Raw genomic sequence first — 121,896 nt, 5'->3', positions numbered from 1 at the left:
AGGTGCATGTTTAATAATGAGGGTAATTAACCACAGGCACAACTGACCAAATGTTTCTAGTGGATTCTCCAACAGTGGCAATTTTAAAATCAAAACTGGATGTTTTTGTAAAATATCTGCTTGAGTTAAACCACAGCTATTGGACTGGAATAAGGAGTTCAGGTAAGTCCCATGGCCTATGATATGCAGGAGGTCTGACAATTACAATGGCTCCTGCTGCCCTTAAAATCTATGATTTTATGAATATTGCTTTTTTGCCCTATGGCAATATTTGACAAAACCTGAAGTAAAGGAAATGGCTCAGGTGAATGGGATAAATAGTTCAGAGAATCTTCAAGCTGAGCATTCATATTCCTTTTTCCCAATACCATGAATAAAGTTCGGGAAGTAGTAAAGGCAGGGAACTATATTGGTTCTTGAACCAATGCCGATTGAAACTGAGAAACATATAAATATTTCAGCCAGGCCAGGCAACCGGCGGAGAAGTAATTTCTTATAACACATATTTCAGCCAGTGATGGCTAAAAGAAATGGAAACCTAGTAACTGGAGAACATTACGATTATCTATCTTATCCAAGGGGTTTTTAAAGCATCAGTACCATAGGTCACTAAATTGTGAACACCATCAAGTAAAAAGCTGGAAAAAAATCCCACAGTAGATATTCTTCTTTCTCTATCTCCCCATGGTTTCTGGTTTGGAGGTGTGGGTTTTTCTGAGTGAGAAGCAGGGAAGGCAAGACTCAAACAATACCATTGGCCTTACGTTTCAGTCTGACCTCAGTTAGTCTTGGGCTCAGTCAGATCTTTTTGGACAAGTGATTCTGCAGCTCATGTCCCACCAACAATGCGCTGTACTCACTGCTTGAGAATCTTATCCTGGACTTCTTCAGCTGCATTTGCCCTGTGGAGGAACAGCTGTCTTCGTTGGTAACAAATAATGATAGGTAGCTGGGACTTAACCTTTTACAGGCCTTGTAGATTAGGACAAGGATTTTGAATTGGGTCAGAAACAGAATCTGTGGAGCACTGGTAAGATCTGATCATGATCAATTTGATGAAGTTAATTCAGATGTATACCATTGTAACTAAGAGTAGAATTTAGCTCAAAAACTATAATCACAGAAGTAATACATTCTTCATTCTTGAATAGCCAGTAAATGACAACTAATGGAGAAGGGTACTTAAATAAACTGAACAACAAAAATCTTCCATAAGCCAAAGCTGAACCAGTGCAGTATAGAAAAGTGCCCTATCAAGTTCTGGAACCTCAAGAAACCCAATAACTTAAGTCAGCTTGAGTTCCTGAAGTGGTTGATAGTTCATCTTCATTCCCCGCCAAATATTGTGCCCTTTCCATTCCTGCCGTCTCCTCTGAGTCTAACAAGAAAAGTGCCACAAAAAAATAGTAACATAGCAAGTTTTAGTTCAATACTGTTTTGAACCAGCAGTTCTGATCTAGAGGGGACAGGCTCCACAGTCCGTTATTGGTATCCTGAGCCATTCAGTCTGGTCACTATTTACATTAACACAATTTACTCTGATAATTACTAACCTGTTGGCTTGAGCCTTGTTTTTGCTGCTGTTGCCCTAACTTTCTCTCCCTCCCCCCCGCTCTCTTTGCATCTCCAGAATATTCTTATACAGTCTTCTCAGATCATTGTACATCATTCCAGCACTGATTATTTCCCTTTTTTCTTTGCTCCTTAACTCCTGCACTACTCAACCTGTCTCATTGCCTCCCTTGTTGTGCCTTTTTCTTCTGTCTCTTTAGCTTTATATTTTAGCTTTCAAAAGCTGCAGCTGAAATTGTGAAACAAAAGTGGTTCCAATCTCCTCACTGTAAGAGAACAGAGAATCCAACGACTCATTATGAGCGCAGTAGTGCTGAGCCCATTGAGACAGATGTTGCACTAGTTGGCAACTGCATCAATTTGTAAAACGTCCTGTTTTTCTTTTAGGAACTGGCTTCTCAAGTCACAAGTGGGAAGAACAGATTGATGTGTCTAGGACAGAATGTGTTTGTTGGGAACAAGTGTTTTACTGTGACAATTTTAGAAAGTCTGTATTTGAAGACTGCTGCTAGTTAAAAGTTATATGGTGTACGTACCTGATCAGGGCCTTGTGGTTTTAGGTATGCAGAGGGAGATAAAGTGCCTGCTCTGAAGAGTTTACAATCTGTTGTAACCAGAACACTTCAGTTCATATTATTGTATGGGAGTTGTATTTAGCTTATATCCTAAAAGTAAAGAAAACAGAGCATCCTCTGTCTAGAAGATACCCTACTATATTTAGTCTCTGTTTCTCCTATACAGCTTCCAATCTAAAAAGACAAGACATAAGAGTAAAGGAAGAATTGTCACATAGGTTTAGGGCTTGTGGGAAATGCTAGGTCTTGAGGAAGGATTTGAAGGAGAAGGCTACATGACATGTAAATCAGGGAGTATGTTCTATACATAGGGGGAAGCGTGGGAGAAGCCAAGAACTTGGGTGGGAGGGAAGAAGCATGGAGAAAGGTGGGATTAGGAGAACTCAGGATTTGAACAGGAGAGTGAGAGGTGATGAGTGATGACTTGTAGGCTGGAGCAGAGCTGCACAGAGCCTGAATGTGAGAACAAAGATTTTCAAATTGACACAGAAGGGGATCTGGAGCCAATGAAGGATCTCAAAGTAGGAAGGGGTGATACAGACTAGGGCTGTGATAACATATTAACTATATTCATGAGGTGTACTATTCAGTTGTTTTCCTGGGGATTGAGGTAATGCATATCATATCCTTTCATTGTGATAAAGTGACTACATCAGGTGCATTGTATAATCTGAACTGTAACCGTGCATGCAAGAAACATGCTCACTGTGACAGATATTGCAATCCCATGCAGTATCTTTGGGGACTGTTGTATTAATGATTTGTGTACGACTGCATTCTATTGCATGGAGGAGGGTTGCCACAGCTCCTGCAGGAACTAAAAACAGTGGGGGCTGAGTAAGGTGAGTCAATAAGACTACAAACAATTCCAGAGGGGTGGTACCATCCCCTGGGATGGTCTGCATACACTTGTTCAAAATGGGTTTTCTGGAGATCAAGAGAGAGAGATGGATATAAAGGCTGAGTTTAAACAGACTCAGGGTCTTCCGTTTAGCTTAGCAAATGAACTAGAGCTTTGGTCCTAAAGCATCCCCAAACCCTTGCTGAAGAACTGAAAGGAACACTGGCCTCCCAGACTCCTTATGTAGAAGATGAGTGATTTCTGGTATGTTTAATAAGAATGTTGGCACTTTTATTGCTTTAGTTTTTTCTGCAATACTTTTGCCCTAAAAATAAAGGTACTTTGCTTTGGAAGAGTTGTGTGGTAACTTGTAGCAGCTGGCACGCATTGCTCATTGTGCTTGGAGAGAAAGCACAGCCCAGGTGCTGGTGTTTAGGCAGACTGGCTTGCTGGGGATATCACAGTGCAAGGGCAGGGGATTGTGCAGCCTTAAATCCTCCAGTTAGAAGGGAGTAGGACATGGGTCCCTGCCCTGAGATAGATGACAGCTGGAGGCCTCTCACCTGACTGTGCACTCCAGGAGTGGACCATGGAAGGAAGATACAATTGGTGCACTAGTTAGCTTCACCATTTCACTAAATCCGTTTTTAAATCAGTTTAGTTAAATCTGTGCCAGGCTTGTGTGGGCACGTTAATTTGTTTACAACTGGCTTATATCAATTTAACTTAAAGTAAACAACCCTGCAGCTATAGAACACTGCAGCGTGTTGTGCACCTTTTCTTTACATCTGCGATGTAATGTTTCAAGTATATAAATCTTACAGATAAACAGTATTATGGATGTAGCACCTAGATACTATGGTGATAGCCACTTTATAAATGTTTATAATAGATTTTTGAATAATGCATCTGTTCGACCACTCATCTACCAAGAAGCCTCTAAGTAGGTGATGGAAGACAGCAATAGTAGGGAAATGGCAGAAGCCTTGAGATGTGTAGGACCAGGCAGGGAAGCTGAAGCGGTCCAAGAATTGGATAGTTGTATTATTATCCCCCAATCCCCACTGCAAACACATTTGTGTATGTGTGTTTGTGTGTGTGTGTGTGGTGGGGGGTGTTCTAATGCCTACCCGAACCACCTAGCTTAGCTGCTATGTTTTACCATGGAGACAGTTTGTAATGAAAAAGTTGGCAGGGTGGAATTAACTGACCAACATTTGGCAGCATCTTTAATCATCCTTGCAGACAGGTTTCAGAGGTTTGGGCCCTAATTCAATTCAACTGGAACCCCTCAGTGCAACTATAGCTCTAGATTTAGCCAGTGCTTGTTATGTACTATCAGTGAGCCTACGATTTAGTCATGGGTATTTTTAGTAAAAGTCATGAGCAATAAACAAAAATTCACATCCCGTGACCTGTCCATGACTTGTACTAACACCCCTGACTAAATCTTAGCTGGGGGTTGGGGGGAGGGGTGCTGCTCTGGGTAGAAGGGCGGGAGAAGCAGGGGACAACTGCTGGCAGGGGGGAAGGGGCCGCCCCTGGGCCGCCCACACACCTCTTCTCCTGCCGCCCCCGGCCCGCCAACACACTGCTGCTCCTGCCACCCAAGGGGCCAGCTCCTCAGGTGGGGACAGTTCCCCACACCAGCTGCGGCTTGGGCGGTCCCCAGGGCCAGCTGCGCCGCCCGAGCAGTTGGCTGCGGAGCTACTCCAGCAGCAACCGGCATGGCTGTCCCCAGGCCACCTGAGCAGCTGGCCCCTGGGGTCAACCACACTGACTGCTGCAGAAGTCACAGAATCTGTGACTTCTGCGACCTCCATGACAGACACAGAGCCCTAAATTCACAAGTACCAGTTATTTCTAGGGACTTCAATTGCCAGTGGCTGTAGCCCTAGAGATCGCTGGTGGCTGTCATTTCTCTTTAACTCTATGTATCACTGCTTCTATAATATGCTTTGTTGCAAGCTGTTACACAGGGTGCAAATGATTATTTAAATATTTAATAGCTAATATCTAGTATTACTAGGGTGACCAGATAGCAAGTGTGAAAAATTGGGGCAGGAGGTAGGGTGTAATAGGCGCCTATATAAGACAAAGCCCCAAATATCGGGACTGTCCCTATAAAATCTGGACATCTGCTCACCCTAAGTATTACAGATAGGTAAAATATCTGCTAATATTAACTGTTTACAAATTATGATCCTCTAGACAATTTAATCTCTTAAATTGATGTAACAATCCAAAACTCCCTTACAAATGTGGTTTGATGTTATTTACAACATATTTTGAATTAAAAGGGCAAAAGGAAGGCCCTGAGAGCCTCATGCACACAGGAGTAGAGGTAGGATCTCCAGTGCTCCAGCTGTGGAGAAGAAAAGTCTTATGCCTATATTAAGCATAATGCCTCCAGGGGTCCTGGGGTGAAGAGGAGCAGTATTGCTGTCTATGTTAGCTGGCCCCCACCCCTTGCACTTTAGACTCCTAAATGGCTGTGCTAACGGGGCCCTTCAGAACCTCTCTCGCCTTCCAACACACTGCTGTCACCCCAGCAGTGATTTGTCCCATTATATATTAGTGCAGGATATAGAGCACTAGAACATTGTCTACTGCAGGGTAAAGATGAAACGGTTTAACACCTTTTATAAACACTGTTATAACACATTCTGTTGCAACGTACAGACAAACACGGCTGTCAGTTGGATGCATTAGTAATAAACTCATTACAAACGTACCCTCAGCATTAAGGATTACCTGGCAGCGCCACATCCTTAGGTGGGAACGAGAGTCACACGGGACATGCCATTGCTTGCAACAGGTGAGTGAGTAGGTAAACCCTGTACAGGGAACAATCCTGCTTTGGGTAGAGGGATGCAAGGGGGACACCCACTGGTTACCGTCTACAGCTAACTGCCCTGCATTTCCAACCGCCATGGATGCTGGGGGCTGAAGCACACTAGCCATCTGGATTCTCCAAGCACCCAAGTTAAGCCCTAGCCCCTCTAAGAGAGTGAAACACAATAGTGAAGGGGGCCCCAGCAGCCTTTTTGTTTAGGGTTTGTACAGCCCCTAGCACGCTCAGGTCTGGGGCAGACTTGCCTGTTTGTGCAGCGCCTAGCACGCTGGGGGCTGGGGCAGAGGTGCCTGTTTGTGCAGCGCCTAGCACGCTGGGGGCTGGGGCAGAGGTGCCTGTTTGTGCAGCGCCTAGCACGCTGGGGGCAGGGGCAGAGGTGCCTGTTTGTGCAGCGCCTAGCACGCTGGGGGCTGGGGCAGAGGTGCCTGTTTGTGCAGCGCCTAGCACGCTGGGGGCAGGGGCAGAGGTGCCTGTTTGTGCAGCGCCTAGCACGCTGGGGGCAGGGGCAGAGGTGCCTGTTTGTGCAGCGCCTAGCACGCTGGGGGCAGGGGCAGAGGTGCCTGTTTGTGCAGCGCCTAGCAGGCTGGGTTCCCCTCACTGAATACCAAACACCCCCCCCCCCCGCGCGCGCGAGGAGCCCGCCTTGCAGGTGGCGGGAGCGGAGCGGAGCAGGGCCCCCCTCCCCCAGGGGCAGCAGGGGTTCGGCGCGGCCCTGACCCCCCCGCGCGGCTGGGGTGGGCGTGGGCAGCGCCCAGGGGCGGCACCGAGGCAGACGCGGTGCCTGGCCGCGCTCCAGCTCAGCGCACTAAGGCAGGCTCGGGCTCGGCGGCTCCAGCCTGACTGACGCCGGCCGGGACTGCCGCTGCCGCTGGCCCCTGCCCCTGCCGCGGCAGCGAGCGGCTGAGGGAGCCGCAGAGAGGCACGCGGACGGCAGGTAAGAGCCTCCCCAGCGAGCCGGAGACGCGGCGCGGAGCTGCCCCGCCGAGCCCCTCGGCCGGCTCAGCCCCTGGGAGGCTGCCTGCCAACCTCCCGCGGCTCCGCAAACTTCTCGCCCGGCGGGAGCCTGCGGCACGTGCCCGCCCCGCGCCTTGGGAGACGGGCGCGTTTGCCTGGCAGGAGGGCCGGGGCCGGGGCCGGACCTTTGTCAGGGTCCCCTTGTCCGCGCGCACAAGCGGGAACGCGCCGCCCGCCCGCCAGTCCCGAGAGGGAGCAGCGGCGGCGGGGGGCGGGCGCCTGGGGCGGAGGCTCCCGCTTCTGCGCGGGCGTCGCTAGCTGGGGCGCGGCGCTGACCCGGGGCACGCTTCCCCGTGCTGACCCAGACGAAAACGCACCTCCATCCAGGGCTTCAGAATTACAGTCCAGTGGAGGCAATGAAAGAAACGGCCTCTGCCGGGCGGGAGGGGTGGCGGCGTGGATCTCTTCCATTTGATCGCTCTGTATTGTACTTCCCTTGCAGGCCTTTCCAAACCAAGGTAAGAATGGGCTTCTCAAGTGGTTTCAGGCTGCTACGCGGATTGTTTCCCGCTGCTAAAATATTTGATTCCCCCCCCCCCCCGCTTTGCTAGCTGGTTCCTATGCCAGATATTTGCAAGAGGAAGGGAGGGGGAAAACAGATACAGGAGACAAACTGACGCCAGTATTGTGATCGAAAGGAGGAGCACAAGGAAAAACGCTTCTATGGATGGCTAAACGCTGACACCTCTTCCCGCTATTACGATTTCTTTCCTTCTAATTTAGCGGAAAAAAACAACAACCCCACATGGCACGTTTTGAAACGCTTTTCCCTTCCTATTTCATTTTGTAGTCTAGAAATCTTGCTACTGGAAATACCTGCCAATGAAACATCAGTATTTGTCAGGTTTCAGAGTAGCAGCCCTGTTAGTCTGTATTCGCAAAAAGAAAAGGAGGACTTGTGGCACCTTAGAGACTAACAAATTTATTAGAGCATAAGCTTTCGTGAGCTACAGCTCGCTTCATCGGAGTGAGCTGTAGCTCACGAAAGCTTATGCTCTAATAAATTTGTTAGTCTCTAAGGTGCCACAAGTACTCCTTTTCTTTTATCAGTATTTGTCAGGTTTTGTTAGCACATTTGGGTCACTAGCATACCAATCTGAACCAGATCAGTGTCTTTTGGACAAGCAATTACTACTAGTGAGCAGGATTTCCAAAACAATTGTCTCAGCTATGGGAAGTCGCCTGGTTTATTCTTTTAAAAACAAGCCTGGACAACTGCAAATGGAGGAAATTTATAGTTGGTTCAGTTTCTAAATTGTTATATAATATAGTGGGGTGACTTCCAGATATTTGTACTTTCAGTCTAAATGTATATGAACTGTTACCAATTGTACTTGCTTTAAAGGATTCTCATTAATGTGAATAAAAATGAAGAATACATATATAATGTTTATTCTAAATAGATATAAGGAAAACATAAATTGTTGACAAAAAATAATCAACCTCTCAATGAATGAGTTTTTCCTTAAACTCATAGAAGTAGGAAATAAGGTACAAGTTCTTAGACTGTGTTCAGATTTGGGGTTGTGCAGGAAGGACAGTGCAGATAAGACAGAGTCAGTACTCTCTAAATGAGATGCATGTAAGAACGTGCTTATAGAAGTTAGGAGCACATTATCTTCTGCGGTGTAATCTAAAGGAAGTACTGTAAAATTCGTCTCTGAGCAATGAATCCTCACAGCAATGGCTTGGACAACTGTCATCACTCAAACTTCATCCTTTTATTCAGCCAGACAGCTCCCTTTTTTTAGATTTGATAGGTACCAACGCTATTGCTGATCTGCACTAACGTTTGTTGGTTGGTTTGTGTTCGTTTCCTATTCACTTTTAAAACTGGGAAGTAATTTTTACATTTCCTTTGTTATAGCAGTTCAAATAAGTCTCTCTCAACAAATTTCACTTACCAAAAACTTTGCAGAGAGAGAGAGAGAGAGAGCGAGCTATATATTTACTGAGGTCTACAGTGTTTTCAGATTTTCATCTCTGTCTGGCTTTTCTAGGAGAGGGAGAGGTAAACGTTTTCTTCTTCACTTTATTCCTGGCATTTAGAAACACCAGCAGTTTTGCAAAAATGACTAAAATATGGATCTAGTGTATTTTATTACCACTCACTGTGGTAATTAAGGTTGTAAAATTATTAAAAGCACCCAGAGTCTGGGATAGACACTTTTTTGTATATGTATAAACTGAAATAAAATACAACGGCGTACATCCCCAGTGCCTTACAACACTCATTTTCACAATGTGCTTTTGAGGTAGGTAAGTATCTTATTTTAACACATTTGTCCAAACCCAAGAGACATATACATTTATGCCCAAAACATATGTTGAGGATAGAAATATGTTTTGAGGAATCAAATATCATGAAGGTCTGGATGCTGCTCCCATTGGAAATCAGTGGTAGCACTCACATTGAGTTCAGTGGGAACTTAATTGGAGCTAAACCCCTGGAATAAGACTAGATACACAATAAAATATGTCACAAAACATTGGATAGTTAATTCTCCCGCCCCCCTTCTTTTCTTTACAAACTTTCTTCATCTTAACTATCTGCTGTTATCAGTTAGGGAGATAGTGTGTCCCACAATCCTCTCTCTTGAATACTAAACTGTTGTAATTCTAGTGGCCAGCCTAATCCATCTTGATAAAGTTTTATTTTCCCCTTGTTTAATTCAGAGGATGATAGCTGTTAATTATTAGTGATCTCTAACCAGAGCACTAAGTAGAGTATTACTAATGACAGTGGCTAGCTGCAATTCCAGGATCAGTTGGACTGTGCCTTCTGTTTTAAATGAAGTTAATAGACTAAAGCTGGCCAAGAAGAAGAAAATGTGCTTTTTAGTAATTTGTTCATTGCAAATAATATAATGTAACATTACTAATGAGCATTTGTATAGATTCTATTTGCTCCGAATATTCTTTGGAAATAAGGGGGGGAGGGGGAAGAAAGCATGGTAAATATTTTAAGTAAAAACAAAATACCAAAAAAAACCATGTCTGCAATTGGTGGTTGATCCTTACTGTCTGATTTCCTGCTGCTGGTTGGTATAAACAATAATATGAATGTTTATTTGTACATTAGCAGCACAAAATAATAAACAAGTGACAATATGAGAGTTTTATGCTGGTTTAGTACTGTCTGAGAGCATTTGACATAAGAAAAAATTAGAAACAGAATTCAGTTTCATAAAATGACCATTCAAAAAAAAAATAACTTAACTCATTTTCATTGGCAGTTTTTTTGCATCATGTTCAAATAATAAGATTAATATTTATGAAAAGGTGCTTATAATAAAGAATCTGGGACTGCTCCAGAGAATGCAGTGGGAAATCTATTGTTTATTTTTAGTTAACTGAAAATTTTGCAACCTCTACCCGAGAGCAGTACCGAAGGGTTGTAGGATTGGAACCAAGACTACTAAAATCCATTCTAATAAATGCATTTGAATTAGAATTAAGATAAAATACCAGATTTGTGTTGCAGATGCATGTGGCTTTAGACAGATGTGGCTTTGACCATTAAAGATTTCTGCAAGAATTGTTGCAACACCTTATACAAACAAGATATAGACTGTTTCTTTAGTTCAGAATCAGGCTTGCAGCAAATAAGGCAAAGATGTAACTCCTCCAGGCAGATATATTTTTGGGATGGTGCACAGATGTAGAAAATTTCTATGGCTTTTTCTTTCCAAAACTACTTTCAAATGCAACACATCTTCACAGAGCTAATCCCCATCATTCTGGTGGTTGACTTTAAGGTTAGGGTTGCAAAATTCACCCTATACTCTCCCCCACCCCCCATTGATTAGGAACACCTTTGTGTATCCTCACTGTTCTTAGAGCAGGAATGCAATTTCTGTATCTTTCCCCACTTTCTCTGTCATTGTCAATAACTTCACTATCCTCCTCTCATCCAAACTCTTGGTGACAACTTTGGCTTCTCTCTATTTCCTCACATCCTTCGCCAAATCTTCTCTCTTCTTTTTTTTTTTTTTTTTTTTTTCTTGACTGTACTTTTCAAATTCCTCCCTTCCTTTCTTTCACTGCTGCCACAGCATTAGTCCATACTGTGGCAACTTTCCATCTTTGATACTGCAGCCTCAAGCTCTCCAGCTCTGCTCCCCATCAGAAACACCACTGCCAAAATCATGTTCTTTTTCCTCTATGCGTCAGTCATTTCTCCGCATAAATACACCCTCTGGAATCGCTATACACCAGCTTTCCTTCTTTCTTTCACATTCAATTTTAAGCTTCATACTTTCAAATCTCATATGGGAGTGTCCCATAAGCTCCAGAGCTGTGGTCCATTTAAAAACAAATCAGGATGTTTGTTCAGTGTAGGCCTCCTTCCCCCCCCCCCCCCCGGCCCAATTCCCAGGTTTCACTGGCCGCAGGAGTAGGTCCGTCACCATTAGCTGGTACTCTGTTGTTTGTTCTCTATTTCATTGTACTTGGTTATGCTTCTATTCTGTAAGCAGTTTGAGGTATGCAGCTGTTATGTGATTTGGTTTACACTTCTGCAATGGAGTGTTTGCTAACTGTACTGTAGTGTGTAAATAATACTTTTAACTGCAAATGATTGTGCTAGGAAGTCACCAGCATTCAACAAAGTTGAATTGTTTTTTGGTTTTGTTCTTTATTTTGTTTTTGTTGTTGTTGTTGGGTTTTTTTTGCATTTAATTTTCTAGGTTGTTTTTCTTAAGTGTGAAATCCTTAAAATGGTGTAAAGCTGCCTGAAATAGAAACTAAGACATTGGCCAACACTTTCACACTTCAGGTGTTTAAATTTAAGCACCTAATGCCACACATTGTCTCTTATAAAAACACCCTGATTTTTAGAGGGAGCGAGCATCCCACAACTCCAATTGAAGTAATTAGGAAGCGCAGTTGTGCCACTGATGGGGGCTTATATGTACCTGGATGGATGGATACCCAGCTCTGTTGGTCCTTAGCCATGTTATAGTGAAATACTCAAATCCCATATAAAGCCTGAGCTTATCCAGCTGTGTATGCAGGAACTAAGTGGAAAATGCCCAGTCCACCTTCAGCAGCCTCTGGGCTGCTGTCACTTGGTCTCTTCGGTGATGGAGCCCTTGCCATTGGTCCTGTTTTACAGAGGCAAATAACTCCACTGCCTACCTGCGCTCAACACTCCCCCTTGTCACTGGCATATTTCGATCTAATTCCCCAGCATGAGGAGATTGTAGATGCCCCAAAGGGTATCATGGGATTCCATGCTATAGAGCACTAATTAGTGCAGAGTACTGTGGATGCTCAAGCAGGCAAGCTTGTATGACAGTCTTATTACATTATCGTTTTCCATAGTAATACACAGTGAAAGCCATTTAGGAAAAACATATTTGAATGTGATATGACTTGAGCAACACTAATGTGATTCAGTGGAAAACTGCTAATATGGGAAGTTGAAATCTCTTCTGTACATAAATATATATATATAAAAAAACTGAAAAGAAGAAAAAACTCTGTGCGTCTTTATACCCACTTTAAACTTTGTGTGCTTAGGAGAAAATGGAGCATGATGGAATTATGGCTACTTTATTTGTACCTGCTGTCAATCAGATTGGAATCACTTCTGAAAGTTCTCTCTTCTGGAATTTTTATTTAGAAACTCATCTGTATTTGTTTTGCATTCAGCTACACCAAGATATGTCTTTGTAAAACGCATGACAACAGTGTTAACATAACATTAATAGTCAGATGCTGAAGGATTTCAAACACCTTTGGTTTCCCCTGATTTCAGGGAAAATTGAAGGCTCTCAGCATCCAGTAGAACCTCACTGAATTGGGCCCAAAATCTCTTCTGTAATAAGCTGGAAAATTTTACACCTATGAAGATCTAATATTTGCTTCATCTAGTACCTTTGTTTGTATGGCACAGTATAGATTAAATAGTACATTGTGTTCTTGGGACCTGAGATACTAAATTTTCCACATAAAATATCCTCCAAATGAAAAGTCCGCATTAAGTACAGGTTAGGTAACAGCTCTTTACATACATCTCCATTACAATATGTTGAACATCTAATTCCGAGCTATTCCTTTTCCTAAAATGGTTGTGTGGGAGAATCTCCAGGAATCCCAGTAATTGATCACAAGGATTACAGGATCTGATTACTATGGAAACACATTCTAGCTCAGCCCTGACACTGAAATACTTCTGCAGTCCCCTTCTTCCTGTGTTTGTCATTATGGCATTTGGATGTGCACTTCATTTGAGAAGGGCCAGTATTTATTTTAAAAATCATTAACTCTATTTTTCTAATTTTTCCAACCGTTTTGTTTTTAGAAACAATGTTGGACATTGCTACAATTTAGATGGGAATGCTTGGTATGCAAGGAATTCGGGACTCTTCCTGCCTGTAAAATGGGGATAATATTTCCTTTCTCCCAGTCTTTTTCATGTTTATTTTAGGTTGTAAACTCTTTAGGGAAGAGACTTTCTCTTATTGTGCGTATCTATTAGTGCCATTCACCAAGGGGTCCTGCTATCATTTGGGGAGTCTAGACACTAATAAATAATAGCAATAATTGGTTAAGCTTCCTCTTTCATTGTCTCAGGAGGCCCCTCCCAACAGTCCTTAATCAAACAAAACTCCTCATTGGCTTCAAATGGAAGTTTTGCCTGAGCAAGGACTGCATGATTGGGCCCTTGTTCTTTATTCTGGTAAAGGTCTAGATCATCGATTGAAATCAACATGTGAGGTTCAGCTGGAGAATTAAGCCCCAGCTATGCACCAAAGGCCTGGTCTACACTAGAAAACTAGATCAGTTTAACTCTGTCAGTTGGGTTGTTAAGCTGGCCTAAGTCCCCATGTAGACAATGCTAAGACAATGGAAGAATTTTTCCATCCACCAAGCTGCTGCTGGAAGGAGGTGGATTAATCTGTGGCTCTCTGTGTCATTCAGGATGGGGGCCAGAGGTCTTAAGTCTGACTTTGGGACAGCAGCCCCTCTCGATTCTGCCATGGCTTCAGGAGATTTATATCGTAGACTTGATGTTTCTCTTTCCTGTCTGGTTGCCAGATCTCATAGGTGACCGGCCCCACCCGGCAGATAGCCTGGTGGCAAGGGCCCTGTGAAGTTAACAGTTTTGATTCATCTGAGGGTAGCAGGAGGATGACCCTCTCACCGGGCTGGAAGGTTCTCTCCTGGGCTCCCTTGTAGGTCTGCTCTTGGGCCTTCTGCGTGCTGGGGAGATATTTCTCTTGCTAAGACCCACTACTCTCACCAGCTGCTCTCGTGGCTGCAAGACATTGCAGGAGGCCCTGTGATGGGGACAGTTCCTGTTCCCAGCTCTCCCACTATGGCTGCCAGGCATACAACAGTTCAAAGGGGGGGACCTGCATTGATGATTGTGGGACCTTCCAGATGGCCAGTAGTAGGGGTGGGATGAATTGGTCCCAATGTTGGAGGACTTTTGGGGGAAACTTCGGCAGCATACCTCCGGCCCTACCAAATTCATGAATTTTAAAAATCTTGAATGTAATGGTTTCAAATATTTAAATCTTAATTTTCATTGTGTTGTAACAAAGGATAAATATGTATTTAAAAACAGCAAAATATAGCCCTTAAGTGAGCATTTCTCAAGCTGCAGGTCCTGACCCAAGAGGGTGTTGCAGTGTTGTCGCCTTTGCTTCTGCGCTGCCTTCAGAGCTGGGTGGCCGGAGAGCAGCTGTCAGGATGCCCCAGCTCCGAAGGCAGTGCGGAGTTGGGGGTGACAATACTGCAACCCCCCTACAATAGCTTTGCAGTCCCTTTTGGGTCGGGATCCCCAGTTTGAGAAACACTGTTTTACTTTTGTATACTTCCACCCTATAGTATAGGTAAAAGTACACAAAAGACCAGATCTCACGGTGATGTATTTTTCACAGCCATGAATTTGGTAGTACCCTACTCGTGGCCAAGCATTGCATAGCGTGGACGTCATGGTCAAGTTGCAGAATGGCTCGTTGGTGGCACTGGGGCACCACCAGCTGATTCCGGATTTCTTGCATCTGGGGGTTGCGGTCAATGTGGTATAGGCATCGCCCATTAACTCAAATTGGAGTGCTGCCTGGCAGGGTTCCGTGACTCTCCTTTCTGGCTTTAAGATTAAACTCGATAAGTTTATTGAGGAGATGGTATGATGGGATAATATGATTTTGGCAATTAATTAATCTTTAAATATTCATGGTAAATAGGCCCAATAGCCTGTGATGGGATGTTAGATGGGGTGGAATCTGAGTTACTACAGAGAATTCTTTCCTGGGTATCGGGCTGGTGAATCTTGCCCATGTGCTCAGGATTCAGCTGACCGCCATATTTGGGGTCGGGAAGGAATTTTCCTCCAGGTCAGATTGGCAGAGGCCCTGGAGGTTTTTCGCCTTCCTTTGTAGCATGGGGCACGGGTCACTTGCTGTGGGATTCTCTGCTTCTTGAAGTCTTTAAACCATGATTTGAGGACTTCAATAGCTCAGACGTAGGTGAGAGGTTTATCGCAGGAGTGGGTGGGTGAGATTCTGTGGCCTGTGTTGTGCAGGAGGTCAGAATAGATGATCATAATGGTCCCTTCTGACCTTAATATCTATGAATCTATGCTAACTGCTCATACGCTCAACTAAGCATGAGGATCTTCCTGTTGATCTTGGCTGAAGCCTGCCCCCAAATTCGGCAACTCTTCATCACAGGGTTGCACGGGGTTTTTCCCCTTGTCAGCAGTGTCGAGCTCGCTATCTTGACATTCCCGAGCATCTCCCTCATCCCTTCAAGGAGGTCTCCCTCAAACACCAACTCTGGATGATTGGATTTGGGATTTGCAGTACATGGGACCTCCATGAATCACCCCCAGCCGCAGCCGAGGATGACTGGATATGCCAGCTTCAAGGCCAGAGCCTGTCATGGTCCTAGTTTCACTGGTTACCATCCTAGTGACTTGAGCAGTGGGGTAGGGCTTCACATCCCCGTGAATGCACTAGAGGCAGATGATCCCTTCTCGTGGGCCTGGGGGTCCTAATGAGGTCTTGGCAGACGAGGGTCTGCCCAGACTCCAAGTCTGAGTGCGGAGACCTGCACCCCACTAACCTCCACCAGGATCCTCAGCTTGTCGGAGGGTTGTTTATGGACTTGAGGGAAGTTATAGCCCTGTTCGAAGTTACAGCGCATCATTGGATGTTCCTGCGGAGGTGGCTGAAATGGCCACAGGTGAAACACGGGCTGATTTCAGGGCACCTGGGCCTGTCCTTGGGTTTTGTTGAGCTGGTCTGCTCGCCCGGGGTTTGAGATTTCCCCACTATGTCTGAGAGCATGGCGGTTCCCCTAGATCAGGGGTCTCAAACATGCGGGCTGCATGCGGCCTGCAGGGTTATTTTCTGCAGCCCGCCAGCTCCCTGTGACCCCCCCACCAGCGTTTATCTAAAGCAGCTCCGGCTCGGCGCGCAGGAACGGGGAACCGCAGCCAATGGGAGCTTCGGAGGAGGTACCTGGAGGAGCGGCCAGGGCAACACACAGAGCCCTCTGCCCTGCCCCCCCCCCCAGGTTCCAGCCGCTTCCCGGAGTGGCGCGGGGGCAGAGCAGGCAGGCAGGGAGCCTGCCTTGTGCACCCGCGCACTGAACCCTTGCCTGAGCCCCCGCCACATCCCGCACCCTTCTTGCACCCCAACCCCCTGCCCTGAGCCCCCTGCCACACCCCGGACCCCTCACTCCTGCTGCCCCCCTTACCCCTCCTGCACCCCACACCTAACTCCCTGCCCTGAACCCCCTGCCACACCCTGCACACCTTCTGCACCTCAACTCCCTGCCTGAGCCCCCGCCACACCCTGCACCCCTCTTGCACTGGGGGCAGGGAGGGGGCAGAGTTGGGGTGGGGATTTTGGGAAAGGGGTTGGAATGGGGGCAGGGAAGGAGTGGGAAGAGGCGGAGCAGGGGTGGTGCCTCATGGAAGGGGTGGAGTGGGGACGAGGCTGGTGCAGCCGGGGGTAGGGTGTCACTGATGCGGCCCTCGGGCCAATGTACTAGTCCTCATGTGGCCCTCGTGGTCATTTGAGTTTGAGACCCCTGCCCTAGATGTTCTGGGTGATCATTGGGGGTTGGTGAAATCCTGTCTGTCGTGGCATTTTGGGCCAGGCCTGGGGCTGTTCACTGGCTTTGGGTCCTCTCTTCTCTTGGTAGCGAAGTCATCAGAGTGGAAGCATGAACTCTGGGGTTGACGAGGATCTCATGGCCAAAAATTTCTCCATGAGCGTGACTGTCTCATTCAGGGTCACTGGCCGGTGGCGAAGGATCCATATGCTTTCTTGTGCCGGGAGAATGTGCATAAATTGTTCCAGCACACCTGTTCGGTGACCTTGGCCCTGGTATGCCAGTCACGCCTTGTCTACACCAAAGGGAAAAGTCGAACTAAGCAATGCAATTTGAGTTACGTGAATAGCATCGATCATCCGGTAAGTGTAGACAAGCCCTCAGATTGTAACTGCTGCCAGCATGCATCCTTGAGGAGTTTTGCAACCATCCTCAGCCTGGCCCCGGGTAGGTGTGTTTTTCCCCACAGTCGTCACTGATACGTCTTGGGCGTGATGTCAAGGGCATCACTTTTCAGGCACCCATAGTCTTGGGCATCGGTCACCAGGAGTCCGTGGTACACAGCTTGGGCTGGGCCCATTAGGTATGGAGCCAAAAGGGTGGCCCACTGCTCAGGGGGCCAGTTGGCTCCTGAGGTGGCCCACTCAAACATGACAAGAAAGGCCTCCAGATTGTTGTTGGGGCCCATCTTAGCCAAGCATCCAGGTATGGCAGGACCGGTCTGAGTTGCTTCTCCACCAGGGTTAGGGGCAACTGGTGGTGTTAGTAGGGTAGTGAGCAGCTGCAGGCTTTGCTGTTGCTCCTGGTTCTGGGCCCCCAACTCTCTTGTTGCTGCTGACTGCCCAGCTGCTGAAGGAGCTGCTGGCTTTCCGCGAGTCACTTTATCAGCTTTTCTAGATCCACCAAGGTGGGATCTCTTTCTGTCCCCCTTCTGTGGGGTGATCTCTGGTTAGCCTTTGGCTCATCCCCTTGACTCAGGGGTGGGATGTTGCCTGAGTTCACCACCACCTTGTAGTGTTCTTCCCTCTTGGGGTGAAGGGCACTCCTTCTGATGGCATCGGGAAGTGAGCACGCCTACCAGATCTGACCTGTGACCAAGGAAGTTGGCTGAATAGCAGTTCAGGTCTCCAGAAGGAGGGTTCAGCACACCCCAGTGAGCCAGTAGTCCTGTTTTCCTGGCCAGAGTGAACAGAAGTCTACGGGCCGGGCCTTCTAGGCGTGGGCTATGCACTTAAACAGTCTATGGCCCTTAGCCTCCTGATGGGGGAAAACAGCAACAGTCTGACTTCAGCCTTCTAGCCTAAAAGTTAGTGTGCGTCCAGCCCCGCATACAGGACTGGGGTCAGAGGCTAAGGGGACCTGCTCTACCAGGTCCAAGCCCAGGGCCCCGGGCAGGAGTGGGCAATTCCGCTTCGGGTGACTGTAACCCTCGGCGGGATTTTATAGGGACAGTCCTGATATCTGGGGCTTTTCCTTATATAGGCTCCTATTACCCCCAACCCCCGTCTTGATTTTTCACACTTGCCATCTGGTCAGGCTAATCGCACGACAGGGAAACGGGTGGTTGCTGCCTCACATCCCGGCAGCGCAACTGGGCCAACCTCTTGTTTCTCAGGGCTACTTCCTACTGGTTCTGGCTGGCGCTGCACCGTCACTGCTCCGTCGCCACTGGGCTCTGGCTCTCGGATTTACAGTCAGGCGACTCTTACTCTGGTGTCTTCTCAGGGTCTTTTGTCTCCTGGGGCAGTGGGTAGACTTTCTTCCCGACGGCTGGTCCTAGATGGAAAGTGGATGGAAAGACTTTAAATAATGACAGGATTTGGCAGAATGCCATGTAAAGAAATCTGAAAGGCCCAGAATTCCTCCAGAGTCTTTGTGCAGAGAGAGGAGATTTGACCCCAGTGGACATAATAGAGGGTTGAGTCCGGAAGCCTCTATGGGTGGTGTGACTCCTACACAGATGTCATTGGAAGCACAGAGATGTCTTCATGAATGCTGGGTGCCTCCGTACTGGCTCAAGAGCTCTCTGCTGCTTCAGCCTGAAGCTGCCCTGAGACTCTCACCCCCTTTAAGTTTCCATGGTGAAAGGAGCTGTGTAAGAAAGTTAAGTTAGCCTTATTATCTGGATTCTTTGCTAGATTGAGAGAACCTGTCCCCTCCTCAGTCGCAGACACCAGCCCCTAAAAGGTATGAATGTTTATGTTGCAATAAAAACCCCACAACTCTATTGTTCAGGCTCAGGTTGGAGCCCAGGTTCTGAGACCCACCCCTTTCATGCATTTTTCAGAGCTTGCGCTCCAGCCCAAGCTCAAACATATCCATTGCAGTTTTTAGCCCCAGGGCCCAAACCCCGCAAGCCCGAGTCAGCTGACTTAGGCCAGCCATAGCCATGCTGCGGGTCTTTTATTGCAGTATAGATGTACCCTAAGAAGGCCCAAGCTAAGAGGTCTGGCGCTAAAGAAGTGGCTGACTCCCTTTCCATCAGGCATGGGGAGTCACTAGCAGTACCATACAGCTGTTTGAGAGTCATGGGTAAGAGATCCAGGACTGATTGCAGTGCTCAGGGAGAAAGGAGTGAAGATCTCTCTCATCATACTACATGTCATTCAAAGGTGAGTGAGTGAGAGAGAATTCTTTACAGGTAAAATTTCTGGGGTAAAATCCTCACTGTATTGAATTCAGTAGCAGAACCCGCATTGCTTTCAGTAGGGTGAGGATTTCACGCCAGCTGCTTTGCTAGTATTTGCATGTACATGTGACAAAAAGACAAGATTTAGAATTATTATCATCAAAAATCCTTCTCTCAAGTCATAGTTAGTATAAACAAGTTAAAGCTAGATTAAAGGGTATCTGTGTTCAGACATGTTAGGCAGGGTTTAGAAATTGTAAATGACAAAGGAGGATGGGGCCTAGTGTTCAACTGTGTAGATAGTCTGAAATTGAAATTCACAGGCTTCAAAATACAGGCCACTTAAAAATAAACTTAATGTGTGGGTCACTGAATTCTCTTCAGCTGCAGACCTCTTTTCATCTTTGTTTAATCTGAAGCTGCAATAAGATTCTTCCATCTTACCTCTTATATTTTCCTTCCCTTCAGCTTTTTTCCTCCTGTCCTGTCTGCTTGCCTAGTTTCCCTTTCTTTCCTTTCAAAATGGTTTTTCTGTCTTACTCACCCCCTCAGCTTTATTTCCATGCCTCTCAACTGTACCTTGTTATGGGAGTTAGTGTAGCCTAGTGGATACAGCACAGGACTCACACTCTGGGACCTGGATTCTGTTCCCACTTCTTCCACTGATCTCAGTTCACCTCTCTGCCTCAATTTTCCATCTGTACAATGGAGCTAATGATACTGATTTCCTGCTTTCTTTGAGATCTACTGATGAAAAACACTGTATAAGAGCTAATTATGATAAAGCATTGTACTAATTTTAGACCCAAATGTATGTGACTTTACCACATTTTCATATTTTAAAAATTGGGGTTTTTTTGTCCTTTGCTGCTGTATGAAAGACCTGCACAAAGAACAGGGGGAACTGACTGCAATGAAACAGAATATACACAAAGTGGTGTCAAATGCACACATTTAGAAAAACGCTGGGGGGAAAAAACACTCTTTCCCTATGATCTCTTTTGGTTACAGTAATCTGAGGTGTTAGCTGTAACAGTAGTATGTAAGAAATGTACATATAGTATCATCGCTTTAAACACACAGTCCTTTATATTGGAGACATTTTCTCTGCAGATGGTTTCTTTTCCCTTTGATTCTTGTAGAGGTTTAGTTGCTGTCTTATAGATTCACTGTTTCCCAGTGTCTAGGAATATGTGATCCCAAACCACTGCTCAGTGTATGTCTAGACAGCCCTCTGAGAATATCTTCTTTGGGCACATATTTAGCGGTTTCAGTGACACCGAGACTGATGACAGCAGTCTTTTTCTAGACTGGTACCCATGCTGCTTGTGAGTCAGTCGGGTGGGTGAGAGCAAGACCATTGTACACTGTGTCCTGGATGGATGTGCAGTTGGGTGCAGTTCTTACTGTAGATATGTATGTACACAGCATAAGGCAAAACTGGATTTGCTCTCTACACAGTAGCTTGTAGCCACGTCCTGTTTCCAATAAGGCCAATGGAACTTTTCCCATTGACTTCAACAAGAGCAGATTATACCTGCTGGGTGAAGTCCACCCCTGTGTAGAAGGTCAGCACAAGGGCTATGCACCACTAAACTCCTCAAAATTGGATTTAAATGGGTCATAAGTGATGCAAAAGCCTTGTGCTAATCCTCTGTGCAGGAGTAAGTTCCACTGGCTGCACCATTTCTTTGGTGGGCTCTACTTGAATTGTCCCAGAGTCTGAGACTCCCAAGATTCATTCCTGACTACAGGGCTCTACCATGCCAGGGCTGTGTGCTGCTACTGGAGAAACTGATGCAGCTTCCATTACATTACTAGATGCTTTTTCACTGATTTCATTGGGAGTTGGTTCAGGTCATAAAACAGCAAGTGTGTGATGGCTCTCTGTCCTTTGCAGTCCTCTCCTCTTAGTGTCAGGCTCCCAAGCAGTATGGCTTCAATAGAGCCACACTGCCAGGGTATTCTGTAGCCTGCAACAGCCTTTGCATCCCTCTTAAAGGGCCTTCCTATCACAGAAGGAGTCTGTGGAAAAGTAATATGGCTTCATGCTGTCTTACCCTTCCACCCTGAGCTCTGTGGAAAGTGAGGTATGCCCGAGAAGTAACTATTGACTGAATGATGCAAGGTATTCACACAAGTGTTGCATGTGCTATCACCATAAAGCTTGAAATTCAAAGACAGTAAGACCAGGACTGGTGGCAACACTGGATCTCAAATGGCAAAGCTCGTGACTTCGTAAAACTATAGAGTTTGATGATCAGAGTTGAGACACGCTTTTCCCATGGACTCAGGTCATCCGCATAGGAAAACATGTCAGACTATCAACGCTGGAAACATGTCAGACTCAAGCATTGCTTAAAGCATTTTAGAACTTTAACCTGGCACCCACTGCCAGTATAAGTTGCTCGATACAAGATGCTTAGGTCTGAAACAAATGTGGTCCTAAAAGATTGTCTAAATTAAATTAAGTTGTGAATTACCATATTTCTGTCTTTACAGTACTATAGCAGAGAGGCTGCCTAAGTATTTCCTAATGGAACATCCAGGCGCAGGAACAAATGGTTTAGTCTGCCGAGCAGCCTGCAGTATTCTGTAATCTAATAGCACTGAGGTAGGATGTTCTGATGATAATATTAGTCAATAGCAGTATGGGGTATGTATATCTAAAAGCAGCATTTAATACCATTTGTACTTTGCATGATGGTTTATATATATATATATATATATATATATTTATTCTTGTTTTAAGAGAGAAAGGAAGGGGCATGAAAGGAAATCGTACAATATAGCCTTATCTTAGACCTCATCACATGGTCTGCAGAGCACTGCTTTTGCTTTTATACATCTACCCTTGGCTTCTCTCCCACTAACAACAATAGTGTTCAGACTCATGCTGAGGTCACTGTTGAATTATTTAATTTGACTGGAAGAGATTAATGTGTTTATTTAAAACCTTGTTCAAAATGGAAAAAAAATCTCAGAACAATATTCTTGCGTATGTGAGTTTGTATTCCACGTATGCTTTCAGATCTGCTAATTGTAAAATTACATTACGTTATCAAGAACAGTTGTTTACATACATTAACGCCTGGGGACACCCCTCAGATAAGAAAGGTGACCCATTTTCCCCATCAGCCTACAGCAGGTACTTACAACCGTACTGATACAGCAGGATTTAGTCATTGGCTCTCTAGGTTCCCCATTCCTGTAGTAGGGCCTGATCCACTAGTCATCATCAGTGCTCCTTCCCATTCATAGAATATCAGGGTTGGAAGGGACCTCAGGAGGTCATCTAGGCCAACCCCCTGCTCCAAGCAGGACCAATCCCCAACTAAATCATCCCAGCCAGGGCTTTGTCAAGCCTGACCTTAAAAACCTCAAAGAAAGGAGATTCCTCCCTAGGTAACACATTCCAGTGCTTCCCCGTCCTCCTAGTGAAAAAGTTTTTCCTAATATCCAACCTAGATCTCCCATACTGCAACTTGAGACCATTAATCCTTGTTCAGGTTTTTGCTTTCTCTCATGAGGCTGGAATTTGGAGCAGCCCAAACTCAATAGCTGCATATAGAGTCGAGTCTGGATATCTGACTAATGGGTCAGATCAAAGGTCTATCTAGCCCAGTATCCTGTCTTCTGACAGTAGACAATGCCAGATGCTTCAAAGGGAATGAACAGAACAGGGCAATTATCAAGTAATCCATCCCCTGTTGTCTAAAGACCCATCATCTGGCAGTCAAAGGCTTAGGGATATCCAGAGCATGGGGTTGCATCCCTGACCATCTTGACTAATACCCACTGATAGACCTATGCTCCATGAACTTATCTAATTCTTTTCTGAACCCAGTTATAGTTTTGGCCTTCACAACATTCCCTGGTAACAGGTTGACTGTGCATTGTGTGAAGAAATACTTTTTGTTTTAAACCTGCTGCCTCTTCATTTCATTGGGTGACCTCTAGTTCTTGAGTTATGTGAAGAGGTAAATAACACTTTTTTTTTTCTCCACATCATTCATGATTTTATAGACCTCTATTATTTCCCTCCCTTTAGTTGTCTCTTTTCCAAGCTGAACAGTTAAACACTTTTTAATCTCTCCTAATACAGAAACTCTTCCGTACCCATAATAATTTTTGTTGCCTTTCTCTGTACCTTTTCCATTTCTAATATTAGCTTTTTTGAGATAGGGTGACAGGGTGCTGGAACAATTTGTATAGTGGGGCTGCTGAGAGCCATTGAACCAAACTATAAATCCTGTATATGATGGGAACCACTTCAAGCTCCTGCATCCCCAGCACTCCTAGTTCCAACACCTATGTGGGGTGACCAGAACTGCATGCAGTATTCAAGATGTGGAGGTACCACTGATTTTTACAGTGGCATTATGATTACTGACTTATCATCTATCCCTTTCCTAATGACAGGTTTCAGAGTAGCAGCCGTGTTAGTCTGTATTCGCAAAAAGAAAAGGAGTACTTGAGGCACCTTAGAGACTAACAAATTTATTAGAGCATAAGCTTTCGTGAGCTACAGCTCACTTCATCGGATGCATTTGGTTTTTTCCACCAAATGCATCCGATGAAGTGAGCTGTAGCTCACGAAAGCTTATGCTCTAATAAATTTGTTAGTCTCTAAGGTGCCACAAGTACTCCCTTTCCTAATGGTTCCTAGAGAGACAAGGTAGTTGAGTTAATATCTTTTATTGGACCAACCTCTGTTGGTGAGAGAGATAAGCTTTTGCGCTACATAGAACTCTTATGATATTAACTCGCTCATCTTTTCTCTCTAATATCCTGGGACTGACACCACTACAACACTGCATACAACTAATGGTTCCTAACGTTTGCTTTTTTTGACTGCTGCTACATGTGGAATGGATGTTTTCAGGAACTAACCACTCAAGAAAGAGATCTTGGACTTATTGTAGAAACAGCTAATTTAGACCGCATCATTTTGTATGTATAGTTGAAATTGTGTTTTCCAATATGCATTACTTAGCATTTATCAACACTGAATTTTATCTGCCAATTTGTTGCCCACTTTTGTGAGATTCCTTTGTAACTCTTCACAAACTACTTTGGACTTAACTATCTTGACTAATTTTGTATTATCTGCAAACTTTGCCACCTCACTGTTTACCCCTTTTTCCAAATCATTTATGAATATGTTGAACAGCACTGGTCCCAGTATAGATCCTTGGGGGATGCTGCTGGTTCCTCTCTCCATTCTGAAAACTGAGTACGTATTCCTATCCCTACCCTTTGTTTCCTATCTTTCACCAGTTACTGATCCATGAGTGGACATTCCCTCTTATTTCATGACTGCGTTGTTTGTTTAAGAGCCTTTCATGAGGGACTTTGTCAAAAGCTTTCTGAAAGTCCAAATACACTACACCACTGGATCACTCTAGTTCCTGTGTTTTTTGACTCCCCTCAAAGAATTCTAATAGATTGGTAAGGCATGATTTCTCTTTACAAAAGCTGTCTTGACTCTTCTCCAATAAATCATATTCTTCTCTGTTTTGGATAATTCTATTCTTCATTATCGTTTCAACCAATTTGCCTGGTACTGATTTCAGGCTTACCGGGTTGTAATTGCCAGTATCGCCCCTAGAACCTTTTTTTAAGCATCGGCATCACACGAAGCTGATTTAAGTGATAGGTTACATACCACACTAAGTAGTTTTGCAATTTTATACTTGAGTTCCTTCAGAACTCTTGGGTGAATACCATCTGGTCCTGGAGACTTATTAGTGTTTAATTTACCCGCTTGTTCCAAAACCTCCTTTATCTGGGACAGTTCCTCAGATATGTCACCTAAAACAAATGGCTCATGTGTGGGAATCTCCCTCTCATCCTCTGCAGTGAAGACTGATGCAAAGTATTCGTTTAGTTTCTCTGCAATGGCCTTGTCTGTCTTGAGTGCTCCTTTAGCACCTCAGTCATCCAGTAGCCCCACTGATTGTTTGGCAGGCTTCCTGCTTCTGAGGTACTTAAAAAAAATTACTATTAGTTTTTGTGTCTTTTTCTAATTCTTCTTCAAATTCTTATTTGGCCTGTCTAATTATACTTTTATACTTGACAGAGTTTATGCTCCTTTCTGTTTTCCTCCAATAATATTTGACTTCCAGTTTTTAAAGGATGTTTGTTGCCTTTAACTGCCACTTTTACTTTTTTAATTTGGGGGGTATATTTAGTTTGAACCTATATTATGGTGTGTTGGGTTTTTAAAAAAAAAAAAAATCCGTGCAGCTTGCAGGCATATTGCTCTTGTGACTATACCTTTTAATTTCTGTTTCAACTAGCTTCCTTATTTTTGGGTAGTCCCCCTTTCTGAAGTTAAACATTACTGTGCTGGCCTCCTTTGGTATTTCTTCCCCCCCAAGGATGTTAAATTTAATTATATGACAGTTGCTATTACTGAGTGGTTCAGCTATATTCACCCTCTTGGGCCAGATCCTGTGCTCCACTTAAGACTAAATCAAGAATTGTCTCTCCCATTGTGGGTTCCAGGACTAGCTGCTCCAAGAAGCACTCATTTAAGGTGTCTAGAAACGTTCTCTCTGCATTCCTTCCTGAGGTGACATGTACCCAGTCAATATGGAGATAGTTGAAATCCCATATTATTATTGAGTTCTCTATTTTTATATCCTCTCTAGCCTCCCCAGACATTTCACACTCCCCATCGCCAGCCTGGTCAGATCATCGGTAGTATATTCCTATTTCTGTACTCTTCAGTTTCTATCCATAGAAATTCTATGGTACAGTTTGATTGATTTAAGCTTTTCAGTATATTTGACTCTATGCTTTCACATATAGTACCACTCCCCCACTAGCATAACCTACTCTGTAATTCCTACATATTTTTGTCCCCTGGTTTTACCATGTCCCATTGATTGTCATCATTCCACCAAGTTTCTGTGATGCCTATTCTATCAATATCCTCACTTAATACTAGATTTACCCATCTATTTAGAAGTATTTAGACTTCAGCATTTGTATACAAGCATTTATATAATTTGTCACTTTTTTTTTTGTCTGCTTTCATGTGATGTAATTGAATGGGACTTTTTGTCATATGACTGTTTTTTCTCTGCATTTCCTACTTGTACTTATCAAATTCTATCCTCTTCTCTTTACTAGGATATAGAGAATCCTCATTAATACAGCCTCCCCTATGGTATGTCTCTGTCCAAAATGTGTGCTCTCTATTAGAAGAGACTTTCTGTGAAGGCACCTGCCCATCTGAATATTTTGAAGACTTCATCCAGGCTTTGTAAGCAGCAGAGAGATTTGTGCTTCTGTTTACACTTACACACCATCTTTGCTTCTTATGCACTCCAGCACCCCTATTAGCTCATTGTTCTCCTTCACCAGCCCAGCAGTGAAGAGACTGCTGGGCTGGAAGCAAGGAGATGAAGAGGAGAAGTGGGCAGAGAAGGCTGTAGATTCCCTGGTGAAGAAACTGAAGAAGAAGAAAGGCGCTATGGAAGAACTTGAGAGGGCTCTGAGCTGTCCTGGCCAGCCCAGTAAGTGCGTCACAATCCCACGCTCCTTGGACGGGAGGCTGCAGGTGTCTCATCGCAAGGGGCTGCCCCATGTCATCTATTGCAGAGTGTGGCGTTGGCCTGATTTACAGTCTCACCATGAATTGAAACCACTGGAATGTTGCGAGTTTCCATTTGGCTCAAAGCAGAAAGAAGTTTGCATCAACCCCTACCATTACCGGCGCGTGGAGACCCCAGGTAATATATCAGCTGAAAATGATATAAATGTGTATCAGCTCTTTGGGTGAAATGTCCATACTTGCTGCATCATAACTAATCTTACTGTGAAATCATAACAAAGAAGGCTCTGTTCAGCTGGAAAGATCAGCTGTCTTTTCTGCAAAAAGGGATCCCAGATCTATCTTTTGTCCATAATTGTGATTTACTAGGGACTCGCCTCTCCTCTGGTAGGATAGAAGGAAATCCCATTGATGTGTGAGAGGAGAATTGGACATCAGGAACTTGTCCAGGGTGCTGAAAGCTTTTTTCCTTTGATGTATTGGGTGCTAGCTGCCCTGAGGACTTCACTAGATAATGTTGTGCCCATTAGCATGAAATGTAGGCACAAACTAGTCTCTCCATCCTCATCGGATCTTTGCCCGACTCTAAAAGGACAAAAGCTGACTTGCTAACCCGCAGTAAATGGCCATTTTAAAGTTTAGAGTGGATCCACAGCGATGAATTAATTGTCATGAAGGTGCACCAAAGATCCTAGATCTTAGATCAGTTCCTCTTAAAATACCTGCTGTCCTGCCATTGTGAGTTTTTCATAGCTGGATGGACATTTATACCTTCGCCCCCCCCCCCCCCCCCCCCGTCCTCATACAACTTTAAATTTTTCTTTTGAGGGTCATCTTCAGGGTAGACTTCAACCAGCATTGTAAATCCCTTCCCTTATCATGGGATCAATCCATGGGGTTTGTGTGGCAAAGAAACTGCTGAACAATGATTGTAAAATTGTTGAGTCCAATCCTGGTCTTGTGGCAATTTACTAGTGAATAGGGTTTGTAGTTAGTAACTAAACCAGGTACTGCCATTGATGATCCTCTGTCAGTCATAAACTTTGAAGTGACATTAAGATCAGATAAAATAAACCGTGGGATTTTTCTTTTATTACTGTTTCATATAATTTAAGAGAGAAAAGGGCATTTGTTAACATATATGCAACAATGGCTGCACCCCTTCCTGATGTTCCTTGCTTTAAAACTGAGCTCAGTCAGAAATGGATCTGAACTGCTAAAAACATTGTTTTGTCTAAAATCTTACAGGTGAATTGATAGTTGTCTAATTTGGGTGGAAATGGTTGATTTAATGATTTACTAAAATAAGCTATTCAAATTATCTCAAAAAGACACTAAGATAATATCTATTTTGTTTATCTTTGCCTTTGAAAGGATGTTGTCTTTATTGTCCTCTTACACTGGTGTAAATCAGGAGTAATTCCATTTATATCAGTATATTAACCACAAACAGCACAGATCTTATGATCTAGTCAATGTCTGCTAACAGCTGTTGTTCTGTGACAGTTTTGGATGCTGCTGCAGGAGCTCTGAAGTTTGTCGTCTTTGCCCTTAAGCCCAGAGGGTCAAGCTCTGTCAGTATTTGGTCCTGGTGTTGGGCATTCCTCTCCTTTGAACAAAATGTGACAGCTCCCAATTGTCTAGGCTGCAATCCATTTAAATAACAATTCTGGTTAGCTACAGAAAAATACAACACTCTTCATATCTAACTGTGGTTCCTGTAGGCTTGCGTGAGTTTCTTTGTGTCTTAGCCTCAGCAGCTAAAGAAACTGAATCTTGAATTGTTCAATAATAAATCCAGTGATAGTCCCAGAACTGCTATGCTGTACTGATCTCCACAAATGTCCTTTATTTTTCAACTCACTCTTCCCATAAATTCCATTGTTCCCATTCTATTGTCCCTTCTCCTGAGTGACCCATTCTGTAGTCAGATCCATAACTTAAATTCAAAACCAGTGGTTTTGATTTATTCAGTGAGTTCCCCCATCCCAAAGACGGACGGGACTCACCATGGCAGAGGGCAGAAGGGGAAAGAAGGGGCAGAAGATATCCACCAGGGAGACCAACTCTAAGCTCCTGGAACTCGAGATGCATTGACCCTTCCCTCTCTCCTCAGGCCACCTCGTCGACTTTGTGACAGATGCTGAACGACAGAACGTAGGTTGCGTGTGGCTTCTGCCACTGCCAGCCTCCCTCCAGTGAAACTTCCCCAACCCCACAACTGCTGGTGGAATCCAGGCAGTGACTTTGGCCCAGTGCACAGTAGGTGCTGTTAGAAAGCACCACTGTCACTTCCCCGGTTTTGAAACATCCCCTTTATTCGCAGGACTGAGGGCTGGAGAAAGAGAATAATCCTTCCAATCCAGAGGAGGTGGATTGGATGGCTAGAGTCATTTCTCCATTCTCCAGGTCGGAAGTCTGAGTTACAAATGGATTACTGCCAACCAAAACGGCAATTTTAAAATAATGTGAAAACTGCCTGCTCTATTATTTTTAAATGAGATCACTCTGTGTACTGGGTGACAGACAATGGAGCTTCTAATATGCAGTGCTGTGCAGACAGCAGAAGCATAGGTGAACTTTTGACTTGCTATAAATGAGTTTCATTGTCCAGAAAGGAAGATGTGGTAACTCCCCAGCCAGTGGGCTGCCTAAAAATCTACTCTACAATATTTGTATGGTTGTTAGCATGGAAAAGTGGCTGTGGTCCAAGAGTGAAAAGGACCCTGGGAAACTATTTGAATCTTTGTGAAGCTTAAAACTGACCATTTTCCCCCTTCACATGCTACATGTCTTGTTGTTACTGTAGGGTTGCCCATGATCAAGAACACAGGGAAAGTTCAGGGAAGGGGGGAATCTCATTTAGGACTGCTCTCTCAAAAGCGCAAAACTCTGCGGCTGTGCACAAGGGTCAGAACCTGAAAATGTGCTATTGTACCCAGAAGCAGATTAGGGGTTGTGGTGCCCTGGGCTAGAGCCAGTGGGGGGGGGGCCTCCCTACCCCTTCCACCTGCAGTCCCCCTCGCCCCACTCCTGGTGCTCCTGCTGGGGAAATGGGGCTAGGGCACGGGGACTTCCCCTGCCTGCAGCTCCTGGCAGGGCACAGGGGCTTGGCTTGCCATGCCCTGCCCGTCCGGCACAGTTGCTGGGGAGTAGGGTTGGGAGACGGGTTCCCTGATAAAAATGTGTGAAAATTTTGTTGTGTTTATTAGCAACTGCAGGCACAACAGGCAGGTGCACGTGCAAGTTCTCAGAGTGCCACGCAACTGTCTTCATCTGGTGCCTAGCCAGGTTTTCAGCAAGAGTTACTTCAATAGATGAGGGTGGAAGGCAATAGTCAATAAAGAACCTAGTCCAGGAGTAGCAATGGCAGGACTCAGGATCAGCCCATTGGTTGCCAGCTGTGCTGGGGCACATTGTCGTACTCCTGTAATGAGCAGGAGGAATAATATACCCCCACAGGGCCAGCTACAGATATTTAGACAAAAGGTGGGGCAAAGTGGTGAGTAGAGATGATCTAGGTAAATCACTTGTGCAGACTGGGTGTGAGGGGGTCATACAGGGTTTCGGTGTCATACCTGTGGTTATCCTGTCTCCAGCATGGCAACCTCTTACGATTCAGAGAACGGCATCTGTGGGTAAAGGAGCAGGGAGAATAAGGAACCTCTGGAGATTTACTAGCCACAAGCGAAAAAAACCCGCCACCCTCCTTGCTACCCCAGTAACTTCACCCCTCTAGGCGCAGTATGGCGCAGGCAGCGGAAAGATGGAGTGATGTGACAGAAGTAGTGCACTTCAGAAGTGTGCTGGTCAGAGCTGCATATAACAATTTATTGAGCTTATGAAGCTGCAAGGCTTGGAAACTCCCCTTGCCCACTTACCCTGGGCAAGTAGAAAGCCTTCCCTGACAAGTGCCATCAGCACCTGCAGACTGTCAGGGTTCATTTAGGAAAAAAATTGTTTCTAGTCCTCACGGTGGCAAAGAAAACTTTCCAAATACAAAGAGAGCACAAGTGATGCAGTGCTAGCTTCCTAAGTCTATAGACAGGCTACTATAGTGTGACTGCTCCTCTTCAGGGCTTCCACAAACTACAGTAGAGTGAAACTGACCATGGCCATCCCTTTGTGGCTGCTGTAAACCCTGTGGGCCACCAGGAAACTGACAGAAGTCTGGTCAGTTTCATGCTGCTCCTTGGGGAAATTCTGAAGAGCAGGACCATCAAGCACTGGAGCTGTTCACTGGAGAAAGAAGACTTTTAAACTTTTAAAGGGAGAGGTTGAGCAGCAGAGACGCATCACAATCAGGAGATTGGTGGGAGGTAGGGAACCACCAACCTGAACTCATTGCAACCAGGAGAGAGGAACAGGAAAGAATATTCCTTCTTTCCGGCAGCCAGAAGGGATTGGTGTCAGGCTGGAGGGTTCCAATTTATTGGACACATTCAGGCAAGAGGCAGATTAGACAGATGGAGTCCTAGAGTAGGATCCATGGACAGCACCCTGATAGGAATTCCAATGCCTTCCCAGTTTCCCAGTAGTTGCGGTAATGGCTTTTCTCTTGGTCATTGCCTCTGGACAGTGAATCCCCTCCCCACTCCATCCTAACCATTTGTACTGGTTTTTAATACTCAGTCCTCAGGCTTTTAGGTGTTATGTGCCGGTGGGTGGGAGTGGTGGGGGAGGCAGGAGATAGGAAAAGGTTGATGGGATAAGTTATGAAAGAGCAATATGATATTGAAAGAGATTGGAGGGGTGGCAAATGGGGAAGACAGGAGAAACAGAATAACTTGGGGGATCTAGTGGAGACAATGTTGGGCAAGAAAAAGAGAACACAATATGAAGGGAGAGAGAAGGAAAACTTAAAAACAACAGATGCTACAGACAGGAAAAATTGCACCCCCATTTTTCACAGAAAAGAGAGAATGAAGTGAAACCAGGAAGTGAAAGGAAACCTAACAAAAAAGGTGACCATAAGTTTCGTTCATAAAAATTTATTAAATGGGAAATTAATTGACAGATTGCTATGATTAAATACAACACACAGCTCTGTCCCTTTCCATTGCTGGGAACATGACCTTTGGAGCAACATAGCAGTACAAGTTAATTTTCACCCTTGCTAGTAGGGTTAGTCCTTGGACTAGAGGACACAAAACGTTATTCCAGGCATTTAAGGTGCATTCACTGACTTTGCTATGCAGTTAGCAACCATATCTATCCAAGGGTATGTCTACACTATGAAATTAGGTCGATTTTTATAGAAGTCGATTTTTAGAAATCGATTTTATACAATTGACTGTGTATGTCCACACTAAGCGCATTAAGTCGGCGGAGTGAGTCCTCACTACCGTGGCTAGCATCGATTTACGGAGCGGTGCACTGTGGATAGTCTCCACCGCCCATTGGAATTCTGGATTAAGCTCCCAGTGTCTGATGGGGCAAAAACATTGTTGCAGGTGGTTTTGGGTACATGTCGTCAGTCGCCCCTCCCTCCGGGAAAGCAATGGCAGACAATCGTTTTGCGCCTTTTTTTCCGTGTAGATGCCATACCATGGCAAGCATGGAGCCTGCTCAGCTCACCGTCACTGCTGCTGTTGTGTCCTGGGTGCTGCTGTCAGCAGATAGTGCAATATGACTGCTAACCATCATCATCCACTGCTTTCGCTGCAACTCTGCTCTCCTGGTGCCATGAATCCACCTCACAGGTCCTTTAGTCGTTCTGTATAAATATCTATTCTTGTGGCATCCATCGTCATCCATCGCTTCCGCTGCAACTCTGCTCTCCTGCAGGCGCCATACCACGGCAAGCATGGAGCCCGCTCAGCTCATCGCTGCTGTTCTGAGCATTGTAAACCCCTCTCACGTTATCCTGGAGTATGTGCAGAACCCCAGGCTAAGAGACGCTAGCACGAGGACGATTTTGATGAGGACGTGGACACAGACGTTCCTGAAAACACGGGCTGTGGCAGTGGGGCTGGTTGATACAGTGGAACGCCGATTCTGGGCCCAGCAAACGAGCACAGACTGGTGAGACCGCATAGTGTTACAGGTAGGGGATGATTCACAGTGGCTGCGAAAGTTTCGCATGAGTAAGGCCACATTCCTGGAACTCTGTGAGTTGCTTTCCCCTGCCCTGAAGCGCAGGTATACCAAGATGAGAGCTGCCCTGACAGTTGAGAAGCGAGTGGCAATAGCCCTGTGGAAGCTTGCTACACCTGACTGCTACGGGTCAGTCGGGAATCGATTTGGAGTGAGCAAATCTACCATGGGGGCTGCTATGATCCAAGTAGCCAGTGCAATCATTGACATTCTGTTATTGAGGGTAGTGACTCTGGGAAATGTGCAAGTCATAGTGGATAGCTTTGCTGCAATGGGTTTCCCTAACCATGGTGGGGCAATAGATGGAATGCATATCCCTATCTTGGCACCGGACCACCTTGCCAACCAGTATATAAACCGCAAGGGGTACTTCTCAATGGTGCTGCAAGCACTGGTGGATCACAAGGGACGTTTCAGCGACATCAGCCTGGGATGGCTGAGAAAGGTGCATGACGCTCGCATCTTTAGAAATTCCAGGCCCTTTGAGCAGCTGAAAGAAGGGACTTAACTTCCCAGACCAGAAAATTACCATTGGGGATGTTGAAATGCCAGTAGTTATTCTTGGGGACACAGCCTACCCCTTGCTCCCATGGCTCATGAAGCCGTACACAAGCAGCCTGGACAGTAGTAAGGAGCAGTTCAACTATAGGCTGAGCAAGTGCAGAATGGTGGTAGAATGGATGTTTAAAAGCTCGCTGGCGCTGTTTGCTGACTAGGTTAGACTTCAGCACAACCAACATTCCCATTGTATTGCTACTTGTTGTGTGCTCCATAATATCTGTGAGAGCAAGGGGGAGACGTTTATGGCGGGGTGGGAGGTTGAGGCAAATCACCTGGCGTCCAATTTTGAGCAGCTAGACACCAGGGCAATTAGAAGAGCACAGCAAGGCGTGCTGGGCATCAGAGAGGCTTCAAAAACCAGTTTCATGACTGGCTAGGCTTTGGTGTGACAATTGTGTGTATTTCTCCTTGCTGCAAACCCGCCCCCTTTGTTGATTTTAATTCCCTGTAAGCCAACCACCCTCCCCCCTTCAAAATAAAGTAACTATTGTTTTGAAACCATGCATTCTTTCTTTATTAATTTAAAAAAAAAAAGGGGGAGATAACTGACAAGGTAGCCTGGGTAGGGTGGGATGGGGGAGGAGGGAAGTACAAGGCCACATTGCTTATTGTAGTCACGCTACAAATCAAACTGTTTTAATGACAGCCTTCTGTTGCTTGGGCCATCCTCTGGAGTGGAGTGGCTGAGTGCCCAGAGCCTCCCACCCCCCTGCGTTCTTGGGCATCTGGGTGAGGAGGATATGGAACTTGGGGAGGAGGTCAGGCAGTTGTACAATGGATGCAACGGGTTTCTGTGCTCTTGTTGGCTTTCCTGCACCTGCACCAGATGCTTTATCATATCTGTTTGCTCCCCCATTAGCCTTAGCATCGCCTCCGCTCTTCGCGCTCCTGCCTCTGCTCTTCATGCTCACTTTATGCTTTGCTAGCCTCTAACACTGAATGTCTCCGTGCATTCAGCTGTGCCCTATCAGTGCGGGAGGACTGCATGAGCTTGGAAAACATGTCATCGTGAGTGCATTTTGTTTTTTTGCCTTCTAATCTGCAATAACCTCAGGGACAGAGATGATAGGGGGAGCATGGAAACATTTGCACCTGGGGGGAGATAAAAAGGGAGAGTAAAATTTAAGATGATATAGTTCTGAGAACAAAAGGGAGACTCTTTCACAGTGAATCAAGCAATTCACAGCAGAAAGCACATGTGCTTTTAGGTACAAGGTTGCATTTTGCCTTTTATATTGAGCGCCTGCCAGTATGGTGACATATCACACAGGGCTGGGCAGCAGAATTCGGTTTCCATGTAGCCATGGTAAGGCAAAGAGTACGCGGGGTTGGCTTCTTATGCATAACATGTGAGAATGTTTTCAAACTGCAGCGCCCTCCTTTCCCAGAGCAAGCAATGGATTGGGTTTCACATTTAAAAGGAGGAGCTGTGGTTTGTGGGTGGATGTGCAGCACACACCTCCCCCCACCCCACCTGTTCTCCGGGGTGATCCCTTTTAGCCAAGCGCAAACAGCCCTGCATGAACAGGGTCCTTTTACTGTTCCCTTACAAAAATTCCCTTATTTCAACCAGGTGACCATGAATGATATCACTCTCCTGAGGCTAACACAGAAAGATAAAGACCAAATGTTGCTTGAATACGACCAAAACCAAGACCATTCGCTGCCATGCTTTGTGCTGCAATAATTCCAGAATACTTTCAGAGTACCTCCAGGAGAGCTTCATGGAGATGTCCCTGGAGGATTCCCGCTCCATCCCCAGACATGTGAACAGATTTTTCCAGTAGCAGTACTGGCTGTGAATGCATCCCAATTCTTCAGGGCAAATCAAACCTTAAACACTATTGCTTTTAAACCCTGTACAGTAGTTACAAATGTGCACTCACCAGAGGTGCCTTCTCCAGCTTCAGGGTCAGGGATCCTGCCTTCGGAGGGTATTGGCTCCAGTGTGATGAAAAGGTCCTGGCTGCCGGGGAGAACAGATTCGCCACTTGCCTGCTGACATTCTCCTCCTCCTCCTTTTCCTCATCCACAAAATCCTCCTCCCTGTTGCGTGAGACTCCCCCCTTGTGGTGTCCACGGACAGTGGTGGGGTAGTGGTTCGGGTCCCCCCGTAGAATGCCATGCAACTGATCATAGAAGCGGCATGTATGGGGCTCTATACATGTTATAGCCTCTTTCCAACATGCCCTGTGAGATTTTTGGCAAATATATTTGCATTTCTTCTTTCTGATCGGTGTTCTGCGTACACAGATGCTTCTCCCCATACAGCAATCAAATCCAGTGTCTCCCTTTCGGTCCATGCTGGAGCTCGTTTGCGATTCTGGGGGGACTGCATGGTCACCTGTGCTGCTGAGTTCGCCAGGCTGACCAAACAGGAAATGAAATTCAAAAGTTCCCCCAGGGGCTTTTCCTGTGTACCTGGCTAGTGCATCGGAGTTCAAAGTGCTGTCCAGAGTGGTCATAATGGAGCACTCTGGGATAGCTCCCAGAGGCCAATATCGTTTATTTGCTTTTGCACTACCCCAAATTCGACCCAGCAAGGTCGATTTTAGCACTACTCCCCTCACCGGGGGGGAGTACAGACATCGATTTTAAGAGCCCTTTAAGTCGACGGAATGTGGCTGGTTGTGTGGACACTTTCATTTTAAAATTGACCTAACACTGCTAAATTCAACCTAACCCCATAGTGTAGACCAGGCCCAAGTCTATCTTGCTGCTGTTCTTACATGGATTCCATCATGAGCAACTTGACTCCCCTGTTTCTCTGGACCTGGGTTGAAATACCAGAACAAATAAATTAATTGATACTCTGAAAGGAATGCTATAGGAAAATGCTACTAGACATCTGTCTGCATTTTCAGGTACCTAAATACCTTTTAAAATCTAGTCTCTAACCTCTTCATGCCTCAGTTTCCTCATCTATAAAATTCAGGTAATTATACTGACCCCTATTGCTGAAAAGTGCTAAATATTATTTTTACTATTAAAGTGGGCTTTGAATTTGACAAATATCAAGAGTATTGAGCAAATCTCTGACTTCTTCAGCATTCCAGAAAAGAGATTGTGGGAGCCGTAATTTTAATCGGTATAAATGTGCCACTTCCATTATTTTAGGGGGGTGCGTGCATACATACTCTCTCTCTCCTTGTTGAAGACAGCTGGAATTTTGTTCATGTAGCAGCTGCAGAACTGGGTTGGCTATCTGAAAGCATTAGTCATACTGTGTAAGGAAGGGTACCCTGTTGCCACTGAAGAAAGAAGAAAGCTCAGTTGCTGAGCAGATTTATTATCCTCTAGTTCAGTTGTTCTCAAAGCCGGTTTGCCATTTCTTCAGGGAAAGCCGCTGGACCGGTTTGTTTACCTGCTGCATCTGCAGGTTCGGCCGATCGCGGCTCCCATGGCCGCGATTCGCTGCTCCAGGCCAATGGAGGCTGCAGGAAGGGCGGCCAGCACGTCCCTTGGCCCGCACTGCTTCCCGCAGCCCCCATTGGCCTGGAACGGTGAACCGCGGCTGGTGGGAGCTGTGATCAGCCGAACCTGCGGACGCGGCAGGTAAACAAACTGGTCCGCGCGCCAGGGGCTTTCCCTGAACAAGCGGCGGACCGGCTTTGAGAATCACTGCTCTAGTCTCAGTGAGGGGTGCTGGATGAACTGGGTTGTAACAACAACAAACCATGAGGATGCTGGTAAAGGGTATTTAAAATATGTTCATAACACATTTATAGCAACATTCAGAGGATAGTGTTTGTGAAGTGGCGTTTTGGTAGTGTGGTGGGTCGTGAAGACGCAGAAAGAGATACAGCACGCTAGAGTGAGTGGTTGACTAAAACTTGTACTCTCTTGTGTTTGTTTCCAGTGTTGCCTCCAGTACTGGTTCCAAGACACAGTGAGTTTAACCCACATCTCAGCCTCCTTGCCAAGTTCCGGAGTGCTTCCCTCCACAGTGAGCCTCTGATGCCACATAATGCCACCTATCCTGATTCTTTCCAGCACACTCCCTGCACCCCTTTTCCATCATCACCCAGTAACATGTTCTCTCAGTCACCGAGCAGCATCAGCTACCCTAACTCCCCAGGAAGTTCTTCTGGACCAGGAAGTCCATATCAGCTAACAGGTAAGCGGTAACGATGTCCACCTGTGTCAGTGAATGTGAATGCAGGAGGAGAACTTGCATCGTGTTTGGAGGCTGAAGCAAAAGATGGACATGCTCTGTTAGGAGGCTAAATAGATAAAAAGAAATCGAATGAGGCTCTCCTTTAATACAGCCTGTGAGCTCTGGACAAACCCAGTAGCTCTCAAGGAGCTTAGAAACTCCAGCAGGAAAGTCAGTGGAGCTTGTGAACTCCTCAAGTTCAATAGATTTGGACTTTTTCTGGGAAGGGGGACAGGGAAAGTAAAATATGAAGACATTTGTTTGTCACTTGAAGTTCATGAATAGAAAGACTTAATTCAGGCAATGAAAAAGGTAACTGATCTGATTTAGCGCCCACTGCAGATGGTGGAGGGACTCCCATTGACTTCAGAGGATGCTAAGTCAGGTCCAAGGTTCCCTTCTTTGTAAAATTCACTCATTCATGTTGCACATATTGTGAACCTCTTACTTTTTAAAGTTTCTAGGAATATATTGATACTCGTGGTGTTCAACATATGCCATGTGAAACAACTCCAAATTAACATTACTACAGAAATCTTGGCTCAGATGCTGCTCCTGTTACACCAGTGTAAATCTATTAGTTTCAATTTTGGGTTTACATGGATGTAATTCAGAGCTGAATCTTGCAGCTTGACTTTTGAGCATCTAAATTCCTATCCTTAATGTTCTCATTTGTCCTTTATTTATTTATTTAGTTATTTAGTTATTTATAATCTGACACTATGGACATAGGAAGATTTTGTTTTCCTACCTGTTCTATAGTTTCTTTTTTGCATTTTTAATCATTTTAGCTCATATTCTGGAACCTCACTGATGTACTCCCCAGAATGACAGGGTATAAGTAGAGCCTCTCTTCTCATTCACTGTGGTTCTATACCTGGGTAACTGTTGTCTTCAGTGCTCCTGATTTATACTTGTGTTCTTGGAAGATGAGGCCCATTGTAAATTACACAGTGTGAATGTCTTGCCAAATCAGCTGATCCTGAAAGCTTGTAAAACCACTTGAAAATGTAAGTGGCTTAATCTGCAAGTTTTAGCAAATTGGAGCATACGTGATTCTGAATTGGAGACAAAATTATTTGATTGCGATTCAGTCAGGAACAGTTGAGTTTATTTAATTTTAAAAAGGCTGTGGTAATTTCAGGAACCTTCAAGATGTGCAATATCTATCTGGGTAACCGCATGACCCTTTTTTCATAACCTTCATCTTCCCTTCCTTTTCTTTGTCACTCTCACTTATTGCATCTTCCCACAAATTAGGTTGTAAGTTATTCAAGACGGGCTAGCTTGTTGATGTGTTTGTACAGTGCTTAGCACATTCATCTCTTTTGTGGACTGTGAACCTCGCATTGGACGGGGAAGGGTTAACCCTACATTGTAGGTTGAGGAAGGCACACCCACTTCACTCTACTGGGCATGCTCCAGGTGCACTGATATAAAAGGGAGCAACTCGGCTCAGTTGGGGCTGACTACCGTGGAGGAAGGACATGTGCCGCTCGCCCCAGCCAAGGCTCAGCAGAAGCCCGGGACCCTAGGAGCCAGGGGATGCTGCAGCCCAGGCAGATGCCAAGGCAACCCTGGAAGCCTTGCAGGGTTCGGAGGCGCCGGAGAAAGGGCAGACTGGAGAACCTAGAGGTAACGGACACCTGACCATAACAGCAGGGATGATGGCAGGAAGCAGCCCAGGGGAATCAAACGGTGGACTGGTGAATGAGCCAAAGCCTTGAGTCGGAGCCTTGCCCCGCTGACTCAGTGGCCCGTACTTTGACCACTACCAGGGCCTTGGGCTGGGATCCAGTGGAGAGGGAGGGCCTGGACCCTCCTGCTGGGAGTGCAACCCCTCCCTCTGTTTCTGGTAGTGGTCGCTAGGCCTTACTGCCCTGCTGACAATGGCGAATTTATTGACTGTGGCCACTAAGCCTTATGGCCCTGTGGACAGAGGCAAATGTAGAGATTTGGGCCATTAGACCTTACTGCCCTGTGAGAAGGATCAGATTTCCCGACCCTGGCCACTAGGCCCTACTGCCCTGCAAAAAGGGGCAGATTGACTGACATTGGGCCCTAGGCCTTACTACCCAGTTGCAAGGGCGAATTTATGGACTCTGGCCACTAGGCCGCACTGCCCTGCTAATGATGGTGAGCGTATGGACTCAGGCTGGGATGGATGTAGGCATAAGATACAAATGTGTCCCCCCCTCACCCCCCACCGCCATTCCCTAAAAGAGGCAGGCACACTCGCCCTGCACAGGATGGGGTTTCCCCCAACCCTGTCACAGGACCCACCATTATCCTGGCCTCCCCTCCTGCAGCCCCAGATAGTCCCTCTTCCCTTGTGGCTGGTTCATGATTGCCACCAATGTGCTAACTGTCCACTTGCTGGCTCCAGACCTTTCCTCAACACCGCGGCTGCCCACATCTCTCTCTCCATGCTGTTGCCCAAGAGACATGGGAGTGGGATCCAGGCAACAGCATAGGAGAAACAACCAGAGCCAGGAAGCAGATAGTCAGTATCCTGTACCCATCCCAGATGTATCCCAGAGGTGCTTCCTCTGCTCTGATGCCTGGATCCCACTTCCCATGCCATTGCCTGCTGCCCAGGGGAAGTCAGTGTGTGTGAGGGGAGCGCTTCTGGGGTATGCGTGACCCACCTACCTTAACTCTTCTGCCACCCACTGTGAGTTGGGGCCCACCATTTGGGAAACCCTGACTTAGCACATTGGAGTCCTGGTCCTGGGCACTGCTGAAATATACGTAATAATAACATCAATCTGGATACTGCAATTCTTGCCTTTTTGCTGGTTCTGTGGTCATTTTACAAGTTAGTGTGTATTTATCCGCTATACGTGAATTCATCCTGCGTGGAGGGCCACCCAATGCCTATGTACCACTTAATTCCCACTTAAGCCCTGAAAATAGGTTTTAAGTGGTGCGCAGTGTTGGGGTTCCCCTAGAACTCCAACTATTGTCTCTTGGGTCCTTTTTTTTTTTAGTCATGTAGCAGCTCTATGCTGAATTGATCAGATTCAAGTGTAAGGGGTTGGCATACGGCAGGGGTCGGAAACCTTCAGCATTTGAGGGGGGCCGTGCCTGCGGACGGTCAATGTAAACAATAGATCTTGCAGCCTGCCAGCAGATTATCCTGGTGGGCCACATGCCAAAAGTTGCCAACCCCTGGTATAAGGCATACAACACGTCCAAAGTTACACTGCAAACTTTCTTTTATGTACGTTTACAAATTACGTTGCATTTACTATACATTGCATCCCATGTTTTGGGATTGGCTTGGTCATTTTTTGGAACCAATCCCTGTACAGCATGCTCTGTCCATGCACAACTTATTCTTTACCCCATCTTTGTTTTGGTCTTAACTTGTCCATTGTAAATGGTTCCCTGGGTGTTTTTCCCCTTACCTTAGCCAGTGCAGACTTGCTGTTTCCAGCCTGCTGATCCATTTACCTCTCTAATCCTATCTCTCACCCATGTCCAATTACTCACGTCAAGCCAGGTCAACGCAGGTCTTTTGCTGTCTCTCTGCACACGGGTGAACATCAACCTAAATACTCTTATTTGTCCTGCAAACATGTAATCACCAGTGCAACTCTACCTGTTTGTAGTCCCATTAAATTACTACTCCCAAGAGTAAATTGACTCCCATGCTTAAATGTTTGCGGGATCGAGGTCTACATCTGTGTTTTCAAACATGAAAACAAGGTCTTTGTTTCCGCTTTCTAAAGCACTCTATTCCTTCTTGGCATATAGTAGAATGGAGGATGTGTTTTCCTGTTCCTAGGCTGCTGTTCTGTAAATGAAAAAATTCAGGAATTAGGAGCGCTGTTTTTGTAGTTCATTTGTTTATTTTTCATTAGTGCATTTGGCTCTTTGACAAGAAGATCGGTCAAATTAAAAGAGAGTTGGCCCTCCCCAAAGAGTGAGGGGATGAATGCCCCCTCTGTCCTGCGTGAGCATCAGCTTGCGTCTCTTTCTGAGAGGCAGGCTGTCGTTGGTAGCCAGCAGCCAGTGCCATAGATTATCTTGGCTGGTTAAGGCTAGAGGGAAGGTGCTAGTGGAAATGATCAAACGTTTGAGAGGCCAGTCTCCCTCTGCACATACATGTGTGGAACTGCAGCCTCTGTTCTAAAATATTTGTTCTGCAAATTACTGGCCAGCCTCTGCTCCTCCATTTGTGAGAGCGGTTCTTGAGATAGTGGGGATTGGGTTAATCCCACCTGGATTAGATCACTTGTTTAAATACATCTTTGCAAATCTAGGTCCAGATCATTTCATGACCCAGAGAGTTCTGATTAACATGGTGGAAGATCTGCCAGTAAGGGACAAGGGCATCTTCTCCCTGCTAATTATGTTAGACCTATCACTAGGTGTTGGTAGCCTAGCTGTCGTCCATGGTAAGTGTGGGTGTTGCCATGACTCTTCTGTGACTGAAGAAGACATGACTCTTCCTGCCTTGTAGAATGGAGTTCCCAAAAGCTATGGGTGCTCATCATTGTACAGTTTCCCTGCTTGCTCTTTTCTGATCCTTATTTTTGTTGAACATGTATGAGCCTGATGGGAGATAGGGATACGGACTGGGATACAGAGTGATACTAGTGACTTCTACCTGTGTGCCTCCTTTCCTGTTGTCCTGCTGTAACTATCTCTTGGTTGTCTTACAGACAGATTTGTTTGGATGGGGGACAGTTGGCTGAAACTCAATCCAGATAAAGCTTATGTAAGGTTTCTGGCACCTCTTGTTTTGAAGTGGTTGTGGATGCTTTTTGCACCTCTGTTATTCCCAGGGCAAGGCTACCACTTGCTAGGCAGGTCAGGAGAATAGGGGTCATTCTGTATTGCTTTCCAGAATGGAAACTCCTCGTACAACATTACTTCACAGTGGCTATCACTAGATCTGGAAAGCCCGGTTCTGTCTAATGCAGAACTCATTACAGTTATACCCCTGTTCCTCACCTCCTGGCTAGACTATTGTAATTCATTCCTGATTGGTCTTTGCTTGAATCTGATCCGGAGGCTGCTATGGCTGCAGAATGCAGTAGCTTTCATTTGCTTCATGGCATAGGGCAAGACAGTTAGCAATGCCTGCCTTCCACATTCTGCCTGTAATCCATCTGATTCATTTTCAGGTTTTGCTGACTGTGTATTAGTCTAGGCCTGTGTGCGGCTCTCTCTCCCCCTGTCAGCGCAGTTGAGATCAGCTAATGTGTCTTTGCTCTCCAACATCCCCAGGATTTCATGTGAAGCGGGCTGGGTTCAGGGAGCCCATTTATGGAACTCCACTCTTTCCATGGAGTTTGGGTTTGAGGCCAAACTGGGGCTGGGTGCAGACTAACCAGTGCCAAAATCAAAGCTGAAATTTCTGTCATCTTGGGCCACATCCAAACTGTATTTGGAAATTAGGACCCTTCTGCCTTTGGACCTGACACAGAATCTAAACCGTAGGGACAGGTTCATCTCCAGGGATTTGAATCTGAAACAGTCTTGACCTAGAGTTTGAGGAGGGCAGGGGTTCAGACTCAGGTTCTATTTTGGACCCTTCTCCAGTTAAACTATGCTGAAGTAGTGTTGAATAGTTACCAGGCAGACCTGGGTAGAATTTACCAACTTGCTGATCTCAGTGTCTTTCTGTTTTTTAGTTGAAACACCCCCACCTTACAATGCAAGAGAAACACCAGGAAACCAAAGTGGACGATCAGTGGATGCAACAGCTGACAATCAGTTAGTGCTATCATTGCCTAATGGAGGTAAATCTGCTGCTGGAGAAACTGAAAATATACAAGTATTTGTACTGTTCCCCAGGGAAAAATTCTTAGCCAAAGAATTATTATATATTCTTCAGAGCAGGAAGGCCTATTGTTCTTTTTCGAGTGCTTGTCCCTATGTGTATTCCACATGTGGGTATGCATTTGCACCGTGCACCCGAGTCTGGAAATTCTTCAAAGCCGTGTCCGTTGGCCTGCACTGCGCAGTAGATCTCCTTGTGCTCCTGGCCTAGGGTATAAGAGGGAGTGAGGGTTGACGCCTCTCCAGTTCCTTCTTACTGCCACATGGTCTGAGTCCGACTCATGTCCTCCGTCACTCAGTTGTATAACCTGCAAAGAAAGAAAATATTTGTAAATAGTTATATATATTTTAGCTTAGTAATTAGTAGTTAAATTTATAGTTGGCATAGAGTATTTCTTTTTCCTGGTTGGGGAACCTCCTCCTCTGCTCTAGGACTGTGTTCAGATTCCCAGGATTCAAGAATTGCATCTCCTGCCCTTGCTCCTTTTCCATCAGATTGAACATCAGCGGTGCCTGTATTGTCCGGGTGAGGCATATATCTCTGCAAAGTGCAGGATCTGTTGCTCCTTCCCACCCAGAACCCAAGAAGCCTGTGAGCTTCGCCTACAAAAGCACCTGAGGGAGAAGGCTAGGTGGCTCTCATCTGTACCTCTCCTCCAAGCACATGCTTTGGAGTGGAGCCTTCAACATCTAAGTCCAAGGACTCTTCTTGTAGGGCTCCCCATGAGAGTAGAGGGCACTCCTCATGGGCACAAGGACAGATCCCCGCCGAGGACTGTCCACAAGAAACACCCTTCCTCCCTGAGCCTGTCCAGATGAGGTGAGAAGTTGCCTACGGAACCTCTGCTGATGACTCCCAGATTGGAGGACAAGGCACATCTGTAATAGTGGGCTTTGCCAGATCTGAGGTTAAGGAGGCAGCCCAGGCTTGTCATTCAGTGGCAAGAGAGGGATTTAAGAGTTCAGTGACTTAGGTACCAGGACAAAAGATTCTGATTTTATTTGCATCTGTGAGGTCACAAAAGTTAGAAGTATTAATGAAAATAAACACCATTATCCAGGTTGTAGTGATGAAGATCAAATAAGGAATGAGGGGAGGGAGGAGTGTGTAACGCAGCAAGATCTAAGTCAAAATCAGGACTGATTTATCGACTCAATTTGGGGCGAGTTACTTATCCATCGTAAAGCACTCTGTTCAGAGGCTTTAGTATTTCCATCTTTTTTTTTTTAACGTCGCATTGCTGTAATACATACTTATACTTTCTGAATAATAAGTAGCGTCACTGGTGCACAGAAAGAGCTGTACAGAAGGTCAGATCTTCATCCCCATGCTCTGTGTGGGAGACCTAGTGAAAGCTGGGAGGGTTGGAAGCCCCCAGCCCTATGCTAAAGGCTAGGGCATGGAACAGCTTTAGAGCCACTTTGCAACTATTCTTCTTTGAGTAGTGTCCCTATGGGTTCTCCACTGTAAGTGTATCTGCGTCCCTGCGCCTCTAATCAGAGATTTTAGGTAGCCATGTCATAGAATCATAGAATATCAGGGTTGGAAGGGACCTCAGAAGGTCATCTAGTCCAACCCCCTGCTCCAAGCAGGACAAATCTCCAATTAAAGCATCCCAGCCAGAGCTCTGTCAAGCCTAACCTTAAAAACCTCTAAGGAAGGAGATTCTACCACTTCCCTAGGTAACCCTTTCCAGTGCTTCACATATGGTATGCAGGCACATGTGGTTTGCCTCAAGGCTATCTAGCGCTGCGTTGGTGAACCCCCCTCAGTTCCTTATCGACCGCTCAGCTGGAGGCCAAAGGTGAACAGTTTTTTGGGTTGGTTTTTTTTTCTGCATCTTTAGCTTAAGTAGTTGTTGTTTTTGGTTCTTTTGGTCTTCTTAATAGCTAATGTTTCTGTTTATTCTGCTGGGCTAAAAGAAGAAAAAGAACTTTAGTTTACCTTTCCTGCCCTTTTGGGAGGATCCCCCTTGTCCCTCCCCCCACCCCAGGGGTGTTAAGAGGTTATTCTAACTTCTCTTGGCTTAAAAAGAGAGAGAGAGAGAGAGAGAGAGAGAGAGGAACAGGATGAGGACAGAACATCTTTTTCTGCATTCCTCACTGCTAGAGGATGATACCTCCCACTTCCCTGGGCATGTCTGGCTTTCCCAGCTTCAAGAGGTGCCTCTCCTGCAAGGAGTCGATTCCTGTAATGGACAGACACTCTCACAGTGTCCGGTACCTGGGAGAATCCCATATCCCTCAGAAGTGCTCCCTCTGCCACCAGCTAAAGTTGAGGTCTCATGAGAACTGGGAGCTGAAGTTAAAAGTCCTCCTTATGGAGAAGGCAATTCAGCTGCCATGGGACTCCAGTGCCGACCCCAGATCCTCCCCGGAGCTTTCAACTTCAAAGGAGGTAGAGATGCGGAAAAAACAGCAGATTCCCCCCATAAAGGCTCAAGCACAGATGGCCTGTCAGAGGGCTTCCCCAGTGTGATCGGCCAGCTCCATACTGGCAGCTCCGAAATGCAGTACCCAGAAGCATCAGGGTTCCTCTGCTGTGAGCTCAGCTGCACTGCTTAGAGAAGCAGGGGCTCAGGCTCTGAGGCAGTGGTACTGCCCCCTGAGGAGAAAGACAAATACCATATTGCCTCTAAAGGAGTGTCACCGAGTAAACATTTGTTACCAAATTTGACAAAACTCCCATTTAGGGAGTGCCCTGCACCTTCACAATCATCGGTACCAGCAACATATCATAGACCCTCTCTGTGGTACCAAGTGAGCCAATGTTCTGGTATCCTAGCGACCTGATGGTTGGTGAAGAAACACAATCACCATTACTCAGTATCGGGTCCCCGGTACCGAGTGCATCCCGGTGCCCGGAATCATCCTCAGCACCAGGCTGTATGCCACCAACATCTTGGTCAACGCCACGCTTACCCAGTGATGAGTCTGACAGTGACAAAAAGGATGTAATTTCCCTGGCTTCTCACCATGGCCCACTGTTACAATACAAGGGTCCTCAATTCAATCGAGCCGACCCACTATCGTGCTATGGGCCCCTTGGGCGTCTCCGCCATCCATGTCTTTCCTTCGCCTATGGCTGTATTAGGATCCTTGGGCGACGTACACATCCCACATGTCAAGGGTGTCCATTGTCTCTCAGAGAGAATCCACCAAATAGTCCCCTCCGACCTCTCTGTCCTGATCCAGTAGAGGAGGAAGCTTTGGAAGAACAGGAAGAAGGACTTGAAGGAGAAGCTACCCCTCCTGAAATCTTCTCCTCATCTTCACCAAACAAGGCTGTAATGCCCCCCCTCCATCACACGGTGATGATTTTAAGACCAAGAGGGTGGCAGATGAGCTGCAAAGTCACCTGCAGGAAGTGACAGACACATTGCAAACTGGTGAATATTCTGCACATTGCCTCGTCATCCAGAATTGCCCTCCCAATTAACGAGGTGATTCTAGATCCTGCCAAAGTCATCCGGCAGACACCAGCCTCCATTGAACCAACCTACGAGAAAGCTGACAAGAAGTACTACATCCCTCCCAAAGAGGCAGACTTTTTGTTTTAAATCCGCAACCTGACTTGATTGTAGCAGTTGTGATTAATGCACGTGGCAAACAACATCATGTAAAGTCGACCCCATACAATCGACACTGGAAGAGACTAGATCTCTTTTGGAGGAAGGCATATTCATCGGCAACATTGCAGTTTAGCGTTGCTAACCTCCAAGCTGTTATGGCCAAATGTGATTTGATTAATTATATGAAACTCAGTGCATTTGTGGAACATTTACCAGAGGTGCAGAAGGAGCCGTTTCAGGCCATTGTCAGAGAGGGCCAGTTAGTAGCTAGAATTGTGCTACAGATGGCGCTGGACACAGCTGATACAGCGATCCACTCGGTCTCCATGGCAGTGGTAATGAGGCGGGCTTCCTTGTTACTTTTCCCTGTTCCTTTTCAGTGTTGCCCAAAGAACTGCAGACGCCAGTGGAAGATATCACGTTGAAGGACCCAAGCTCTTTGTGAATAAGACGTACTCTTCTCTCTAAACCCTGAAGGATTCCCGGGCCACATTACACACTCTGGAAATCTACACTGCAGGACAAGAGAAGATACAGCTCTCAACCACAGCAGAGGTCATGACCTCCTCAGTACCCATCATCACAGCATGATTACAAACTGCAGCGCAAAAAGCCCACTGTACAAAAGCAGAAGCAGTCAGCACCTCAATCCGCATCCTCTCTTCCTGCCTCTGCTGAACACTTTTAATGGGTTGGTTGAGGGTCCAAATAGCTATTTCTTGCAACATCAGCTGCCTTCTACCTGTCATGTCCTGTTGGAAGTCGCCTGGTCCTCTTTCACAGCAGTTGGGACAATATCACCTCTGACAGCTGGGTCTTGGAGATTATTTCGAAGGGTTATGCCATTTAATTCCCTTTCCCTCTTCAGGGACCCTTTTCATGAGAACCTACTTCACCACAAAAATAGATGTATTACACTTAGGGGCCATAGAACCAATCATGATGCAACTCAGAGGCAAGGAGTTATACTCCAGTTATTTCCTGATTCCCCAAGGCAAAGGGAGGATAGAGGCCCATTCTAGATCTAAGGGCACTAAACAAATACGTAAAGGCACAGAAGTTCCAGATGATCACCCTAGCAGCCATTATTCCAGCTCTGGAGCAAGGAGATTGGGTTGCAACCCTCAACCTACAAGATACCGACTTCCACATCTCCACCCTCACAAGTCTCGTAGGGACGGTCCAGGCCATCCCCCAAACGTTGGCCAGGAGCTTTCTGCAGCTGCTAGGTCATATAGCAGCATGAACCTTTGTCACTTCAAACACCCAGATGTTCATGAGGTGTCTTCAGATATGACTCAGTTAACTCATTTCCCCGAACAGGGACAGACTACTATGCAGAGCACTGATAGCAGTTTGGTTAAAGTACTCTCTGGACAGGTTTCAAGCAGGTGTTCCATTTGTGCAACCACCACCAACGCTGACTCTAACAACAGATGCTTCCCTAGTAGGCTTTGGAGCCAACCTATGTGACCGAAAGGTTCAAGGCAAGTGGTCTTCCACAAGAGTGGTCCTCCATATTGATTCTTTGGAGGTAACAGCAGTCGGGAACGTCTGTGCACACTTTCTGCCATTCATCAAAAATACCCACACAAAGGTCATGACGGACAATATGACCTGTATGGTTTTACATAAATCACCAACAGGTCGCCAGATCTCCTTCCCTCTGCATGGAAGCACTCAAACTTTGAAACTGGTGCATCCATCACAATGTGCTCATCTCAGCTATGTATCTGCAGACTGCAACAGCTGACAGTCTGTCGGAACTGTTCTCACAGCCACAAATTGGAACTGAACTCAGAGGTGCTTCACAACATATTCACCCTTTGGGGAATCCTGACCTTTTCGCCATTTACTGAAACAAGAAACGTCCTCGTTACTGCTCCAGGACTGGCCTGGGGACACATTCACTGGGAGCCGTACTCATCCTTCTATGGGATAGGGACCTTTATATGCCTTTCCTCCATTCCCTCTCCTATCCAAAGTCCTGTTGAAAATCCGATGGGACAAAGTGTGAGTTATTCTGATTGTTCCCTTCTGGACAAGACAAGTCTGGTTCCCTTACCAAACACACATGATGGTATACCCTCTGGTTCCTCTTTGGTCCATTCCTCACTTGCTGTCTCAAAACAACAGGATGATCCTTCGCCTCAATCTGCGGATCCTCCATCTTAGTGTTTGGCTTCTTCGTGGTTCCAAGACTTAGAGGTAGAGTGCTCTGACAAGGTGAAAGATGTGTTGCTACGCAGGTGAAAGTTGACCACTCAATGTACTTGCCTACAAAAATGGAAACAGTTCCAAATTTGTTGTCATTCGTTTGTTGTCAAGCACATAAACCAGGCTTTGTCCTCTCTCTCTCTGGTTTTAGACCTCAAGAGGTCAAAACTCTCGCTCCACTCCCTTCTGGTGTGTCTTGCACCGTAACGGCCTTCCACCATCAAGTAGATTGATACTTGGTGTTTGCTTACCCGCTGATGCATAGATTCCTTAAGGCACTGGTAATCTCTTCCCGCGTATGAGACCACTCTCTCCGATCTGGGATCTTAACCTAGACTTAAACCTCCCTTTGAGCCCATGGCAACTTGCTCTTTCTTTCACCTGTCCATGAAGACAGCATTTCTAATTGCCATCTCCTCACTTAGATGCATAGGAGAAATTGCGGCCCTGATAGAATCATAGAATATTAGGGTTGGAAGGGACCTCAGGAGGTCATCTAGTCCAACCCCCTGCTCAAAGCAGGACCAATCCCCAACTAAATCATTCCAGCCAGGGCTTTGTCAAGCCTGACCTTAAAAACTTCTAAGGAAGGAGATCCACCACCTCCCTAGGTAACCCATTCCAGTGCTTCCCCACCCTCCTAGTGAAAAAGTTTTTCCTAATATTCAACCTAAACCTTCCACACTGCAACTTGATAGTACACCCCCTATTCACAGTCTTTTTTAAAGATAAAGTAACCCTGAGGCTGCATCCCAAGTTTCTCCCTAATGTTGCCTCCTCCTTCCATATGAATCAACACATCCATTCCCCTGGTTTTTTTTCCCCCCCAAAACCACATTGTGACAACAGGAAAGCCGTTCTGCATATGATAGATGTTAGAAGAGCACTAGCATTCTACTTGGACAGGACTAAGGACTTTCTTTTATTCACAGAAAGACACAAAGGCTCTGTGATATTGTCTCAAAGTCTATCCACAGGGTCTTCAGTTGTATTAATCTCTGTTATCAAGGACTCAACTTGTTGCCTTTGTCCGGAGTCTGTACGCACTCCACAAGGTCAATTTTTACCTCGGTTGCACTCTTTAAAGATGTCCCTATCTTGGAAATCTGCAGAGCAGCAACTTAGGCCTCTGCCCACACTTTCACAGAATATTATGTGATCACTGGAGATTGGGCCTCCGATGTCATCTTTGGCTCCTCAGTACTCTCTGTAGTAACAAACTCCACTCCGAAGCCCCAGCCCACCATGGGGGATACTGCTGTGAAGTCACCTACAGCGGAGCACCCATAGGGACACTATTCAAACAATAAAAAGTTACTCACCTTGTGCACATATGGGTGATCCACAACCTGCCTTCTCTTCTCTACTTCAGAGTTCTCAATATGGGGCTCTGCAGTAGAGAAGGAACTGAGGGAGGGTGCACCTACACTGTGCTAGAAAGCCTCGAGGCAGACCATGAGGGAGGGAGAGTGCATGTGCGGGCTGAACAGACCTAAAATCTCCAATTAGAGTCGCAGTGGAGCACCCTTATGGGGACACATCTTGAAGAACCATCATTACTGCAGAAGGTGAGTAACATCCTTTTTCTACGGCCTCTGGGTTGCAGTAGTGACTACAGACCTCAGCTTGCAGACCTACCGACTTGCTCCTCCCTTAGCCCACCCCTTCACCTGTCTCAGACAACCACCGTGGAGCAGTGCCTCATGGAATCTGTGGTATGAGAAGTTCCTCTGCTCTGGTTTCCTATGGCCTGCTCTGAGTGCAGTTGTTATGATTGCTCCTTGCATTGAAGTACTGCACAGACGCCAGGTTCAGGGCCTCGCTGTGCTGAGCACTATGCAAACACATATTAAAGGACAGTCCCTACCCTCAAAAGCTTACAATCTCAATTAAGACAGGAAGACACAAGTGCATGTAGCCGACAGCTGGAGGGGAGGGAGGATGAGGGTAACCAAGCTAGGAACGTGTGGGTACATATCACACCCATGTGACAGCCACCAGGTTTCCAGTCATCTTTCCTCTTCCCTCCCTCACCACAAATAAATACTCCCAGAAACATTAAGGACATCACTGATCCCTGCTCGCCACCTGCCTAGCTACTCTCAGTTGGAAACATATTGTACATTTCACAGCAGGAGTGGGTTTCACTGCTTTTTGGGTCTCACATGCCCATGGCAGGGGGACAAGTTAATTAATGCTCATGGGACAAATAAGATTCAGTTCTAATAAGCACTGAGATGGATTCTTATCCAGACTTTGAGTCTGCAAAACTTGGGGTTCCAGCAAGAACAGCCTTTTGTGTGGCATTTTGGCAGGCCATCCTGAGGTGTGTAAAAATTAAAAATAAGAAATAAAACAAAGGGATGATGCATGCAAAACCTCCTTGCTTGGCATTAGATTTAATCGCACGTTGCATGAAGGCTTAGCTCACTTTTTATTGTAAAACTGAACCAGTTTGCTCACTCCTGGCTCTTGTTTGTCAGAGATACAGTGCACATAACTGCCCGGGCACTGCAAATCTAACTCAACCTGGAAAGCTTCCAGGGGGATGATTGGGCACAGTGCAGTAAAGAATTTAAGCACAATCTCTATTTTAAGCATAAGAGTTGTCCCCCAGGAGTGTCAATGGGACTACTCAGATGCTTCCAGTTAAGCACATGCTCAAGTTCCCTAATGTTCTCCCTTTGGAAGCGCTAGTCAGCAAACTAAGAAGAAATGGAACCTGCTGTTGAGACTGCCCCTGACGAAAAGTGACTGATTAGATGGAGATCATGGTCTGAGAGTGTTTGGATAGAAAAACAAGCATTACTGTGACCTAGGCACCTGATTTATTTTATTTCCTACAGACTTTCGACCTGTTTGCTATGAGGAACCCCAGCACTGGTGCTCAGTTGCCTACTATGAACTCAACAACCGAGTAGGGGAGACTTTCCAGGCTTCTTCTCGGAGTATTCTTATAGATGGATTCACGGATCCTTCAAATAACAGGAACCGATTCTGTCTTGGACTGCTCTCTAATGTCAACAGGAATTCAACTATAGAAAACACCAGGCGACACATAGGAAAAGGTAAGAGCAAATTCCCTGTTATTGATAAGGAACAGAGCTTGGAAGAACATGGTCTAGAACTAGAAAAGTCTGTCTGTCGATTGTATCTGTCTATTTACCTAACCAACATGAATGTAAAGCCACCCGCTTGGCTTCTTTCTGAAGCAGTAGATGAGGCACTGGTTCTTTACTGGGAAGAGGGTAGCTTTTTACACAGGTTATTTACTTGGCCTATATGAAGCCCATAGTTAAAAACAAAACTTTGCTCTAACTTGGAAGTATGTGTTTTCATTTGTATTTATCAGAACTTCTGGCAACTGAGAATATTGCCATTGAAATGTCACTAAGAAAACAATTATTGGTGCCTTGTTGCTGGTTTTTCTATCACCAAAAAGCAGGTGGAGACAGGCAACACACTAACTAGCTGAGCCATAAATTTAGATAGCACTGCTAAAGTTTCCTCTGTTGCTCTTTTTTCTCTGGCAGGTTAAGGAAACCAGTCCAGTCTGATTCTGTGTTTCTGGGAACTATTACTAATTAAATCTAGGTTTCAGAGTAGCAGCCATGTTAGTCTGTATTCGCAAAAAGAAAAGGAGTACTTGTGGCACCTTAGAGACTAACAAATTTATTAGAGCATAAGCTTGCATCCAATGAAGTGAGCTGTAGCTCACGAAAGCTTATGCTCTAATAAATTTGTTAGTCTCTAAGGTGTCACAAGTACTCCTTTTCTTTTTAATTAAATCTAAGAAATCTAAGGTTCTTTTTCAAGTGATTGCCCACATGTATTCCACTTCTGGTGAAGTGCACATGTGCTCCATACACACAAAACTGAATTCTTTTGGCCAGCAGCGTCCATTGGGTCCATGCCTGGACTCTGTATGCCCTTGTCTCCCCCATCTGAGGCCGGAAAGAGCAGAGCAGTCCAGCCATCCTTCAGTTCCTTCCAATCGCCTGTGGCAGTAAGACAGAACCCCTGCAGTGTCCACTTCACTGTATATTGTGTGACTTTTTCTACTAGTGTATAAATATATTCATTGTAGATAATGTCATTAGTATAGTTGTTGTTTTTCTCTTACACCTGCTAGCTTTAAAACAAACAATTTTATTTTTTTATTTTTTATTATTTTTAGTGTCCTTTGAGGCTTCTCTGGTACCAAGATTTAGCTGCTGTAGCTGAAACAAAATCCCTGGAGTTCAAAACTTGCCCCTCCTGTGATGCAACTATTCTGCTCAATGATGAGCATTTTAGGTGTCTTTTTGCCTTGGAATCATAGAATATTAGGGTTGGAAGAGACCTCAGGAGGTCATCTAGTCCAACCTCCTGCTCAAAGCAGGACCAGTCCCCAACTAAATCATCCCAGCCAAGGCTTGTCAAGCTGGGCCTTAAAAACCTCTAAAGATGGAGATTCCACCACCTCCCTAGGTAACCTATTCCAGTGCTTTACCACCCTCAGAGCTTTTTCAGTGCTTTATCCCCATCAGAGTCTCAATCTTCCCTCCCCTTTTCCAAGAAGACACTGAAGGCTGCTACTTGCTGCAGCTCATCTCTTTTAGCAAATTCCAAATTGTGTAAAGGTTGTCCAGTTGCCAGTATTTAGTGGAAACCTCTGGTCTGTGGCAGCCAGGTTGCTAGTCACCTCTTTGATCCGTCTCGCCTTTCCTCCCTGGGAGCTTGGCATTTGGACATCCCAGCTTGCCTGGAGTTTTTGCTGTTGTTACTCCAAAGGAGATTTGACAGCTTTCAGCCCTTTCTGGGAATCCTCCAAATGCTGCTGTAATTCGTTTTGTGAAGTTTCCAGGTCTTGTTTTAAATTTCTTTGTGAAACCTCCAGCTCTGGTTGTAGGTCTTGTTTAAAATCCCACTGGACATTTTTGATTGAGCAAGTACCTCTTTTATTTGTTCTGTCTTGGTTCAACAGAAATCCAGCTCACAGTCTCTCTCTCTCTCTCTCTCCTTGGAAACTGGATCCCGCTCTTGGCATCAGTGTGGCTCCTTTTTCAACCTGAGCGCTAGTCACATTATGGGGCCCTGGGGATGTTCCAGCTGGAAGTAGAAGTTGATGGATTCTGATATTCTCTTTGATGCAGTCTTGTTTATTTACTAGGAATGTACAAAGCCCCCCTTCTCCGAATGCAGGAGGAACCCAGAACAAAAGGAGCAGTTTCTTAGTTTACTGCTCCAAGCTTCTTCAGCCCACAGCCCCAAAAAATCTATCTAGCTTTTTCCAGGGTCACATGGTGTTCATAGGCTACTGCAGGGGTGGCCAACCTGTGGCTCTGGAGCCGCATGCAGCTCTTCAGAGGTTAATATGCGGCTCCTTTCCTAGGCACTGATTCTGGGGCTGAAGCTCCAGATGCTAACTTCATGTGCTGGAGGGTGCTCACTGCTCAACCCCCTGCTCTGCCTCAAGCCCTGCCCCCACTCCACCCCTTCTCCGAAGGCTACTGCCCCTTTCCCTGAGCCCCCCATGCCCTCACTCCTTCCCCCTCCCCCCCATAGCACATGTGAAATAGCTGATTGCGGTGGGTGGGGGGAGTGGGGAGTAGGCACTGATTGGTGAGGGCTGTCAGCAGGCGGGGGGCACTGTGGGCTGCGGAGCGGATGGGGGTTGCTGACATATTACTGTGGCTCTTTGGCAATGTACATTGGTAAATTCTGGCTCCTTCTCAGGCTCAGGTTGGCCACCCCTAGGCTACTGCTTGGCCTTCTTTCTTTTTTGCCTTTCTCTCTCTCTCGCTCTCTCTGTTTTTGTCTTTTTCAGTCTTGTATCACTTCTGCTATTACCCTCCCTCCCCCATACACACCTACCAAAACAATATTCCGCCAAAAGCTTTTGGGTAGGTTCACACACTCCTTGTATTTTAGGTGGGGGTAAATACACCTATATTTTAGGAGCTCAGAGGCATGTTAATTGAAGGGTGAGTTCACACCTATCAATCTCAATCGGGGTTTTACTCAACCCACAGTAAGGTTTCCCCCAGCTCATAATATCTTCCTGCCACTTCTGTGACCAGCAAATGGATCAGCAGTTTTAACCTTCTCAAAATAAAACAAAGCATGGAGTTTTGGATTTCCTTCTCCCTCTTCATGACCACTGCTTTCTTTTTTGTTACTTCTCTCTCTGAGGGGATCTGAGTAATTGGGACATTTTAATGCCTAATGCCAGCTCTGATCTTGTCCTATAGGCACCAAGGCTACATCTACACTACCACTTTTGACATAGCTACTGCCACTCGTGGAGGTTGTTCTGTTATGGTGATGGGAGAGCTCTCTCCCACAGGCATAGAGCAGCTACACAAGTGATCTTACAACGGCGCAGCTGAATCGATACAGATGTGCTGGTATAAGCTTGCTAGTGTAGACATGGCCTAAGACTCAGTTTAAAACAGGCTCCTAGCATCTACTGAAATCAACAAAAGTTACAAGCCTAAATGCCTTTGTGGCTTTGAGCCTAATGATCTTCTGTTCTGTGACTGGTCCTCCTCCTTGTTCACAGAACCATGAATCAGCACAATTCTGTTTCTGTCTTTGCCACTAAGTCACTTGGATGACTTGCTGAAACTCTGTGTCTGGGTTTCCCCTCCGTAAAGCTGAAATAATAACACTTATCTAACTGACATTAAGTTGTCTCTGAGGATTAAGTACAGATGCCCCCCGACTTACACAGTTGTTCCGTTCTGGAACACCTTGTGTAACTCGAATTTTGCATAAGTTGGAAATGTATACCTGACCGTTACGTGCAAAAAAACCCCTCCTATTTCTAGCTTACGGAACTTTTTCCATAAGTGCGGATTTGCGTAAATCGGGTCTTGCGTAACCCGGGGAGCATCTGTAGTTGGAGTACGATTGGCACTTAGAAGATCTAAAACAAAGTATGAGCAATGATGTTGACATTTAGTCTTATAAAAGTTTTGATATAGGTCACTGATGCATTGGCAGAAACAGGAGATCTAAACTTGGCTCTGCCACAGAAAAATAAGCAACCCAACCTCTACTACAAGTGTTTCCAGGAGAATTCTAGCCTTTTAAATAGTGTCTCCTTTCCTGATTGGGATCCAGAATAATCAATAAATGTACATGCCCCGTTGTTATAATCCCAACTGCCTCTATTGCAGTGTGCATTTAAAAAAATAAACAAACTCTGAAGTGTTCAGTTATGGATTTCCCCCTTCCATTGGAATGGCTTCTGCTGGAGGACATAAAACAGCCAAATTGAACCGGACTGTTCCCTGCTGAAGATACTCAAGATTTTTGAGGTTGTAATTTATTTAGTTGCAGTAGTAAGTACTTTTTTTTTTTTTTTTTTTTTTTTTAAATGAGGGTCCAACGGAATACAACTCTCAGTGGCCTTCCCAGTCTCAAAACAATATTTTAATTGTCTCTCTAGTTCAGTCTTAGACTGATTGAAATGGTGAAGGCCTAAACCAAGTAACAAATCTGATATGCTTGGTCCAAAATCAGCATATCTGAAGGCCAAATGCAGGGATGCCATTCCTCAGACTCCCGCCTTTCTATGTATTGTCCTTTGGAACAGTTAAGATGTTGTGTTGCTTCATGAAACCCCAAATAGTTAATATTTCTTTTTGAACAGTGGAAATGAGAGAGTCATCCATTTCCAGTTTATTTGAAAATAAATAGACAGAGTGTATATAAACATACTCTAGTATAGTAGTGTGTTGCAGATCCATAAACAGCAATTGCTAGGCCTCTCACGGTTAAAATTCTCATTTGAGGCAGCTAATTCCTATGAGTTTCTGTCCAAAGGGGAAGAGTGGGAATGATCTCCAGAGCAAGAACAAAATGTGGTAAACACTAATGGTTCTCATCTGATCAGATCTGAAGATCTGTCTGTATTGATTAAAAATCCTAGAACCTTACATTAGCTTTCTTCCTTTGAGTAGATTCCTAATTGTCCATGGAGGATCCTGGTGCAGCTGAGACTCTCTTAATTTCTCTGCATTTCCCTATTCATCCAACTTGAAAGGAAAATGCCCAGAAGGAGTGGAAATACCCTAAGCACAGGACTGTAGGACAGGTCTAACAATTCATAGTTCCTAAAGCATGTCAGATAGACAGATGAAAGCTGTTGAAATGGATACAACTCTCTCTTCTGTTAACAGAAAAAACAGTGAGGAAACAAGATTAGATCACTAGGATAAGTGTATGTAATAGAATTGTCATCAAGTGTATCAGCCTGAAACTGTTTCCTGGAAATACCACATCAAAGCAAGTAATAATCCAGAGCATAGTGCAATTATCTGCTAGAAATTGGTCCAATTTCATCAGTCAAACTTCAAAAACAGACATGAGACTTCTAATCTATTTACTTTGTAGTACTGAAAAGATCTGGGGGATTCTAGGGTGCTGGATCTCGGGGATCTGAAGAGATGAACAAAATCCCATAAAAGCATGGGAACTCCTGATTTTGGGATTCTGGAAGTGAGTGCAGCTGACTGGTTGTCATTGAAGGTGCTTGTCTCCAGTGAATGCACACTGGAGAAATGGAAATACTTTGGCATTTTAGTTTCATCATATGCATATTTTGTGAATTTTTAAAAAAAAATAAAATAGTGTCACCTAAATTTTCAGAAGTGACTTACGAGTTTGGTTGTCTTTCATTTTGGATGTTCAGTTTGAGATACCCTTTAAAGGGATTTGATTTTCAGAGGGTGGGTGCTCTGCATTTTCTGAAATCAGGTCCTTTCAGTTGTCTCAAGTTGGGCACCCAAAATTACTAATATCTGCCGAAAATTTAAGCCAGAGTGAATATTTCTCTTTTTGGTTTTCTCTTCCTGCCCTGAGGCTAGTCGGTGGCAGTGTTCTTGCTGTGTCTGCCTATATCACATACTTTTATTGCCCCGTCACTGTAGTGTCTGAGCAGCTCACTGTCAGTACATGTGTTCATCCGCACAACACCCCTGTTGTTCCCACTTTACAGATGGACCAAAAAAAGAGGCAGAGAGGCTTGTCTTCATTGCAACAGATAGCTCCACAGTTACTACACTTGAGCTAGCTTAGTTTGGGTGAGACCAGCAACACTGTGAGCTAGAGATTAACTCTAGCTAGTGCCTGTGCAACATTAATTTGGCTTCCTTATGCATGTGCGTTATAATACAGTCTTTAATTACGTGATCATATAGTGTGTTTTCCACAGAACCCATCTCATTCAATGCCCAGGCTGGACCTGCTCTGGAAATGAATCAGGGCTGTGTAGCGAAGGCAACCGTTTGTATGACTCCTGCTTCATTTATTGCCAAGTTGGAAGGTGTGTGGTGAATGAGGCAGGGGACTACAGGAGAAGAAAGTACTATATAATACTTAGTAGGGCTGTCAAGCAATTAATTTTTTTTAATCATGATTGATTGCGCGCTTAAAAAAATAGAATATTAATTTAAATATTTTTGGATATTTTCTACATTTTTCAAACATACTGATTTCAGTTACAACACATAATATAAAGTGTACAGTGCTCACTTGATATTATTATTACAAATATTTGTACTGTAAAAAAACTAAAGAAATAGTATTTTTCAATTCACCTAATACAAGTACTGTAGTAAAATCTCTTTATCATGAAAACGCAACTTACTAATTCAGAATTATGTACAAAAAATAACTGCACTCAAAAATAAAACACGGTAAAACTTGAGCCTACAAGTCCACTCAGTCCTACTTCTTGTTCAGCCAGTCGCTCAAACAAGTTTGTTTACTTTTGCAGGAGATAATGCTGCCCTCTTCTTGTTTACAATGTCACCTGAAAGTAAGGACAGGCATTTGCATGGCACTGTGGTAACCAGCGTCACAAGATATTTATGTGCCAGATGCATTAAAAATTCATATGTCCCTTCATGCTTCAACCACCATTCCAGGGGACATGTGTCCATGCCGATGAGGGGTTCTGCTCAACAACAATCCAAAGTACTGTGGACTGACGCACATTCATTTTCATTATCTGAGTCAGATGCCACCAGTAGAAGGTTGATTTTCTTTTTTTGGTGGTTTGGGTTCTGAAGTTTCTGCATTGGAGAGTTGCTCTTTTAACTCTTCTGAAAGGATGTTCCACACCTCATCCCTCTCAGATTTTGGAAGGCACTTCAGATTCTTAACCTTGGGGTCGAGTGCTGTAGCTATCTTTAGAAATCTCACATTGGTACCTTCTTTGTGTTTTGTCAAATCTTCAGTGGAAGTGCTCTTAAAACGAGCAACGTGCTGGGTCATCATCTGAGACTGTTATAACATGAAATATTTGGCAGAATGTGGGTAAAACAGAGCTAGAGACATGCAATTCTTTCCCAAGGAGTTCAGTCACAAATTTAATTAACACTTTTTTTTTTTTTTTTTTTTTTTTAAATAAGCATCATCAGCATGGAAGCATGTCCTCTGGAATGGTGGCCGAAGCATGAAGGGGCATATGAATGTTTAGCATATCTGGCACGTAAATACCTTGCAGTGCTGGCTACAAAAGTCCCATGAGAACACCTGTTCTCACTTTCAGATGACATTGTAATTAATAAGCGGGCAGCATTATCTTTTGTAAATGTAAACAAACTTGTTTGAGCTATTGGCTGAACAAGAAGTAGGACTGAGTGGACTTGTAGGCTCTAAAGTTTTGCATTGTTTTGTTTTTGAGTGCAGTTACGTAACAAAAAAATCTTCATTTGTAAGTTGCACTTTCACGATAGAGATTTTACTATAGTACTTGTATGAGGTAAATTGAAAAATACTCTTGATTACAAATATTTGCACTGTAAAAATGATCAAAAATAATTTAAAGTGAGCACTGTACACTTTGTATTCTGTGTTTGTAATTGAAAATCCATATATTTGAAAATGTAGAAAAACATCCAAATGCGTTTAATCAATTGGTATTCTATTGTTTAATAGTGCGTATAAAAGTGAGATTAATCGCAATTAATTATTTTGAATTAATCGTGCGAGTTAACTGCAATTGATCGACAGCCCTAATACTAAGTACTCTGAAAAATCAGGTGCTAATGTCTCAAATGGGGCACTCAAAATTAGTGAATGCATTTGGTGTTAATCTGTCTGTGCCTCGATTCCCCATCTGTAAGGTGGAAATTCTACCTCCTCATCTCTGAGTGTTTGGAAAATTAATTTAATTAATATTTTTAAACACTCAGATGCTGCAGGAAAAACACATGAGGAAATTAATACTGTTGTCTTTGTAGCAGGGTTTGAGTAGTGTAAATAAGGCAGGGACCACACACATTGAACAGTGAGGATAAAACAAACAGTTGAATGGCTGCTGAGTAAGAGAGCACCATCTGTTCTGTGTACTGAATGAGATGTATCCAGTGTGCAGGGGAGGAAATTAAGACAGCTCAGGCAACCTTAATTCTGTCATTTCCTAACTTTGTAGTATGCTTAATTTTGCAACCTTAATAATGTTCTTTTGGTGTAGTTTTTTGGTATGGAATAGAATTGTGACATAATTCACTGAAAGGTTTGTTCTGTGCATGATATGTTACAATTAAAGTGTATGTATGTAGGTATCAGTAGCAATATTTTATTATTTTGTATAGGAAATCTGTGACTTTACAGTAACTGCCATTAGTGTGAAATACAGGAATTACATGGATGGAATAATAATGGGCTGGTTCCTGTATGTAGGACTGCATGTCTGTCCCTCCCCATCAGTCTCCAAGGGAGGCCATGCCCCTTTACTCCCGGGCCCCTGGCAAGACAAGGGTTATTGGGGGATTAGCAGTCTCTGGGCCCTGGCCCTCTAAGTAGGGCTACGCAGCAAGTAGTCCAGAGCTCTGGCCTCAGGCAGGGCAGAAAAATGAGTGGTCTAACAAGCTCGGTCCTCAGACAGGGCAGAGCAGCTAGCAATCTACGGCTCGGGCCTGCAAACAGGCCAGAGCACCAATCTAGGGGCTCAGGCCTTCAGGCAGGGTGGAGCACCAAAGAGCCTGACATCCTAACTCTGGCAGACGGCAGACAAATGCAGGCCTCTTGGCCTAAAGTGGGGAGGTTGCAACCTTGGGGTGGGGTTGGCAGTGGGGGGGGCCTCAGGCCCACCCTACTCCACCGGGTTCCAGCCCAGGGTCTTAACATTGGCAGATGGTTCTGCCAATGGGTCAGTGGTGATCCAGAAGAAACACGCTGACCTGGGTTCAGGTAACAACACAACTGGACTATAGTCAGGTGTCCCTGGGCTACTTCCTATACTCCCTTTGCTGTGTACATGTGTCTTGGGGTTGTCCCCGTCTCCCCAGAATATGTCACCAGCAGCAGCTCCTCGGCGTCCTGGTTGGCTGGCAGCTCTGGCAATCCTGCCGAGTTAGCGCGGTTGAGGTCCTCTGTCAGGCTCCCATTCTAGCAGCAGGTGGAAGGCATCTGTCTCCTTTGGTGGCTCTATCCGAGCTGAGCTTCATACTTCCTGGCCCGCCCTTTATACTTCCTGTCCCACCTCTCTGCTTTTGGCAGGGTGGGCGTTGGTGTCCTGGCTCCACCCCCCAAGGTGTGGACGGGGGTTCCTTCTGATCAGTCTCTGAGGGAGGCCACGCCCCCTGGCTACACTGTACAAAGGAAAGTAGCCCAAGTGTAAAGCCCTGATATAATATATGTCAAGGATTACGGAGAAATAACTCGTGGGTTTTGTCCTTTCAAGGTGTCCATCTATATTATGTCGGTGGCGAGGTGTATGCAGAATGCGTGAGTGACAGCAGCATTTTTGTACAGAGCCGCAACTGTAACTATCAGCATGGCTTCCACCCAGCCACTGTCTGCAAGATTCCCAGCGGCTGCAGCCTCAAGATTTTCAACAACCAGCTCTTTGCCCAGTTGCTCGCCCAGTCAGTCAACCATGGCTTTGAGGTGGTGTATGAGCTGACCAAGATGTGCACTATCCGAATGAGCTTTGTTAAAGTAAGGATTCCTTTTCTTCTGTTGCCTTTCCGGAAAGAAAAGGGAAATCCCTGGGATTAGTTAACTGTGTTGATCTTTTACAATAGAGTTTTTTGTCTAGCCACCAACATAAAAAAAATATATTAATGCTCCTAAACAATTCACAGTCTGTAGTTGCTGTAGAATGAAAGTGATGGGGCCTAGCTGTGAGGTGCTGAACACCTTCAGTTTTTATTGAACTTGATAGGAATTGATGGTTGTCCACACATTTCTGATCTCTTGCCGCAAGGAATGAAGAGAATCTCTTCAAAGCTGTTCATCCATCCCAGCTATGTTCAGCTAATGAGTTAGTAGCTCCTTATGATCAATAGTATTGAAGACAACTGCCCATTGCCCACTGACTTGAGGAGACTGTTGACCACTGAAACTATTGTTTTTTTTGGGCCATGGCCTGGTCTAAAGCCAGACTAACTGCTCTCCAGAAACTTGGAATGTATCAGATTCTGCTAGAGTTGACTTTTTTCTACTGTCTTCTCAATGCCCTTTCCCAGCAAGAGGAGACTAGAGACTGGGGCCAGATTTTCACATCTAGGTCCCCAAAGTCAGACTCCATAATCTGTATTTAGGCACCTAGATAAAGATGGGATGATTTTCAGAGTGCTCGTCAGTCCCATTCAATATCATTTGAAGTTGGGGTTGCTCAGCACCTCTGAAAGCCAACCCATTGCTGTTTAGGTGCAGAGTTCGAAGCCTGACTTTAGGCACCCAGGTTTGGAAATATCAACTGAAGTGAAAAATGGAAAAGCTTAGGAGCAAGGGATAGAATACAGAACCTTTTGAGCTCTGCCGGCAGCTTGTCCTTTCATTTACAATTACAGTTTATAACCTCACAGGCCCGTCCATCTCCCATTAGTTTGTCCTGACGAAGGCCATGTCTACATGATTGCAGTTCTGGGAGAAAGCTAACCACAGAGGACTGGAAGTTTTTCTCTTCACTTCTTCAGCTCTGGAAGACTCCCTCAATCTAGTTGATCTTGTTTGTAATAACTGACAGGTCTTTGCAGCTTTATACAAGAAGTGGTGCTGTCCAAATGACTGCAGTAAGCTGAGTGTATTTATGCCAGGGGGGACGGGGCTTTTGGGCCAAGAATCAGGACTGATCTGCCTAGAATGAATATCAGCAGGGTCAAACCCATCCCCCCCCCCGCAAAGTGTCTAAACAGCTTCCTAAGTGCAGACCTTTCCTATAAAACCTTAAGGACCAAAATACTATCTGCATTTTGTGGACATTTAAAAATCCCCTGGCACTTTTTTCCTAAGGGTGCAAGCCAAAGTCTCCCAAGCCATGATCTGCACTGTTACGCTGTGTTCCAGTTTGGGAAGGAATTGAAGTCTTGTACAACTCAAGCATTAGTAGCGAAAACAGTGCTCTTTGTTGGAAGACATGAATGGGCATGTTTGTTCAGGAAGTGCATGCAACACCTTCATTATCTCAGTAACTCACTGGCGCTCTCTTTGATGTGTTATCTGGAATCAAACCAGAGTGGCAGGGAATGCTGTTGTGTTTTCATGCTGAACCAGACTGCTCCCATGTTATCATCTTGCTTTGTTGAAACAATTGTAAACACTATCACCCTTTTGGTTCCCTATCCTCAATGTGTGAGAGGTCCATTTCTAATCTTTTCAAACTTCATTGCTCCTTTTTATTTGTTCCTTGGAAAACTGCTTTGGGAGTCCTCGTATGGTCATTTTTGTAGCAAAACCTTGTCCTCTCCTCCACTGGGGATGGAGGGTGCAAGAAGCTACTTTCTGTCCCTTCTTCCCCCAGTGCACCCAGGTAGCAGCTCGTTAGGATTACAACGTTGTGCATCCTTGAGTGCTGTTAACTGTAATAATACTAAGAACATATAGAATGCTTTTCATCTCTAGATCGGGGTGATCTTTACAAAGGTGGGTATCATTTTCCCTGTTGCAGATGGGGAAACTGAGGCACAGAGAGGTTAAATGAGACATCCACAATCACACAGCTTGTCAGTATCAGGAACAGAACCCAGGTCTTCTGACTCCCAGTTTGGTTCACTTCCTCTTGGACTACACTGCCTGAGGCCGCAGTGCTAAGGAGAGGACCTGGAAAACACTTACCGTGGTGCTCCACAATTTGAAGGGACTCCATAGCTTGCTCATCTAGGGCATGGCCAAGCCCCAGGCTCCCTGCATGTAGGCTGCTCTTGACAGAACCTGCCAGGAGGGGTCTGTGTTGCTCCTACTTGGAACCGCCAGTGTGGATTTCTGATGAGTTCATTGCCTCCAAACCTCTAAGCCATTTGCTGTATGCTGGCAAGCAGGCTCTTGGACCCTCCACTTAGTCACTGCCATCCCCATCGCAATCATATGGCACAAGACAACAAGGTTAGGATTTTGCCTGTAGTTTTGATTGCACTCCCTTTCTAATCACTTCAGAGAGCTCCTCCATCTGCTTAAGCTTCCAGCTTCATTTTAATACTGGGAGCCAAGAATTCCAGCTGCAGCCCAGGGCAGGCTGTTCATAAGCAGCAGTGGAGTTGGAGTAACTTTCTTTGATAGAGACGCAAGCAGAAGTCACAGTTCCTTGCCATTTTAGTCACGGTGGGTTTGAGTGTGCAGCATGAAGAGTAACAAACCCATTAAAGACTGGTTTCAGAGTAGCAGCCGTGTTAGTCTGTATTCACACAAAGAAAAGGAGGACTTGTGGCACCTTAGAGACTAACAAATTTATTTGAGCATAAGCTTTCGTGAACTACAGCTCACTTCATCGGATGCATTCAGTGGATGCTTATGCTCAAACCCATTAAAGAGCCTGAGCATGTGTTCAGGCGGCCACGAGAGGGAGCTGTCCAGCCACCTAAAACAAGATGGATTGGGCATTTGGCTTGCTGCAGTGTAAGTCATTGTTCCATGCACCAAACTAGTAGGGTATGCACAAACTTTGATTTTTTTTTTCCCCCTGAGATTGGCAGTACTGCCAATAAAGTGAGGTGCTTAGGCGCTTCTGACATTTGTCCTACTGTCTATGCACTTTCTGATGAAAAAAAGAGTACAGAACACACCAGTATTACAGATCCAGGTGGTCTGGTAGATAAACTGGGGCCAATGTAAAGAAAAGAGTTTTTATGAAAACTTTTCCAGAACTTTAATGTAAACTGACTTCACTGCAGCCCAGAATGACATTAATTGATTAAAAGGAGCCTGTTCGACAGGTCCCAAAGCTTACTCTTCTCCCTGTAAAAATTACACCATATTAAAGTAAATGTCTCTTTGGTGATGACAAACCTATTAGTCCTCCAGATCAGGAGCAACACAGATAAACCTCAGCATCTTTGCTTAGTGACTCACTAAAAGTGCCTGCTCCTGCCAGCTCCACTCACGCTGACTAGTATCTTAGTTTCTGCTTAGTCCTATGGACATCGGAGTTTTGTTCCTGGCTCTGACATTGCCCAGAAGTGTGATTTTAAGCTAGTCTTGTAATCTCTTAAGCCACTTAACTCAGTGAAATCAGCATGGTAAGGTACTACGTAGCCCCACTAGCTGTGGTAGAATTGGGCCTTCTGTGTTTGGGCTGAAATTGGGCATAGTAGTCCACTAGGTTTCATACTGAATGTTGTGGTTTATTTTATGCAGTTAGTTGTACAATAAGAATTCAGTTCTGCACCCATTGAAACAGATTTGTTGGTTGTCCTGGTGCTCCAGGAGTCCAATGCATTATTAACCCCATCATACTCTCCTGGGGTCTCTCAAACCCCAGTAAGAGTCCTGGGCAGCTAGCAGAGTGGCCTCCTGCTACAGGATCCACTGTAGAGAACTGTTGAGAAGCCTAAGGCTTCTTGTATATCCCGTCTCCTTGTGATGGGGTCTGTGAGAGCCAGGCACAGAGAGGAACGGAGAGGAAGTGAGTGTATGCCCCATTTACCTTACCTTAAGGTGAGGGTGTAGTTGGAGGAGGAGACAGAGGGAAATAGGAAATGAGGGACATGGGAAGATTGGAGACCCAAAGTGAGAATGGCAGAGCAGGAGACGAAGGAATGATGAGATAGGGAAAGGGAACGGGAACATACACAAATGGGTGAAGTCCAAAATGTCCCCCACCCTAGAGGAGAATCAAAGAGAGGAGGAACCCCCTCCCCATCCATTAGAAGAAAGGCAGGGGGAGAGAAACCCATGCCCTCAAGAACCCAGAATGAGAAAGCTATGAAGCCTCCCTACAAGGGACAGTTGCAGGTCAGAATCCCCAGAAGAGGAATGGGGTTGATGGAGGATGGAAAAGCCTATAAATAAACTAAGTGTAAATTAGAAGAGGCTCATGGGGCCTTGTAGGAGTCTTCAGTATTCAAACATCTGTCTGAACCACAGACTTTTAGATAATCATGTCACCAGCAATCTTAAATTCACTGAAATGGATAGACAGCTCTGGCCCTTGGGACTCCCCACTTGCTGGAGAAGTTGGCCTTAGGAAAATGTATTATATGCTGGCAACTTTAGTTGACATCACTGGCCACTTTCCCACTGGCTGCAGTGAAGCTGGGCCTTTAGTGGTGTAATTACGGTGAAAAAACCTCACCTTTTGATCCTTTGGTATTTTTCTAGGGCTGGGGAGCAGAGTATCATCGCCAGGACGTGACAAGCACTCCCTGCTGGATTGAGATTCATCTGCATGGACCATTGCAATGGCTGGATAAGGTGCTCACACAGATGGGCTCACCTCATAACCCCATCTCCTCAGTCTCTTAAGAATCATCTCTAGTATTACCTATAGGATGGATGCTATTGCAGGCAGTGGCTTATAGAATCTCCAATTAAAAGAAGTTTCTATATGTAGATGTAAATATATATACATAGTCTTCTATCCCTATTTTTTTCATGGTATGTTTTGTTGTTTCTAGTTAACATGCTAGTATGACAAGGCGATAAATTCAGGGTTAGCACATCTGTTCTCTCATATGAAATAAACCAGATCCCTGCAAAGAGCTAAACATTTCCTGTGAGCATCTTCACTTCCCACCCAAGTCTTTGAGAGGTGAGAATTCTCAGCATGCCATATGGATTAAGAACCCCTGGCTGTAGAGAACCAACACCTCAGCTGTGCACCATTTAAATCCATTTTAAATTCTGAGGGCTTAAGCAGGATCAAAGTGGCCCACAGGATTTGTGCATAGGGTGAATTTCAGCTGGTGAGTTAAAGGAATAAACAGCAGTTCCATTCTGTCTCCCTATTTGTGACATTCTGCAGGGTACAATATGGACTGTTGAACAGCTGTGTCCCTTCTTTTCGCAACCTGGGGTTACCTTTTACACTGCTTTGTTGTGAGAACAACCACTCCTGGCTGTTCAAACACAGCCTCTAGTATGCAAAATCACTCGCAGCTGAAAGATCTGAGTGTTCTAGCCAGTCTCTCCTGAAGTGTATTACAGAGTGACACCAGCAAATTCTCAGTCTCAAACTTGTTCCCAGAAATGTGTGTCTTGTACTGCCCAGCACCTTCCTGGACAATACAAGTTCATAGAAAGTCTGTCATTTCATTAATAGAAAATGATATGCACAAGCCTTGTTATCTCAAATGGAGGTTCCCAAACACTTCAGTCCAAACCCACTGGTTTAGATAAAACAAGTCTATTAACTACAGAAAGATAGATTTTAACTGATTACAAGTAATGTGATATAAAAGTCAGAATTGCTTACAACGAAATAAAAGGTAAAATGCAAAGTAATAACTTATCAAACGAAGTGAATTCAAAGCAAAGGTTTTTCTCAACACATGCTTTTACTGGCTAAACTCCTTCAAGCAGGCCCCCTCCCCCAGTTCAGTGTTTCATCAGGGGTCGTTAACACCTTGAGCAGCTGGAAAGGGAGGAGAGAGATGATTTGTGTCCTCTGTTCCTCATTTTTATATCTTTTCCTCCTCTTAGAGAATCGTCTCCAACTGGGGTTCAGGTGACAGCAAGTCTGTCTGCCAAGATGCAAATTTATCACTCACACCCTTCTTCCTGCCAAAGAATGGCCGCTTACTCAGGTGATTGTCCAATTGATTTTGTTGACACCTGGCAGAGGCATCCATTTTCCTTTTGTCTCTGAGGAACTGGTTTGGGCTGCTTCCCCAGAATTGGAATATGCCTTATAAGATTCTATGATGTTACTAACTTTACATACAATGGTGCCAGATATATTATACCAGGACAATAAGGATCAGCGAATTATGAGTTTTCAAACCATATCTCACAAGGCATACTTTGTACAAGATTTATCATAGTTTCGTAAAAGTGGTGAACATAGGAGTACAGTCTGTCACACTATTGCAAAGCATTACGGGCCAGGTCCTATGAGAAGCTTAGTTTTCCACCCCTACTGTTGATTTCAGTGGGAGCTGCTGGCCCACAGGAGGTGTTCAGCTCTTCCTTGTCAGAACATCCTGGCCTAACCACAGTAGTCAGATACTGTTGACATAGTATTGTATGGTACTGTTGCACTGAAAAACAAGAACAATTTCATTTAAACAAAATCAAAATCTATGCATATATATGAGTTAACTTATATATATGAGTTAACTTCCACTGCTTCTTGCAAGATAAATAAATACTTATCTGGCATGTAAACTTCATCCTCGCCACTGAGCAGTATTGATGTATTTTGTTTTTAAATTAGAACTATCTGTAGTTAGACTATTGTGGTGCTATCCATGGTACGTCTGAAAGGGACTTGGAATCTGAGTCACAAAAGGGAAGTAAAGTGTAAATTGTGAAATTACATAACTAGCTTATTCCCTGTGGGAGAGCCTGTGTACTGGGTACATGGCAGAGTTGGGAGCAGCAAACATACAAGAGTGGGAGGTGGGAGTGGGATTGAGTCGGATACGTTTACTGTATTGATGGTGCCTTGCTTTGGGGACTGACTCTAGGCCCCTGATTATTCAGGGGCTCAGCAAGTGATGCTTTCAGCCAGTCTCGGGGCAAAGGATACAGTACCCATCCCTACAGTTGCTGGAATAGGCTGTTTACCATCTTAGCCATAGGCCTTGGCATTTGCACAGTGGTTTTGGCCATGCTGCAGGGAATGGCCAGGGCTGCCAGGGGAACAGGAAGTCCATAGCAAAGCAGCGGGCAAAAATGTTTCATGAGCTTCCAGTCCACGTTCCCTCTGCGAGTGGGACAAGCTGTTGCCTACACTCTGATGCATGGAACCAGACTGGAAAAACTCCACTCGCCCAGGGCACGTAACCTTTTCGGAAGGGCACCAGTCCTTTCTCGTGATCACCAACAACATGTGAAAGGGGTGGGTGAATATTTGATTATGTCTAGGCAAGCCAGCTTAGCTAGCTGCCAGGAACCAGGTTGCTGTAAGGGACAGAAACTCCAGTAACTTCATAGATCCCGCTTTTTACTAAATAGAAGAGTTGCTCTGAAACTTTGATTGAACAGAATGATTTTTCTTTTCTCCTTGCACAATACCTAGAACTAAGCATTGCACTGTCTAATTGTAAGAAGAGGATTTCTGAAACCTTTAGGTATATATTGCATAAAAGTCAAACAACATCTGTTGAAAAGATTTCTCACAACTTCTAGAAGTTGTGTAATATCTATTATAAGGTGATAATTATGAATGTAGCACAAGAATTTTTAATAAACCAACAGGGTTACTTTCTTTGAATACAGCTTCAAGCATTTCCAACAGTGTTATTGCACAGAATAATAAATGATCATTACATTCTGTGCAAGATAGCAAGTTTTCATGGGAAATGTATATTGGTAAAGAGCCCCATTCTGTCACCACTTGATATCAGCAGCATCATTATCTGGTAGGAGAAGCTTTATAATCTCCTACAGCAATGAAAACAAGTAATATCGGTACAGAGCAACTCTAGACATGCCATTCACTGCTTAGCAGAGTTGAGGAAAATTAGTTGGAAAAGACTTTTTCATCAGCTCTCTAATCTTCTCTACACAGCCATCCTCTGCATCAGCAATGTCACCCTACTGGCGTCTTTGAACTGTGTTTTTCAAAATACTCATTGCTCAGTTTATCCACCAATTTTTCTGTGCTTTTCTGACTGCAGCTCCCCCTCCATTTTTAGCAATTGAGAATGGAGAAAACCCACTTGCTCCATTCCAGCAGCTAGTTATTTTCCCCCATTCTGTATCCCAGGTTCGTCCTTTCCTTCTGCGGTGCCCTTTTCAGTAGAAGACAATTGACTCCCTCCAGCCCAGAGGGCAGAAGTTGCAACCTCCTCCTCCTCCTCTCCCCTGTTAATGCCTGTATAGAATGGACTTGAATATAGACGTTCTCAGCACCTTCCTCTTCTACTCGGAGAGTGAACGTGTCCCTTCCAAGGTGCACCTGGTCTTTGTCAGCTTTAGAATCCAGTTGTCTCCTGCTGATAGTGCAGCAGAACCAGCTGCACCAGTCTCTTTTCTAAAATATTCGTGGTTCGTAGGGGGTTTCACCTCTGGAAAGCAATGGCATTTGCATAGTAATAACCCATGTGATTTGTGTGTGATTAAAACACCAGTCACCTCAGGTTGGCTTTTTCCCTTCTGCATTCCACCGTCCTCGGAGTAATCCTTATAAAAATAGCCCCATTAACTTTAGTAGGACTACACCCCTGAATAAGGGCTGCAGTACCAAGTTCCTAGTGTGTAAAACCCACTTGCCTTGTTAAGGTATTTCATCAGGTTTTAAAACACTCACAGCAGACATGGCAAAACCCTAAATTACACTCAGTCCAAATTTTACAAAAGCAGCCACTGATTTGCAGTGCCCAGCTTCAGCCACCTTACACCAGATCCTTGAAGATACTTAGGTGCTTACCGCCATTGATTTCAGTGGGAACTAAGGGACTAATCGTCTTTGAGGTTCTGGGCCCTTGGGCCTGAATTTCAAAGGGCGTGTCTGCAGCCCTCATTATTTTAGCTGGGTGCTCAGCCTCTTCTGAATGACAGGTCCACGTTGTCTGAAACTGGGCATAAATTTCCCATAACTTATGGCAAGGTAATTCTATATTTCACTGCAATGTTTCCCCATTGTAAACGGTAATATTTTCTGCTCAAAGGTCTTCATTAAGCTGTCGGCTAGTATTCAATTAAAAACCTTTAAATGAACTCATAAATACTCCAGCTTTTTAGATAGGCTGCCAGAGAGATTTAAAAGCCACTTAGAGGAAAACTACTTAGCAAAGACAGGTTTTTTAATGTTTTTTTTTTTTAAAGCTTCTGTGTATCAACAATTCACACCATGTTTAAGGTTCCTACAGAGAAGTCCAATATATCAAGAGAATTATGAGATTTGAGCTGCTGGTGGCACAAAGAACATTCATCATGGTGCTCAGACTACTTATTTTCCTATTAAGAAATCTGTGCGAGAAAATTGTTGTGGGTTGATTTCTGCCAGTATTTCAGAAATAGCAGTATTAATATATCACCCTTTTTCAGAGCCTGTTCAAGCAAACTTGTCATCTCCCATGAAGCCATCAGTTGGCCCCTTCTTCTTTTTCCCACCCTTAATCCCCCATTTACCCTACATCAGATGGGCAGGTAGATAGAGTGTCCAGACCTGGTGAGTGCATGTGTTTGTGGATAGAGTTAGGAGGTTTCCTGTTAAACAGGAGCACAGAAGGCCTTGCAGTGCAATAGTTATGGCTGCAATAAAGGGGAAGACATCCTCTTTCCCCTTAGGGCCCAAGGTCCTGTTGTCCCTGCTCCACAGAGGATATGATTGTGACACAGCTGCCAGCTAGGGAATCTAGAGCCCAATCCAACACCCACAGAAATCAGTAAGTCTTTCCAATGAGCCCAGTGGGTGTTCAGTCAGGATTATAGTCTAAGTCAAACTGTAGTGAAGTGGCCCACACATTAGCTCTGCAGGTTCCTTCTTGGTAGTGATCAAGACGGTGGTTGCAACATTATCACAGGAGAGCTCTGCTAAGGAGAGGCAACTTGTACTCCACACCTTGTGGCACTGAAGCATGATCAGTGGGCCCCCTCAACTTCAGGATTGAGGGAGAGGCATCTGTGTCTAGCTTTGTCTGATTTGACCCTGCTCTTTCATGGCTGACAGCATTTATTATCTGCTTGCAAAGCTATGAGAATCAGGAAGCATCACTCACCACTTGCTGCTTAGAGAGCTGTAGAGTCCCTTAGATTTATAGTGACTACTATGGGAGAAACTGCATCTGTTTCTTTCAGTTGAATAGAATCATTAATAAAGAAGCGTGGCTGAATTTACTTGTTCTTGGAATGGATCTCAAAGGGAAAGCTAGTGTTCTTGGCTCATTAGGGACTTTCTCTTTCATGTGCAACTTTAAGAATACTTAAATTCTATCTGATAAATCTGGGGGGAGATCTATAGACCATTTGAAATGTAATGTGTGATATCATCCCTAGCAGTGCAGGGCATTTTGTGATGGAAGTCAAAACCATAGACAAGCATTTCATCAGTCTTCCTATTAATCTCTCTCTTTCATTACTGATTCCAGGAAAACCAGAAGCAGTAAATAAAGGTTGGGTAACAATGGAGTAAACTCAGAATAAAACACTCATTAAAGTGTAATTGTCAAAGTTGAGACATGTTGTCCATAATATTATGCCATTGCCAGGAAAGCTGGTTTTATCCTGGGTTTCTCCTGCTTTTGAGTTGGGACAGGCAGCTAGTCAGAATAGTCTGCAGGTACAATGAGGAGCTTTAGTGAAAGAGCTGAGAAGGGTCCATGCAGGGCTGCAGCTTTCTAAAGTTTTTTAGGACTAAATTCTGCTTCACTGAGGGACCAGGGTGAGTGGAGATGAGCTCATGAGCAGAATGCCCCAAAGAAAGGTGTGATGGTAGGGAGCATGCTGGACAGTGTACTTATGTGTGCTGCAGAAATGTGCAGCTATGCGTGCCTCCCTATCGTTCCACCTGAGTCTGCGCATGGGGCAAAAGCGCCAAGCCATACTCATAGTTTGGCTGGGCACTACATATCAGGAACTATGGATTGGGGCTAACTGCTCCCACGCTGTTAGGGAGCTGTCAGGCAGTGTTCTGCCTGGCTCCTGGATAGAGGAGAGAATCCCTGTACCCTCTTTCACCCAGTAAACTGCTGGAATGACTCGACAGGGAAAAAAAGGAGAGTCACAGTCAGCAATGCCTGTTTCTTAAGGAATAACCTTTATAACAAGAAATCAAAATAAGTTCACATGAACAAAAAATCTCCGCAGCTTGGGGGCTTCAGCATAATGCCATGACTCCTGGTGTAGAGTGCTACCTTCCTAATGGCATCCTCCTCCCAGAACAACCACTCTCGGAGCCCTTTCCTTTCAGCACCTCTGCCAGGTGAAGAGAGACTGAGTGGTAGTTAAACCTTGGTTTAGAAGGGGGTCAGCTAATACTCCTGTCAAAGCCCCTGCACAAGACAAGACAACATACAGCTTTTATTTTACAGTCAACTGCCTGTGCAAAGTAGATCAAATACTTCCTCCTTAAATTGATTCCCTGGGTTAGAACATAAGAACGGCCATACTGGATCAGACTAATGGTCCATCTAACCCAGTAACCTGTTTTCCGACCGTGGTCAATGCCAGATGCTTCAGGGGGAATGAACAGAAGAGAGCAATTATTGAGTGATCCATGCCCTGCCTTCCAGTCCCAGCTTCTGGCTGTCGGAGAGACTTAGGGACAGCCAGAACATGGAGTTGCCATCTTGGTTAATAACCATTTTGGGTTTGGCTTGTTTAATTCTGTTTTAAATTACACACTGTGTCCTTTGGAATCAGTTGCACTTCCATCATAGCTGGAAATATTCACACTGGCAAATTGTGAACTTTTTTCTGATGTGCAGTCTTTTTGTTACACATGTATACTGCTATTTTGTATTCTGAGTTGATCCTAAAATGGTCGTGCATAATAATAGCACAGGAAAACGAGACCAATCAGTTCATTTCAAATACATAATTCATCATAAATTGAAATCCATGGAAGTTTGGTTAATCCTAACCTCTTGCACTTTCAAATACATTATCACGTCATCTGTATCAAAATGTTTCTGATATTATAATGTGTGGTAGAATCTCATTAATTCACACTCATGCCTGTGAGACACTGCAGATTAGCGAGCACGGGAGAAAATTTAACAAAGAGCAGGAATAACTCATCGCTACATTTTCTTCATTTATTTTGGCAATTTTAGTTCTGTTTTAATTATTTATGATTCTTTCTAAAATACAAATAAATTTACTACAGCATATTTTGTAAAGATAACTCATTAGTAATTCAGTACAGCACAGCCTCTGCTATTTAAATTTTGCTGATAAATGGGAAGATTAACCCCTTTGTGTGTGGATTATAAAGTGTGTATAGTAATGAAGGCTCTAATCCTCCAAAAATGTATGCATGTGAGGGGCCAAACTATGGATTTGAGAGGTTCTCTGGTGTTTATTGGTATGTATTAGTTATCACACTCTACTTGAGGGAAAAACTCAGTACAAATGGAATATATAAATATACAAAGGCTTAGAAGGATTAGATTTTTTTATTGGTGAATGTCAATAAACATCAATTTCACTGTACACACAAACCAGTGGAGAAAGTATCCATCTGTAATAATTTACAAATAGGTGAAGTAAGAAAAATGCAGCTTGAGAACCTATAAGAGAATATTTACTTTGTATATTTTCATATGTGATGCTGAAAATGTGTGTTCTAATGGTTAGAAAGCTTTAATTTTTTGGATCTCAATGTCTGCTGTCATTAAATAATTATTGACTGACACCCCACCCCATAATTTCCTTCAACTGTGAAAATTTAAATGGATAGAAATAAAAAAATGCTTAAAACCCATAATTTTGTGCAATTGTGAAAGTTTTAAATAAATAAACATTGAAAAAAATGCTTAAAATTAAACATCTGTCAAAATTATTTCAAACAACAAATTCTGCCCAGCCTAAATATAGAAGTGTAAAATACCTGAGTTCTCTCTCTGGTTGATTTCTTCCATTTCTTCCTCCCACTGTCACAGCCTGAGCAAAACTTCTTCATCGTCCAGAAAAAAGGGATTTAGGGTATGTCTGCTCTGCAAAAATAAACCCATAGCAGCACTGGGGCTGCCTGAAAACAATGTACTTAGTCTGATGTTTGAATAACACACTTCTTAAATCAAACTTTCATTTCTTTTGGCTAGAATTATCCTAGTGTAATAGTGATCATACATGTCTTGTGCTTACTATTAATAAAGTTGCTTCCAAGCTGAGAGCAGTTTTTCGGCTTGCATTTTTCTGTGTGGCTGAGATTTACAAATTAAACCTTGATAAGGGTCTAGGGCCCAATCCTGCTCCCATTCACTAAAGGCGCAGGAGCACGCCCCTTAGAAAACACTCAATCAGATGAGTAAACTTTACACACATGAGAACCACTGGAATCTGGTTCTTCAAGTGCTTGCTCAAGTCGATTCCTTTCTAGGTATGTGCACACCCAGGTAGTGTCGATGGCGACTTCTACCATAGGAGAATCTGTAGGGTTGGCTGCGGCATCATAGAATCATAGAATATCAGGGTTGGAAGGGACCTCAGGAGGTCATCTAGTCCAACACCCTGCTCAAAGCAGGACCAATCCCCAACTAAATCAGCCTTGCCAGGGCTTTGTCAAGCCTGACCTTAAAAACTTCTAAGGAAGGAGATTCCACCACCTCCCTAGGTAACGCATTCCAGTGTTTCACCACCCTCCTAGTGAAAAAGTTTTTCCTAATATCCAACCTAAACCTTCCCCACTGCAACTTGAGACCATTACTCCTTGTTCTGTCATCTGCTACCACTGAGAACAGTCTAGATCCGTCCTCTTTGTAACCCCCTTTCAGGGAGTTGAAAGCAGCTATCAAATCCCCCTCCTTCTTCTCTTCCGCAGACTAAACAATCCCAGTTCCCTCAGCCTTTCCTCATAAGTCATGTGTTCCAGTCCCCTAATCATTTTTGTTGCCCTCCTCTGGACTCTTTCCAATTTTTCCACATTCTTCTTGTAGTGTGGGGCCCAAAACTAGACACAGTACTCCAGATGAGGCCTCAACAATGTCTAATAGAGGGGAACGATCATGTCCCTCGATCTGCTGGCAATGCCCCTACTTAATACATCCCAAAATGCCATTGGCCTTCTTGGCAACAATGGCACACTGTTCACTCATATCCAGCTTCTCGTCCGCTGTAACCCCTAGGTCCTTTTCTGCAGAACTGCTGCCGAGCCCTTCGGTTGTTAGTCTGTAGCAGTGAATGGGATTCTTCCATCCCCTTGAGTGCTGTGCTCATGCATTGGCATATCAGGCATCACTGGCCCTACGCCCTCTCAGTTCTTCTTACCATCCGTGACGGTTAGTCGACGTGCCTTGTCTTGCATTGCAATAACGTTAGCGGTTCTTTCAGCCCATTGTTCTCTCCTTTGTAGTTAGTTATTGGGTACTTAGTCTTAGTAGAGTCCCACCTTGGACTTCGCTGCAGAGCGGGGCATGCCCCCAGGCTTTAAGCCATGTTCATCATGTACTCGGCAAATGGCCATTAGTGATCCCCACAACAGCTGTTCGAGGTGTCTGCGGAAATCACATTGAAAAGACAAGTGCAGGATCTGCAAGAACTTTTGCCCTAGAACCCAGACGGAGCAGGATAGCTGAGGGCCCTCCTCATGGAGCCTCTGCTTGGTCTTGCCTCAGAGCCCTCCCAGTCAAACTGCATGCCTAGTACTTCAGCATCGGTGTGCCGCGCACCAAAACCTGACCGGCACCATTCCCCTTCGCCGGAGCCCAAGAAGCGGCTGAAGCCGAAGGGCCCATCAGCACTGCAAGACAAGGGGGTTTTGGGCAAAGGACCTGTGTTATCACACGTGCCTGCCCCGGAGCTACACAGGGGTACTGCTGTGGTCAAAACCCCTTAGCCCAGCCAGGGATCCATCTCTGACTCCCACAATTTCAGGTGCCTAACCATCAGGCCCTCCTAGGCAGGTATAATTTCAACTTGTGGGACTCCATCAGTACGTTCAAGGAGGGCCTTCCACAAGACCAAGTTTTCCACCTTAGTGGCTGAGGGCAAAGCAGTGGCAAGAGGCGCCCTCCAGATGACCTGGACACTACAGACTCGGTAGCCAGGGTGGTTGCCTCTGGGGTGGTCATGAGGCACAGTTCCTGGTTACAGTCCTCTAGGCTGTCCCAGGAGATACAAACTACCTTCCAAGATCTTCCATTTGAGGGAGCAGGGCTCTTCTCGGAGCTGATCGATATATGGCTCCACAGCCTTAAAGACTCCTATGCCACCCTACAGTCCTTGGGCCTGCACATCCCTCAACAGGCTAGAAAGCCATTCCAGCCGCTGCCTCTCCCGCCTCCATCAAGGTCATGGGGTGTGTGCCAGCCCAGCTCCTAAAAGGAGAAAGACAAGGGGTTTAAGTGACAGCACCCTTTGTCTTCCCACTCCTTTGCCCAGCTTGGCCCCTCTCGAGATCAGGGCAGCCAGAAGCAGGCATTTTGAGGATGCACCCAAGAAAGGCACCCCAGCCACTTCCCAGGATCCACCCCCCTGCTTTTTCGTCGACCGTCTACCCCCCTTCCGTTCAGCCTGGTTGTGGCTGACCTCAGACCATTGGGTGCTTGATCCAATTTGGTCCCGCCTCGATTGTTCAGTATAAATCAATATCAGGAAGCTCAAAGTGGTCCACTTGGCCTGCCATATCTTCCTACCTCACCTGAAAAACTGGATGGTCCAGGTCCTGATAGACAATACAGTGACTGTGTTCTATATCAACAAGCAAGGCGGAGCCAGGTCATCTGCCCTTTGCCAGGAAGCTCTCAGTCTATGGGACTTCTGTGTGCAATACGACTTCCGTCTCGTAGCCACGCACCTCCCCAATGCCAGGAACTCTTTGAAGGATCGCTTCAGCAAGACTTTCTCATCTCACTATGAGTGGTCTCTCCATCTGGAGACAGTCAGCATCATCTTCCATAGGTGTTGTGCTCCCCGAGTGAACCTGTTTGCGTCCAGACACAGCAGGAAATGCCACGTCTTCTGCTCCTTTCGAGGGTCCAACAGAGGCTCTCTATCGGGTACTTTTTTGCTCCCGTGGTTAGAGGCTCTAATTGTATGCCTTTCCCCCAGTTCCATTGATCCACAGAGTCCCCATGTAGATTAAGCAGGACAGAACAAAAGTGATCCTCATTGCGCCAGCTTTGGCCACACCAGCACTGGTTCGGCACGCTGCTGGACCTCTTGATGGTGGCTCCATTTCAGCTACCACTCTGGCCGGATTTTCTCTCTCAAATCCACAATGCCCTTCTGCACCCGAACCTTGCAGCATTGCACCTAATGGCTTGGCTGCTGCATGGCTAAATGCAGAGGAGCAGGAGTGCTCAGCCGGAGTCCAGCAAGTCTTGCTGGGCAGCCGAAAGCCCTCCAAGAGCAACTTACACAGCCAAGTGGAGACGTTTTATGTACTGGTAATAAAGGCATTTGGCCTGAGCAGGCTTTGCTGCAGTTAATCTTGGACTACTTCTGCACCTCAGGCTCCAAGGCCTTGTCATCCATTAAGGTCCATCTGGCTGCTATTTCGGCTTGCCCACTAGAGGACAAGTCAGTTTTCGCCCACAGCATGACTGCCAGGTTCCTCAATGGCCTTGAGCACCTCTATCCATATGTCAGGGACCCAGTCCCCCCGTATGACCTAAATCTCATGTTATCCCGGCTCATGGCACAAACGCATCCTTCGAGCCGCTGGCTTCCTAGTCTCTCCTCCTTTCTTGGAAGGTCACATTCTTGGTTGCAATAACTTTGGCCTGCAGAGTCTCTAAAATTAGGGCACTTATCACAGAACCGCCCTATACAGTCTTTTACAAGGACAAGGTCCAACTGTGTCCACACCCAGCCTTCCTGCCAAGTTTCACATGGGCCAGGAGATTTATCTGCCCATCTTTTTTCCAAAGCCCCCTAAGTCGGAGGAGCGTCAGCTGCATTCCCTAGATGTCAGAAGAGCATTAGCCTTCTACATTGAATGGCCCAAGCCATTCTGCAAATCTACGCAGCTGTTCGTCACACTGGACAACAGAATAAAAGATCGTCCGGTGTCTGCTTAAAGAATTTCTTCTTAGATCACCGCCTGCATTTACTACTGCTATGACCAGGCAAATACCTGGCCTGCTAATGTGGACAAACAAACTAAAGTGATAGAGAAATAGGAAGCCTCTGCAGAAAGTTTAACATAAATTGAATAGATCACTACAAGAGCTCATCCCCTTTCAAGGACTATGGAGGCACCGTATTGCCTGGCCTGAGAAGACTGAAAACTGCAATAGTAACCTGATCATCTTCTCTCACGGATGAATGTGACAGATTCAGTACCATAAACAATACTCTGTATCCAGGTCACTCCATTCACAAGAGTTGTGTGCAACAAGAGTGATGTCATGGTGGGAGTCTGCTATAGACCACCGGACCAGGGGGATGAGGTGGATGAGGCTTTCTTCCGGCAACTCACGGAAGCTACTAGATCGCATGCCCTGATTCTCATGGGTGACTTTAATTTTCCTGATATCTGCTGGGAGAGCAATACAGCGGTGCATAGACAATCCAGGAAGTTTTTGGAAAGCGTAGGGGACAATTTCCTGGTGCAAGTGCTAGGGGAGCCAACTAGGGGGAGCGCTTTTCTTGACCTGCTGCTCACAAACTGGGTAGAATTAGTGGGGGAAGCAAAAGTGGATGGGAATCTGGGAGGCAGTGACCATGAGTTGGTTGAGTTCAGGATCCTGACGCAGGGAAGAAAGGTAAGCAGCAGGATACGGACCCTGGACTTCAGGAAAGCAGACTTTGACTCCCTCAGGGAACAGATGGCCAGGATCCCCTGGGGGACTAACATGAAAGGGAAGGGAGTCCAGGAGAGCTGGCTGTATTTCAAGGAATCCCTGTTGAGGTTACAGGGACAAACCATCCCGATGAGTCGAAAGAATAGTAAATATGGCAGGCGACCAGCTTGGCTTAATGGTGAAATCCTAGCGGATCTTAAACATAAAAAAGAAGCTTACAAGAAGTGGAAGGTTGGACATATGACCAGGGAAGAGTATAAAAATATTGCTCGGGCATGTAGGAAAGATATCAGGAGGGCCAAATCGCACCTGGAGCTGCAGCTAGCAAGAGATGTCAAGAGTAACAAGAAGGGTTTCTTCAGGTATGTTGGCAACAAGAAGAAAGCCAAGGAAAGTGTGGGCCCCTTACTGAATGAGGGTGGCAAGCTAGTGACAGAGGATGTGGAAAAAGCTAATGTACTCAATGCTTTTTTTGCCTCTGTTTTCACTAACAAGGTCAGCTCCCAGACTGCTGTGCTGGGCATCACAAAATGGGGAAGAGATGGCCAGCCCTCTGTAGAGATAGAGGTGGTTAGGGACTATTTAGAAAAGCTGGACGTGCACAAGTCCATGGGGCCGGACGAATTGCATCCGAGAGTGCTGAGGGAATTGGCGGCTGTGATTGCAGAGCCCTTGGCCATTATCTTTGAAAACTCGTGGCGAACGGGGGAAGTCCCGGATGACTGGAAAAAGGCTAATGTAGTGCCCATCTTTAAAAAAGGGAAGAAGGAAGATCCTGGGAACTACAGGCCGGTCAGCCTCACCTCAGTCCCTGGAAAAATCATGGAGCAGGTCCTCAAAGAATCAATCCTGAAGCACTTAGAGGAGAGGAAAGTGATCAGGAACAGTCAGCATGGATTCACCAAGGGAAGGTCATGCCTGACTAATCTAATCGCCTTTTATGATGAGATTACTGGTTCTGTGGATGAAGGGAAAGCAGTGGATGTATTGTTTCTTGACTTTAGCAAAGCTTTTGACACGGTCTCCCACAGCATTCTTGTCAGCAAGTTAAGGAAGTATGGGCTGGATGAATGCACTATAAGGTGGGTAGAAAGCTGGCTAGATTGTCGGGCTCAACGGGTAGTGATCAATGGCTCCATGTCTAGTTGGCAGCCGGTGTCAAGTGGAGTGCCCCAGGGGTCGGTCCTGGGGCCCGTTTTGTTCAATATCTTCATAAATGATCTGGAGGATGGTGTGGATTGCACTCTCAGCAAATTTGCGGATGATACTAAACTGGGAGGAGTGGTAGATACGCTGGAGGGGAGGGATAGGATACAGAAGGACCTAGACAAATTGGAAGATTGGGCCAAAAGAAATCTAATGAGGTTCAATAAGGATAAGTGCAGGGTCCTGCACTTAGGATGGAAGAATCCAATGCACCGCTACAGACTAGGGACCGAATGGCTCGGCAGCAGTTCTGCGGAAAAGGACCTAGGGGTGACAGTGGACGAGAAGCTGGATATGAGTCAGCAGTGTGCCCTTGTTGCCAAGAAGGCCAATGGCATTTTGGGATGTATAAGTAGGGGCATAGCGAGCAGATCGAGGGACGTGATCGTTCCCCTCTATTCGACACTGGTGAGGCCTCATCTGGAGTACTGTGTCCAGTTTTGGGCCCCACACTACAAGAAGGATGTGGATAAATTGGAAAGAGTACAGCGAAGGGCAACAAAGATGATTAGGGGTCTAGAGCACATGACTTATGAGGAGAGGCTGAGGGAGCTGGGATTGTTTAGTCTGCAGAAGAGAAGAATGAGGGGGGATTTGATAGCTGCTTTCAACTACCTGAAAGGGGGTTTCAAAGAGGATGGCTCTAGACTGTTCTCAATGGTAGCAGATGACAGAACGAGGAGTAATGGTCTCAAGTTGCAATGGGGGAGGTTTAGATTGGATATTAGGAAAAACTTTTTCACTAAGAGGGTGGTGAAACACTGGAATGCGTTACCTAGGGAGGTGGTAGAATCTCCTTCCTTAGAGGTTTTTAAGGTCAGGCTTGACAAAGCCCTGGCTAGGATGATTTAACTGGGACTTGGTCCTGCTTTGAGCAGGGGGTTGGACTAGATGACCTTCTGGGGTCCCTTCCAACCCTGATATTCTATGATTCTATGATTCACTCAATAACTATAAAGCCTGAATAGATGTTTGTGAGCCTTGATAGGCTATCTGGCAGAACATTTGATCTATGAAATTGCATCCAATAATGGCTTCTATGTGGATGATGATCAGTCACAGCATGCAAACATTGTAGAAAAGAAGTGGGATTGGACATAGATCAACATGACCTGTTGTGAATCTGTTTTCATTTTAACAGCATGAGGAAATTATTGGTGGAGCAGGAGTGCCAGTTTTTCCCAATCTGGTCCCTGACTTGGAGGGGTAGCGAAGACTCCTGTGTACATTGGGCAAGTGGTGTATACATTTGAATGCTTGGCATGTCACATTCCCCCCCATTCTGTATATCATCTCATGGTTAGAGAACTCACCCAGAATGTAGAAGACTAGGGTTCTAATCCCCACTCTGCCTGTTTTGGGGCACACACTTGAACCCAGATCTTCCCTCTCAGGCAAGAGCCCTGGCTATTGAGCTAAATCATATTCTGGGGGTAGGGCTCTCTCAATCTCTGCAGTAGAAGCTTTGTATATTAAAAAAAACCTTAAATATTGAGAGAGAATGACTCTATAGCCCCATGGTTAGCACAAACACTGGAGACCTGGGTTCCAATGACTATTTAATTATTTTATTCAAAATGGAAGAGCTTCAACAGAAGATACTGAGATAAAACCGCAACAGAATATCCCATAGCCCAGTGGTTAGGGCATATAGATGGGATACCAGGCTTGAAGTTTCTGTTCCAAATCAGGCAAAATAGGGATTTGAATCTCTGTCTCCAAGGTCCCAGGTAAGTGTTCTAACCACTCAGTTACTGGGAATAAAAGTCCACTAACTTGTTTGACCAAATCTTCCAGCAAGGCATCTAGTCTGATTTGAAGACTTCAAGAGATGAAGAATACACCATGTCCTTTTGTAGCTTGTTCCAATGATTCATTACCCTCAATGTCAAAAATCTGTGCCTTTAGGTAAGCTAGATCTATCAAATATACTTATTTAATATGTTAAACTCTGAGAAGGAATTATGAAACACTCAAGAAAGACACTCTGCCCCAAATAGATATCATACTTGAGAATATTAAGCTAACAGATACTAAAATAGCACAGATCACGTATTTCTGAGTTCAGTCGGCTTGCAATATGGTAGATAATAGATATTTGTTATATGATGTGCTTGTAAAATGGACTTGTATGCCTAAGTTATTATGCAAGGAAGTAGCCAGTTCAACCACTGCATGCAAAATTCTAATTTTCAGATGCCAGGTTCTCACACAGTTTAAGGAAGGCATGTGAAAAATTTAGCTTCCTTGTTAGACTGTCAAGGGCAATCAGAGTGAAATCTAATCACCAGCTGTTATGTCTATGTACTGGGACAGACAACAGAATAGCAAGTTATCAATGTAAGGATGATAAGCCTCACAAAGAAGTGGCTAGTCCCAACATGACTTGATTCTGCTTTCCTTTTTTTATATTTTCATCCCATACATTTTATTCTTTATGTTCTGAGTGAGCTACACCTAGTTCTTGAAGTACAATTCTTCTAACAGAAGTCATTTTATGTCACATCTTTAAATTGTATGGCTCCTAACATGCTTTACAAGCTCAGTAAATCACAAACAGCAAACTATTTCCTGAGTTATCACTTCACCTTAGTAAATTGTCAGGTTGTTTTTAATAGATTGAAATCATTAGACAAGTGTGATTATTCCTGCTTCACAATATCCAAATGCTGAAAGTTACTAGTAGCTGCGTACATGGAGGATTTGCTGAATCAGACCTTCAATTTAAACATTCACAAACATAACTTAGATTGAGTATTTTGAGTGACATTTTGGAAAGACACACCATTAACAAATCAAATTCTCATAATTATGTATTGTAACAATTAGCAGTCATGTTAACTATTACTAAAACATTAAATTTCTAATTTACTTTTGCATTTGACAGCACTTTGTATAGTCCATTTCCAGATCTACTCTTCGTAGACCAGTTTCTTCTGGTTGCCCCATCTCAAAAAAAATTAGAAGTGGAAAAGGTACAGAGAAGGGCAACAAAAATGATTAGGGGTATGGAACAGCTTCCATGTGAGGAGAGATTTAAAAGATTGGGACTTTTCAGCTTGAAAAAGAGACTATAGGGGTGGGGAGGGATATAATAGAGGCCTATAAAATCATGAATGGTGTGGAGAAAAAGCATTCTTTGTCCCTTCATATAACACAAGAACCGGGGTCACCCAATGAAATTAAAAGGAAGCAGGTTTAAAACAAAAAAAGCAGCACTTCACACAATGCAGTCAACTTGTGCAACTCATTGCAAGGGGATGTTGTGAAGACCAAAACTATAATGATTCAGATAAGTTCATCAATGACAATTAGCCAAGATGACCAGTGATGCAACCCCATGTTCCAGGCATCCTAACCCTCTCTACAAGAAACTGGGAGTGCACAACAGGAGATGGAGCACTTGATAAATTGTCCTGTTCTGTTCATCCCCTCTGAAGCATCTGGCATTGGCCACTGTCAGAAGACAGGATACTGGGCTGGATGGACCACTGGTCTGATGCAGTATAGATGTTCTTATGTATGGGCTCAGCAAATTGTTAACAGGCCAGAAAACTTTAAAAATAAGAAAATGAGATTGGTGGTGTTTTGTTTTTTTTTTTACAATAATTGGCATGGGAACTCTGGGGCAAGTATAGTACCTACAGTTTTTTTCTCCTGCTGATAATAGCTCATCTTAATTAGCTTCTTAGAGTTAGTCTGGCAACTTCCACCTTTTCTTATGTGTATATATATCCTCTTACTATATGTTCCATTCTATGCATCTGATGAAGTGGGTAAAATAAATTTGTTGGTTTCTAAGGTGCCACAAGTACTCCTGTTCTTTTTGCAGATACAGACTAACACAGTTGCTACTCTGAAACCTATGGTATTTAAGACTAACTTTTTTTTTTTTTAAATTAACTGAATTGCAAGTTGTCTCACCCAAAATGTTTTCACACACCCCCCTCCAAAAAATCCCCACTACTTTCATCTAAATATCAGAATAAAAATATATAAAATTAGTATTTATTTTTACTTTTCATATAACAACCATTTACACCCTGAAAACACTTTATCTGATTTTATCTTTTTAAATGTGGGGTCTCTCTCTGAACACAAGCAGTTTGGAAATGCAGCACAGTGTAAGGCTACCTAACCAGAGCTATCCATTTGAATACAGAGACAGAATATAAAAATTAATGAATACGTTCAAATAAGAAATAAAAGGAACACGAGTTTTTACAAGAAAGTTGCTCAAAGAACACTTATTGGTCCAAAATTTTTTATACAAAATTTCTTAAAACATGTTTGAAATGAGAACCACCTGCACAATCCAGACACTCAATTGCTGTTTAATAGATTCCTATCTGAACAATTTCTGTAAATAAATACATTTTACACAACACCCATACAAGAGTAACAGAAATATTATTGAATTGATACTTATTAGTGGACCTTAAGAGTTTGTACCAAAGTCACAGCTTAATAAGTACCTATACTATTACCTAAAAACCGTCTAATAGAAAATCAGTTTTAATACTAAGAAAAACTCAGGATTCATTATTTTGTGATACAATGTTTCAATTCTTAAACAGGTAAACCAATTGTTACAATGAACAATTTTAATTAACTATAAACCTGAGTAGATAAGATAATATTTCTTTTGTATTAGCTCTTTTAAAAGGTTTGTTTTTGTAGGAGGAAGATTACGGATAAGGAACAAGTGATACGGAATTCATTTTACTCTTTGCACACAGCTGTTATAACTAAATTCAACAACTTTAACTCTAAATATTTCATTTTATTCACTTACAGAGAGGAATGAAAGTCACTCATGGTTTTCAAATCCAAGACAAATAAATAATAATTAATATAATTCTTAAACTGGTTCATCCATGAGGTCACTTTATTCTAGTATCACTCAGCAAGCTACGGTCCACCACTACTGACCGCCAAATTCTTTAAATATTACTTTTTGTAAAGTTCATGAGCACTGGATAGTGGAAGGTCATGTAAACAATGAAAAAATCTTAGGTTATTTTCTTTTTTGCACTTTAGTTCTTCCTTTAAATGGCAATTTCTCCTTTCTATTCATTCTGGGACTATTTTCCACATCAATTCCTTCAAACTACCCATTACGCTAGTTACAGCCCTGTAGCACTTCTATAGCCCTGTAGCTAAACACTCTAGTCCAGCTAGACTTGTGAATTATGGACACAGACCAACAGGCTTAACCAATGACTTACACTTAGCCATTAGTGCAGCTATTGCATGGCATTATTTTGTCTTTAACTGTTAGTGCAACAGAATCTAATGCCTCCAAGCCTCTTACATCCCTGAGCAATATGCTACTATGTCATCTTACTGGGCTGGCTCAAAGTCAGTACTTTTTTTATTTCACAACTTCCATAGAAAGTAATTGCCTCTATTTCTTCAATGATTATCATCGAAGAGTGACTACACTGAAGCTACGAAATCTTTCACATAGCAAAGCGTTTAGTTTATAATGGAAGACTTTGCTAAGAGTAGGGGGTTATGTAAGGATTACTGATACAATGACATTTATATAAAAAAAATTATGAATAAGTTACATTTCTGAAACAGAATGGGGAACCAAATTCCTCCTGATTTGCTCACAAATTTGTGGACATCCACGCAGCTCAGAACCCCAAAAGTGCAACCACAAAACAATACAGGTATAATGCAGCAGCAGCAATTTTAGTCTTCCATCTTAATATTTAACACGCCTTTTTTCACTTATGTCAGATACATATCCCTCCACCACTTCAGCAAGAGATTCTGCTGCAGATCTCTGTCCCCATTACACAGGTGCTCCTGGAAACTGTTGCTGCCTTTGTTCCAAAGCCTGTTGACTCAGCAGTTGCTGCTGTTTCTGCAGAAACTGTACCACCTCCGGACTTCTTAATAATGACTTAAAGAAAGAAAAGAGGATATATTAAATTGACACAAAAATATTTAAGATCCTTGAATAAAAGGTGCCATAAAAGTGCTAAACATTATCTACTATATTAGGAAATGTTTTCATCCTTGTGCTACCTGATACAAAGAACTGGCTTTCTGGAAAACTTCAAGATGTATACAATAACATTCCATTTAAAAATACCCTTATGGTTTATGAGATCATGTCCTCCTCCTTCCCACATACTTTGCCCCAGATGGGCTATATTAAAAACAAAGGAATCTTTTCTAAAGAAATATTGCTGAATGAGAAAAAGGGTCAAAGCACTGAAGAAGACAGCAACACAGTTTAAGGAGGACCTGTGCCTCACTTTTCCTGTTTGGTGGGCAGAACCATGAATGAAAGAACTTCAATCTTGCGCAAAGGCCTTTCAAAGAAATATTTACTTTTCCCAAGATCATCTGGTTGCTATATTTCTAGGGAAATCATATACGTGTTTTCAGTTTTCCATTACTAAATTACTTGTCAAGTGCAGCTAAGAGCTGTGAAGGTACTGTCAGTCAGGCAAGAGAGCCAAAGAGCTGCAATACAATAGCAAGTCTCAGAGAGCAGCCAAAGGGTTGCTTTGTGACTCCATTTTTTCTGTAGGCTAGTTTAAAGAATTAGAGAAAATAACTTCCTCTTCATGGACACTATTCCAAAGTTTATTTCTAGACTTTAAATAGGTGCTTCTTCTATATATTGTATATCACTGGGAGAGGAGAGACAAAATAAGGTTATTTTGCTGTAAACCTAGCATTCTGAGGTCTTTTCTTTAAAGACTTTCATCTTCACAATATCTGGGACCTGGAGTCCTCCATTTTAATCATGCACGTAGGTGTCTAAAGAGACCTCCAACACAATAATCAGGGCAGGTTATGTTGCTTTTCATTGTTAATGGAGGTAGTAGAAGAGCAGTTTGATTCTCTTTTGATGGAAGGAGATTAAAAGCAATGGTGAAGGTACAGTAGAAACAGTCACAATAAAAGCCCAAACCACCAAATATATTAAGTTCTCTCCTCCATGTAAGTGGCCTTCAGGGAACGGAGTTAAAGGAGCCACAAAAATGATCTTGTGTTCACTAGAATGTAAAACAGATGTTAGTGTTAGTGGTTCTCAACCTACTTACCATTGTGGGCCACACCCAATATTACCTGTATGGCCCTGAGGATGTCACATGGGCTGCAGCTCAGTGCTGATTGGGCCACAGGTTGAGAACCACTGGTGTATACAATATCATAATAAGTGAGGTAGTGAGTCTAAGAATTCTGCTGACTTTATTTCTTACACTGCCATGACTGAAGCTTGCACTGTCATGCTTTAAACCATTTAAAGTGGACATCTTACTGTTTTACTGGAGACTTTACATAGAATCATAGAATATCAGGGTTGGAAAGGACCTCAGGAGGTCATCTAGCAGGACCAATCCCCAATTTTTGCCCCAAACGGCCCCCTCAAGGATTGAACTCACAACCCTGGGTTTAGCAGGCCAATCCCTCCCCCCCATCCTAGATATCATTCGTAATGCATCTAGGATGTTTTAATCTGTTAACCTAACAGCAAAGTTAGGTTAACAGATTAAAACATCCCAGATACATTACGAATGATATCTGCCCAAAGAAAGAACTGCACATTTCTCTAATAGTACAGAAATATCCACATGCAGCTAATGTAATTGTGGTTCATATACTCATGATTATTCATATTTGTGTTCTGAGCAGATGTCGAAATGTGCATCTTTCATGTCTACTGTGATATTTCAGTTTTTAAAACATGTTTATATAACGATGTAATGCACAACAGCAATCTATTGACTTCCAAGTTTCCAGAGAGGCACCAATAACTTTCATCGGATGAAGTGAGCTGTAGCTCACGAAAGCTTATGTTCAAATAAATTTGTTAGTCTCTAAGGTGCCACAAGAACTCCTTTTCTTTTTTGCGAATACAGACTAACACGGCTGCTACTCTGAAACCAGTAACTTTCAATACATATTCTATATGTACCTTTAAGAAAAGGAGTGAGCAACAGAATTTTTCAAAAATTGGTTCTCAAAATGCAACCCTACTATCTTCAGCCTTGTAAAGCTATGGTACTTACCAGCCTTTTCTGATTCAATACTTGTTCTAAAAGAGTAGGTCTTGCTGGGCGATCTCCAATAGACCCTGTTCTTTGTTTTGTAACAGAAACTGAACCTTCATTGCAATCCTGGACATGAGACACAAAATACAAGAGGAAAGACAGATGTTATACGTTCAGTCATTACAACGCATTTTCATTTCTACAGGGAAAAGATCTCAGAATAAAAGGGCCTGCTTCCCCTTCCTAACCTGTGGAAGGAAATAAGGTCTGCCAGAGAGGAAAAGAATCCACCCAATGTTCTGTTTTTCTCCTTTCCCTCCATAAAGCTTCTAGTCTACACTTGCCACAGTGAGCACGACTCCAGAAACTGGTGAATTAGACTTCTAAATTAGACTCCTAACCAAGTTACCACAGCTACCTAATGAAACTTTAATCTATTTGATCAAAAATTAAGTTATTTGAAACAGCCCAATTGTTCCCTCCAGACTTTTTAACCATATTTCCATGAAAGTAATGTGTGTCTAGAGAATCTGAGGTTGGAGGCCAGGTCAGGCTATACTCGCAACTGCAGCAGTTCTATCCATGTTTTAGCACAGATAAGGTGCTAATTTCACAATATCCTGCAGATTCCTCACACTGGTTTCTTTCTGGCCTGAGGCATCCAACCCTGTAAAGTTTGTTAACTATTCTTCCAACTGAAAGGGGTCTGGCAAATACCTATCCTAGCATCTGCTACTTCAACACTGTTGAAGGAAAAAAAAAATGGAAGAGACCTATTAGGAGATGAACAAGATTGTCTACAGTGCTTGAAAGCATATAGTCTATTTTTAAATGTCAAAAGACCCAGCCTTTATTAGATGCATATATGGATAGTCTATTTTGAGTCTCACTAATCTTCAAAGCCTAGTGTAGACACTACATAATTGTGGAAAAGGAAAATCCGGCCCCTTCCAAAACCACCCCCTCAGAACAAACCGCCTCCATCACCATTTTTTAAAACTCAGTAGAAGAAATGTGGTTTCCCTCTTCCAAACACTATTCCAAGATACAATGCATGCACAAAACGCAAAATCTGCTTGAAAACTCTTTATAAAAATTATGACAACTATCAGAGACTACACTGTATAGAGTTTGGGATTGAGAACCAAAACTGCTGAAAACAAGCAGAGTGCCAATACCAGTTCCACCACTGATTTACTGTGTGATCCCTGTGCCTCTGTTTTTCAATTTATGAAGATGTTGTGAGACTCAATATAGCTCTGAATATTTAAAGTATTATACAGGGACTAAGCACGCTTACAGGGTTTCGTAAGTGTAACGGACAAAGGGCAGGGAGGGGGGAGCAGGAAAGTGGATGGCCAAAAAGTTATTCTCTGCAAGGCTTTCCCTGGCACAGTGGCCTCAGTCTATAAGACGAGCGTGGATTTCCCTCTGGTACAGGAGAATTACTATTATTGGAACTACTTGGGCCACCACAAACATGCTTAGATAATTGGAACTCGACAGGACAGGAAATCATACCAGGCTGAGGGGCTCGTTAGAAAGAACTCACTTTGTGTGGGGAGTAGGGGCAGACAAAAAGCTAGGCAGGTGATGTAAATAACTAGTGCCATTCTGCACTCGATCTGTACCTTAGGGGAGAAGAGAACTAGGAGAGTTATGTGGCTCTCCAGTGGGGGAGGTGCCGTTCCCAGACACCTGTAACAGCAGCACATCGCGGCAGGCTAGGTTTCCCCCCCTCCAATGGGGGAGCCCACCGAAAACTTGATTACCTGCAGCTCTCCCTTCGCTCAAGTGATTCGGTGTGTTGCTAACTGGTCGCTGCACAGCGAGCCACCCTTGCACACAGCGGTGGAGGGGAGGGCTTGGTTGCTGATGCGTAGCCTCGGCTGCCCCCCACCTCCGCAAATCTCTGCCCCAATACCGCGGCAGCGTGGCACAGCGGTGAGCCGGGCACAAACCCCTCACCTCGGCCCGCGCGCTGGCCCCCGGGGTGGCAGCCCCGCCCTGCGCTGGGGGCGCCCCAGCCCCGCCGCCGCCCAGGGCCTGGTCGCTCTTCTTGCGCTTGTACTTGTCCTTGTACATCTTGTTGCGGTGGCGCTTGCACATCCAGGGCTTGCGCTGCTTGGCCACCTGCGTGGTGGTCTCGCTGCAGCCCTGGTACGTGCAGCTCTTGCAGCCCCCGCCCCCCGGGGGGGCCTCCCCGCCCGAGGCCGCCGCCGCCGCCGCCTCCTCCTCCTCGTCCTCCTGCTCCTCCGGGCTGGCCGTGCTCTCGCCGCCCGCCGGCTCGCCCTCCTCGGCCGCGTCCCCCTCGCCCTCGCCGGGGCCCAGCTCGCACAGGAACACGAGGCCTCCGGAGGTCTCCGGGGCCTGCGCGGGGCCTCGGTGCCGCACGATACCCCCCGCCGCCTCCTCGTCGCCGCTGCACGGCTGCATCACCAGCAGCGTCAGCTGCGGCGGCGAGGAGGAAGCGGCGGCGGGACCGGGCCGCAGGGCCCTGCTGCTGCCGCCCAGACCCTCCGTCCCGCTCTCCCACCCGGCGAGCGCCTCTGACAGGCGCTCCGGACCGGTAGCCACAGAGCAGTGACTGCGCAGGCGCGGCGGCCCTGACAGGCGCACATGCGGCGTGCCCGCACTGAGACCTAGTGCGCGTGCGCGGGTACGCAAGCCACCTCCCGGATGCCTACTGCGCATGCGTATGGGCCCGGGAACGCATGCGCCTACGGGGGCAGCGACAGAGGGCCCGCTTGACGGCGGCGACGGTTGAGGGGAGTGTGGCGGGAGCACGCATGCGTATTATGGAAAACGAACTTGGCGCCTAGGGAAGTGCCACACCAGGGCGACAGAAAATCAAGTCCGCGTGCGCGGCGGTCGCTCCGTCGCGACCCCAAGACGCAATTTACTGCACGTGCGCAAACCTCACCGGGGCAAAGAGGCGAGGACTGAGATGAGGCGTGCGGGCCTGCGGCGCCGTGAAGCGCCCAGGGTAGCTGGGGGTGGTCACGTGACAATGCAGGCGCCTTGCCGGCGGAGGGCCAGGCGCGTGCCGCGTGCCGCGTGCCGGGCGGGGCAGCCCCACGCCCACGTGCGTGGTTGTGCCGGAGAGCTGTGGCAGGGGGGCGCCAGGCCCTGCTGCGGCTACCCGCACTTTGGGTACAACCCAGACTCATGACTACGTCACACCTGCCCTGCAACCTCGGGTGCCTCGCAGTGCCCTGCTAAAGGAGCTCCCAGCCTGCGGGCCGCCCCTGGAGCGTCTGCGCAGCTGCCACCTGCCAGCCACACTTAGCTGACACTGGCTCTCTCCAGCCTCCCTCTTACTGTGGGGCGACCCTCAGAGCGGCCCCTCCCCCGCCAGTCCTGGATTTCCCCCATGCTCAGGTGTGCGGGGTGTACTGTCCAGCCCTCTCCTGGGCAATGCAAGCTTCTATGAAGGCCCTCATTTTATTAATACAAATTTATATGCACAGATTGTGTTGTTGCAAATGGAGTTTCCCCAGGCACTTAAATCCAAATACATTGGATTAGATCAAACAATAAAACAAGGGTATTAACTACAGCGAGGAAGATTTTAAGTGAATACAAGTAATGAGACATAAAAATCAGGAATGCGTACAATAAAAATAAAGATAAAATGCAACTAGTGCCTAACTTAAACTGTGTTAAACTCAAAGTTTTCTCACCAGGTGCTCTCCACAAACTTCCTGGCCAAACTTTTTAGGGCAGGACCTCTCCTGTTTTAATGGCTGCTTCCTTTGTTCCTTCTGGTACAGTGAATCAACAGAGAGAGAGCAAGGAAAAGGGGTGCCTTGCGGTGTTTTCCCTTTCTTTTTATAGTCCTGTCTTCCCTTTGAGAAGCATTTCCACCTGGGAGTATGGTGACAGGCAGACTCTGTGGACAGGAACCCCATTCTGTTTCTTTGCTAAAATGTAGATATAACCCCATATCTCAATGTCTGTACTTTGACCCATTAAATTTTTACCCCCAATTGGGGAGATTGCAGATTATGTATTCCTTACACCACCCGCTCCTAAACCGAATTTCTCACCCCTTGATAATCTGTACCTTATTCCCTGATAACAAGAAACTTATATGCTTAAACTCTCTCCTGTTTTCTTTTTACTTCAACATCATCTTAATAAAATTACTATTTCTGCCCATGCCCTTTTTCTTGCCAGTGAATAGCCAGTTAGCAGGTAATGTCCCATTGACCTTGTTTACACTTGGCTGAGGTGTCAGCTTGCCCTTTATCTTTGAGGAACTGGTTTGGTCACTCCCCAAATATGTTTTAGTAACACCATACAGTGGAATGTTACAGTTTTACATACATTGCCGCCACACATGTGTTACCAGGACAAGCGAAATTATGAACTTTCAAATGATACCTCATGAGGTTTACTTTGTACAAAGGTTATTACAATTAGTATGAAGAGGGTGACTACAGGAGTACTGTCTGGCACAGGCCCTTAATACTGCATGTTTGTTACACTGTTGCAAAGAGTGACAAGGAGGAGTGGATGAAAATGACCCAGAAATGTGCTATGTAACTTACGGACAGCCCCTCTAGGCGCCCACTCTCCCACGCAGTCCAGCAAAAAAACCGAGCCACATGGTGATCCAGGGAACTCTCCTACTCATCTGCCCCATGAATCAGCCTGTGTGTAGCCCCGCACCTAGGGCTGGGCAGAATCTTGCCTGCTCCCTGCCCCATTGTTACCCAGCTCTACCTAGGATGCAGTGGAAAGAACCACAACACGTATCAACAGCACCAACACCTTCCATTTTTGAAAAGCATTGATGTGCCTTCTTGCATGCATGCAACAAGAATCTCATCACATTTGTAGCCCTCTGAAAGAACCAGCTCTGAACTGGTACCTAGAGTGAATCGTGTTGATGTAAATATAAATTGTATAGAAGTTGCATATTATTTTTTCCCCATCCCTGATCTCTGTCTTTCGATTGGTTTCAGAGTAGCAGCCGTGTTAGTCTGTATTCGCAAAAAGAAAAGGAGTACTTGTGGCACCTTAGAGACTAACAAATTTATTAGAGCATAAGCTTTCGTGAGCTACAGCTCACTTCATCGGATGCATTGAGCTGTAGCTCACGAAAGCTTATGCTCTAATAAATTTGTTAGTCTCTAAGGTGCCACAAGTACTCCTTTTCTTTTTGTCTTTCGATTGTGATCTTTGTGGTGCAGGGATTGTTCATAGGTGTTTGGAAAGTGCCTAGCACATAGAGGGCACTACTGCAAATATGTAGCAATAGTAATGAGATGAATAATGTACACCTCAGACAATTAGGGCTATACTCAGAACCGCTTTACTCAATGGTGAACTTGAGAAGTTCTGCTGAAGTCAATTAATTTTATTTGTTTTGATTTAAATGCAACTAGACAGAATGCCTGTTTGAAACTCTAGATGTCCTTCTCGTTAATTAAAAACACAGAACAAAAATAATGACAAAACCTGAATACTACCACATTTCTCCCCCCTTCTCCGCAAAACCATATAATAATTAGTTGGAACATATTTTATTCATCAGACCCCTTCACATGCCCAACAAGCAAAGGCAAAACTCCTTACCAAATACCCCAGCCCTCCCTAAGAGCCCTGTCTGACAGATGGGTTTTGCAACATGCCAGGAAGGCCAACAGGTATGGGCTATTTCAGACCAAAGTGGAGGATTATGTCCAAAATTGAGAGGCCTTTGCAAAGAACACCCTGTTGGCAGCTCCTTCTCTTTTCACCTGAGGAGACAGTATCTCAGGCACTTTCTCTGATCTCAGTTGCAGCCCTGGAGTTTTTACTGGAGGGCTGTGCTTTAAAGGCACAATTTGGCCCTTAGTTCGTATAATTGTTCCTCAATTTCTACATCTGAAAAGTGAAGATAACATAAGAATGGGCATATTGAGGTTTGGTCTACACTACAGATCTATATTGGTATGCCTGCGTTGCTCAGGGGTGTGAAAAATTCACACCTCTGAGTAACATAGTCAGACCGACCTAACCCACCGTGTAGACAGCGCGATATCAGCAGGAGACCTTCTCACACTGACATAGCTATCGCCTCTTGGGAAGGTGGATTAACAACACTGACGGGAGAGCTCTTTCCCATCAGTTTAGAGCATCTTCATTAAAGTGCCACAGTTACGCAGCTGCACCCATGTAGCGTTTTGAGTGTAGGCTTGCTGTGGGTCAGACCAATGGTCCATCTAACCCAGTATCCTTTCTTCTGACACTGGGCAGTGCCAGATGTTTATGAGGTGATGAACAGAACAGGGCAATTTTTCAGTGATCAATCCCTTGTGATCCAGTCCCAACTTCTGGCAGCTGGAGATTTAGGGATACCCAGAGCATAGGATTGTGTCCCTAACTATCTTGGCTAATAGCCATTGATGGATCTCACAGGGATGTTGTAAGGCTTAATTAGTTTGCAAAGCACTTTGATATCCTTTGATGAAAGGCACTTTAGAATGCAAAGCAAAATATTATATTATTGTGATGTTTCTACTTTGTGTTAACCAGAAGGTTGCTTTTTGAATGATTTGGAACATTTGAAGAAACAGAAATGGAAAGAAATGGATAGCTAATCAATTTAGCCTAACTTTGAACTCATGGAATATTATGGGTTAAAAATTACAATGAAATATTGTTTTGTTCCTGATGTGCCTAGGAGAGGCTGTAGAAAATATTGAGAAAGAAACGTTCAAATGCAAAAAACAAATGCTATATGCCATATACCATTTGTACCAGACTTGATTTTGGGGAATTAAGGCCATGTTTTGACAATTTGGTCCTTAATCTCCATGTCCCAGCTGCCCAGCTGGGAACAGATACACAGTCTTTGGCCTTCCCAGGTTTGTCTAACATCGGATGCAAAAAACTGCATATTAAATCATAGGTATTTATCCGTGTGCAGGCTGCCTACTCGTCGTTTGAACAGAGTCTGTACATTTCTGCTATCTACACTAGTGCTCATAAAGTGGTTCATTTTGATGTGCCAGAGCTTTTGTGCCAATTTTTTAGTACCCTAGTCCTCAATATCTATCCTGGTGAGAAGTATTCATTAGAAAAGCAGTCATCGGAGACAGAACTCAAGAAGATTGTGAGAATATTGATGATGGTGAGAGTATTGGTGGCACATCATCTAAACTAGTAAACTCATCAAATAGCCACCAATACAATTAATCTCTCCTAGCTTCTGCTGCCAGCAGCACAGAATACCACCCAGCACTGGTGGCTTTTGACAGTTTTGCAATTGTTTTGATTTTCTTGACAAATAACGTATTTTTCAAAGTTTCTGGAGAATCTTTTTCTCTTTGATGTAAGATTTGAGGGGCTTGTATCCTCCATGGCTTCATATACTACAATTTCCTGGCAGAGGTAAAATTCCCAAAGTATATTTTTAGCATTACTACCGCTACTTTTCATTTTGTACATATGTATAGATTGGTGATAAATTATAAGGTCATAACTGAGGAACTGGGGAAGCCATTATCGATTGGAATACACTAAGAATATATTGACAGGCAGTGATGTTTATTCCAAATATTAATATAAGGGTGTGAACTAAGTATTAGCACATCAACCTGTCTTCCACTATCCATATGAAGTGATTAGGCCCCTTGAGCTGCCCTAGTTCTGGCATAAGATGGCACTGATGTGTATACTTGCAGCTGCAGCAAAATTTTCCCTTTTATGAGGACAGAAGGTATGAGGTTTGTTTGCATATTGTTGTTTAAGAGTGTTTTGCACACAAAGTGCTTTTGCTGTTATCTTTTAGTGTGTGTATCTCATGAAATATTAAGAACTTCAGTAGAAAGTGAGATGATGAAATTCATATATCCAATGTTAAGGTAGCCCTACAGAGAAACCATAAAATAAATGCAAATTATCTTGTAACCTTATTACACCATAATAAAATGAAAACATCAAGCTAAGGAGAGTGCCTGAGATTTTAAAACACAGCTTTGAAAAATACATGAATGATACAAGTAAATAGAGCCTTCTGCGTAAAGCTGTGATAGGGTTGCCAATTTTGGTTGGACGTATTCCTGAAGATTTCATCACATATAACATAATCTTTAATTAAAGATTAATCTTTAATTCCTAGAGACTTCAGGACAATCCTGGAGGGTTGGCAACCCTAAATTGAGAATTAATCTCATTTAAAGCCCATCTCTTAACAAAGACATTTCTTTTTGAAAAGGATTCAAAAGTTGGTAGCAGAAAAAAAAAAAGCCTTCTTGTCCTTTAGTTCTATTGCTCATTTTACCGCTTAACACCATCCATAATATTGAGTCATAAAACCTAGTGAGAAAACCATGAGGAGATTCAAAAGCCTGGTAATAGGAAAACCTGATACAATCAAAAAAGACAAAACAAACAAAATGGTGAAATGTGCCTTACGAATATTAATTCCTTGAAAGCAATGAATGTTGAACCCTCATCATTAATGGCAATGCAAACTGCATTAGACTGCCAGTGGTGGACTTCTTAAGGTTTGGTTTTGATAACCAAAGTTTTGATGCTTATATTATCAAATGCTGTAAACAGCCTTTCTCACAGTACTGAAGTGTTTTGGTTTTCCAGATGACATGCAGAAGGACATAGCCTTTCAAAAATAAAAATTGACTAAATTTTTGCAGACCTCAGTGTGACAGAGTATACACCTGTAAAAAGAAAAGTCTCCAAGGTACCACAAGTACTCCTTTTCTTTTTGCGAATACAGACTAACACAGCTGCTACTCTGAAACCTGTCAGTATACACCTGTGTTCACCCTACACACTACTGTAATAATGTTTGTACAAGGTCTGCCTTGTGAGGTATTATTTAAATAACTTGCTCATCAAGAATATCATAACAAAATGCACATAGCAACATTATATGTAAAGTTATGAACATAAGCTGAAATCATGACTGAACTATGTTTCCTAGATAAGTCTGGGGTGTGGCTAAAGCAGTTTCTTAGAGACAAAGGGCAAGCTCTGGTGCCTCAGCTGGGTGTGAACAAGGCTGATGGACCATTACCTGCTAAGTGGCCATTCTTTGGCAAGGAACTGGGCAAGGACAAAAATCTACATTTTAGCAAAGAAACAGCATGGAGTTTTCTTTCTTCACTAGATTACCTGTTGCCTTGCTCCCAGCTGGAAATGCTTCTCAAAGCAGGGAAGAGACTATTAAAAAAATGACAGACACCCCAAGACACCCTCCCCTCTCTCTCCCTGCCCAGCACATTCTCTGCACCTGAGAAGACAAAAGGAAACTGCCACTGGACTTTGTGGGAGGGGTCTTCACCTGAAGAGTTTGGTCAGTAACCTTGCTGAAAGCATGTGGTGAGAAATTTTGCTTGAATCTAATATAGTTTGTTAAGTTAGGCACTAGTAAATGTTTTATCTTTATTTTTCTGACTTGTATGCCTCATTACTTGCACTTACTTAAAATCTCTCTCTTTGTAGTTAATAAACTTGTTTTACTATTTTATCAAATCCAATGTGTTTAAATTGAATTGTCTGGATAACTATTTAAAATAATAAGATGGCATATTATTCCCCTAAAGGAATAACAAATTTAATATGTTAAACAGTCTGGGAGCGGGCTGGGCAGTACTGGACATACATTTTTGTGGGAAAATCTGGGACTGGGAGTGTGTTGGGGTCACCCTACAGCATAACCCAGACTGGTAAAAGCCAAGGTGTGGATGGCTGGCTGGCTGCAGCACAAGCACGGCATAGTTGGGAGTAACTTGGAGTTTGTTTATGACCAGTCCAGACTGGAGGCTACATCAGCAAAGCAGTGTAAAGGGCACCCCAGGTTACAGGACTAGTCTGGATTGTGCCCTGGTATGTCAAACTCAGAAAAAAGTTTGGGATCAGTTTGGTCTGAGTTGTGGAAAAAGGTTCAGGTTGTACTAAAGGCATGACATGTCAGAGTGCTGGTAAAATGCTAGTTTTTATTTCTTGGTTTTGGGCACATGACATTCCTCAGGGGTATTTCTGTCCCATGGCAGGGCACATCCACTGATTCTAATGGTTACTGTTATATCTTCCTCTCCCCTTCATTTATTTATTTTATATTAAATGAAAATAAAATGTTATCTGATGAAAATTAATTAAAAAAACATAAATAGAAATGTGCAGGCGGGAGGTCAGGGAAGATGATCTCAATCTCCTGGAGAGAAAAGGGGATTATTTCGCCTCTTATCAGACACCTGTCCTGAACTACTATCGCTGAACCGCAGCTGCTTTTTGGTTACCTGCCACTTCGTGTTCTCAACACAAAGCCTTCTGTGATAGCCTTTTCAGCAGCTGGAGTGGATTTGACATCTGGATCCCATGTTTGCTGCTATCACGTTTTTCATTGTCTGTGACTGGGTGGGCATATGTTACTTCTTTTAGCCCAGGTATGCTATCAGTAGCATTTTGGATGTCCTCAACAAATGCAGAGCCAGTGTCCTTCTTGATTGTGATTAAATGTCTTCTGTTCCTTTAGTGTGGGTTTAGCATATGACTTTGATGTAGATAACATAGCGGTTACTTTGGAAACGGTCGATATCCCTGATTCTAATGACTATTGTTACATTGGTTGACTCTTATTTTTCTAAAACATTTAATCCATTTCCACTTTACACTAACAATGCAGAAGATTTCAATGTTTGCAGCCCAAAGCATGTGAGCACCAAATAGAGAGAAAAATGATCGTGTATAGTAAAAGTAGGCATAACTACTGTGCTTGATGAAGCGGTAAGGCTAAGTAATGCAATGAAATGAAGAAATGAAAAAAATGAGGTTGAATATTAGGAAAATCGGTGAGGTCCATTAGGCTGTAAAACATTCTTCCAGTAGAAGTGATAAAAGCCCAGTTGCTTTGGACATTTAAAACTAGACCGAATAAAGCACTAGAAGGTGTTAATAAAGAAGCAATCCTGCATTGTCAGGGAGATGGACAGATGATCTATGAAGTCCAGCAAGTCTTTCCACTTCTAACATCTATGGCCTTGGGGAATTTCAGTTGTTTACGTTCTCTCATAATAATGGTTGGGCTAGGGGGTCACCTTTTTGGGCTCCATTACTTAGCTTCCTTCATGCACTGATTATGGAGCCATTCATATTTCATCAGAGTCCCAAGCCAGCTACAAACAAGTTTTGCCCTACACAGACCTATCACCTTCACTTTAGTCGACCAGCAAAATGTTGTCTGTGAGACTTGCATAGTACATATATGGAGATGGTGTGTCAGGTCAACCATGCAACTACTTCTTGCAAAGTTTTAAAACTTCTTTCTGCTTGTATATTTAGCTCAGCAACTATATTTTATTTTGTCTTCCTGGTCTTATGCAAAGAATTTCTCACATACAGGTGTTTTTAAAATCATCCAATTTTTCTGATTTTCATGATTTTTTTTTTGGTAGCACTCATGATTCACCTCCATGGATGAGAATTGTTTCATGTTATGTACAGAAAGTTCTTTTCTTGGACTGCAATTATATTTCTTCACCTCTTCCTACTGCCTCGTTCAAGCCATGAAATAGTAATTCTGCAAATTCTTATCTGCAGGTACAGATGTTTCAGTTACTTGTTTGTCCTTAGGAAGCTGCTTTTTTATTATTATTAAATTGATTGTCATGAATGGGTATCAGGGGATCACAGACTGCTAGTGAGGATGGAGGTTGTCTCAGCTAGACACCAAGTAGATGAAAGGGGGTATAGGGAGGAAGGGTGGTCCTGGTATGGAAAAGATTGAGAGTTGTTGGCTTATGCAGTCACTGATTAAGACCATATTCCTGTCACTAATTAAGATTTATAAGTTCTTCATTAAAGTGTTTTGCCTGCCAGCTGCTCTCAGGGCTTTAACTCTCTTTGCCATTAGCTGGTCAAGAGCCTGCTGTCATGAATAGCAAAAGCTTCTATTGACTTCAGTGTGATCAGATTCAGAACATCTCAGAAGGAAAGAGCTCCCCCAGGGGAGAGAAAGGTTCACACTATTCAAAGGACTGAATCACTGAATGATCCTGAGGATGTAACACATCAATGCTGAAGCAGCTGTGTGCTTCTCCCCTGGTTTTTTCTCTGGTTGATGCTATACGATGAGTTTTTCTGTCAAAACATGCAGAAATGACGGATGGAAGGAGAAACAGACTAATATCTAGGAGGGATAGCTCAGTGGTTTGAGCATTGGCCTGCTAAACCCAGGAGTTGTGAGTTCAGTCCTTGAGGGGGCAATTTAAGGATCTAGGCCAAAAATTGGGGATTGGCCCTGCTTTGAGCAGGGGGTTGGACTAGATGACCTCCTGAGGTTCCTTCCAGCCCTGAGATTCTATGATATCTATGATATGTATGTGCTATGTCCCTGCAGCTGCTCTCTGACTGTGCCTTCTATCTTGGCAATTGTATCTCATCAGACCCTGTTGATCTTCAAATGTGCTGTGTTTGTGTAGAGAGGCAACTGGGATGGAGGGGAAAAAACACTGCTTAGGCTGCTTTCCCCTCCAACCTCAGTTTTCAAACCAGTTTTCTGCAAGTGCCCAATAGAGGGAAGCATTTGGCTCTAAACTGTTACACACTAAAAACATGTTTCAGAGTAGCAGCCGTGTTAGTCTGTATTTGCAAAAAGAAAAGGAGTACTTGTGGCACCTTAGAGACTAACAAATTTATTAGAGCATAAGCTTTCGTGAGCTACAGCTCACTTCATCGGATGCATTCTAAAAACATGGAGTTGGGAATACTTTAAAAACGCATCTTGCAAATGCTCAGAACCTAAACAAGTCTGCTTTTCTCCTCACAGAAATGACAGTAAGGTGGGGATGGTAGCATACTCCCTCTCCCCTTGAAGGCATCACCAGCTTCAAAGTGCCTTGTCACATTACAATTGCACATTGTATAACTGTACAAAAAAGAACTTAGTTACTGCAGCATTGATTCTTTTCCCATTTATAAGTCATTTCTATTACATGAGCTGAAACCAAGCATATGGTATGCTAAGTAACATTACAAATTTGATTAAGGATCTAATTAATAGTCAGATCATGAACTTTAATCTCATTCTGCTTTTCTGCAGTTATTATAAGGTAGCAGGGTATTTTCTAAAAATCTGAAAGCATATGATTCAAGCCATGTTAGTCTTTTGCTTCTTCTGTCACTGTCACTTATTGTGGGCCAAATTCTGCTACCATTACTCACTCTGTGTAATAACTTCCTCTGTAAGGAGTCATTGGAAGGGAGGTAGCATCTGCTTTAAACATTTGGTAAAAGACATTTAGTGTACGCGTAGTTAAGGGTTGAAAACAACAGTGCAGCGCTCAGAGGATAAAGCCACTGCTGGTGCGCTGGTCAATGGGATCTGAACTGGGTAAACGTAGGAAGCGGAGATGGTGTGGATTTATGATTCTATTGGTGGGGAAGGAGTAGTGCAAAGGCTGAGCTCTGGAAAGTAAAAATAATGAGAAGATGAAGTTTAGCTCAGTATGCTTCAGCTTTTGTCACAAAAGATCTTTTGGAGGAAAATACCTAGTAGTTCTGATCAGCTACCTCATCTACTGTGGGCAGACATTATTTTCATAAATGCCAGTCTTAAGCCATATTAATCTGCTTGTATGTTGTTAGAAAGTTTTCCTGTGCTGTTTTCTGTTTTCACTTTTGAAAACAATATATATAAAGATCTCAGATAGTGATATTATGTACAAATATGCCTGTTTTCTATAATATATGTAAAAATGCTAAGGGACAAATTCTGCCCTGACTTACATCCTGTACAATTACGTTATGTCAGGCAGAATTTGACACTAAGCGTCATTTACTTGATGAATTGGGGGGAAAGGGGCAATGTTTCATTTTATAAATCAAGCCCTTACATCAAGAATATCATGATATCTTTAGTTATCCCTACAGTAACTGGCTGATCATCTTGCTTTTGGAAAAAGCCCAGTAGCAGAAAGGCTAAGCTACTTTTTACCCCTTTCATATCCATGAAGGTTTATAATTAGGGCCCTACCAAATTCACGTCCATTTTGGTAAATTTCATGGTCATAGGATTTAAAAAATTGTAAATTTCATGATTTCATCTAGTTAAATTCACGGTATTGTAACTGTAGGGGTCCTGACCCAAAAAGGAGATGGTGGGGGGGATGCAATGTTATTGTTGGGGGGGTTGTGGTACTGCTACCCTTACTTCTGCGCTGCTGCTGGCAGTGGTGTTGCTTCAGAGCTGGGCAGCTGGAGAGTGGTGGCTGCTGGCCGGGAGCCCAGCTCTGAAGGCAGTGCCCCCGCCAGCAGCGGCACAGAAGTAAGGATGGCATGGTATTGCCACCCTTACTTCTGTGCTATTGCCTGCAGAGCTGGGCCCTCAGTCAGCAGCTGACACTCTCCAGCCACCCAGCTTTGAAGGCAGCTGCATAGAAGTAAGCGTGGCATGGTATCATATTGCCACCCTTACTTCTGCGCTGCTGCTGGTGGGGCGCTGCTTTCAGAGCTGGGTGACTGGCCAACAGCTGCCATTCTCTGGCTACCCAGCTCTGAAGGCAGTGCAGAAGTAAGGATGGAAATACTGCAATCTGCCTAAAATAACCTTGCTACCCCCCTGCAACTCCCTTTTGGGTCAGGACTCCCCAGTTTGAGAAACAGTGGTCTTCCCCCATGAAATCTGTATGGTATAGGGTAAAAGCACACAAAAGACCAGATTTCACCGGGAGAGACCAGATTTCACAGTCCATGAAGCATTTTTCATGTCTGTGAATTTGGTAGGGCCCTACTTATAATTTATTTCATTGTGTTAAGCCCCTCTAGCTTGCTCACAATATATATCGCTCTTACTGCTAATGGAAAGTATTTCAGATACCCGCAATGACATGACCACATGGCTGTGTTTGGCCTATTTCAACTGGGATCACACATCTGAACTTGTACACAATATACTTAGTCTCTTGTTGGCTGTCAGCTGGCCAGGTATATTAATGTAGTCCACAAGAGGTTCACTTTCATCTTCTTCTAGTCTTATTTTATCTGCTTCCTCACTGTCACATAATAAACAGATTATACTTAAAGTAATAGCAAAGTAATGGCCTTTCAGGAATGTCCTAGTCAGGCAATTTAACATCACTTTTGATCCGTCAACTTCTGTACATTAATAAATAGATTATCTCGCTGTCTTAGAAATGTACTATGCCATCGAGGGAAATAGGGCCAGGATGGCATATGCTGGAAGTCTCAGGCAACCATTAATAAAATATCATTAGAGGTTTTAAAAATTATAGATGATGATTTTCTAAAAGCAAAAAGTATTATACTCAACACGACATAACCTGGACTTCATTATGAGGGTTACATATGAATTAATCAGTGGACTGGGTCACTTGGTAAGCTGGGCCCATTCAAGCAAAATGTGTTTTAATACAGCCAAATGCAAAGTTATAAATCTAGATACAACCCAGGCCATACTACAGAATGGGGAACTGTATCCTGGAAACAAGTGACTCTGAAAAGGATTTAGGGGTCATAATGGACAAGTAACTCAACAGGAGTTCCCAGTGCGATTGCGAGGTGAAAAGGGGTGATGTGATCGTTGAATGTGTAAACAGAGGAGTAGTGAGTAGGAGCAGAGGTGATTTTACCTTTGTATGCCGCATTGGTGTGACTGACTGCAATACTGTGTACAATTCTGGCATCCATATTTTTAAAAAGATGTTGAAAAATTGGAGAGGATTCAGAAAAGGGCCACAAAAATGATTTGTGGGCTGTAGAAAATGCCATACAGTGAGAGAATTAAAGAGTTAGTCTGCTTAGTTCAGTGACTCTCAACCTTTCCAGACTACTGTGCCCCTTTTAGGAGTCTGATTTGTCTTGTGTACCCGCAAGTTTCACCTCACTTGCTTACAAAATCAGAGATAAAAATGCATAAGTGTCACAGCACATTATTACTGAAAAATTGCTGACTTTCTCATTTTTACCATATAAATGAGGTACTTACATTTCAGTTTATAGTATATAGAGCAGTATAAACAAGTCATTGTCTGTATGAAATTTTAGTTTGTACTGACTCAGCAAGTGCTTTTTATGTAACCTGTTGTAAAACTAGGCAAATATCTAGATGAGTTGATATCCAGAGAAGAGCAACAAAAATGATTAAAGGTCTAGAAAACATGACCTATGAGGGAAGATTGAAAAAATTGGGTTTGTTTAGTCGGGAGAAGAGAAGACGGGGGTGGGGGGGACAAGATAACAGTTTTTCAAGTATATAAAAGGTTGTTACAAGGAGGAAGGAGAAATTTTTTTCTTCTTAACTGCTGAGAATAGGACAAGAAGCAATGGGCTTAAATTGCAGCAAGGGAGGTTTATGTTAGACATTAGGAAAAACTTAACTGTCAGGGGTGGTTAAGAACAGAAATAAATTGCCTAGGGAGGTTGTGGAATCTCCATCATTGGAGATTTTTAAGAGTAGGTTAGACAGACATCTGTCAGGGGTGGTCTAGATAATACTTAGTCCTGCCATGAGTGCAGGGACTGGACTAGATGACCTCTTGAGGTCCCTTCCAGTCCTATGATTTTATGATTCTCTGTACCCCCTGGAAGATGTCTGCATACCCCCAGGGGTACGCATACCCCTGGTTGAGAACTATTGATTTAGTTTACAAAAAAAGGAGATTAAAAGATGATGTGATTACAGTGTATAAGTACCTTCACAGGTACATTATGCTGGCTACGAAAGAGCTCTTCAATCTAGAAGAGAAAGGCATCACAAGAACCAATGGTTGGAAGTTGAAGTCAGAAAATTCAAATTAGAAATGGGGTACAATGTTTTAACAGTGAAGATGTTCAACCACTAGAACAAACTACCAAGGGAAGTAATGGATTCTCCAGCTCTTGATGTCTTCAAATCATGACTGGATGGCTTTCTAGAAGATACGCTTTAGCCAAACACAAATTATACTTCATCAAACACAAGTTATTGGCCACAGTATGGGGACAAGTTAGTGAAATGTAATGGCCTGTGATATACAGGTCAGACTATATGAGCTAATGGTCCCTTCTGGCCTTAAACCCTGAATCTATAAATGAATATTATGATGCTTGCCTTGTGATAGTATCTGGGATATTATTATCAAGGACTACAGATCTCGTTACTACTGTTGGACTAGAATAGTTTTCACTTAGGCCCATATAGTCTTTTTTTAGTATGTATGTGGTGGGGCGGAGGGCCAAATCTGGTGGAAACTGGTTCCGCAGATAATTCTTCCCTTCACCTTTATCCTGTGAAAAACCCTTCATGCCTACTATAAAGTGTCAGGAATCCACAACTGTGGAGGAGGCAGCACTGTGAGAATGCCTTCCACATACAGTATTATCACAGTGGTTTCCTTATGCAAGATAATGCTGACCCAGTGAGCATTAGTACCTGTGGGTTTCCCCTCTACTTTGCATGGTAAAGCCCCTTGAAGGGTTTTTTTGGGGGAGTTGCCATTGGGGATCTGGTTGTGGAAAAGGGTCTGAGGAACTGTGCAAAGGCTCTGTGCCTCTGCAGCTGACCTTGCTATCCCCCGGGGGTTCTGAGAGTTGCAGAGTTTTCTCTCTTAGACGGAAATAAGGAAATTCTGGATCTGTAATAGCAATTACCTTCTTCACTGCTGCCTCACCTCGCTGGTATGCGGGACAAAACTCACCAGCTGTGAATTGTCAGCACTTCAAATCATACTGCAGACTTGGGTTGCAGCAGAGACTCACAATGAAGGGACCGATAACACATATAGTTAATTACACTATATAGTTAATTACACAGTTGTCGTACTATCAGTACTCCTTTCTATATAACCATGCACGGAAGGGGAGGACTTAATGTAAAATATATATGTTTGCTGGGCTGCCTCTGTTCCAGGCTCTCTCCTGTCTGGGAGGCTGAGCCCACAGCAATGCAGGTCTAGGAAGAGGCTGGGTTACAGATCAAATGGGGAGGCCAAGGATGCATAGGATTAGTGAGGGAAAACCCCGTGGATCTACAGGCAGGGACCCTGGCTCCTTTCCCCTTCTGCTCCTCCTAGTATTGGGAAGATGGCTGGCAGAGGTGTCATGCTGCCATTGGCTACCCAATGTTAGCAGCACTCCAGATGGGAATAACAGAGCACAGAGTATAATTTACTGCTATTTATAGCAACAGTAATTTATGAGACTGTTTATGGCTCAGATTCCATCACTTCATGAGTGCAATGTGTCATTTAGCTCTCCAGCTTCTCCTCTTTCCAAGCCATCCACGTTTCCCAACACAGGGGCTCTGCTGAGTAGTTCACAGAAGGACTGCCACCAGCTAAGTAATGTGAGAGGAGCACAACACATTTCTCAGTCACTGACGGCCATCTTCTATGACTTTTAAGATCTTTCTCTTCCCCTCTGTGCCAAGGGAAGGCAACAGATGGGTTGGAGTCATCACTTTGAAAAACACTTTGTGTTAACTTGTCTGTTAAAGGTGCTATATAAATGCAAATTAGTCTTTCTAGTCTACTCTGTCACCAGTATTGCATTTGTCCCACTGATAAGGTTTCATATGAGAAATTAATCTAAGAAATTAAATATGTTTAAAAATTAGCTGTATAAATTTCTAGAGTGGTGACTGCTACAGTTCTGGCTGTGAATATGTGAGATGCTTTTGAAAAAGGCAGCTGTGCTCCCACAGAAGAGACAAAGATAATCTGAACCTCATGCTGCCTACTTGGCTGTCAATATCCAGGAGCCCCCTTGCTCCCTGACCCCCCAGGCTCCTTGCTCTTATTGCTATATAAACCCTATTCTCTTTTCCTTGTTTTAAATCATAGAATCATAGAACTGGAAGGGACCTCGAAAGGTCATCTAGTCCAGTCCCCTGCACTCAAGGCAGGACTAAGTATTACCTAGACCATCCCTGAGAGGTGTTTGTCCAACCTGCTCTTAAAAATCCCCAATGATGGAGATTCCATAGCCTCCCTAGGCAATGTATTCCAGTGCTTAACCACTCTGATAGTTAGGAAGTTTTTCCTAATGTCCAACCTAAACCTCCCTTGCTGCATTTTAAGTCCATTGCTTCTTGTCCTATCCTCAGGGGTTAAGAAGAACAATTTTTCTCCCTCCTCCTTGTAACAGCTTTTTATGTGCTTGAAAACTGTTATCATGTCCCCTCTCAGTCTTCTCTTCTCCAGACTAAACAAACCAAATTTTTTCTATCTTTCTTTATAGGTCATGTTTTCTAGATCTTTAATCATTTTTATTGCTTTTCTCTGGACTTTCTCCAATTTTTCCCCATCTTTCCTGAAATGTGGTGCCCAGAACTGGACACAATACTCCAGTTGAGGCCTAATCAGTGCGGAGTAGAGCAGAAGAACTACTTCTCATGTCTTGCTTACAGTACTCCTGCTTTTACATCCCAGAATGATATTTGCTTTTTTTGCAACAGCGTTATACGGTTGACTCATATTTAGCTTATGATCCACTATGACCCCCAGATCCCCTTCCGCAGTACTCCTTCCTAGACATTTCCTAGTCATTTCCCATTTTGTATGCGTGCAACTGACTGTTCCTTCCTAAGTGGAGTACTTTGCATTTGTCTTTATTGAATTTCATCCTATTTACTTCAGACCATTTCTCCAGTTTGTCCTGATTATTTTGAATTTTAATCCTATCCTCCAAAGCACTTGCAACCCCTCCCAGCTTGGTATTGTTTGCAAACTTTATAAGTGTACTCTCTATGCCGTTATCTAAATCATTGATGAAGATATTGAACAGAACCAGACCCAGAATCGATCCCTGCTGGACCCCACTCATTATGCCCTTCCAGCATGACTGTGAACCACTGATAACTACTCTCTGGGAATGATTTTCCAAACAGTTTGCACCCACCTTATAGTAGCTCCATCTAGGTTGCATTTCCCTAGTTTGTTTATGAGACTGTCATGTGAGGCAGTATCAAAAGTCTTACTAAAGGAATCCAGACCAATTCATCTGTATGTTAGTTTTGCTCAAAATAGCTGTTAGTCTGATAAGAATGTATTTAGTGTTTAGACTCTGTGAAATGCTTTTAAGATGCTGCATTCATTAATCTCTCTTGTAATGTCAGTATTCCATGCTATAAGAAAATATATACGTTTTGCTTTATAACTCCCTTCTCTCTTTGCTCCATCCCTTTTACCTCTTGCTCTTAATTTTCTAGTGCATAGCTTCCAGCTAAAGAGACTAGCTCTTTCTGAGGGTGTATGTTTTAATTCTGCAGTGGTAAAGCATACTGTTAATTTGTATTCCAACAGTCATATTTATATCCATTGAGTCTTTAGATGAAAACCAAGAATGTGTCTAGTACCATGAATTGTACAGGGAGCCTAGGCACCCAACTTGGGGCTATGAATTGTACTTGGTGGCAGGGTGCTTAAAAGTTAGGCACTGCACCTCTCAGAGTAAAATCTGTTTGTAATCCCGCTCTTTCTGTCTTGTTTGAAAGGTTTGTCTTTGCTGGGGCCATTAGATTCAAAGTCGTTCTGGGTTAAGGGAGTAGTGACCTCTTTGACACAGATTTTCCACTGTATGGCTCCATGTACATTCATGGTGCTATACAATCATCATAGTCATCATCATTTTAAAAATTACCACTGATTTGACTTGCTCATACATCTTTATTTGTAAATTCCTCATAATTTGTCATAGAGTAGTCTTTGAAGAGCTCTCACCTATTAAAATAAAACCAGCTGAGGCTACATTCAAATGCTGTTGTTTGTGTCACCAGCAGCTTATACAGAATCATAGAATCAAATAAACGTAGGGCTGGAAGGGACCCCAAGAGGTCATCTAGTCCATCCCTCCACTGAGGCAGGACCAAGTATATCGAGACTATCCCTGACAGGTGTTTGTCTAACCTGTTCTTAAAAACCTACAATGATGGGAATTCCCCAGCCTCCCTAGATAACCTATTCCAGTGCTTAGCTATCTTTATAGTTGGAACATGTTTCCAAATATCTAACCTATAGATTACTTCTTGCCTTACCTTCAGTGGACATGGAGAACAATTGATCACTGTCCTCTTTATCACAGCTCTTCTTTTGTATGGAAATAGCAACATTTACAAGTTAACAGAAAGGTTGTAATCCATTTGAGGCTTCAGGAGATGCCAAGTGCGCCTTTGGTATACCTCCTGGAAATGAAAAGATGAGAGCACTTGTTCACAATGTGTTTGATGGTTTGGAGATCTCCACATTAACACTGTGGCAAATCCTTGATCCCCCATTTGTGCATCAGGTGTGTGCAACATCCTAATATGGCTGATGGTCGGCCACTGTCTTTGGCAGTGCAAGAGACCAGATGGTGGGAATTATCTATGAGGTGCTTGTTGTTTACATCAGAGCCTGCCCGTTGCATCTGCCAGGTGTCTTCTGGGTTGAAGCTGGATGATAAAATAAATGATGATAAAATGTCTGCAGCCCTTAACACGTTTGAAGACTGTTTCAGGACCTCCCTTTTCTCAAGACTAAACATGCTCAGGATTTTTTTTTTAACCTTTTCTCATAGGTCAGATTTTCTAAACCTTTTATCATTTTTGTTGATCTCTTATGGATTCTCTCCAATTTGTCCACATCTTTCTTAAAGTGTGGTGCCCAAAGCTTGGACATAATATTTCAACTGAGGTCTTATTAGTACCAATAGAACAGGACAGTTACCTCCCGTGTCTTACATAATATACCTGTTAATATACCCCAGAATGACATTAGCTTTTTTTGAAACTGCATCACATTATTGGCTCATATTCAATTTGTGATCCATTATAACCTCCGGATGCTTTTCAGTGGTGTTACCGCCTAGCCAGTTATTCCCTATTTTGTAGTTCTGCATTTGATTTTTCCTTCCTAAATATAATATTTGTACTTGTCTTTAATGAATTTCATCTTGTTGATTTCAGACCAGTTCTCCAATTTGTCAAGGTTGTTTTGAATTCTAAACTTATCCTCCAAAGTGCTTGCAACCCTTCCCAGTTTGGTGTCATCCACAAATTTTATAAGCACACTCTTCACTGCATTATCCAAATCATTAATTAAAATATTAAATAGCACCCGACCCCAGGACAGACCCCACCTCCCACTACATACATCCTTCCAGTTTGACAATGAGCTATTGATAATTGCTCTTTCGAATGGTTTTTTCAACTAGTTGGTCACTCGTAATTTCATCAGACTGTATTTCCCAAGTTTGCTTTTGAGAATGTCATATGTGACAGCATCAAAAAAAAGAGTCTTTAGGAATTAGCCTCTCCTTGTGCCAAAGCTCTTATCTACTGCAAGAGGAATGTAATGTGTCCTTTTGTAGAAATTCAGCAGTTACTGCAGAACATATTATACAGCTAGCCTTCAAATTTCCAAAAGAGAATTTTTCAAAGGGGCATTTTTCAATTTAATATATATTTATTGACGCAGCATAGGAGTGACACTGCATAATCCAGCCTCTAGAATAGCAATAAAAACTCCTGCCTTGCCAACCACCCTTCAAATGGTTTTATATAATATATTTCCCAAGGGTTAATTTAACTTTGAGTCTAGCTAGCACATGGAGTAAATGTAATTCCAGCTAATGTGCTATACTGGCGATTAAACCTAAGTGCAGCCTGGAAGGCTATAGGCTTTTTCCTGTAACAATGTTAGGGCTTAATAAAGAGCAATACCACTGTAAAATCGTTTAGGCCTTGAATCACTTGGCCTAATGTTCACTGTGTTTGTTTCTGGAGAGTTTTTCCATGACCTCATCAGAACCCTAAACGTTCCCCATTTTCCTTTATTTTGCACTTCACTTTTACTCTTGATGTCCTTTGTTGCAGACCCCAATATTCTAGCTGAGGAAGACTGGACAGGACACTGCAGAGCAAACCTGTCAACTCACCTATATTTGGCGCCTGATCCAAAGTCCACTGATGTCAATTGGGAATCTCTGGATAAGGCTGCAAGAGGGAAATGCCTGCAAATTCCTCTTGCCCACTCATCCTCAAAATGCTTATCCAGCCATATCTGAAATATGAGCAAGACATACTCTATACCCTCCATAATAAGAGGCTTGAGGAGAGAGTAACAGAGTGAGAGGACCAAAAGTAGATAGAGTAGTTATGAGGAAAGAATGGAGGGAGAGAATGGGAGAAGAGAGTGGAAGAAAATAAAATACCCTGAAGTTAGACAGAGAAGAGGAGAAAGGAAAACAATTAGAAAAAAATATCTTGAGAAAAGGTTTTAGGGTTTTTGCTAAACTCTGTTATCTTTGCTGCCTGGTCTTCCCATGTACCTCCTGTGTGTTTTGTCCACCTGTAGCATCCTATGACACCTAGACTATAATCCCTTTGGTGCAGGGTCTGTTTTATTTGTTATTTGTCTGCATAGCACCTTGCAAAAAAGAGGCCCTGATCTTGGAGTGGCATTCCTAGGTGCCATCATGATAAGAAAAATAAGCCAAAATATTTTAAAGGTGTTACGAAATGTTTCTTTAAATGCTTCTGAGGGAAGACCAACATTAGAGAAGACAGAATAAAAGCATCACTAAAAAATAAAATGGAGAATATGAAGGGACCATGACATCCTGCTCCTGCAGAGTTTGTGGAGTCAGGAAATGAGCTATGGTGAAAGTGAGTAAGCAGGTCACACAGAATCACAGTTGGGACAACACCATTAATGTCAGTGTTGTTCAGTAGGTGTAGAGTTCCTTTTTGTCCAATCTTCAAAAGTCTAGATTTGTGAAAATTCTAGCTTGATGTAGTCTGCCTGGCATCCTTTTGACACATCCATGAATCTTCCACAATGAACCTCAAAGCCTGAATCACTGTTGACCGTGCCTCTTTCTGTTACTGTACTCCTGGGATTTTGTGGCACATGGGTTATCTCAGTGAAATCTGCACAGTTCAAGTACCCCAACTGCTTAATTCTCTCCGTCATCTCTGGAATGTTGGCCACCTAGCTCTCCTCCCCCGCCGCACACTATGGATTGCCCTGAAAACCTCCCCCACAGAAGCCTCCCCCATCATACACCACCCACCATAGGTGCTGGAACTAGGGCTGCTCAGGGTGCTGCTGCACCCCTTGGCTTGAAGTGGTTTCCATTATATACTGGATTTACAGTTTGGTTCAATGGCTCTCAGACTCCCCACTATAAAAATTGTTCCAGCACCCCAGTTCCCACCTCCAAACTGGTGCCAACTGACCAGTGATTATCCACAGGGTATCACACCACTCTGTCTCATGAGGAAGGGAGTTCTCATCCTTGTGGTCTGGTACTGTAATGTTGGGGCTGGCTCACCCCATGACACTCAGGAAAGTCTGCTTCCCCATTCTAAAGTTTTGCAGCTATTGCTGCTTATTCCATGTCATGAGTACAACTCTGCCTCACTAATCTGTGGTTATGTACAAGACCCCAGAGTAGTTCCCTGTGATTGTCTACCCAGTGAGGATCATCCACAAGTACAGCATGCAGCCATCTACTAAGGTAGTACTCCATGAGCTATGTATATTGATAGCTCCAGCCCTGGAGCACCCATAGAGTCGCTACCTATGTCCCCTCAAATAAGTGTAGAGCACTAATAGTGCAGTCCTATTTTTGACATCTGATTCATTTGATATTAATATATTTCCCTGTGATTTTCCGAAGTCACTTGCATTCCCTTGTTTTTCCTGATTAAAATTCTGCTGGTCAGGACTCAAAACACAAAGCCTAGTCGCACACCCAAACTGAGGAATCTCACAAAAAAAGTCTCCCTCCTCATTGCCTCTCATCCTGCCTAATAGTACCATATGTCTTTATTGACTCCCACCAAATCCGTATGGAAAACATTGAGTTAATGGAATGATTTTAGTATTCAAAAGTCTTTTCCTGAATCAAAATGAGATCATGCTTGATCTCTGTAATTAAACTATCACCTGACTGATTCATCAAAGTAGTTTCTCACAGATGAAAAATTGTAATTGCTGGAGGAGCATTCCTCTGACTAACAATGGCAGAATGTGGTCCCAACACATGGCCCAGCTTTTGTGCCAGGTAATTAAAGCTCCTTAGAAAGCTGTCCCAAGCTGAGAACCATAAAGTCTGGATCTTGCTCTCCTTCTGGCTCAGTAAATTATGAAATGCCCTTCAAATCATGACCTTTGAAATGTTGCAAACATTTCTCAGAGCACTGAGCACTGCCTACATATAAGAAGAAAAAAAACAAGATAAATAAAAGCATTATCACTTTTGTTAAAAAACCCAATTCTTTAGAGTTTACTAGGAGGAAATTACCTTTCCATGGTTCTTGCAATCTGAACTATAAAAGTGCAGTGGGTGACTGCCTTATCCTTACACATTTAACTGCTTTGTTGCTACTATGCTGTGTATGAAGATTGAGTAGAATACACTTCTGTTCATGCACAACTGGTGCCGTGGGATAGTCGATGATCTCTTCTTGTAATTTAAATGAAATATTAACATTAATTATTACTGCTAATGATTATGTTGTTGTTTATATAGCACCATTGGTGTGACTGGCTCTTTACTGATATTAATGTCATGAGATTTGTTTGCCTCAGAGACTTCATCAACATTAGGAAATTGACCCATTGCTGACAGTTGTTGTCAGCATATGTCCCCTTGAGCTGCCCCAACTAAGTCTCAAGAACAGTACCTGTAACAGCATTGAAAATGATCACGTCCCATTCTCACTTGTGGTTAAACTCTTCCAGCACTAGTTCAGGGAGACCCAATGTCAGCAGGAGGTAATTTTCATAGTGCAGGTGAAGTCTCTGAGGCAAATATCTCAATCATACCAATGATTCTGCATAAATATTAAAATAATTATTGGTCCTAACAGTTATAATAGCAATATTTCATTGAAATTGCCACCAAAAATCATGGGATATCTGAGGCTAAATATCTACACCTCAGAAGCTGGAGGAATAAATAGTTTATGCTCTAATCATCCTGAAACTGGTACTGTAAAATTGTATTGCGGTTGCTTCCAGAGCCCTAAATGAATGAGAATTAAAAATCAGCTGGTTTATTGCGAACCAGCACTACTGCTCTTCTGAAGATCATAGCTGACATACAATTACAGATGGAAAAGACTTATTTGTAATTTTTTGTTTCATTGAAGCAAACTACAAGGACCCAATTATTACTAGAATTGCTTCCATCTGCTCCTTTTGGTTCCAAATATAAGGCTGACAACTGACAACATGAAAATAAATCTCTGGGCCAAATTTGCTGCTGGCATAACTCCACAGAAATCAGAGAATTTGGTCCTCTCTTGGAAGGATTGAGTTAGAATGGTTTATTGAAAACAAACATGAGATGAATGCAAATAACAGTACTGTATTGGTGTGGATAATAACTGAATGATCAGGGAGGTGCCAGCCTAAGAATCCAGTGTCCATCGGCTGAAGAAGGCGTCAAGTGGAAATAACCAGAGGACCCCCGGAGGGCAGACTGGAATCCACCCAACAGCCTCAAGAATAGGAGAACCAAAGAACAAGATAACATCTGGCAGCACGGAGCTGTGAGGAATGTGCCATCTGCTGATTGATTCAGCAACAGCATGATGAAGCAATTCCCATAGACTGGCATAGGAAGAAATTCCTATAAAAATGGACTCTAGAAAGTGAGAACTTTGGGGTCTGATTCTGCAAACCAACTTCCAGGAGCATCAGATGTACATCTGACAAGGCCCTGCTCCCTCCTCATGTCCAGGCCACCTGACCAGTGGCTTGGCATGAGCAACTCTAAGGCTGGTAACTATGATAACAACCTTACAGAACCCGTGGGTGGGTGGGTGGCTGTGAATAAATATGAGATTGAATGGAATGTTATAGCTATAACTAACTGCTTACTATGATTCTTTCTGTATTCACAATAAATGTGATATTTTGCCTTTTCCCCTTTAATAAGATCCTGCTGGTTTTTATTTTATTGGTATAACACCTGCACCCACAGGAGTACTGATTACTAGGCACAGTCCCTTCCAGTTCTCCACCTGGGGCAGCGAGGCTTCACGAGTCCTAATGCAGTCTAGCCCTATGTAAGGGAAAGATTTAGCTTTGTTTTAATAATGCAGGTTCTAATGCCAGATTGAAAGCACTGAAGAATAGGGCTGGATGGAAAAAAAGAATTCCATTTTGTGAAAAATTGAGGTTTTGACATTTTTTGTTCCACTACGAAAGAAAAACTAGATCTTTCAAAAATTTTCACATTAAAAAATCAAGTCCCAGCTTAGAATAGCCCATAGGTTAGGGCACTCACCTAGGATGTGGGAAACCCAGGTTCAAGTCCCTGTGTTCCTTGATTCAGAGCAATAATTTGAAACCCTGGCTCTCCCATGTTATACAGAAACTGATTCATTGAAACTTTCAGCAGAAATGTAACAACATTTTCTGACACCCCCTTTACCGCAAATTTCATCAAAAAATTCCTGACTGGTTCTACTGGAGAGCAAGGAACTCTACCTACAAATCAGCTATTGGATGGACAGGACAAACTTAGCTATGCTATCCTGCCAATATGCCACTTCTATAAATTGGAAGGACCATTACCAGCTATAATAAAAGGGTTCAGTCTCCATGCTCACTCAGTTCTTAGTTTTTCTGCTGAGATTGACAAAAATGGTTTTTGGTTAGAGTCAACCCAAATGGCTTTAAAATCTAAGGTCCTTTTTATGATTAATGCTATCCCTATTCTTTGTGCACTGCATTGGGCTGGACAACTTAAATTAGCTAGTCAGTGTCATGTTTGTTACTAGTCAGTTTCATGTTTGTTACTAGTCAGTTTCATGTTTGTTACTAGTCAGTTTCAGGCTTTGGCTTTCATACTGGAATATGTAGGTTTTATTCTATTCAAGTCCTGATACTAAAACCTTCATGGTTTCAACAATAGATTAAGCACTGTGATTAGCACCTGGCACATGGTAAACACAGCAGGGGATGTTTAAATCCAATTAAAAAACAGTTTCCACTGGAATTTTAAAGACATGAGAAAATTTCTATTGATCTTAGATTTTTTGGACACCTTGTCTTTACAAAGCTTCAATTCTGAGGCTGAAATAAACATGACACTGTCACTTTAATACCAGAACTATTTTTCAATTACTCCAGCAGACAGTGTTAACAGAATCATGACTCCCTAATACACCATATGACTGCAAGCAAACCACCGACAGTATCTTGTCACCTGCTTATACTTTTAGACTAACAATACATCTAGCATATTGTGATGTGACCTTGTAATCAGTTCATTGATGGGCTTGCATAAACCAGCACTGGAAAAATGACAGCAGGCACAATTTAATTAAACAGAGGAGCCACATGCATTTATTGCTGGAAGAGATTACACTGATATAACACTTCCTGCTGCTAGTGAGGCTGTTACATTTAATGAAAGAGAGGCAGGAAAATAGACACATACCTGATTCCCACTTACAGTTACTTTCTATATGGGAGGACCCTGCTTTGGGGACTGTGGATGTGCCAAGAAAGGCTCACTCACTTGGCTAGCTCAGCTGTGCAAAAGGCTTACACTAAAAGTGTTGTTGAAATTGTACTAAAAATATCCCATCATTTAAACATTTCAGGACTGATAGTTTGCCATAAGACATAAGTGAATCTTTAAGATGAAGTATTTTTCATAATGTGCCCAATGTAGGATAGGAGTCATCTAGTTATATGTTGATTGACTAAAAGTAATATTTAATATTAAAATCTATGCATGCTTTTTCCTTGTAGCAGGTGTTTTATCTAGTTTAAGGGCATGTGACTATTTGCAGCCCTTCACTACCTGCTCCTGCTCCCCTTAAAATCAATGGCAAAACTTGACTTCATGTGAGTAGGATCAAAGTATTGCTGTCTATGGAAAACTGGTCCCAGATAGACCTCCTTCATTCTGAGAATGGAAATGCTTAATGATTCTTGTCCCACTCCCCTCAAATAAAAATGCTCCCCTCAAATCAATATACATGTGTATTTTGCCTGCATTGTGAAACACAATTCATTTCAAGAGGATTCTTTTTGTAAGTAAGAGCATTTTGATTTGAGGGGGGTGGGACAAGGGAAATGAAGTATTTCCATTCTCAGAACATAGATTACCATTGGAATCCTTGTGTTTACAACCCAGCCATTATTGGAATAAACAGTATATATTTGGCTTTCATCTGTGTTTGGATATCTATTTAAAATATAATGTATCCTGTTGTCTTTTAGTGTGAGTGTTAAGTTTTTCAGTACAAGGTGGGTTTTAAGTAATGTTTCTGTCATGTTGACTGCATTGAACTACATATATACATGCATACAGATCTTTTTCTGTCACCTATTTGTATGTATTCCTCAACTCATTTTGGTATTTATCTGTTCACATAAACTTTACAGGCCAAATCTTGAAGTCCTTATTCACTTGTGAATTTGTTTTTTACTCAGGGAAAAAATCTCATGGTTTCTATGTTTGAGTAAGCACTGAGTAAGAGCTTCTGAAGTTGTTTCTGTAAATGAGAATTAACAAAATTCTTTAAAAAGAAGTTAATAATGAACAAAAAGAGAGATGCTTTCAGTAAGTGAATTCCCATGGCTGAATATGCTGTGTTGCTTCGATCAGTATGTCCTTGCAATCACCTGTGTAAATTACTAATTGTTTACAATACTAATTTATTCTGATACAAGAAAATAAAGTGGTTTTGGCCTTCAATTTGGTTGATACAATCCTAAGGATATTCGGATGGCAAACAAAGAGTTTTGGTAGCCTGCTGTGCAATCTGAAAGATGTGCAAATTCTTAAATGCCTGTTTTGAGCAGTCCTTTTAAATGTAAATGCAACTTTAATTATAGAGAAAAGAAAAGGAGTACTAGTGGCACCTTAGAGACTAACAAATTTATTAGATCATAAGCTTTCGTGAGCTACAGCTCACTTCATTGGATGCATTTGGTGGAAAAAACAGAGGAGAGCTTTATATACACACTCAGAGAACATGAAACAATGGGTTTATCATACACACTGTAAGGAGAGTGATCACTTAAGATAAGCCATCACCAGCAGCGGGGGGGAGGAGGAAAACCTTTCATGGTGACAAGCAAGGTAGGCTAATTCCAACAGTTAACAAGAATATCAGAGGAACAGTGGGGGGTGGGGTGTGGGGGAGAAATACCATGGGGAAATAGTTTTACTTTGTGTAATGACTCATCCATTCCCAGTCTCTATTCAAGCCTAAGTTAATTGTATCCGGTTTGCAAATTAATTCCAATTCAGCAGTCTCTCGTTGGAGTCTGTTTTTGAAGCTTTTTTGTTGAAGGATAGCCACTCTTAGGTCTGTAATCGAGTGACCAGAGAGATTGAAGTGTTCTCCAACTGGTTTTTGAATGTTATAATTCTTGACGTCTGATTTGTGTCCATTCATTCTTTTACGTAGAGACTGTCCAGTTTGGCCAATGTACATGGCAGAGGGGCATTGCTGGCACATGATGGCATATATCACATTGGTAGATGCGCAGAACGAGCCTCTGATAGTGTGGCTGATGTGATTAGGCCCTATGATGGTGTCCCCTGAATAGATATGTGGACAGAGTTGGCAACGGGCTTTGTTGCAAGGATAGGTTCCTGGGTTAGTGGTTCTGTTGTGTGGTATGTGGTTGCTGGTGAGTATTTGCTTCAGATTGGGGGGCTGTCTGTAAGCAAGGACTAGCTTGTCTCCCAAGATCTGTGAGAGTGATGGGTCCATGAATTCCACCATGATTTCAACAATTTCCATCCCACTATCAACCTCAGCCTGGACCAGTTCCCACAAGAGATCCACTTCCTGGACACTACGGTGCTAATAAGCGATGGTCACATAAACCCCACCCTATATCAGAAACCTACTGACCGCTATTCCTACCTACATGCCTCTAGCTTTCATCCAGATCATACCACACGATCCATTGTCTACAGCCAAGCGCTACGATATAACCGCATTTGCTTCAACCCCTCAGACAGAGACAAACACCTACAAGATCTCTATCATGCATTCCTACAACTACAATACCCACCTGCTGAAGTGAAGAAACAGATTGACAGAGCCAGAAGAGTACCCAGAAGTCATCTACTACAGGACAGGCCCAACAAAGAAAATAACACAACGCCACTAGCCATCACCTTCAGCCCCCAACTAAAATCTCTCCAATGCATCATCAAGGATCTACAACCTATCCTGAAGGATGACCCATCACTCTCACAGATCTTCATGTCATCACCACCAGGGGCTGTCATCCTAGCATCTCCCCATGTGTTTCCCTCCGCACGCAGGCTGAGCAACACCTTTGACCCTGATTACACTTAAACCCCCTCAGGCTCATTCATATGCATAAGGGTTCCAATCCCTTTTTCCTTATCAGTTCTTCCACACCCCAGTAATTTAGAGATACCCCATTTTCCATAGGCTACCCCATTAGTTCCTTTTTTAACTTACTAACATTTATATCAGATAGTTACCATAGCAACTCGTGATTAATTTAGGATTTAGATGTTACTACAGCCATTTTGCGGTATTAACTGATACACTGATTTTCTGAAACATCAGCAATTGACACATCTTTTACAAGTGTGTGTGTGTGTGTGTGTATATAAATCTCTCCTCTGTTTTTTCCACCAAATGCATCCGATGAAGTGAGCTGTAGTTCACGAAAGCTTATGCTCTAATAAATTTGTTAGTCTCTAAGGTGCCACAAGTACTCCTTTTCTTTTTGCGAATACAGACTAACACGGCTGCTACTCTGAAACCTTTAATTATAGAGCTCTCTTTCTCTGAAAATCAGTTTCGTGGAAGAGGAATTGTCAGCCTATTACCCATTTTAGCACCAAAGGACATTTTATTCTTTCTCAGATTGTTTCCACACTTCCCCATCCCCCGAGAGATGGCAGGAAATCCGCATGGGGCAGACAATTTGGCTCAAAGAATTAAAAAATATACAATATGTGACTTTTCTTCTAATCTAGGCCTTTTGTACAAAGAAAAATTACAATAAAATGAAAATTGTATAAGAGAGACTTTAAAAGCATATCAGACAAAGGAACCGTTCTAATCCCTTAGAATCTTCAATACAGTACCTCAGATTGAGATTCTGATAAATCCAGCATTACCACCTCACTTAGACACTGGTACTGATTAACAAGGCTTTTTAAGAGGACAAGGATTTAAGGACCACTAAGGCCCATCTACCCTAAAACCACATATCACATTAGCCATATCCCAATAGTAAACCATCCTGCCTACTATACCAGCCCCTAGGATATGTCAGCACTGCAGTTAAATGCCCACGGCTGTGTCAGCTCACTTGGGCTTGGGGGCCTGGACTGAAGGGTTGTTTAATTGCAGTGTAGATGATGATGCAGTGAAGTCTGTTTGCTGGGACCCTGGAAAGGTGGAGGGCTCCAGCCTGAGCCCAATCAACTATACTGCAATTAAACCACCC

At 43.9% G+C, this 121,896-nt stretch overlaps 2 protein-coding genes across 10 annotated transcripts; one reads left to right on the top strand and one right to left on the bottom strand.

Annotated features, from left to right (window-relative positions):
- The first annotated feature begins 6,583 nt into the window (after window positions 1-6,583).
- SMAD9 (SMAD family member 9) lies at window positions 6,584-79,401 on the top strand. 8 transcript variants are annotated; one of them, XM_038411728.2, is made up of 9 exons: window positions 6,629-6,776; window positions 22,065-22,176; window positions 26,703-27,304; window positions 37,643-37,900; window positions 43,585-43,692; window positions 52,368-52,589; window positions 62,204-62,460; window positions 67,060-67,152; window positions 68,380-74,893. In XM_038411728.2, the coding sequence occupies exons 3-9, from the start codon at window positions 26,893-26,895 to the stop codon at window positions 68,485-68,487; spliced, it is 1,458 nt and encodes a 485-aa protein (XP_038267656.1). In that variant the 5' UTR covers window positions 6,629-6,776; window positions 22,065-22,176; window positions 26,703-26,892; the 3' UTR covers window positions 68,488-74,893. The 8 variants fall into 8 exon arrangements, 7 of the variants coding, with proteins under 7 accessions (XP_038267687.1, XP_038267656.1, XP_038267639.1 ...); XR_006277676.1 differs by lacking the exons at window positions 6,629-6,776; window positions 22,065-22,176 and adding exons at window positions 7,027-7,314; window positions 79,389-79,401 and having other exon boundaries at window positions 68,380-69,290; XM_038411711.2 differs by lacking the exon at window positions 22,065-22,176 and having other exon boundaries at window positions 6,632-6,776.
- Window positions 79,402-85,455: 6,054 nt separating this feature from the next.
- On the bottom strand, window positions 85,456-92,194 carry LOC119849924 (regulatory factor X associated protein). Of its 2 annotated transcripts, none has more exons than XM_038387328.2 (3): window positions 91,451-92,194; window positions 89,501-89,608; window positions 85,456-87,375 (listed from the first exon to the last, which is right to left on the bottom strand). In XM_038387328.2, the coding sequence occupies exons 1-3, from the start codon at window positions 92,174-92,176 to the stop codon at window positions 87,265-87,267; spliced, it is 945 nt and encodes a 314-aa protein (XP_038243256.1). In that variant the 5' UTR covers window positions 92,177-92,194; the 3' UTR covers window positions 85,456-87,264. The 2 variants fall into 2 exon arrangements, 1 of the variants encoding a protein (XP_038243256.1); XR_006277675.1 differs by lacking the exon at window positions 85,456-87,375 and adding an exon at window positions 89,114-89,245 and having other exon boundaries at window positions 89,382-89,608.
- Between the last annotated feature and the right edge of the window lie 29,702 nt (window positions 92,195-121,896).

This window comes from Dermochelys coriacea, chromosome 1 (assembly GCF_009764565.3).
Source record: "Dermochelys coriacea isolate rDerCor1 chromosome 1, rDerCor1.pri.v4, whole genome shotgun sequence".
Taxonomy (NCBI): domain Eukaryota; kingdom Metazoa; phylum Chordata; order Testudines; family Dermochelyidae; genus Dermochelys; species Dermochelys coriacea.
The sequence above is the reverse complement of the archived record's forward strand: the minus strand, read 5'-3'. Positions and strand labels throughout refer to the sequence as shown.

What these genes read in the sequence shown, in the direction of transcription:
- LOC119849924 (XM_038387328.2), bottom strand. Translation starts at nt 92,176, where the DNA reads ATGCGCAGTAGGCATCCGGGAGGTGGCTTGCGTACCCGCGCACGCGCA. An exon ending in GGGCCAGCGCGCGGGCCGAG is followed by an intron (nt 89,609 to 91,450) that starts GTGAGGGGTTTG and finishes TCTCATGTCCAG; the next exon opens with GATTGCAATGAAGGTTCAGT. An exon ending in TATTGAATCAGAAAAGGCTG is followed by an intron (nt 87,376 to 89,500) that starts GTAAGTACCATA and finishes TCTTTCTTTAAG; the next exon opens with TCATTATTAAGAAGTCCGGA.
- SMAD9 (XM_038411728.2), top strand. Translation starts at nt 26,893, where the DNA reads ATGCACTCCAGCACCCCTATTAGCTCATTGTTCTCCTTCACCAGCCCA. An exon ending in TCCGAATGAGCTTTGTTAAA is followed by an intron (nt 62,461 to 67,059) that starts GTAAGGATTCCT and finishes GTATTTTTCTAG; the next exon opens with GGCTGGGGAGCAGAGTATCA. An exon ending in CATTGCAATGGCTGGATAAG is followed by an intron (nt 67,153 to 68,379) that starts GTGCTCACACAG and finishes TCCTCCTCTTAG; the next exon opens with AGAATCGTCTCCAACTGGGG.